This window comes from Lynx canadensis, chromosome D2 (assembly GCF_007474595.2).
Source record: "Lynx canadensis isolate LIC74 chromosome D2, mLynCan4.pri.v2, whole genome shotgun sequence".
NCBI classification, from domain to species: Eukaryota; Metazoa; Chordata; class Mammalia; order Carnivora; family Felidae; genus Lynx; species Lynx canadensis.
Window position 1 is genome coordinate 55894662 of NC_044313.2, and position 137481 is coordinate 56032142.

General features: G+C 54.7%; 2 protein-coding genes across 2 annotated transcripts; one reads left to right on the forward strand and one right to left on the reverse strand.

Moving 5' to 3' along the window:
• Positions 1-2578: 2578 nt before the first annotated feature.
• Positions 2579-13356, forward strand: TBATA (thymus, brain and testes associated). The gene is made up of 10 exons (XM_030334228.1): positions 2579-2625; positions 3992-4227; positions 5175-5330; positions 6191-6267; positions 7421-7426; positions 7726-7902; positions 9811-9892; positions 10589-10733; positions 12208-12260; positions 13271-13356. Exons 1-10 carry the CDS (start codon positions 2579-2581, stop codon positions 13354-13356), a joined length of 1065 nt encoding a protein of 354 aa, XP_030190088.1.
• A 22081-nt stretch (positions 13357-35437) lies between these two features.
• On the reverse strand, positions 35438-117130 carry ADAMTS14 (ADAM metallopeptidase with thrombospondin type 1 motif 14). Its single transcript, XM_032595204.1, has 21 exons — positions 116544-117130; positions 94323-94479; positions 86216-86406; positions 71560-71643; positions 70692-70848; positions 68281-68386; positions 66419-66562; positions 65800-65932; positions 64251-64364; positions 61832-61980; positions 59791-59966; positions 57183-57316; positions 56675-56798; positions 55589-55669; positions 49846-50009; positions 48265-48433; positions 47648-47780; positions 45725-45932; positions 41052-41181; positions 40814-40924; positions 35438-38020 (listed from the first exon to the last, which is right to left on the reverse strand). The coding sequence occupies exons 1-21, from the start codon at positions 117084-117086 to the stop codon at positions 37539-37541; spliced, it is 3690 nt and encodes a 1229-aa protein (XP_032451095.1). The 5' UTR covers positions 117087-117130; the 3' UTR covers positions 35438-37538.
• Between the last annotated feature and the right edge of the window lie 20351 nt (positions 117131-137481).

Sequence of the window (137481 nt, forward strand, 5' to 3'; positions counted from 1 at the left end):
GCTTCCCTAATTGCGGGAACAGGGGAGGCCACCCCGCCTTACAGGCAAGGAGGTAGGAGTTCTTACTTAGTGCCTAACACTGTCGGAAACACTTCAGTATGCATTGAGTCACTCAGTCTTCCCGACAATCCCATGAGAGTGAGTGGAAGTAGCATCTCCATTTCAGAGATATGGGAAATCGCGGGTCAGAGACATCAGGTAATCTGTCTGAGGCCACACAGCTGAGAAAGAGCACAACCGGTATTCGAACCGAGCCTTCTCACCACCATTCTGTGTCCCCGGCAGCACAGGCGACTTACCTAAGGTGGGACATCTGACAGAATCAGTCAAAACCCCAGCCCAACTGAAGACCAGTCTTTCCACCCAGCTATCCTGCCTAGAGCGGGGCTGGAGGGATGCTCTGGGTCACTTGGGCAGCCTCCTTCCCTCCGGCTAAGAGACAGCTGGTTGCCAGTCAATCCCCAGAAACGGCCCGGCACGTGTGGAGGCAGAGCCCGCTATGGTGGCATCAGACCGGGTCGGGCTGGCAGAACAGGGCCCCAGCTCCATCAACCTTCTCTGCTGCTTGCTGGCTGAAAGCAACCCCAGACTCTCATCGTCTCCCTGGGCCCCCACTGAAAACACAGTGCCAGGAGGAAAGGGAACTTGGAGGGGTAAGAGGAGCTGGGGTGGTGAGGAGAGGGGCGCTGGGGAGCTTGGTTCTGGAGTTGTGGGGAAGGGGTAACCTAGCAACCACTGGCTCACGTAGTCACAAAGCCCGACAGGCTTGCCCGCAGAATCAGCCGAGCTTCCCTGTTGATGTGCCCTCTTGCTCCTTTCTGCTCGGGCACCAGGGACTTCTCACCCACATGCTGTAGCAGGCACTTACCTCGGTGAGTCCACGGATCTCTCCAGGGGAGGAAGTGGACACCAGAGCCAGACAGGGGCCCAGGGGGAGCTGAGACAGGAAAGGGATGTTCGGTCTCAGGCTTGGTGTGAGCATTCAGACCCCTTGGACTCAGCTGGTTGGGGCCCCAGGCAGAGAGGGAAGCGAGGGCAGAGGCAGACCCAGTGGGGCCCGTCCCATCCCGTTCTGGAAAAGCAGGCCTGGCCTGCTCGAGTCCCTGGTGACCTTTCCACAGCAGCTGTGGGTTGTGACCCGTCAGTGGCTTATAAAATCAATTTAATGGGTCACAGCTAACATTTACAAAATAAAAACAAAAAGTGAGATGAAAATATCACTGTGCATCAGATGTAGCAAGGATAAGTGTTGCTTCGGGATGTTCCTGCTTCAGTTTCACATACACAAAAGCGTGTGCACACGCACATGTGAATCAGGTCACAATGTAACAATGAGTTTCTTACTACGAGCGCAGTCAAGAGCGTTCGAAAGTCTCCGTTCTAACAAGTACTTTCTCCTGTAGGCAGATGGGTTTGGGGCTTCCAAATGGCCTGTTCTCAAGCCTGCAGCATGTAAGTGCTCTAGATCGCAGAACCATCATCAAGAACATCCACAGCTTCCCTCGAAGGAAGTTCTGCCAACTGTTTTTCTCTTTAAAGGCGTCAAGTCAGGATGTTTGGGTCCTTGCCCTGGGACCTCAAGTCTGTCCTTCCCCAGTCTCAGGCAGTGCTGCCCGCCCCCCCCCCCGCCCCCAGTTCCACCCTAGCCTGATAACCGTTTGGCCCTGGGGATTTCTGGGGTCCCTTGCAGATCTTGTGACAAAGAGTTAATTTTCAGAATGCACTGACTTCCTGTCCCAGCCCCCTTCCTAGCACCCGCAATCCCTGCACTTTGGGGACAGATAAATAGATACATCTATGTAAATGTAAATGTAAGTGTATATGCATAGCTGTATAGCTATATTCGGATCTATAGATTTTTAGACTGATCACAATTCCTCAACAACTATCATCCTTCATCCACTCCACTGATTTAGTTTATTTCATATTATAATGGGCACCAGCAAATGCGCCTCTCAAACCAAGAACGAGAATATCATCATCAACACACCTTATGTACTCCCTCCCCATTTCAACACCCCCCCCCCAACTTCCCTTGGAAATAGCCACTAGCTGAATCACCGCAGTTAGCATTTTCTTGCCTTTTTCCCCTCATTTGATCACATTTGTGAGACTTTTGCTTGCCTTTATACTTTATTTTTAAAAAGGATCTCGGGCCGTAAGGTTTTCTGGGACTTGCTTGCCTTGACTTTGCAATTGTATTTGTGAGATTCACCCATGTCATGCCGTGTGGCTGTGGTTCGTTTTCACTGCAAGGTGATGTTCAGCTGACCACACGGAGCACAGCTCCATTCTTCCGCCATGGGATGTTTGGTGTTTGCCAATTTGAACAATGTTAGTCTGAACAGTCTCACAAATGGCCCCGGTTGCCCTTCTCTTGGCTGAATGTCTAGGAAGGGAATTGCTGAGCAGTACAGCATACGCAAGTATTCGGTTTTATGAGATGCTGTCCATTCCTCTCCCCCAAGGGTCTGCGCGGGTTCACAACTCCAGGAACCGCCAGTCTGTGAGAGTTCCTGTTATCCAATTTCAACGCTAGGGTTAAGTGCACCGGCCTTTATCCATTAGAAAGTCTACGATGGCTACAGAGGCGAAGACCCCGTTGGCTGAACATCCACTGATGAGGTAGGACCCCAAGCGCCTGCCCTGCTGACCAAAGGCTTGGGGGGGGGGGTGGGGCAGGGGGGGGAAGACGTGGCCTGGGGAACTCACCTGACCCAGGGGCCAAGAGACACAGTCCTTCCCTCACCCTCTGCTGCCATCCGCCAGGCCCCCCCCCACCGTGGGTTCTCAGGCCTGAGTTAGCACAGGTCCCAGACTGGGTCCCTCCCTGGGGAGGGAAAGGACACGGTGGCAGGGGGTAGAGGCACCAAGTGCAAGAATTCCTGGGGTTTTTAAGGGGTGACTCCCTCTGTCAGTTGGGGTAGGAGAGACCAAGTAACTGCACCTTTCAGAGAAGGTTTGCTTTATTTCTTTAAGTCCCAGATCCCTTAGAGGCCGATGGAGGACGGCACCGAAAACTCAGGGGCCTGGTCAGCGAAATCCTCAGAGGGTCCCGGGGCAGAGCGTCTTGCTTAGCATATCCAGAGTCCGTCTCTTCTCCAGAGGGACTCCCTTCAGCCAGGGCCACCGGGAGAAGGGAATGCAGACAGCGAGAAGGCAGGTGGTCTCACCAGGCCCCAGGCGGAGAGCAACCCCCCTTTGGATCCTTGCTGGACTGACCTCGAGCTCCTCCTCCGGAGGCAGGGCCCAGCATCGTCAGGAGAGGGAAGGGGTGCAGGGTGGAGGACAGACAACCTGAGAAGCTTGTCTCCAGCGAAGCCAAGCAAGAGCTTGACGCTTCCCCGAAGCGTTGCAACTCTGATAGCTGCCCCGTCAGCTCGGCATCTCCTGGGAGCGGCCCCCACCGCAAAGGACTTGCTGACGTGGTCTGGCCTTGTTGTTCCAGCTTTGGCCCTTGGACGCTGAGTCTGGGCCAAGTCTGCCCGGAGGGTACAGGGACGGGGTGGGGGTGGGGTGGGGGGGCGGGGGGGGGGTGTTGCCTATAGCTGGCTTCTCCTGGGCTGCCAGTAGTTGGCTTGGGGAGAGGCTCTTTGTCTGCCCCGTGCCCCTGGAGGTGTATATGATGCACCTTTGCTCCAACCCACGTATTTGGACGAGTAGGTGGGTCTATGTCCTTTTTCCGGCTTTAGAGATGGTTTCCGGGAGAAAACGGAGATCTTGGGAGATTCATCTGAGTTTTCTCAAGTAGATCCTAGCTCCTGTGAAAGCACCTTAGGAAGACAGAAGGCTCCCTGGGACTGGATTGCGCCAGTTGGGAAAGGACCCCGGGGGAGGCCTGGCTTTGGGTGCCATGCGGGTGGAAGTGAAATCCTAGAAAGCGACTTCAGCGTGTCTCCGGACTAGACTCCACATAAGCACTGAGCTCTGAGCTTGGGTGGGCACTGCAGCCAGCAGGCTCCATTAGCTTCTCCTTGACCTTCTCCTTCAGTCCAAGGGCTCAGCTGAAGCCTGAAAAGAAGTTAGGGCACAGCCCAAGGAGCCACGGGCACGGCAGACCACGGAAAGAACTGACGATCCCAGGGATCGTGGATTTCCAGCTGATCCAAGCGGCGCTGAGGACCCCCAAGCCCCAAAGCCCCGGGGCCTACCGCTTTGGCCGCCTCAGCCACCACTCCTTCTTCTCCCGGCACCACCCCCACCCACAACACGTGACCCACATCCAAGGTAGGCCTGGGGGAGGTCAGGGCCTGGCTGAAGGTGGTGGGCCAGTCTTGAGAACTGGAAAGGGAGGACACAGCCCCTGTTTCGGAGCTGAGGCCCAGAGAGGATGGAGATTTGGGTCACAGAGCTGCCTGGCCACTGGCAAGCACTTGGTCAAAGGGAAGACTGGACTTGTGGGGCAGACTTCAAGGGCAGACTGTGTAGCCCTACAGGATTTCCCTCATTGCCGATTCTGCCATTTTAAAAATCAGAGAAACGGATGAATGTTCGGCCCCGGAACTGTACTCTGTTCTCTAACACAGGCCAATTCATCCACTTAGCCATCCATTCATCAGGTATCTTATTCAGTGGGAACTCTGGGTCAGGCACTTTTTTTAGGCCCCGGGGATACAGCAGGATGAGACAGTCCCTGCCATCATGGAGCTGACTCTGACGGGGAAGGATAGGAAATAGATAGGTGTCAGAGTGTGGTAAGTGCCAAGGCTCTAGAGGGGAGGAGACCTGATTAACAGCACGGGATTTGAGCAAAGAACTAAAGCAGAGAGGGCGTGAACGATGTGGATATCGGGGGAAGAACGTCCCAGCTGGGAACAGCAAGTTCAAAGGCCCTGAGGCAGGTATCCTGGTTCTGCTGGAAGAACAGCAAGGAAGCCAGTGCAGCTGGAACAGAGTAAGGAGGGGTAGAAGGGAGATAAACCAGAAAGGAGGTGGGGGGGGGTCCAGATTGTGTGGGCCTTAGAGGTCACCCCAGTTACCATTAAACCATCTCACTGAGTCAGTGGGAGCCACTGGAAGGTTGAAGACAAAGAAGTGACAGGAGTGACTCTCTTGGCCTGCCTGATGGTGGTGTAGACCAAGGAGGTAGCAGCGGAAGAGTTAGTGGCCCTGCTCTAGAGATAATCAGAGGTAAGGCCCAGGCCCTCCTTCCCACAGCCTCTAACCCTTCACAGATTTCACCGGGAAGCCCGTCTGTGTCGTCAGAGACAAGTTCTCTCTGGCCCCCTTGCCTCAAGCCACACTCTTATCCCGCTGTCTGATGGCGATGCCCACCATCCCTGTCCCCATCGGAGACCCGCAGTCCAATCGGGACCCCTGGCTTCCTTATGGTGGGTACTTCGGCAGGTGCCTGGGAAGGAAAGGACCAGTGCTCTTAGGTCAGTGGGGTTCCGTGGGGCACCCTAGAGTTTTCCACATTTCCTCAGACAGCAGAATCTGCGTTATTCCCCGCTGCCCAGGTCCTCAGAAATGTGGCCCCTACTCAGATTTGAGGTGTTTGAGGCGTTATCACAGAGGACGGGCAGATAGTCACGTGATAGACAGCTACAGGCAGGAATGATATTGGAAGTATTGAGCAGCTTGTATGTTCAGGCACCAGTCAGTGAGAGCCATCCAGCCAGAGACGGGGCTGGAGCAAAAGCTTTCCGGAGGCCCCTGCCCTGCCCTGCCCAGTCTGACCCTTCTGGAAGGGCCAAGGGAAAGCCCGCCGGCGGGGGTGGGGGTGGGGAGAGCCCCCAAGGAGGAGGAACCAGGACAGCCCTGCAGCGCAGAGAGGCTTGGGAGGCTTCGCCAGGAACAGTCCAGTATCTGAGTGACTGGCACAGCATAGCAACTGAGCCAACCTCGGTGCCAGCCTCCGGCTCCTAAAAGAGGCAAAGCTCGATTAAACCACAGGCAGCTCGGCCCCTATAGCCAAGCATCTCCAGCACCTCCCCGGGGAAGCCACAGGCTGGGATATGAACTTCAGCCCCCTCCGGTAGCGACCGCACTCACCTACCAATGGGGGCATTGCCGCTCCTTCCCTCAAGGGCACCGCCTCCCCCTCTCCCTGTAGGACACAGGGCAGAAGGCTGGGGAGGTGAGCAGGCTCTTCCCACCCCCCACAGCCCTCCCAGTGCCGGGTGCCGCAGGGAGGGCAAAGAGGAGGACCCCAGGTATCAGCTGGCAACGTCTTGTCCCCTCGTCCCAGAGGCCTGGAAGAAGGAACTGAAGAACCTGGCTTCTCGGGTGGCCGTCTTCACCGAGAACGAGCTGAAGAGCAAAGAGGTGGGTGCGGAACACAGGAGCTGTCTGGGAAGGGGTGCGACGGGGCCGTCCCTTGGAATCCCTCCCGAGTGGATTCCACCTAATGGGGTGCAGAGACAGCGCTCACGAGGGGCGCTCTGTTGGCACGGGAGGAGGGGCTGCGCGGCACCAGCGGAAGGGGGAGGGTCCATCGTGGCTAGGTGGAGAAGTCCAAGAAGCGTTCATAACAGAGGTGGGATGTTTAGAACCCGACCGGGGAGGCATTCCTCGTGGGGGCAGGCGGCTCAAACGCTCAGAAGCTGGGAAATGCAGGACATCTTTAGAGACCGGGGCTGAGGTCCAGGGAATTGAAGTGGGCAGCCATCGGGGGGAGGGTGGGAAGGGGCCGACTTTGAATGTGGGCCAGAAGAGGCGTTTGTTCTTAGTTTCTCAACTTAGTGGAGTGTCAGATCTCCTAAGGAGCGGAGGACCACCGAAGGATTTCAAACAGGATGGGGTGGCCTCACGGGTGCTATTTGCTGGTAAGCCAGTAAAGGCAATTGGGAGGCAGCTTGAAGGTAGTTGGAATTGGACTTAGGACAGGCCTGGCCCATGGGGACAGAGTCTGGTCCTGCCCTTGTCTTTTTTTTTTTTTTTTTAATGTTTATTTATTTTGAGAGAGAGAGAGCACAACAGCGGGGAAGGAGCAGAGAGAGAGGGAGGAAGCAAATCCCAAGTAGGCTCCATACCACCAGCGCAGAGCCCAACATGGGGCACAGTCTCACGAACCATGAGATCATGACCTGAGCTGAAAGCAACCGACCGAGTCACCCAGGCACCCCCTGCCCTTGTCTTGGGCAGCAGAGTTCTCATCCCTGCTTTGCAGCTAACTCACTGCAATGCTCACTGCAACTCAGCTAAACTGTCTGGGTCTCACTTTTCCTACCTTTAAAATGGGAAGAAAGATACTACCAGTCTCAACTGGGGTTGCAGGGGTAGGAGGTCCCAGGCCTTGTACCCACAGGCCTGGCTCAGAAGGGTTTTCCCAGGGCAAAGAAAGGATGCCAAGCTCTGGGGGAAAGACCTGGGGGCAGCTGAGCTAGGAATTAAGGTAGGCGACGGGGGCCTTGGCCCAGGATACTGCTTTCAAATCTCTGATGGGCTTGGGGGGGTTGGGCAGGGAGGGTCTACCCAGGAGGAAGTATGAGGACTTTAGAGGACCACCAGGGGCTCCAGCATTCAAGAAGTTCCAGGAGGAAGAACTTTGGCTTTAACTGATGGGCTCCCGGCTGGGGAGAGGGGTCCAGAACAGGGTGGGGCTGGCCTGGTCATCCTCCCAGGTCCCTGCAACGCTGTGACGCTGGGATTCCAGGAGGTGATGGTGCCCTGGAGGTGTGACTGGGCCTCCTTCTCTTCTGCTCTGGCTTCTTCCTTGAGCCTCTCTCTCTCTCTCTCTCTCTGTCTCTCACTGCCTGGAGTCTCTAGCTACTTTGCTCCCAGCAGAAGGAGGAGCCTCCACGGGAGCAGGGAGCAAAATACTCAGCTGAGACCGGCAGGCTCATCCCCACTGGCACCAGAGCCATTGGCCACCGTCACTCCCGCCAGGACCCACGGATTTATCCCTCTGGTAAAGATGGAAGAGTCCAGACCTTCAAGCTGCCGGATCAGGAGCTGCTGGTGAGGCCCTGGGAAGGCTGGGGGCCACAGGCCCAACCGAGGCCTCGTCTTGAGGGCTGAGAACGTGGTGGTTGCTGCTCCCAGGCTCCCAGTAATCCCAACAAGGTGCTTACAAACTGCTTTCGAGTGCGGCCTCTCCCAGGGACGCTTGTACCCGAGGCTGTGAGACCTGGGAGTCGGGAGCCTGGATCCAATCCCCTGCCGCCTCCAGGTTTCTGTGTGAGCCTTCCCCACCCCCCCTCTTTGGAGGCCTTTCCCCTCGGGGCTTTAGTGCCAGGATCTACCCAAGCTGGGAGCAGGAACACGTCTCGAGGGGCTGCTCCAGCCGTGGCACTGGATGAGTTCAGGGAGGGAGTGACACGCGTGGAGAGCAGGGTCCTGCCGGCCGTGTCCCCAGCCCACGCCCTGGCGTGCTGCAGCCTGCAGGCTGCAAGGCCAGGCCCAGCCCGGTCCCCGCACACTCTGGGGGGTTTGGTCTGTACCACATGAAGCAGAAACCCACCTCCTCCGCGTGCAAGTTTCCCATCGAGGCCTAGCATGAGTCCGTGACTGATTCCGCTGGGCTGAGGCGACTTGAGGGTCCCCTGTGACAACGCATACGTATTCTCCAGGAAAGGTTAGACACTGAGCCAGCATCTCGACACCCTCCCCGTGATCAGCACTTCCGAGCACGCGGTCCCTTTGGAGACTTACAACAGTCCCGTGAAGTGGATAGAGCAGACAGGGCCCAGGATCCCCGTTCCACGGATAGGGAGGCTAGCTAAGGCCCTGCCAGGTGACATTCTGTGGCCCAGGTCCCCAGAGAGGGAGCAGCATAGCTGGGACTAGAGCAGTACTTTCTCCACCATAGGGCGGCCTCATCTTGCCTGGAATTAGGTTCTCAGGTCCTGTGGGGAGGGGGCACAGGGCAGGTAAGTTGGATGCGGAGAACGGAGAAGGGCCCAGGGGCACACCCAGGGTGGGGGTCACGACAGCAGGCGGGTATCTGGGGATAAGGGGGCACCCTAGCAGGCATAGGCCTGGGAAGAGCCTTGGCCTAGTTCCCACTCTGCCAAGAATGAGGCCGACCTGCTGGGGACTGACGGGGCCCCTTCAGGTCATGGGAAGACTGACCGCCAAGCACTAAGGGGACCCCACTTTCCCAGGACTGCAGGGGCTCCGCCTCCCACCGCAGGCCCCAACTCCGGCCGACCATAGGCACAGCCGCCCCCTTAGCCCATCTGACACAGAGCTGGATCTTCCCCCAATGACCCGTGCCTGCAGAACACGGGGGAAAGAGGGCCCCGAAGTGGCAAAGGTGTCAGAGGCTGAGGAACCGGCTGACAGCGAAGTGTGCACGCTGCTCGGCGGGACGGAGCCCCACGCTGGGCGATCTGCGGCATCAGCCAGCCCTGGCCCTCAGCCCGCCCATTGGGATCACCCCACCTCTTTGCTGGCATCTCCAGACCCTGGGAACTCCAGGGCGGGGAGGCCTGTGTGGTCCCTGAAACCCCCACACCAAGGATTCGGTGCGTCTCCGAGGAGCTGACTGGCCAGCTCTGCCTTTGCCTCCCCAGTGAGGGACTTTGGGGATAAAATCAGCCCACGCAGGCTTCACAAATGAGGGGCCCACGTACCTGATTCAGAGGCTGCGTTCTGCCACACTCTCCCTGCTAGGTGTCCTTTCAAGGCCTCAGATTCCTCATCTGGCCAGTGAGGAGGTTAGGAATCTCCCTCCAGGACTGGCGGGAGAGAAAGCACTCCATAAAGTGTGAAGTCACAAGGAAGGGGACCATTGGGGGGGCAGGGTCCATCGCGGGGACCATTTTAGCCAAGCATGTGGCTGTGGGAGCGGGAGGGGGGTCTGTGCTGCTGGCTGGCACGTGCCATCCGGGCACCCTGACCCAAGGCCTGTTCTCCTGCCCACAGATCCTGGAGCTCCTCTGCCAAATCCTGCAGACAGACTCCTTGAGCGCTATCCAGTTCTGGCTACTATACGCTCCCCCGAAGGGTGAGGACGCAGCCCGTGCCCACGCCTTTCTCGAAGTGGAGGGCCTTGTGCTCTGCTTCTGCAGGACTTGGGTGTCATTCGGCTCCCGCCCAGGGCCTTCCGCCGGGCCCCCTCTCCTTTTCTGGAGCCCCAAACTAACCTTTCCCAGCTGCACCACGCCCCTGCACCCTCCTCCTCCGTCCTCAGCGGGCCTGCTTCTCGGAGGCGCCTCTGCGCTGACCACTGGCCATGGCACCTGGGAGGGAGAGGTCCAAAGGTGTACTCAGCAGACACACCCCCTCACCCACCGCCGTGGGGCACACGACGCACACACAGACGCAACACGTGCACATAAGCACACAGGCGCATGCGCGCGCACACTGGGACACGCGCCTGAAGGTGTATCCGAGCAGGGGTCTAGCAGAGAGAGAGCGGAGGCGGGGCGGGGGAGGGGCAGAAGGCAGGGGAGGAGGCAGGACCGGTGGGCTGGTGGGCGGGCCAGAGGGGGCCGAGAACAAGGTGTACACAAATGAGAGAGTAGTGACAGAAAAGGGCGGGGGGGGGGGGCGCGTGCCCACAGGGGCCACGACAGAAGAGGGAGCTGGAGGCAGAAAGCTGCCTGGACCAGGCTGGGCAGGAGAGCTGCCCGTCCCTTGTGGGGACAAGGACAGGGTGGGTGTAGCCACTGAGGACTGCGCCCCCTGGCTGTGCTTGCAGAGAAAGATTTGGCCCTGGGGCTCCTGCAGACAGCGGTGGCGCAGCTCCTTCCTCAGCCCCTAGACTCCATCCCAGTAGAAAAACTTCTGGATCAGCTCCAGGAAGGCCAAGAGCCATCTCAAGAGAGGAAACAGCCACCCTGCAGGTGAGCTTTGCACCCCTCCCCGCAGTTCCCAGAACCGTTCCCTCGCATTCAGCCTCCTGTCCTCCCAGGTGAGGCCAAGGGTGGTCCAGAAAAGGCATCCTGGCGCTGGCCACCGCCTGGGCTGCGGGAGCCGATGCTGGGGGAGCGGGAGCGCGCCCGGGCCCTTCCCCAGGGACCCTCCAGTCCAGCCGGTGCTGCATGAAGGCCCCTCTGCCAGACCGGACCTTGGCGGCTGGCTGTGGGGGATGCCCAAGGGGTGACCTGTGTCAGCTATAAACAAGACAGGGCTGGAGAAGCCGCATCTACCCCTCCAGACGCTCTTGGTCTTTGAGAAGACAAGTAGAGGAGGAAAGTTAACACAGGCAAGCAGAAATACCTTAATGCCAGGGTTAAGCGCCTTGGATGGCTGGAGGAGAGGGGGAAAGGGAAGCCCTCACGAAGCAGGTGAGGAGGGCCTGGGTGTCAGCAACGAACTAGCAATAGCGGGTGCCCACCGTGCCTGCCTGGCACGTCCAGACAGACAGTTTACACGTTTGTGGTCCATACAACCGCCTGCATTTTACAGATGAGACACCTAAGGCTCGGTAACAGTTGATTCGGCCTTGTGCTGGTCTAGCTTCTGAGCCCAGCCGCACGCAGATTTGCCGGAGACCTTGTAAAAAATGAGAATACCTAGGGATTCCAACACAGCAGGTTGAGGACAAACCAGGGGATGTGTGATTTTGACAATCTCCGGAGCTTTTCTGATAGAGCTTGGGGAACACTACTGGGGTAGGGAGGATTTGCAGGAGCAGATGAGAGCATGGGGGCAGTCAGGAAGGGAAGGCAGGAACGTGCTCGCTCCAGGGGACACGTGTGGGGTGGCTGCAGCATGGGCAGGGGGGAAGGAGGCAGGTGTTCGTGCTCATTAACCAGAAGGCCTGGGTTCTTGCTCTGGCCCGGAACGGGGTGCTCTTTTCCACTTTGAGAGACCAGGGGAGGCACAGAAGGAAGGCAGTCTTCACTATGACCTGGGGCAAGCCACCGCCCATCTGGTGGCCTCCGTTTCGGGTCTCAAAACCCCTCTCTCAGACCCCTAGGGAAGAAAATTACACTGGGCGCGTAAAAAGGTTTGCTTTGGTGCAAAGCTGAAGTCCTCTATCAGGGCAGCAGAAATTCTGTTTTCTCCACTCACGGGGGAAGGCTTCCTCTCTGCGAGGAAGCAGGGACCAAGCGAGGGCTGGGGTGGGCTGGTGCGGGGGCCTCTCTTACCGCTCCTGGGGCAGAAGGGCCTTGGCTCCTTGGGGCCACAGCAGGCAATGGAGTCACGGTTGTCTGTCGGGGTCCCGCTTGGGTGGTGCCATCCAGGGACAGATACTTTGGGGCTTTCCAGGAGGGGGGGCTCTTGCATCTCCCTGGAGCACTTCCCTGCCTCCACTCTGCAGCAGAGGGCTCAGGCCTCCCCTTCCCAGATTTGTCTTTGTGTCGGTTATAGCCAATCCTTGAAGAAGACGAAGACACCGCCTCTACCCAAAGGCGACAAACCGGGTAAGATTCCAGCAGCGGATCATCCTGGGGGCTCCTCGAGGCCCACCCTGGCTGTACTCCTCGGGTGGGGGGGGGGTCAAGGACCCCAGAGATGAGTCCCTGTCCTAGGGAAGCTGCCCATTCCATCCATTCATCTATTCACTCATTCATTTGAGAGAGGCTTGCTTAGCGGCTGTGAGCGGGGCTCTGGGGAAGATTCCAGACAAGTTCCTGCTGCTATAGAGCCTCTAGCCCCGTGAGGAGGAGTGCAGACAACAAATAAAAACACCTGAGGGGAAGGTGCCAGAGGAAAATAAAAGCAGGGTAAAATGAGGGACAGTAAGAAGGACTGGCAGGGTTGGGGGAGGGCTCCTTGGGCTGAACGACAGGCAGGATCCAGCCCTGTCCAGGTCTGGGGAGAGCCCAGAAGTAGGGCCCTCACCTGCCCGGTGTGTGCATGAGAGCACGAGCAGGCATAAGCAGGCCAGGGTGGCCGGGGCCTTGTGGGGCAGGACAGTAGTAAGAAGGGAAATGGGCCAGGTGGGCAGGGCCGGCCCATGGTCTCATGCAGAGGGCATAGGCGTGCACTGGAGGGTTAGATGCGGGGCATGGGGGACCCCTCTGTCTGCTGAGTAGAAAATGGACTGTTGGGGGCAGGCGGGGATGAGGGGAGACCGGGGAGGAGGCTGCTACATGGTTCTGGTGCCTTAGGCCAGGGCAGGGGGAGAGAAGAGGACAGATACCCAGCATGTACACGATTCTCCCTCACTAGACTGTAAGGGGTCCCAAGGCCCGACTGAGTGTTTGGCACAGAGTAGGCACTCCTTGGGTATTTGTTCCCTGGGTGTAGACAGAAGAGGCAGTGGTGAAGCTCAGGGAGGGGAGTCGGCCCCTCCCGAGTCACCAGCGGAGCCCAGAGCAGAAGCGGGGCTTGACCCACATCTTGGTCCACCTGGGTCTCCCGAGCAGCTCCCAAGTTGGGGCCTGTCCCCTCCCTGTCCTCTCCTGACCGATGTCTTCCCTGCTCCCAGAGTATGTCGGGAAAGCCCAAGTCCTCCGAATGCATTCAAGCCAGAACGCAGCAGAGAAACCGTCAAAGCCAGAGGCAGAATGCTGAGGAGTCCGAGCCACTTTGCCCGCCCTGCTCAAGAGCAGCCCCCAGGTTCAAGGTTGTTCCCAGCCCTACGGCCTCAACAGCAACCCCGACTTTCCTATCACAGGGAGCCTATTAAAAACCTGCCTTCCCTTTAAGAGGACAATTCCATGCCTACTCTCGGTAGTAGGTCTGTGCCCCACTCCCTTGAAGAACGCCCAAGTGGAATCACTCTCGCGGGGCTCAGCTGGTTCTGTGTTCCTGAGAGCTGAAAGGCAGCCTGAGAACGAGGCTCTGTCCTTCCCGAGCCAACACACACAGGACTCTGGGTAGGTCAGAGTGGAGGTCAAGAACCCACAGCCCTCCATAAAGTAATACCAATACCTCCATCAGTATCAACTGTTGAGTTCTACCAGGCTCTGTGGGGGCGGGCTCTAGACAATAGATCGTGGTGAGCACTGTGTGAGCCGTTCTACATAGTTCACATGAGGTGCCATATTTGCTTCTCCCAGGAGCTCTCCTAATATCATCGCTCCCATTTGCTAGATGAATAAATCAGGGCTCAAACCATCTGTCCAAATCCACACTGTAAGTGGCGGATCCAGGACCCAAATCCAGCACGTCTGGCTCGGGAACCCCCGCTCTTCCCCGCTGTGCTCTACTGCCTTGCAGACAGCAACCCTCACCAAAGGTTGTGGCTGCAATGCAAAAAGCGTGAGCGTTAACAAAAACGGTGGTCGGCAAGATCAAGGAGGGGATGTGGCGGAAATGTGACCCAGCTGGGGTTTCGCTCCCCTTTACGATCTAGAGAAGATGGCCTTTGACCCTCTGGGGAGTCCAGCGTGAGCCTTGGGATTTCTGCAGATTCCCTGGAAAGCCGGGGCGCGGAGATATGGGAGGCGCTGAGGATCTACAGTGTCATGGTCGCCTGTGGCTCTGAGCTCCTGCTTCCACTGAATTAGGTCCGTGGATCACCGCTCCGTCCTCTTCTGGCCACACGATTGGGCCCCACCTCACGGCACCTCAGACCGATTGTGTCCCTCCGGGTTTCCTCAAATACCCCGTTCACGCAAACCTTGTGTGTGCCGCAGGCTTCGGTCCAGATCAGGGGCTGGACGGGGATTGGCTGTGGATCCAGCCAACAGCTTCACGTCCGTATGAGATCGCCTTGTTTTTTTAAAGTCCCCTCTCCCACGGAGGACGTCCCCCTGGCGGCAGCCTCTTTTATAACCACGCCCCTTGCCATCTTGCTGGCTTCGTCCTCCCCCGTCTGCACCCCTACCACGCGTTCGCCTCCAGAAAGCCCACGTTCATTGTACTTTCATTGTTCTCCATTTTTTTAATCTTGCTAAAATCCACATAGCATAGACCTTGCCACTCTACCCACATTTCAGCTGTATACAGTTCGGTGATTAAGTACACTCACGTTGTTGTACAAACATCACCAACCATCTGTCCACAGAACTCTCTTCACCTTGCAAAACTGAATGTCTGTGCCCATCAAACACTTGTTCCGCGTTCCCCCTCCTTGCCCCCAGCAACCCCCTAGGAACTGGACTGCTCTAGGTGCCTCGTATCAGTGGAGTCACAAAGTATTTATCCTCTGGTGACTGGCTTATTTCACTTAGTACGATGTCCTCCAGGCTCATCCATGTTGTAGCCCGTGTAGGAATTTTCTCTCATTTAATAGTTTTGCCGATGCAATAGTTCAGCTTCCCCCCTCCCCAGTCCCTGTTCCCTGGCTCTCCAGCCCCTCCCTTGGGCTGTCCAGCCCCGTCAACGGGCTGACCTAGAGGTCTGTTCCTGGACTAGGGCCCTTGCCCCTTGGCAATTGTAGTTATGACAATCTCTCCCTCCTCCCTTAGGAATAATTTTTAGCCATCCACACAGTAGAACATCCTAGAAGGTATCTGCTTCCAGAATAAATCATACTTGTTGGCACAGAACACCTGGCTCTTTCGGTAAGCCTCCTACCTCCCCTTTAACTGTTTGGGAAGTATTGCCAAGAGGTTAATATTGGCCACTGCAGATTCTCGTCATTGTCTTATTCCAGAGAGTATCCCTCTCTCCAGAGCTGCTGAGCTGGTCCTTGAGATTTATTTACCTATTTTGCTTTTGCAACTCCCTGCAAAATGCCTGTGTCACCGCCTGGCCTTTGCACCCTTTATCACTGCGCTTAAAAGACAGGGTGTTCTGGGCCTGGCTTCTCATACATATATTTGGAGGGTAGATGGCCAACAGATCTTTCTCCGCAGCCCTGCGGTCTATCGGGAGAAAGAAAGATAAAGGGTCCGAGCTGAACCACGCACACAGAAAAACACTGTGGAAGAGAACACTAATCTCTACCAATGGGAAACTGTTACCTTGCAGGGACGTGGAGGACCGAGCTGGGCTCGTACGGATACCCTGACCCCATTGGGCGCTCAAGACAACCTGTAAGGCAGGCATCATGACCACATTTTACAGGTGGAAAACCCGAGGCTTAGAGCATAAGCAACAGTAACACATCAGAGTTCACACAGCCAATAAACAGTGGATCAGACGCAGGGCTGTGGGGCTCCTTCGTCAGTGCTCTTTCCTTCTACGCCGCCTTCTTGCGGGCCACCCACCCTTGGCCTGCTGCTTTCTCACTCCCAGCCACTTCACCCACCTTCCTCCTGCTTCCTCTTCCCCCATCTCTCAGATACGGAGCAAGTCGGGCTTTGTTGTCACTCCCTGACTCTCTTCAAAGTCCCTCAACTGGCCCGCGTCCTATCTCCAGGTTTTAAGGGAATCACCGCTAACCCCCATGGGGACAGGCAGCAGAGGGCACTCGGAGGTTCCAGACATATCACAAAGCACTGGTCAGAGTTGTCGCTGGCCTTCTTGGAAATGCCAGTGGCATCCAGCCTGCCTTCCTCGTCACCTGTGCCCTCAGATCCTATGTGGTTTGGAGGCCAGGCTGGTTCCAGGGCTGTGGCTCCTAAGGGTTCTGCAGAGTCTCTATGCTTAGCAGCGCCCCCTGTCTGCGGTGACTCTGCACCCACTTGGACATCATGGTGCCAGGACACTGGCCACTTCTAGGTCACTCTTAGGTTTCCCCTGGCTCCAGACCCTGAAGTTTCTCCCTACCGTTTGCCTCTCTGCCTGAAGCATGAAGATAGACTGTCCTTTCCAACCTTCTCCCCTATGGCTCTGGGTCCTTCTTGGGATCCAGTGACCTTAGCCACTGTGGTAGCCGCTGTTTGTGCCTGCCCAAGGTGTCCCCCACCCTCCTTCCAGGGTGGGACTGAAACTAGTTCCATCCAACCACGCCCCCAATCCCTGGGCACAGGGACTGGTTCAGGGGTAGGATGAGCATGTGACCCAAGCTGGGCCAATCACAGACTGTCCTTGGATTTGGGGGGAGGAGGGGAATATTGGCTTTTGAGGGGATGCCATCACTGGAAAGCATCAGTCACACCTGAAGCCCCTGACTGTCCCTCATCGTTCCCCACTATATGAGTCCATAAAATTACTTCTTATAGTTGATTTCTATGCATTTTTAACGTAAAACTTACCACCTTACCCATCGTCAAGTGTATAGTCCAGTAATAACATGTGCATGTTGTGCGACCATCACCACATCTACCCCCAGAACTCTCTCCATCTTGCAAAACTGCACCCGTTGAACACGAACTCTCCCTCCCGTCCCCACAGCCCTGGGCAACCATCCTTCTACTTTCTGTCTCTATAGATTTGATCCTTCCAGGTCCCTCGAGTAAGTGGAGCCATTCAGTAGCTGTCCTTTTTGTGACCGGTTGATTTCACTCAGCGTGGCGCCCTCAAGATTCATCCGTGTTGCAGCCCACATCAGAATTCCTTTCCTTTTTTAAGCTGAATAACATTCCGTCGAATGTGCGCATCACGTTTTGTTGCTCCATTCATCCATCGATGGACCTTTGGGTTGTGAACAGGGTTGCTAAGGAGATGAGTGTGCGAAAGTATTGATTTTTATGCCACGTGATGAAAGGGATCCTGGATAATCTAAGGCCATGCAACTGGTAAGTGAAGCCTCCAGAATTAGAATCCAGGTTTGTCAGACTCCGGAGTCACTGACAAGAGCCCTGGGTTCCCAAACTTGAGCCCTTCTGATGCCCCCATCGCGAATGTGTTATGATGCTTCACTCTCTGTACTATTCCTAAGGTTTCTTTAAAGGTACTTTTCTTAGTTTTTTTACTTAAATATTGTTTTGATCTAAGCAATAATGCCCATGGCATCATGTTTTCGATGCGTTCTTGTAAAAGTTCCTCAAACACATGAAGATAAATAGCAGTGTATCAACACTCCTCCTCCTTGTGCCACCTAAGTTCATCATCGCACCCCCAGAGTTATGTCGCCCACACCTCGGGTGACATTGACTAGAACATATTGCGGTTTAAAGATGAGACACTTGGGACTCTAGCTGAAGGACACATGTGGGGGGTCAGCCTCTCCTGGCCCAGTTTGCTGGCTCAACAACCGCCCCTCCCCCACCCCACTCCCCATAAATAGAGGAGAATAGGCGGGAGACCCATTTGCAGCAAAGGCAGGGGAGGTTGTATCCTCACTGGTAGCACCTTAGAATCCTATGGCTGGATACCCCTCAGAAGCTCTCTAACAACCTTCCCAGCCCATGGGTAACCTTCACTGGACCACCCATGACGTGGTATCTGACTTTACCTTGGAGCTATAGTAACAGAGATGTCACTACCTTTCCTGGCTTCTCAAACCTTAGTTCTGTCCCCAGCCACCGAGATCAAGTCTTTCCTTCTTCCTCTGGCTACCTAATTTTGTGCTTGTCAATACTCTTTTGTAAGTCTCAATCAGACCACACCTACCTCCCTTCTAATACTTAACCTTTTTTCTGGTCTGATTCCACTAGCTAATACTTCCAGGGACTAATTTTTTTTTTTTCAACGTTTATTTATTTTTGGGACAGAGAGAGACAGAGCATGAACGGGGGAGGGGCAGAGAGAGAGGGAGACACAGAATCGGAAACAGGCTCCAGGCTCCGAGCCATCAGCCCAGAGCCTGACGCGGGGCTCGAACTCCCGGACCGCGAGATCGTGACCTGGCTGAAGTCGGACGCTTAACCGACTGCGCCACCCAGGCGCCCTAGGGACTAATGTTAAATAGGAATGATGACAGTGAGCATTTTAATATTATTTAATGGGGATGCTTCTCATTTGTCATAAGTACGCACATTTACTTATGAAGTACACATGAGCTGAAACAATGACATACTCATTAAGTTATGTCAAGAAGTATCCGTCGGTTCTTGAGTGTTTAATCCACACTGGAAACTTACAAAGTCTGTATTACTGCTGTTACGACAATTTTACAGATAAGGGGCTGAAGAAAGAAGTAAGTTGGTCAAGGTTATACACGTAATAAGAATGAGACTCAGGATTTAAACCCTGAGCAGCTTGAATGGGCAGAGCCCATCCTCTTGAGCCTGTACACCCCAGAACTTTGTGTAGCAGATATTGTTATTAGCACGACTTCATGGATGAGAAATCAGAGGAGAGGTTAAACAGCTTGCTGGTGCATCTTTCCCATGGGAGGATTGGTGGTCTCCGAGTTTACCTCTACTGCACATTGGGTTAATTTCTGCCCCAGGCTGTGTGACTTTTCTCAAATCTGTCTTCCACTTTGCTATCGTGTCAATTATACCCTTGATCTGACTCTACTATAACCATTCGCAGTGCGGTGTTATTTTTGTCCTCGGTTTCTTAGTCCCCACAACGTCCTTGTCAACTCATTCTATTGCCTCGTCTTGACTTGAATGTCTCGTTTCAAATAATTCAAGTCATCTCTAATTTCTTGAGAACGCAAAACATTTCTTGTCTGTTTTCTCCAATTCCTGGGGGTGCCTTCTTCCAGAATGGATACTTCATCTTCCCCTTGTAGGCTCTCCTTCCTCTCTCTCGTTTCTTTCTTCTTTGATTCCTTCCTCCCTTTTTTCCTGGGGAAGTCTTGTCTAGGCACCACGTCCGTTTTTTGCCTTTGCTTACATTGGATCTGGAACATTTATAGCCAACCCTCCCATTTGCCTTTGTTTATCTGGGCCCTGCATGCATCCTCCCCTCTGAACATTAGCTTGAGGGCTGAGTGTCACTGGTTTATATGTTCCCTATTGCCCTCTTCAAGCTGCCTGGGATAGAGGGATTGGAAAAGACTGGGTCCTGGGAAGCCAGGAAATCAGTCTGGTCTCTGTTCACTTCATCTGTAAGTTTTGAAACATAAGAGATTAATCTTAGAACTGTTTCAGGTTTACAGACAATTTGTGAAAGTAGTTCAGAGAGTTCCCTCACCCAGTTTCCCCCACTATTATTTTTATATGACAGCTTTATTGAAATCCAATTCACAAACTACAAAATCCACCCGTTTAAAGTACAAAATTCAACGGTTTTTAGAATTCACAGAGTCGTGCGATATAGCCCATTCCAGAACGTCTTCATCACTCCAAAGAGAAACTCCTGTACTCTCCTTTTCCCTCAGCACTCCCTCTGCCCTATGCCTCCACCACACACACACACACACACACACACACACACACACACATATACACAGCCTATTCTGGACTTTTCATGTAAATGGAATCATATAACATGTGCTTTTGTGCCTGACTTCTTTCACTTTAGCATAACATTTTCAAGATTCATCCATGTTGTAACGTGTGTCAGTATTTCATTCCTTTTATGGCCAAATAATATTCCATTCTATGGACACAGCACGTTTGTTTATCCATTCATCCGCTGAGGGACACTTGGATTGCTTCTACCTTTTGGCTTTTGTGAATAATATTGCTAGGAACCGTCATGTACAAGTTTTTGTGTGCGTACATGTTTCAACTCTGCGGGGTAGCTCTCTAGGAGTGGAATTGCTGGGTCATAGGATTACTCCCTTTGAGGACGGTTTTCCAAAGCAAGTGCACCATCTTGCATTACCACCAGCAGCGTATGAGGGTGTGAATTTCTCCACATCCTGTCAACGCTTGATATCTGTCTTTTTAAAAATTATAACCATCTTAGTGAGCGTGAAGTGATATCTTACTGCGGTTTTTATTCTTTTATTTAAACATTTTTTAATGTTTATTTTTGAGAGAGAGAGAGCAGGGGAGGGGCAGAGAGAGGGAGTCACAGAATCTGAAGCACTCTCTAGGCTCTGTGCGGACAGCTCGGAGCTCGAACTCACGAACTGCAAGATCATGACCTGAGCTAAAGTCGGACGCTTAATGGACTGAGCCACCCAGGCACCCCTCTTACTGTGGTTTTTAATGTGAGTTTCCCTGATGCCTCATGATTTGGGGCATCTTTTCGTGTGCTTATCCCGTTTGTGCATCTGCTTTGGAAAAAAATGTCTGTTCAGATGTAATGTTGTTTGTAAGACAGCAAAGGTCCTATTTTGTGTATGGGGATACTCCATCCTGTCTGGGACTTTCCTAGTTCTATGGGGATTGCCCTGCAGAAGCCCACCAGCCCCCTAGGTTCGCGGGGCTCAAGTTTTTGTATGCTCTTGGGCTGGCCCAGCATTTGGTTAATTCCACCCAGCTAAGCCTTTTTTTTTTTTTGCCATCAGAGATTATTAACACAGGGTACTCACTGTTTGCATATTTTCTCCCTCCCATCTGGGAGGGGAAAGTGCCTGGGAAAGTGCCGTCCTTCCATCTCTATCTGGGATGCTCTTTATCCTTCACGGGAGACAAATAGCAGGTGTTTTGACGCCGTCTGGGCACCTACAAATCCACAGTCCGTTTTCCACCAAACTGGGGGAACCATGAGTTTTTGAGACTTCTCTTTGCCCAACTCCTATCATTGTACCACTTTCACAAAACAAGGCACGAATCTATTCCTGGAATGTTCGTTCACTCTGGCCCAAATCGTGGCATGGTCTCTAGGGTAATCTTCATGAGGCATGTGGTTTTGGTTGAGACCCTTGCTGAGTGCCTAGTGACCCATTCCTTACTACTTGTTTTCCCTCTGGGCCATTTCAATATGCAAAAGGAAATTAAAATAGCAACAGAGATGCTGTGGTGCTAATTGTGTTTTAATTTTCGCTGACTTGGCCGAGGAATCAAACCCCCCCCCACCCCCCCGAATAGGATTAAAAGTGTGAAAATCACCTCAGACTGAAAACAAAAGCAGTCCTGCCATGCATCAGGCTGGGGGACAGACACAGATGAAACCAAGCTGCAACATTAACAGGAAATGCTGGTTTGCCCAAGGTCAAGCAACGGTTGTAAAATGCCGTACTCGCCCCCTCTTTGAGTAACGATCGCTCTCTTACCAATGAGCCCCCCAGATCTGTGTTGCTATTTTGATTTATTCCTGGGGATACTCAGTTGTTAAGTCACCCTTGCCTCCAGAGAGCACCCTGTCCCCCTGGTTAATCCCTCATCCTGCCTCAGAAACAGTCACCAATCCAGAAATGACCCCTACTTCCCTTGGATGCTTCCAGAACTCTCCAGTAGAAACCCAAACCTTAGAAAAGGCACTCCCTCTGCCTCTTGTCATATAGCATTCCACACTTGCTCACCGCACCAAGTCAATAAATTTGATTTTATCGGACCACAGGCTTGTCCTGTGCAATCTGTGGCTGCTTAGACTATAAGAGTTGGTATTAAATTGCTATAGCCCAGCTCTGGTTTTTTCCATTCAGCTCATTTTTTATTTGCCATTGGAGATAATTGACCCAGGGTAATGGTGGCTTAAATTCTTTCTTCCTGCCAGTAGAAAGGGGGAAAATGGTGCCTATTAGCTGCTCTCCTAGATCTGTTCACTTCTGCTAAGATGGGGGTGGGCCCCCAAACATGGCTGCCCACGCAGAAAGGTGGGCAATCAGCGAGCCCCAAGCACGGACAGCATGGAAGGGCTGGCGACCAGGACGACCCAGGGGCTGTCTCCAAAACCTGCCAGGGGACAACCAAGGAGGCACTTGGCCTTGCCCCCAACTGGCGACCTCTCCCAGGGGAAGTCCCTCCTCTCTTTGGGCCTCTGTTCACCCCTCCACTCGCCACGCCCCCCTCTTCCCGCTTGGACCGTCTATGATGATTCTAAGTTCAAACTGGAGAATAAGTGGGGTTCCCAGTGATAAAAATCACCAACAGGCTCTCCTTGTAGGGTCCCGGCCCTTTAAAGTAATCTGACCTAGAACTGCACGCACTGCACTAGGAGAGAAAACAAAGGAGGACAGGAGGGGCTTCGAGAAAAGGTGCTGGTGGCTCTGGAAGGGTCCAGCCCAGCCCCCCTTGGCCAGCTCAGCAGACCAGAGACGGCACGTGGCCAAAGGAGCAAACCCAGACCATCGGTAGGTGCGTTTGATCTTTGGAGTCGATGTCTTGCGACAACTTAAAAATCAAGATTTGGAGTGTCTTCCGGAAACATCAGAAGCTATGGAAACAGTGGATCCCTGTTCTGCCTGGCATGGGTCCCCGCCCACCATAGTGCCTACGTTCGGTTACAAGATTTGCCCTGAGGCTGGGAGCCCTGCTCCAGCACACATGTTGTCTATTATGGGCTGTTCTGCTTCTTCTGGCCCCTCCACCCCTCACTCCCCAGCTCGCCACCCCCTTGTGCTCCACATGGACGTAGCAGTGGCCTCAAGGCCCTGAGACAACCCGGCACGCTTATGGCCGGAACAATTGCGTAGTGAGCTTTTAGTTCAATTTGCTGAGCCCTGGAGAATGGAAGGTTTCACCCACAGGTCAGGGAAGTTCTGCGTGAAGTATATTTTGTTGCATTTCCTTCTAAATTACAGAAAACGAGCAGCAGGAGATCTAATTCCATTCGTTGCAAAAAGCATGGATCGACTGCCTGGTTGACCATGTTCCAGGTCTGCCGTTGCTTGGTGTGGCGGAAGGACAGATTTGGTGGCTTCACAGCGGGGCTCAGCCGTTCATCGTGTGACACTCCTCAGTTCCTTCGTTACTCTCTCAGCTTCTGCTTCGGTAGAACTGTTCCCAGCCAGAGCATTAGATTAATCAGTAAGTGGGTTATCTGAGATCGAGCCCTTTTAGTGAACACTGTCACTTACTGGATGACACAGGCTGTCCCACATACAGAATCCCAGGCTTGTGTTTTGTCCACTGCATGGCCTCTCTCCGACTGCTTATATGGAGACTGTGTCTACTGTTTCCTAGCTGTGTGGCTTTAGGCAAGTGAGTCAACCTCTCTGAGCCTCAGTTCTTCATCTGTGGAGTGGGGATAAGAGCAGCACCAACTTCGTAGGGTTGTCGTAAGGATTTAGTGAGATATTAGGTGAAGGGCGTGGCACAGTGCCTGGCACATAGTATGTGTTCAATAAGTGTTCACAATATATACCCCTACACTCAAGCACCCATTTCCAAACATTCGTCTAGAATGCAAACCACATTACTGTTACCGTACCTATTTTCTGGGCGACTCATTACACAAGGAACAGGCTAACACAAAAACTTCTCCTGGCCACTCTCCCATACCATCTTCACAACGGTCCCATGAAAGGATCGGGCCACAGATGTTTTTCGCCGTCTTGCAGGTGACAGGTGACAGGTGGTCCGACGTGAAGACAGGCAGAGTCGGACTAGAACCTGGGTATCCTGCCTCCTCGACCAGTATTCTGTCCCCCTCTATCCTGCTGACCACTTAGCAAGATGAGATCAGCTGTGGTGGTGATCCAGAAGGCCCCTCAAATGCGCTAGGCTTCTGGGAACATCGCTATGAATGCCAAGTTCTTGCCGTGCAGACAGTAAATTCAAAAAGTTCTGGCAATGTCATCCATTTGGATGCCTAAGACTTCTCTAAGAGTTCTGAGAGAAGATGATGAAAATCCAAATTTAGAATGTTTGGGCTACGGTCCTATTACACCATTGGAGAGACTAAAATCTGAACAGCCTTTCTGGAACACTCTTTCCCAATTGCCTTAATCGGGAAATACACGTTCAGGGCCCTCCGAATGTGGTTTGGGTACATTTTTCGCTCAGATTCACTTCTGGATATGTCTCCTAAGAAAAACCAGGTAAGTGGAAACAGACTTACCCTATGTCATTGTTTATGATAGCAAAATTTTAAAACAATGTAAATTTCCAGTACTAGAGGATTTGGTTAGATAAATGATCATCTAGCCATATAATGGGGTATTATGTGTCATTAAGGATGAAGAGGCGGCTTGACATGTTTCAGATTGGCAAACTGTCCCTCTTACATCGCCGCAGGGGCGGAGGGGGAGGGAAGCCTATTTCTGATGGCATGCACGATAGCGTCCAGGCGCGTGTGAGTGCGCGTGCACGCACACACACGCATGCACGTACATGCACATATCTGCATGTGTCTAGAAGGATAACCAAACGGGTAACAGTGATTACTGCTAAGTAGGAGTATGGATTTTTTTTCTCACCTGGTTTCCAGATTTTTTTTTCAATAATGAGCATATAATTTCTTGCATAATTTCTTAAAGAAGAAAAGACTTGAGGTGGAGGCCCTGGGATATTCTAGGCAGTGGAAGCTGGGTCCCTGGGCACTGTCCCAGCCATAATGCCCCTCTTCTCTCCCCTATGGTCACATCCCCAGCCACACCTCTGCCTTCCTCCAAGCCCTCGGGCACCTGAAGTGAGGCAGGGAGTAGGTGTCCCTCAGAATGGCCCTTGGAGTCACCTGTGTCCCTCTGGTCCAGGGGACTTAGACAAATCCTTTCCCTCCTGGCCTGAAAGGGACAGAGGCCCCCCTGCACCTGGGTTCCCATTCCAGCTCCAAACACCTTCTTGGGTCTGGTCCCTTTACTTCTCAGGACATCAGTGTCCACACGTATAAAGTGGGAGAATAAAACAGAACAAAATCATTTAGTGACAGCACCTCGCAAACTGACAAGCTGCCGACGTCAGACCCAAGTTCAGTATTAACACACGTGGAGGAAAACAGGCTCCTGCCCAGTATTTAGTCCCGTGTGGCTCTGGGACCCTCCACCCCCTGCCGTGGCATTCCAGGAACCTTCCCAATTTCCCTAGCCTACAGATTCCCAGAGCTCCTGCAGACGGCATCTCGGGCCCCTCGGCCTCTGCCCCCTGCTCCGCCCTTCACGTTAACCCAGATGCAGAATTGGACTCCTACACCAACTGCAACGAGGAATCCAATCATGATGTGCATTTGGGATCTCTGGAGATGTGTGGGTCCCAGGGAAGAGCTGTGCTGTCAGCCCCTGCCATTCTACCAAGGGTCCCCTCCCGCCCGCCTCCCCATCAGCTCTGCAGAAGCCCCTAGATATCACCCCTCGCTCTTCAACAGCAGCTCGCAGCCTTTGGCAGTCCTAGTGCTGGTGGACCCTGCCTTGTATCAATGTCCCCCCAGGTGGCATAGCCAAGGCCTCTTAAGAGGCCCCTCCCTCCATCTAACTGCTCGGACACAGGTAAAACAATCCCCCCAGCTCCTTTTCCCCCAGGATTTGCCCCTGGGCTGGGACCTTGACACCCCTAGAGGGCAGCCCACTCGGAATCCTTGCAGGGCTGAAAGCCCTGACTGTGCCCTCCTTCTACCCTCTCGGCCTCCAACGCGTGCCCTCGTCCCGGGTCTCACCTACGCCCCCGCCCCAGCCCCTTCTTGGTGGGCACCTCCACCTCTGCTCGGTCAGAGGCCCCCCTGGCCACACTCGGGGTTCCCGGACTTCCCCAGCCCGGAGCAGGGCCCGCTGCTGGAGTCGTTCCTGTCTGCGGCTGCCCCGGACACTCGGGAGCACCTGCGGAGAAGTGGCCTCTGTTAGTAGGAGGTGAGCCAGGCCATGTCGCTGCCCCCGGCGGGCACAGGAACATCCGTCTCCCTGGAACTATGTCCCTCGTCCCGCAACGAGCAGAGCCAGGGACGTCGTTACGGGACGGCCAGGGCCATGGCCACCCTGTGCGGTTCCGCACCAACTAGTCACAGACCTCTTAGGGCCCAGCCTCGCCCTGGCTCTCGGCATCTGCTGCTTTCCCTTCTGGCTCCTTCCTCTTTCCCTGGACTTCCCCCATCTACCCAGCCCGTCTTCCTTCTCGGTGGCTTTTCTGCACTCAGCATATGGCTCACTTCAGAACCGCTCCTCAGTGTGTCAGGGGTGGAAAGGCCCAGAGAGGGCACGTGATTTGCCCAAGGTCACACAGTGCCCTCAGCCTCAGCAGGTTCACAGTTTTCTGGGAAGCTGGCACGTGACTTTTTTTTTTTTTCCTTTCTGAATTTCTTGGCCAGTTTGCTAACCGTAACAAAATACCACCAACTGGGTGACTTGAACAACAGAAATTTCTTGTCTCCCAGTTCTGGAGGCCAGCAGTCTGAGAACAAGGTGTCGGTGGGGTGGGGTGCCTGCTGAGGGCTGCGAGGGAGAGTCGGATCCGGGCCTCTCCCCCAGCCTCTGGCGGTTTGGCAACAATTGTCAGCCTTCCTTGGCTTAGAGATCTTCCTCAGATTTCTATTTCTGCCTTTATGGTCACATGACCTCTCCCTGTGTGCGTGTCTCTGGGTCCAAATTTCCCCTTTTAGGGCGACACCAGTCACGTTGGATTAGAGGCCCACCCTGCTCTGGTCTGACCTCATATTGCCTAATCACACCTACGATGATGCTATTTCCAAATAAAGACACATTCTGAGGTACTGGGGTTGGGTGCTCAGCACATGAGAGGGAGAGGGGACACAATTCAACCTGTAACACATGCCTGAAGGTCTCCCTAGGCCCATCTGGCCCTTGCTGTCATCTCGTGGCCAGCGGGGTCCTGCACTGGGCGAACACACACTGCTTAGGCGCCTGATTTTTAACCGTCAGAGACTCACCGGGCTCCTGCCCGGGCCGTCCGCTCACCCCTGACGGCTCTTTCCCGGTGGCCATCCTTCCAGCATCCTGCTGTCAGATACCCCTAATAAGCTGAGAACCCCCACACCTACCTGTCTAGCCCTCCCCTCTGCCCCCGAGCTCCTGCCTCTCAACAGGGCTCCCTCCAGGGCTCCCTCACACCTCAGTCCTAGCGCATCATGACCCGGCTGTTGCAGCACGACGCCTCATTCGCCCAAGGGCATCACCCTTGACCCCACAGCCAACCCCTCCCCAACATCTGACTCTCATTTCCTTCCTCCTCCTCTGCTACCCCCTGGTCCAGGCCACCACCGTTTCCGGGCTGATGGCAGCGTCCTTGCTTGTGACTTCCTCTTCGTTCCCTGCGAAGAAGACTTCAAAACCATATCCCATCATTCTTTTGCTCAACGCCCTGCCCTGGCCACAGGCCCCGCTGTTGATGCCATCTCATTCTTTGTGAGGCCCTCCCTTGGTCCTCACTCAGACAATATGTGGGTTTTCTGACAGGCCAGGGAGCCATGGACCCATTCATGCTGTTCCCAGCGGTGACGACGCTCTTCCAGCATTTGCCTGCCGCTCCTTCCCATCCCCGGGTCTCAGCACAGTTACCGCTCCCTCTGAGAGGACCCCGACCATCCTACCCAAGGACAGCTGACCCCTTTCTTCTCTACCCTGTTGTCCGGTGTAGCTCCTCCTAGCCCTTTCGTGATCTGTAAGGATCTTCTTCACTTCATTCCTGACTCGTTCGTTATCTGCCTCGCCCTCAAACTATAAGCTCCCCGTGGGGACGGACCACATCTGTCTCGTTCACCTCTCTGTGGTCCCGGTGTATACAGTAGGTACTCAATAAGTGTTTGCTGATTGAATGACTGCGTGATGAAAAATTGGCCCCTGCCCTCAAGGAGCCCCAGCCCAGGGGAGGGGACAGTCAGGTGAAACTCATGAGACCATGAGGGACGTGAAGGCAGGGGATGCAGACGGCTTCAGATGCACACGGACAGTGCCACTGACTCACCCGTGCTTCCTAGGGAGGTGACACCTGGTCCCAGTCTTGAAAGAAGAGTAAAGAAAAGGCAGGGAAACTGCATGAGCCCAGGCCTGCGGGGGCGATGGGACCACCCGAGCTCCCCCTGGCTCCCACCGGCCCCCACACTGCAGTCAGGGCTGCATGGCAGTGAGGAGTGTGCAGGCCAGCTGGGCCTAGATGTGTCCGTTCAGGTGGGTGTGAGCCTTTGGGCACAGAAACCGAAAACCCGGGCGAGGGAGGGAGAGATTCCGAGCCTGGTCCCTGAGGTTGGGATGGAGGGCCTGAGCCCCCCGATGAATGGGTGTTCCTCAGACCTGTCCCCACATGGGTGGTGGGGTTCCAGGACTTCTGTTAGTTTCCTCTCAGCAAGTGCTTGGCCAAGGTAGGGTGTGGGGCCCTGATTATCTGCATAATGGCTCCCTGTGAGTGAGCAGGAACCCTACAATGGGAGACATCCCCCGCCAGGGCTGCCCCGGAAGTGGATTTCCAGGTCTCTGTGGATACCATTCGGGGGGTGCTGAGCCGACAGCCCAGCTGGACGTGAAGGTCACCCACCGCCTTGGACGTGACCCCGGCAGCACGGGCGGGCCGGCCCCGTGAGACCGTGTCTGCAGCTGCAGGTGGGGGGAGACGTCCTTCAGGTAAGAGGGGGAGCCCCCAGGCCAGAGCCCTTTGTCCAGACTAGGGTCTGATGGGAAACTCCCCCGGAGTTGTCCACTCGGTGCTTCCTGCCTCCGCCCACGATTCAATAAGCATTTACTGTGTGCCAGCTGTGTGCCAGGCTCTGAGATGTCAGCCCCTGCTCTCGGGGATTCTCAGGTTATCGGTAGAGATGGATAGGTCACACCCAAACGTATGCCCTGGGTGCTACAGCAGCACAGAGACAGGGCAGCTGAGGCAGCTGGGGGCTCCTGAGGGGAGTGACAGAGGCTTGAATGGTAAACAGCAAGGCAAGGCTTTAGGCGGGAGTACCCTTTCTTTGTTTATAATTTATGTATTTATTTTTGAGACAAAGAGTGTGTGTGTCTGTGCACGAGCAGGCGTGCAGCAGAGAGGGAGAGGGAGAGAGAGAGAATCCCAAGCGGGTTCCATGCTGGCAGCACAGAGCCCGACTTGGGGCTCGATCTCGTGAACAGGGAGCTCATGACCTGAGCCCAAACCGAGAATCAGACGCTTAACCGACGAAGCCACCCAGGCGCCTCTGGCCAACAATACCTTCTCTCTTCTTTCCCGAGGAACTCTGGGATGGAAAGAAATACATGTAACAACGCTGTTCGAACGTAGGGCTTGTGCTGGACACAGAAAGGCAAGCAGGCCAGGCTGGCCACCTTGGCGCTCTCCAGGCCATCAAGTCTGCCTTGGGAGGATAGGGCGAGGGCTTCATGGAGGCAGAAGCCCTGGGAGATGCTAACCGTTCCCAGTCCTGTGAAGTCCGATCTTATTCGACAACCCCCCCCCCACCTCTGCTCTACGAGGGGAGCCTGAGGCTCAGAGAAGGGGCTCCAGCAAATAGCTAATGGGCTGGGATTTGGCCCCAACCGTGGCTCCAAAGACCATGCTTTCACCGCCAACAGCACAGCCCCTCTGAACGGATGGGGCTGCTGACGACCGCAGCAGGTGGAGACCAGCCAACGTTCCTGGACTCCTTCTGGCAACAGCCTGAGGAAAGACCAGAAGTAGGAAGGAAAGGCGGGCCAAAGCAGAGTCCTTTCTGACAAGACAATCAGGTCTTGGGGGGTGGGGGTGGTGCGTGGTAGGAAGAGTTCTGGAGGCGACACTGACAAGGAAATCAGGGAGACATTGTTATGGAAAGGAGGGACCAAGATTGAGAGGGAGGCAAGGGCCCCGGGGAAGTCGGGCCTCTGCCGGTGGGTTCAGGGTGCCGCTTCCTGTAGCCCCGCTTCTCTCTGCCCACTGACCAGGGCGGGGTGTGGCCCTCCCACTGGCTGGGCCACCTTGTCCCTTGCTCCCCTTCATCAGGAGGTCTCTACCGGGTCCATGACACCTCCCTGGCAGTGCTCCACTGCGCTTCCGGGGCACAGGGCCTGTCTTCAGGGCCACCAGCCCCTCCTCCTGCACCAGGACCGTGTGGATGTGCACCAGCACCGCATGCAGGCCGAGGCCCTTCCATGGGCCCTGGGACACGCTGGGCCCTCACCGCTGAGCTCCCAGAGTCATGCAAAGAGCTGTGGACTGGGAGACAGAGCCCGGGGAGGGTCTCGTGAGAAGACAAGGCCCCGGGGGACCTTGCAGGGAGGCAGAGAACCCACCATCTCCCTGTGTCACCGTGTATCCTGCAAGTACTCCATTTATCGAGAGAAAGTGCCGCCCGCAAGGGGCGCCCGGTCTGGGGGGCAGACGGGCCTTCTGCGGCAACCAGAGATCAACTCACCAGCACACCGAGGGCTCTGAAGCAGAGGTTGGAGAAAGGTGGCCTGAGGAAAACCAGCATCGCGCCAGCCAGGGCCAGGGAAGCAGGGAGTCCAGAAGCCCAGCTGCTGTCTCTGGGGGTCAAGGGACGAGAAGAGAAAAATACAAATACGAAAAGGACCATGCTTCCCTTCTGGTAGCCTGCAGCCTCCGTGGGCACAGCCAACTATGCTGTAATTAATTGTAAGGAATAATTATTACTTCTAGAGCACTTCTAGAGCCAGACACAGCACTCAGTACCTGACATACGATCAGCAATCTGATAGGTAAGAATCATGCCCATTTTACAGATGAGAGAATCTAAGTCTCAGAGAGGTAAAATGACTTTCCCAGATCTAAGCATTTACCCAGTTAGTAAACGGTGATGCTGGGGATCAGGTAAATCCCTAATTGGGGGAGGAAAGATGTTTTCCTCTAGGGAAACACTGCAGCGTGTTCTAAGAGGTCCTGGGGGGGACCAAGCATCCTCCACTACTTTGCTTATTTGATTTAAATTTGGCCGGGGGGTGGGGGCGATGCCTGGATGGCTCAGTCAGTTGAAAGTCCTACTGTTGATTTTGGCCGTGGTCTTGATCCCAGGGGCCTGGGATTGAGTCCCGCATCCGGCTCTGTGCAGAGCCCACAGCCTGCTTAAGATTTTCTTCTCCCTCTCCCTCTGCCCTTCTCCCCACTTTTACTCCTTCTCTAAAGTTAAAAAAAAAATTTAATGTTTCTAAAAAATCATTGTTTTTTAACCGGGACAGGGTTTTGCACACAAGAAAATTCATTCTAAACTGTGTGACAAACGTGTACAACCACCAACACATCAAGATCGAGAGCATCTCTATCGCTCCAAAAAGTTCCCTTGTGCCCCTTCCCAGCCCACCTTCTCTGCCACCCCCAGCCCTGGCAACCAGTGATGTTTTCTGTCCTTACAGTCTTGTCTTTTCCAAAGTATCCTATGAATGGAATCACCCAATGTTCAGGCTTTTGAGTCTGACTTCTTTCACGAAGCACAACGCTTTTTAGTTCCAGCCAAAATGGTGCATGCATGTACACACGAGGGGTTTATGCTTTTTTACTGCTCGGTGGCATTCTACCGCTCGGATGCGTCACAATTTACTTATCCAGTCCCTGTCGGATACACATTCGGGTTGTTTCCAGTGGGAGTCTATTTCAAATAAAGTCACTGTGGACATTCGTGTCCAGGTCGTTTCGTGGGCAAATGTTTTCATTCCCCTCTTGTGGATACAGAGGGGAGGCATCACTAGGTTGAGGAGAAGCGTATGTTTCTTATCAAAATCTGCCCACATCGGGACGCCTGGGTGGCTCAGTCGGTTAAGCGTCCGGCTTCGGCTCAGGTCATGATCTCACGGTTCGTGGGTTCAAGCCCCGCGTCGGGCTCTGTGCTGACAGCTGAGAGTCTGGAGCCTGCTTCGACTGAACCACCCAGGTGCCCCTCACTGGGCTCTTAATTTGCATTTCATTAAAGACTCACGATGTGGGGCACTCTCTTCATGTGTGTACGTGTCATTGGACGTCTCCTCTAGTAAAGTGCACAGATTTTATTGGGTGGTTTGAGAGTCTGTGAGGTCTTTCGGATACGGTTCAATTCCAGATAGATGATATGAGAAGATTTCCTCTCGTGTTTTCTCTTTCTTGCCACCGTCTTTTGAGGAATACTTCTTCGTTTTAGGATGCCTGGGTGGCTCAGTCGGCTACGGGTCTGGCTCTTGATTTCTGCTCAGGTCATGATCTCATAGTTTGTGAGATTGAGCCCCGTGTCAGGCTCTGCACTGACAACACGGAGCCTGCTTGGGATTCTCTCTCTCCCTCTCTCTCTCTCTCTGCCCCACTCCTGCTCATGCCCTCGCTCTCAATAAACTTTAAAGAAATAAAAATAACAAAGTTCCTATTTTTGACCTGTCTAGTTTGTCCACCCCTTCTTTTTTTTTTTTTTAACGTTTATTTATTTTTGAGACAGAGAGAGGCAGAGCATGAACAGGGGAGGGGCAGAGAGAGAGGGAGACACAGAATCGGAAACAGGCTCCAGGCTCTGAGCCGTCAGCACAGAGCCCGACGCGGGGCTCGAACTCACGGACCGTGAGATCATGACCTGACCCGAAGTCGGACGCTCAACCGACCGAGCCACCCAGGCGCCCCGTCCACCCCTTCTTTTGTGGCGAGTGCTTTCTGTGCCATCTCTGACCCAAAGTCACAAAGGTATTTTTTGTTCATGTTTTCTTCTAGAAGTGTTATAGTTTCAGTTCATACCTTTAAGTTGATGGCTGGGACTGAGTCCATCTTTGTACATGACGTGAGAGCTGGGGGTTTACTTTTGTCCATCCGGAGCCTCCCAATTTCTGGCATCATCTACTGAATCGCCTCAGCACTACGGCCATATGGGTCGATTTCTGGATTCTCCGTTGTGCCCCACTGTTACGTATGTTGATTCTTACACCAGTCATACTGGCTTGATGACTGCTGGTTCTCACAAGTAAGCCTGAAATCAGTGTATATTCTGCCACTCGGTGCCTTTTCAGAATTGTTTTGGCTGTTCTAAATCCTCTTTATGCCCATAAAGATTTTATAATGACTTCGTCAAATTCTAAAACAAACAAAAAACAGTCTGCTGCATTTTTGATTGGAATGCCATTGCGTTTACAGATCACTGTGGGGAGAATTGACATCTTAACACTGAGTCTTGGGATTCATAAACAGTCTACCATTAGATACTCTTAGGGTTTTCTGCGGAGACGTAGTTTGTATCCCCGATGCGCTGTAAATGTGTATTGCTTTCTTTTTTTTTTTTTTTTTCAACGTTTATTTATTTATTTGGGACAGAGAGAGACAGAGCATGAACGGGGGAGGGGCAGAGAGAGAGGGAGACACAGAATCGGAAACAGGCTCCAGGCTCCGAGCCATCAGCCCAGAGCCTGACGCGGGGCTCGAACTCACGGACCGCGAGATCGTAACCTGGCTGAAGTCAGACGCTTAACCGACTGCGCCACCCAGGCGCCCCTGTATTGCTTTCTTAATTTGCACTCTACAACTTGGCTGGAGCCCCGAGGGGTGATCTCACGGGCCTACTGTCCTCCTCTACATCTTTCTCGCACGCATCCAGCAGAGGCCTGTGGACAAGAGCTGATGAGTAAATACAGCCCCCCACCCCACCCCACCCCGCCTTGTGCCTGGGGTGCGTCATGATTCCAAACTGTCACGCTAACCTTTAAGGTTTTTTCAAACTTGGTATTTTCTCACCTGCTTACATGTGGACCACTTCGTCCCATGATCTGCCTAAGTGAAAATAGCCTATGGACCCTCTCTCCTGACACGGGTTTGTCACGCTTTGCAACTTTTACCTGCTTGCCTGACCACCTCACCCCTCTGATAAGCTAAAAAAAAAAAAAAAAACAAAACAGTCCCACTTTGTAGACTACTAGGCTTTTTTCTTACAGTTTTCTGCAGTTTTCTACCTCCTAAGCAGGATGTGGGTAACGTTTAGTCAGGGCTGTGGCTTGGGCTTCCCAAGGCCCTGGTCAGCAGTCCCTGCAGGGTGAAAGGGTCACAGGGGGACTGGAGCAGGGGTAGGACTGCTCAGGTGGAGGTCTGGGGGCTTTTTCAGGAACCCAAACTCTGACTCTGGCCCACTCCGGTGGCAGACCCAACAGCTCATCTGGTCCCGCTAGCTGAGCGGGCCCCCTAGGCCCCCGCTCCAGGAATACCCCAGGGGCAATGTCGCCCCCGGGAGGCACCCACATCGTCGTCTCTTGCATTTTCTGATCATGTTGTTTCCAGAGGTAGGCACGGCAAACGCTTTCACTGCCGTTTTCCAGAGGGGCAGAGGGGGCCGTGCCCCCTCAGAATCTCAGGGCCCAAAGGCTCCCCAGAGCGGTGACGCCCCCATGCTAGACTCTGTGGGGCCGTAATGGTGGGTGGAGGGTCCTCGGGGCTGGTTTCTGGGTCCCTCTCCCTCGAGCACTGCAGGCCCGCTTTGAGATACCGCCCTTTGGCCTGGGAGGACTGATCACAGGTTCCCAATGGTGTGACATTTTAAATTACCTCTCCAGCCCCACAGCGCTGCTCCCAGACCCCGCGACGGCGCCTACACGAAGGGCTCCCGCGGTAGCCGGGCTCAGCGCAGCGACAGACTGGCGATGTCCGCCGTGGCGCAAGATAGGGGCACATCAGCACGCATGCCCAGGTGGTATCCCTGCCCCACGAAGTGTGCGCGGTCCTCCGTCAGAGCCAGGGGTGCTGGGGCTCTTAGAGGACCCCACTCTGCCCACCGTACAAAAGGCACGTGTCCCCCACCCCACTCCCCCGCCCGCCCCGGGGCCCCAGGACCCTGCTCTTTGCAAGCCATCTGTACCTTGGCCTGCAGAATTCCCTGCCTGAGGTCACAAGTGCGATTTGAGGGCCCGTGCCAGCATCTCCCAGGTTGGCAGGGACGTCACTGTGTGTGCACCCCTGGGCTCCGGTGGTAGTTGTCCAGAATGGGTGGTTCCCAGGGGGAGGCTGTTGGCGGAGGGATATAAACGGAGTTTGGGCTTGAGGGCTAGATGGTCCACACACAGGCATGTGAGGTCTGGAGCGGACCTCTGTGCCTCGTCCTGAGCCCCACGGCTGGCAGGGAAGGGCCTGGGGTACACTCCTTAAAAGCGTGCGGTGGTGGATTAGTGATGTCTGACACAAGCGAGGTGTGAAGCACGGATGGCTGGTTTTTTAAATCATTTTTTAATGTTTATTTAGAGAGAGAGAGAGAGAGAGAGCGCGCGCACGCACACACACGAGCAAGGAAGGGGCGGGGGGGGGGGGGGGGGAGAATCCCACACTGTCAGCACGAAGCCCAAATCAGGGCTTGAACTCACGAGCCGCGAGATCATAACCCGAGCCGACATCAAGAATCGGAGGCCTAACCAACTGAGCCACCCAGGCGCCCCCACGGATGGGTGGTTTTAAGTTATTCCTGCTACGTGCCAGCCCTCCCTGCTCCCCCGGCGTCACGTCCCTTCCCCCGCCTATCCGGCCCTCTCATTCCGCCTGGACTTTTCCAGAGAAACAGTGCTCGCCCCCCCCTCTAGGGAAGCCACCCCTTGCTGTCCCTATGCACACCCCAAAACTACCTCCCAGGCACTTCCACGTGGATGGTGACCTGCCCAAGGCCACAGAGCTACTCGAGGGCGCCCCCGCCCACGGTGCTTTCTGGCCTCTCTTCCCTGAGCTGGTGCTCCGAGGAGCCCAAGAGCGAGTGAGGCCGAGGCAGGGAGGCTGAGGGTCGAGCCTCTTCGGCTTTGCTCCCCCATCCATCCCCTACCCCCAGGCACCTTGCCCAGCAGAGTACATGAGAGGGAGGCTTCACCGTCCTTTTCCTCTAAAACAGAGACAACGAGAAAAACACAACACTCCATCTGGGGGTCCAAAACGAAACACCAAGGACAATGTTAATAAATACATAAACGTGTAAAGATCCGGATCTCAGAGGCACGGGAAGTTACACCCCTAACGCCGGCAGGCTGGGTCTCACAGGAATGATTTCAGTGTGTGCCCCAGCAGCCCAGGGAGGGGGTGGCAGCGGGTGGAGAGGACGGCTGGGGAGCCCCCTCCGGGCCTCTGTTCTCCAGGGGTTGTGGGGGTGGGGACCCACTGCTCCTAGGCCTCTAGCCTGGCTCAGAACAGCCCCCCTGCCCCAGGAAGGCAGGCAGGCAAGCACCTCTGTCACCTGCTGAGGAGTCCGGGACACCCTCTGTGTGACTTGGAATGAGGACCCTTGGGAGAAATCCTGGCACCCCAAGGGGCTTCCTGGGAGCCAGGGGGTCTAGGGAAGTTACCTGCCTTTGGAGGTAACACGGAGGGTAGCTGAGGCCCCACAGCGCTGTGGGTCATGTCACCTCCCTCCCCCCCACCAGGCATGGGGCAAAGGATCACATCCTGCCCTGGGGCTTGGGCCTGGGTGGACTGTGGTCCTCAGCCTTGGGACCTGACTGCACCCCGTTACCCTAGCACCACAAACTTCTGGCCCAGCCCCGGCCAGGTGGGAGAAGACCCCTGACTCCAGCAGGTGTGGTCTTCGGCAGAGAACGATGATGGATGGGGCACAACCTGAGAACTCACATCCCTGTGTCCCAGAGAGTCACCTTCCGGGCCGGGCTCCTTTCATGCTGCAAAGTGACGACCGAAGTTGACCTTCCTGGTGCAGCCAGGGGTCTAGCACCAGTTGTGAACGCCCCGGATGATGAGAATACGCATTCCAGACTGTCCGGGGCCCCCTTCTCTGGGCTGGACCGGGTGAGGTTGGGATGCACCGGAGGTAACAGGAGGTGCCATGTGCGTGGGGCAGAGGTGGTCACCAACACTGCCTTCCGGCCAGCAAGGGCGAGGTGGGTTCGGGCCTTGGCCTTGGCCTTGGCTGGAGGAGCTGTGTGGCGCTCTTGCTATGAAGAGCTGGGCCTGAGACGAACTCGCCTCCCACCCACCCCGGCCCTGCAGCCTGAGCGTCATGACCACACTCACCCCTCGCCCCCTTCCTCGTGGACTGCCCTGAGTGCTCCCCCCTCACCTTCCCTGGTCCCGCTTTGCCTCTCTGGGCAGAGGGGCCAGATAGACAGGACCTCCACAGTGGACCCCACAAGTTCTGGCAAAGGCAGGCAGCTGGAAGGATCCGGGGTGGGGGAGGAGGGGGTGCTAGCTGGCCCTCAGTCCTGCCAAGAGACAGACGGGGAGCCCCTGAGAGGTGCGACTGTCCCCCTGGCTGCTTGCTGAGGTATCTCCGGTTAGGGCTTCCCCTGATCTTTTTCTTCCTCACGCGCCCGCTTCACGGGCTCAAGTGTCACAGCCCCCAAACTAGAACAACAAGAAGGCAAATAATTTAGAAGGAAGTCCGTGTTTGCCGCTGCCCCCGCTGCGTGTCCTCTGAGCTGGCGGTCTCTGAGGCAGCACACAGTGTAAACTTGACTGGCGGGATAGGCGAGGCGGGGCTCATGTCCCCAGGGAGGTGGCGGGAAGGCTGGTGCCTGGGTGCTTCGGGTCTTCCCCGAGCCGCCCTTTTTCCTCGGAGACTGGCACAGGTGCCCTGGTCCAGCCCCAAGGCAGTCCCCGGGGGGTGCCAGGGGAAGTGCCCCCAGCTGCTCTGGGGCCCAGTGTCTGGGGAGTAAAGCGGTGCTGGGTCACCGGGGGGCTGGTGCCCAGAGGTCTCGGGAGTTGTGTGGGCTGGCCGTGCTGATGGGCATCTGACCCTGTTGTTCCCACAGTGGGCTCCACAGCATCTGGAGGGGACTTCGGACTCCCGGGAGTAGAGAATGGTGGCGGCGAGGCCAGGCCAGGGTCCGGGCTGGTGTCGGGGCCCAGGGCCGTCTTGGAACAGGACTCACAGCACAGCCGGTGGTAGCCGGGGATGGAGCAGTAGCGATCGAGTGCTTCCGTCTGGCAGAAGATGGACCGGTCCCCCACGCAGGGCTCCGCTGCACGCATATGGCACAAGGACCACTGCCGGGAGGACGCCTCCATCTCCCACTCGGCCCCCCCAACCGCCGGCCTCCAGCTCCCACCCTTGCTGGACCTGCTCTAAAGCTTTGCCCTGGAGGGCGCCACGGGCCTGCCTGAAGGGAGGGACTGGCCAGAGTAAGAGCCCTCATTTTACGGAAGAGGAACTGAAATCCCCTAGAGCAGTGGTTCTCAAAAAGGGTCTCCACACCTGAAGCATCGGCATCGTCTGGAAGCTGGTGAGCAACGCCAATTCTCAGGCCCCATCCAGACCTACCGAATCAGAAGTTCTGGGCGTGGGGCTTAGTTCTGCGTTTCAACGAAACCTTCAAGTGACTCCAATGCGTGGACCAATCTGAGAACCACGGGCCTACATCAGTAGTCGTCAGATGTGGCTGCTGAGTGGAATCCCCCAGGGGCTTTCCAAATAGGCACTGCCCCCCTCCCACGCCCGGGGAGACTGGACGGCCAGTGTGGCCTGGGCGCTGGGTGGTTCTGACCTGCAGCAAAGCTTGGAAACCCTGCTCTCAATGAAGTAGGAATCCTGGTCCCCTCCCAATCCACCCAAAGGAATCCACTCGGGCCAGGGCCAGGCAAATGCCCAGGTAACCCACACTTGGGACAAGCCGAGGCAATATCCTGCCACCCGTCAACACACATTTGGAACACTAAGCCCTCCACCGATAAATCTGGAATCAAGCAGATCTGGGTTCCAACTGAGGCTCCACCACTGAAAAAGTGTGAGCCCTTGGGCAAGCCACTGAAGCTCTCCAACCCTCAGTCTCCTCTCCTATAAAATGGGGATAATGCTAGACACTTACCAATGAACAATAACATTATGATTATAAATAACATTTATAAAGTTCCTGGCATATAGGGGTGCCCACTACGTAACTTTCATTTGCTTTGGTTCAGATATCTAAAAATCGTTTTGTGTTTCTGTGATAATTCCAGGTAGGTCTCTCCAGACAATGTGAAGGCAGGAACTTTGCTTTCTGCTAATTTTCTGTGTGTGTGTGTGTGTGTGTGTGTGTGTGTGTGTGTGTGTTTAGGGACGGGGCAGAGGGTTGGGGGCTGGTTTAGGGCAACAGGAAAATTAGGAAAAAAAAAAAAAAAAAAAAAGAAAGCCAGTGGCCTCTAGATGGCGCCAGAATTCTAGGACCAGAATCAGAGCCGACCCTTTGCTCCTGGACAGAAAAGGGAAGGCTATCTGGCACTTGTGCAGCCTGGGTCTCAGAACAGGGGCGGAGCAGCAGCCAGGCCTGGAGCCAGAAGATCCTCTGTGGACATCGAGTGAGATGATTGATGAGCTGAGCTCAGAGAGGTTTAGGGATCCGCACATGGTCACATAGCCAGTTGGTCCTCCAGCTAGAATTTACAGTCTGTGATTTTTCTACTTGTCTTGTCAGACCCTGGCCCTTGAGAAGATGAAGTAGGAAAAGAGAGAGAGAAAGAATCTAGGAAGGAAGTATATGGCCTGGTATATAGCAGATGCTCAGTTAACATTAATGGATGGATGGATGGATGGGTAGATGGATGGATGGATGCATACATGGATGACAGATGACGGATGATGGATGGATGGATGGATGGATACATGGATGACAGATGACGGATGATGGATGGATGGATGGATGGGTAGATGGATGGATGGATGGATGGATGCATACATGGATGACAGATGACGGATGATGGATGTTTGGATGGATGGATACATGGATGACAGATGACGGATGATGGATGGATGGATGGATGGGTAGATGGATGGATGGATGGATGGATGCATACATGGATGATGGATGATGGATGATGGATGGATGGATGGATGGATGGATACATGGATGACAGATGATGGATGATGGATGGATGGATGGATGGGTAGATGGATGGATGGATGGATGGATGCATACATGGATGACAGATGATGGATGGATGGATGGATGGATACATGGATGACAGATGACGGATGATGGATGGATGGATGGATGGGTAGATGGATGGATGGATGCATACATGGATGACAGATGACGGATGATGGATGGATGGATGGATGGATACATGGATGACAGATGACGGATGATGGATGGATGGATGGATGGGTAGATGGATGGATGGATGGATGGATGCATACATGGATGACGGATGATGGATGATGGATGGATGGATGGATGGGTAGATGGATGGATGGATGGATGCATACATGGATGACGGATGATGGATGGATGGATGGATGGATGGAGAGATGGGTAGATGGATGGATGGATGGGAGGATGGACTAACTGGCTCCTGATCATGAGGCAGAGAGAAAGTACTACCACCATTTTTGTTATCTGACAGCTAGGCAGGAGTGCGTGCATTATCTCATTTAATTCAACAACCCTACGAAGACAGCTCAGATCTACAATTGCTTATCCCAAAACCTTGAAACCAGATATGACTGATAATTCAGAACTTCTGAGGTTAGAAAAGTAATATTCATATTATAGAACATCTGTCATAGGGAGTGGGATATCCCCTTATAACTACAGCAATGTTTCTGTAGCAAAAGAATAATTGATCTCTTGTTGGGTCAGGCCAGGCTCTGCTGCGAAATGAGTCTGCACCGAATTTAGGGCACCACTTGCAGCTTTCAACAGCTGAGGCTCCAGGAGGCTGAGGTCACATGGACAGCCTGGAAACTCGGGCTGTTCCACTGCATGGCCTGTGCTTGCGACATGGCGACCACTGGAAGGTTTGGGCTGGGGGTTGGGTCCAGACAGATACACACTTACTTGATAATATCTTGTTAATGGGATGTAGGGGCCCAGACTGTGGCACCCACTGTCCTTCTGGGGTCACAAGTTCCCGAATGTCAGCTCTCGCTGTAGAGTTCTGGAGATTGCCTGTGAGTGGGGACAAGCAGTTCTAGCACTGGGGATTTCTAGGGGGCAAGGATGCAAGCCGGGCTGGGCTTCAGGTCTAGGCCGGAGGAGCTGGGCCTGCCCCCCTCCCCCATCCTATCCAGCTCACCTCCACAGGGGGGAAGCCTGCAGACCTGGACAGTGTCCGGCTTCTCCCCCTCACACTGCCCCAGACTGTTGGCGTTGGTCCGGCACACGACCTGTCGCTGCTGGATGCCCTCCCCGCAGGTGGCGGAGCACTGTCGCAGGAAGGCCGGGGCCCGGTCAAGCCACAGTGGCCGGGGAGGGGTAGGTGGAGAGACGAGAGGAAGGGAGCAGTGAGCTCCAGAGTCTAGACAATGCCCAGGACGGAAAGGTACAGAGGAGGGCCCCGCGTTTCTACTGACCAGAGGGATATGCAAGGACCGCTCCAAGTAGCCTCAGGAGGACAGAACACCAGCTGTCCGTATTCCTGTGCCAGGCGAATGGCCGAACCTTCCTGTCACCCACGTGGTTAACCCTGGTTCAGGAGGGGACCTCCAGAACCCCATTCCAGCACTTTTGCCTGTGTCTACCATGTCCGGCCTGTGCCTGGGTCCTTAAATATTTTGTGGATCATTCTGGCAAACTCCCCTATTGTGATCCACCAGCCTGAGGGACCTGAAGTAGGTCCACTTACTTGATGATATCTTAATAACGGGATGTAAGCGGGGGCGCCTGGGTGGCTCAGTCGGTTGGTCATCCGTCTTCAGTTCAGGTCATGATCTCACGGTCAGTGAGTTCAAGCCCCGCGTGGGCTGTGTGCTGACAGCTCAGAGCCTGGAACCTGCTTTGGATTCTGTGTCTCCCTCTCTCTCTGCCCCTCCCCCCTCACACTCTCTCTCTCTCAAAAATAAATAAACATTAAAAAAAATTTTTTTTTTAATAATGGGATGTAAGGACCCGGATTGTGACACTTGCTAAACTGAGAGACCTGGGTGACAGGGTCGCTATGAACCCCTTTAGCTCTGACATTCGGTGACTCTGTGCCTCAACATACCAAAACTCAGCTGACAGAGGCATGTTCACAAGTGTCTCCCGGGGCACCTGGGTGGCTCAGTTGGTTAAGCGTCTGACGCTTGATTTCGGCTCAGGTCACACATGATCTCACGATTCATGGGTTTGAGCCCCGTGTCGGGCACTCCGCTGACAGCATGGAAACTGCTGCTTAGGATTTTCTCTCTCTCCCTTTCTCTCTGCCCCTCCCCAGCTCATGCTCTCTCTCTCTCTCTCTCTCAAAATAAATAAGTAAACTTTAAAAAAAAGTGTCTCCTGGGGTGCCTGGGTGGCTCAGTCAGTTAAGCATCTGACTTCGGCTCAGGTCATGATCTCAAGGTTTGTGGGTTTGAGCCCCGCGTGGGCTCTGTGCTGACAGCTCAGAGCCTGGAACCTGCTTCAGATTCTCTCTCTCTCTCTCTCTCTCTCTCTCTCTCTCTGTCTCTGTCTCTCTGTGCACCCCCCCCCCATTCACACTGTGTCTCTCAAAAATAAATAAATAAAACATAAAAAAAAAAAGCATCTTCTTCCCCAAAAGGGAAAGGTGTGGGCACAAAGGAGCTGGAGGCAAACAGTTTGCAGGGCCTGCTGCGCACGTCACCCCCAGGCCTCACCTCCTCTGAGGGACGGAGGCTGGTGGCGGGGGCTCCCCAAAAGCAAGGCTGCACCGTGTGACCAGGCCACAGGACGGGGGAGAGGCCACAGAAATGTACTTCTCCTGCTGGGCCCGAGGGAGACACGAGCGTTAAGGGCCACACAAACCGTGGGACTGGATGGCTCCTCCCCCAAGGATGAATAATGCCAACAGCTCCTGAACACTCTGTCGGTCTCACAGGGGCAACAGTCTTCCACCACCTGTCACCTCACTGCCAGTGTTACCTAAGGGCCCTTTGTGGGCCAGCAGTCTTCTGTTTTATATTCAAACAAATAAAGCTGTGTGTTGAGGAGAAGAAAACAAAATCTGCCTACATTGTGCGGGGATTTGGGGTATTTAAAAATACTCTTCCTTATGCAATATTCTAAGCATCCAGAAAAGTATGAGGAAGCCTGGTCACGAAAGCCTGTTCACATACCGCCAGCAGCTTGAATATATCAGCATTCTGGCAGATTTTCAAATACTATGTTGTGCCTCTTTAAACTTTATGTGCATGGTATCTCATTGGAAGTGATCTGCCTTCATATTTCAGTGCTTTTTCTAACCTATTCCTCTGAGGTTTATCCACATTGGTAAGTATACTTCAAGCTTTTATTGTATGACCAGACCATGATTTTTTTTGACATTTTTAAAATATTTACTTATTTTTGAGAGAGACAGAGACAGAGACAGAGAGAGTAGGGGAGGGGCAGAAAGAGAAGGAGACACAGAATCCAAAGCAGCTCCAGGCTCTGAGCTGTCAGCACAGAGCCCCATGCGGGGCTCGAACTCATGAACCGTGAGATCATGACCTGAGCCAAACTCAGACACTTAACCAACTGAGCCACCCAGGCACCCAGACCATGATTTTTTTGGTCCAATCTCCTAGAGATGGACATTTAGGGTATTTGTTGATATTCTGCTATTACAATTAAGCATTGTTGTACTTATCTTTGTGACCAGAGGTTTTAAAAATTATGGTAAAATATATATATATCATAACACTATTTTAACCATTTTTAAGTGCATGGTTCAGTGACATTAAGTACATTCACAATGTTGTACAACCATCACCACCTCCACGTCCAGAACTTTCTCCTTCTTCCTAAGCTGAAACCCTGTCCCCATTAAACACGGACTCCCCATGCCCTCTCCTCCAGCCCCAAGCACCCACCACCCTTCTTTCTGTCTCTATAAACCTGACCACTCTTGGTAAGTGGAATCATACAGCATTTATCATTTTGTGTCTGGCTGATTTCACTTAGCATAATGCCTTCAAGGGTCACAGCAAATGAATTTTTTATTAAAAAAATTTTTAGGGGCGCCTGGGTGGCGCAGTCGGTTAAGCCTCCGACTTCAGCCAGGTCATGATCTCGCGGTCCGTGAGTTCGAGCCCCACGTCAGGCTCTGGGCTGATGGCTCGGAGCCTGGAGCCTGTTTCCGATTCTGTGTCTCCCTCTCTCTCTGCCCCTCCCCCGTACATGCTCTGTCTCTCTCTGTCCCAAAAATAAAAAAACGTTGAAAAAAAAAATAAAAAAAATTTTTAGGGGTGCCTGGGTGGCTCAGTCGGTTAAGCATCTGACTTCGGCCCAGGTCATGATCTCACGGTTCGTGGGTTCGAGCCCCGCATCAGGCTCTGTGCTGACAACGCAGAGCCTGGAGCCTGTCTCAGATTCTGTGTCTCCCTCTCTCTCTGCCCCTCCTCCACTCGCACTCTGTGTCCCTCTGTCTCAAAAATAAACATTAAAAAAATTTTTTTTAAATTGTTTTAATGTTTATTTATTTTTGAGAGAGAGAGAGAGAGAGAGAGAGACAGAGACAGAGTGTGAGCAGGGGAGGGGCAGAGAGAGAGAGAGGGAGACACAGAATCCAAAGCAGGTTCCAGGCTCCGAGCTGTCAGCCCAGAGCCCGACGCGGGGCTTGAACCCACAAACCTTGAGATCATAACCTGAGCCAAAGTTGGACGCTTAACCGACTGAGCCACCCAGGCACCCTTCAAATGAATTTTTTAGAGAAAACTCAAGACAAAAATTTCCCTGTGGCCACTTCGAGGGCCTAGGCAGGAGCACTTGGACTGGCTATTCCACAGCCTTCTTATTATCTCCTCTTTCCTACCCTGGCCTCCCAGCAGTGAACTTTCTACAGAGCTGCTAGGTGACCTTTAAACCTGGAATCAGGGCTTGGAACATCTGCATTAAAACCCTTCAACAGCTTCTCACTGCTCGTAGAATACATTCTTTTTCAAGTCTGTCTTTAATTATTTCGAGAGAGCACAAGCAGAGGAGGGGCAGAGAGAGAGAGACAGAATCCTGAGCAGGCTCCCTGCTGTCAGCACAGAGCGACGCAGGGCTCAAACTCACTGTGAGATCATGACCCGAGCCGAAATCAAGACGCAGACGCTTAACTGACTGAGCCACCTAGAAGCCCCACTTGGAATACATTCTAACTTTTCACAAAGCTCTGCAGGACTGATTCCTGCCTGCCTCTCTGTCATCCTGTCCCTTCCATTCAGCTCCAGTCCCACTCTCCTTTGGTTTCTGGAACACCGCAAGGGTCTTCCTGTGGCTCAGCCTTCAAGTCTCAACACAAACGTCACCTCCTCAGGGAGGTCCTCCCAGATACATTACCCCCATTTACTTCCGCACAGCTCCAACCGCCATCTGTAAATGCTTCTGTTACTGGTTTAGGTCTCTCTCACTGGACTGTAAGTTACATGAGGACAAGTCGGTGATGGATTCCAGGCATTCCTAGCACAGCGTGCCCGGCACGTAGTTGGCATTTGGTAAATATTTCTTGAATGCAAGAAAGTGCTTCAGTTTGCTCACCTGTATCACGGGGGTCTTAACCCATGCCTCCTAGTTTTGACCCAGTTCTAGGTCAGAGCACATAGTGAATGAATATAAAGGCCTAGCCCAGGCCCATGGCCCAGCACACATAGGAGCTCTTGGACTCAGTTTTGAGAAAACTCAGATCAGATCAGATCAGAGGTGGGGAGGGAAATTCAGGCGGAGACTCTCTGCCACCAGGGAGCACCACATCTCTTAGTAGCTCCCTACCCCGACCCACCTTTTCCCGGACTCCCCAGAGAGGGTGGCCACTGGCTCAGCCCCTCCCACCCTCTGAGAACAACTCACCTGGGACCAGGCTCCCGTGCGCCACTGGGCTGGGCAGGGCACGCGGAGGCAGGGCCGCCGGGCCTCGGGCCGATCCCCAGGGCAGGCCTTGGCCGGCATGGCCTTGTGGGTCCCGTTGGAGAGGGGCAGCAGGCACTGAACCCCCCGGGTCTGCACCCCCAGCTTCCCACAGCTCCGGCTGCAGGCACCCCACTCTTCCATCACCCACCTAGAGACAGACAAAGCAAAAGGTGAAGGAGAGGCGGGACTATGGGGACGCTTCCTCCCAGGGTCTCTCCCACCCCCTGAATCGCTGCGGGCAGGAGCTGGCAAGTGGGTCTGAGCTTCAGAATGCTGGGAGCCAAGACAACCGTCCACGGGCTCTGCAGCTGCCATAAGGGGGGGTCACCTATGATCTCCTCTGCTTCCTCATCTGAAAAATGCACGGGTATGATGCACCTTTACATCTGGCACCCTGCATGTCCGCAGGCAAGTTATGAACATCAGAATTCTTTTCAGCACTTCGTAAATAAGGGAGTGTGGGCAGGTACTGTCCTAGGTGCTGAGATACAGCACGAGATTCATGGCTGGTAGAGTTGAACCCCCGCCCCTGGGGCTCTTGGGACAGTTAAAGGACGTGTATACTTAAAAGCACTTGGCAGAGTGCATGCATGCAGTAGGCATGTAATAAAGACAGGCACTGTTACTATCGCCGTCAGCACCTGCAGAGTTTTGGTGCCGATCAGCTAAGCTGGTGGTCTCCCACCGTCTTTTGGCCACGGAGCAGCTTCCAAGAGCACCGTAAGCAGATACCACTGGATGAATTAGACAAAGACGAAAATGGCTCTGGTGGGGTGGCGGGAGGGGCGGCCACAACCCACTCCCCTCTCAGGTTCCTGAGACATCTCGTAGCGAATGAGGGCTCTTTCGGCCAACCCCTTCCTTTAAAAGACAAAAAAGGCCCCAGACTTCGTTTGGCATTTTACGGATGAGAAGCTGGGGGCAGGGGGGCGGGCGGTGACGTGCCCAGGACCACAGCCGAGTCAGCGCCGCGTGCTCTGTGGCCACAGACGTTGGCGGAGACAGTGGCCGGCATGCCGTGTGAAGGGGGAGCGTGGAGCACTGAGGGGCAGGGGATCCCACCTGGGCCAGGCACGGAGAGGCCACGGTGGACTCTGCACTGATCTCCAGCTCCTGTCCTGGCCCTGAGGTCCCCCCAGCCTCAGGGAGCAGAGCTGCCGTGAATCAGCCATGCCGAGTTAGACGGCTCGGACCCCAGAAGATTCCTGGGGAGGCAGGAAAGTGGACTGGGCGCTCTGCCTGGGGCCGGAGAGGCACTGGGGCCATCTCTGTGACGGGCTCAAGGCCACACCTCGACTTCCCAAAAAGTCATAGCTCTTCTCCTCCACGAAGCCCCCTCCAAATAAGCCCAAGAACATGATCTTGTGCCCAAATGAGCCTGTCTCCTCAGGTCAGGGAACCCACTCAGGGGCTAGACTATGGGTGGGGGCCGCCAGACAGCATCCTGGCCTATGCCCCGGCATCTAGAAGCACTGAGATCGACTTCACCTCAACGTCCCCTCGGATCATCGAGGGAAAGCTGTGTCCCCAAAGTGGGCCTCTGTTTCCCCATCTGTAAAAGAATGCTGGAAGGGGCAGAACAAAGGAAGCATTGTCCTTCTTCTGGGAGCGGAAGTTAATCCGCAAACCCCACAGGGGGACAGACGGGGGCGGATGCGGCCAGACCGGCAAGGAGGGCAGCACTGGCCACGGACGGAGTCCAGTGTGTGGGCTGCTCTGCTCAGGGAGTCCCGGGTGCAGGGGCCGTGACCCTGGACACTCAGGGCCAGAGGAAGCAGCCCCTCCTCCCCGGCCCAGGGCTACGAGAGAGTCAGTGACGCCCATGGGAAGGGGTCAGGCTCCTGGCCGTCCCTGGACACTCACGCAGGCTGGGCACACGGGTGCTGGTTGCAGCGCCGGCGGATGGGCTTGGGCCTCTTCCTGTGGTCACACAGGTGCCGCTGGACCATATGGTGGTCTCGCCGGCGCCGGCAGCCGTATTTGGTGAACTGGATCCCTGGGGGGAGGACAGGCTGACTTGGGCCAGGTCCCGCCAGGCCCCCGCCGCTCCGCTGGGTCTCAGGGACGGCACGCTCTGGAGGGCCCGTGCCTCCCCCGTGCCTTTGCACCCCTCTTGCCCAAGTCTCTTTCTGAAGAAGCCTTCCTTGGCCAGCCCATCTCATGTGTCCCTGATGTCGTGCCAGCGGTGCAGGGGCTGGGGTGGGGGAGGCACCTGGCTCTGCACGGCTGCCTCCCCGCATAGCGGGGGAGCCCTTACAGGGTGCAGGCCTTGCCCCGGTGCTGCTCCCCCCACTCCCAGCCCCATCCCCAAGGCTCTGGCCAGGCAGGTGCCACACCCGAGAGATCTTTAAGGGGAAACGGAGGCACGAGCTATGGACACATCAGGTGGAGATAGTGTTGGCCCCCAGCCACTCCTACTCCTCCCCTGCAAAGCCCTGGGCTGCCCCACGAGGCAGCCAGATGGCTGGGCAGGCCCGTACCTCCTCCGCAGGCCTTGGTGCAGGGGGCCCAGCTCTTGAGCGCCCACTCGTAGGTGTCCGTCTCCTCCAGGAGCACGTTGTTGCTCCCAATAAGGGGCAGCAAGTCTTCATGGATGATGTACTTGTAGGCCAGGCTGCTGCGGGGGCCACCCTCAGCTGGGGGGAGCACCTGAGGGGAGACAGAGCAGGTGGCACAGGACTGGAGAGCAGAGAAGCAGGGCCAGCATGGGGGGGACAGGGAGGAGGGGGTCAAAGGAAAGGATGTGGGGTCAGCACCGAGCACGGCCTGGGAGACCATTCAGACCAGCAGCCACGCAGCAAACTCAGGCTAAGCAGCAGGAACAGCCTGCGTGCTCACCTGGGATCATTTTCCTCCCAGACATAAGTCCTCACGAGGACAGGGACCGTGTCTGCTGGTCTGTCTTGCTTACCAGGGCATCTGCGCTACCTGACTCTGGTATGGCCAGGTCTATAGGGCTCTGATCAGATATAAGATGGTCTGTAAGCCTCTGATCAGATATATGGTTGCAAATACCTTCTCCCATTCTGCTCAGCTTGTCTTCTCACTGTCTTCACGATGTCTTTCCAATGTACGAAGGTCCTCAATTTCCATGAAGACCAGTTTACCTATTTTTCTTTTGTTGCTCATGCTTCTGGTATCATAAGATGCAAGGTCAGGAGATTCCCCCCTCTGTTTTCTCTAAGAGTTCTATGGTTTTAGCTCTCTTACTTGGATATTTGATCTAGTTTGAGCTTGTTGTATACGGAGTGAGGCAGGGGTTCAACTTCATCCTTTTACATGTGGCTATCCAGTTGTCCCAGCACCTTTAGGTGAAGAGATTATTCTTTGCCCATTGAATGGGTCTTGGTACCCTCAATCATTGGCATAGGTGTATGGGTGGCCAGTAAGTATAAGGTGAATAGAAAATACATGCAGAGTGAAATAATACACTGACACCAATAGGCTTCAGACCCTGCCCTCTAGGACCTCCCCGACTAGTGACGGTCGCACCAGGAAAGAAGCCTGTCCAAGCTCTCCCTGGCATGAATCAGCCAGTGTCAGGGCACCACAGACAAAGCCCCTCCTGGTCTGAGCTCCTGCATTAATAATCCCTGCTCCATAAGCCCCGGTCTATGGCCTAGGAAGAGGGGGTGTGGGAAGAGGTGGACCCCAGCAAGGTCAGTGACTGCATCCCCCTCTCCGGAGGCTGGCAGCGTGAGCTGGCATCCCCAGTCACTTGCGGGCAATGCCATAATGCAAGCGGACATTGGATGACGCCAGGGCAACAGGGGGAACCAACGCAGGTGCCTCCTCTCATTCCCAGGCCCTGTTTCTGACGCTGCGTGACGGAGAACAGACTCCCTCTCATAGCAAGACAACCGTTTCTTTCTCCCTCCTCACGTGCGTCCTGCCAGCCTTTGTGCACAGAGGGCATCTAGGCCTCGGCCTTGGCCAGGCTACTAAAGACACTGCAACACTGCTTCCGACGGGGCTGCGCTGGCTCAACAGTGAAGACTGGGGAGACTGGGCTGGGGCAGCAAGGGGGTGGGCAGGGGCCACCGTACAGGGTGGGGGCTCACCAGGATGGCGATGGCTTCGGGCAGGGGCCCACTGGTCTTGAGGCTTTCCTTGGCATCCTCCACCACATACTCCCACTCCAGGCCCATTGCAGTAAAGGTCCGGCTCATTGCTTCCTTGCCCTTGGGGTTGAGGATGAAGCTGCCTGTGACCTGGTTCTTCACCGCTGGCCATGGGGAGAGGGTCACACAGATTTCTATTCCCCTCCACAGGAACACTAGCCAGACCTCCTCTGGGGCTTCGAGACCTTCCTAGTGGATCCCCTGGGGCTCCCTATGACCTGTCACCCCTTTCCACCAGAACCTTCCTCAGTCAGATGAGTCACTGCACCGGCTGCACGCAGCACCCCTGCCTCTAGACCCTGGAACACCCATTCCTCCCACCGTCTTCCCTTCTTCCTGTCTGACTAATCTTCACTCCTATGTAAGGCTCAGCACAATGTTCCCCTCCTCCAGGAAGGCTTCTTTTCTTTAAAAAAAAAAAAAAAAGTAAGTTTTCCTTGTATGTATGTATTTTTTTATTTTTAAGAGAGAAAGGGAGAAAGCGGGGTAGGGGCAGAGAGAAAGGGAGACAGAGAATCCCAAGCAGGCTCCATGCTGTCAGCACAGAGCCCGATGCGGGGCTCAAACCCACGAGAGATCATGACCTGAGCCGAAACCAAGAGTCAGACGCTGAATCAACGAAGCCACCCAGGCGCCCCCAGGAAGCCTTCTTTGATTGCCCAGTCCTCGGGGACTTGCCCTCCCTTCTACAGCAGAGCACGAGGCTAAAAACACAGGCCCTGGCACCAGACTGATCTGGGGAAGTTACTTAGCTGCCCTGTGCTGCCTCAGTTTCGCCATCTGTAAAATGGGAATGCTAATCATCCGTAGCTCATAGGGCTGCGGCCGCATGAAGATAATCGCAGTACCCCCCTCCCACCTATCCACTATGGGGTCCTTGGGACAATTAAAGGAGTCCATAGATGTAAAGAACGAGGCAGAGTGCGTGGCATGCAGCTGGCATTCAATAAATGGGAGGCACTATGACTGCCATCAGAACGGGGCCCGAGTGTTAGCACTGGTGCCTGTCTCCCCCACAGCCTGTCAGTGTATCTCCTCCGTCTTGGTGTCCTTGGGGCCTGGCACAGAGCGAGTCTTAGAAACACCTGTAAATGTCCACCCCTTAAAGTCCCACTGAGTGAGTAACCCGTAACTTGTTATCGAAAGGTGTCGGGTGGCAGCTGGGTGGGAGTTGTGCAGGGGCAGGCGGCCTGGCAGAGGCCCCTGCGTCACAGCCTTGGCCGCCCTGGAGCAGGCTGGTGAAGGGCTGCAGCCTCGGACCCGAGCCCCTCAGCCCAGGCGGGGGAGCAAAGGCTCTGGAGCCCTGGGGTGTCCCCACCTGGTGCCGACAAAAACCGTCCAGGGTAATGACGAGACCATAAGAGCCAACGATTCAGAGCACTCACCATGCACTGGTCACTCTGGCGCCCGCCTCGGCGGAATCCTCACACACATCCCAAGGTTGGTGCTATTATTGCCCCAGATGGGGACCTAGAGACCCGCGAGGGGCAAAGGTGTCTCCTGGACACACAGGGCGCTGGTGGCCCAGCTGTCTGGAGGACCGGCCTCCCTGCTGAGCGAGAGGAGAGATGCCCCTCATCTCTCGATGCCTAATCCCTCTCTGCCCCCAGAATCGCCAGACCTGGAGCCAGAGCCGGGCCCGGCCTCAAGTCTCCCCACGGCTCTGTCTGCTACCCTCTCAGCAGCCGCCGTCCCCAGCCCTGGCTGTACACCCTCCGGTGGGCTGCGTGAACCTCTGAGTCCCGGCCCTACCGCGGACCCCACTCTGGACCCTGAGCATACCCCAGTCTCGTTTCACCGTGCTTCCCTTCATCATGCTTCACAGAGTCTGCATTGTTTACAAACGGAAGATCTGCAGCAGCCCTGTGCCGAGCGAGTCTATTGGTGTCTTTTTTCTGACAGCATTTGCTCACTTTGGGTCTCTGGGTCACAGTTTGGAAATTCTCGCAGTATTTCCAACTTTTTCACGATTATTAAATTTGTCACGGTGCCCTGTGACCAGTGATCTTTGAGGTCACTATTGCAAATGTTCGGGGACACCATGAACCCCACTTATTTAAGACAGCACACTTGGAACGCCTGGGTGGCTCAGTCGGTTAAGCGTCCGACTTCAGCTCAGGTCATGATCTCACAGTCTGTGAGTTCGAGGCCCGCGTCGGGCTCTGTGCTGACAGCTCGGAGCCTGGAGCCTGCTTCTGTGTCTCCCTCTCTCTCTGCCCCTTCCCCGCTCATGCTCTGTCTCTGTCTCAAAAATAAATAAAAACATTTAAAACAATTAAAAAAAAAAAAAAAAGGACAGTAAACGTAACGGATACATGTGTGTGTTCGGATTGCTCCCCGATCGACCATCTCTGTCCCTCTCCTCGGGCCTCTTTGTTCCCGCAGACACAACACTATTGAAATCAAGTCAGTTAATGACCCTACAATGGCCTTTAAGCGTCCAAGGGAAAGGAAGAGTCACATGTTTCTCACTTTAAATCTAAAGCTAGAAATGATTAAGCTTAGTGCAGAAGGCATGTCAAAAGCCAAGATGGGCGAAAAGCCAGGCCTCTTGTGCCGAACGGTCAGCCAAGTTGGGAAGGCAAAGGAAAAGTTCTTGAAGGAAATTGAAAGTGCTACTCCAGGGGGGCCTGGGGCGGGGTGGGGGGGGGGCGGCACTCAGTCAGTTAAACAGCCAACTTCGGCTCAGGTCATGATCTCGCAGTTTGTGGGTTCGAGCCCCGTGTCAGGCTCTGTGCTGACAGCTCAGAGCCTGGAGCCTGCTTCCGATTGTGTGTCTCCCTCTCTCTCTGCCCCTCCCCCATTCGCGCTCTGTCTCTCTTTCTCTAAAAAATAGATAAACATTGAAAAAAAATTAAAAAAAAAAAAAAAAAAGATCAAACCAGCCACAACATTCCCTTAAGCCAAAGCCTAACGCGGAGCAAGGCCCTAACTCTCTTCAGTTCTATGGAGGCTGAGAGAGGAAGAGGAAGAGAGCGAGGAAGCTGCAGACCAAAGTTCGGAGATAGCAGAGGTTGGAGAAAAGAAGCCATAGAAGCACAAGGTGAAGGAAGCAGCAAGTGCTGATGTGGAACAGCTAAGATAGTTCACGAAGGTCACTACAAACAACAGATTTTCAACGTAGATGAGACAGCCTTCTGTTGGAAGGAGACGCCATCTAGAACTTTCACGGCTAGGGAGGGGTGTCCGTGGACTGTCCCGAGGCCTACGTAAGGTAATGGATGACAAGTGCCAGCTCGAGGCCTGGCACATGGTAGATATTAACAGCATGGTTCTCTTCCCTTGACTTCCTTTCAAAGAATCAAAGCCCCCAAATTCCAGGAGAGTCTAACGAGCTTGGACGGGGCCTTGGCTTTCACTGCCAAGACGGCCACCTGTCCTGGATGTCTCCAGAGAGCACGCACATACCCTGTCAGGCACGTGCACAGACACACGCTCACTCTCAATACGTGCAGCTTGCACATTTCCACGGCGGGCTTGCCGCATACCTCACAACTGTGCAATCACACAGTGCGTGCCAATGTCAGGTTTCCGTCCCACTTCCCTCCCCGCCCAGCTCCTGGGAGTTCTAACCCTCCAGGGAACTCACGGGCGAGCGTGCCCACACTGAACCTGCCCTGGGTTCTAGAAGCCTCTGCCCCGACCCCCGTGGAAGCCCGGCTGCAGCCTCCACGGAGCACTCCTCGCTGCCAGCAGACAGAGGAGCTAGACGTCCGCAGACAGGGGTGGGGGCTGGGAGGAGTGGGAGGGCTGGCTGGGGAGGCCCCAGGGGCTGCGAGTATTATGGAATCGTCTGAATCATCCGTAGGGGTGTAGCAGGAGGAGCGTCTGCAAGCTCCTCCCTCTTCTGGAGTCAGCGGCCCTTCTCTCCTTGCCCCCTCCCCTCCTCTCCCCTGGCCCCTGTTCTGGCACAATCCCCCGGAGCCAGACAGGCAAGTGGGCAGGGAGCTGGCCAAGCCAAGCCCTCCTGACTCATACCCATGCAGAGTGGGGCTGTGGGCAAGGGCCCGGGGCTGGGAGACAGGAGAGCCTGGCGCAGACTGGCTCACCGCGTGGGGGAATCAGGGTACACAGAGGGCCCACAATCCACTGTGGACCTCAGTTTCCCCCTGTGCTTCTTGTCTATTTGCACTACACCCTCTCAGGTGCCTTTCGGAGCAGGTTATAGGGCGTATTCTGCAGGGGGTGCAAGTTCCCCGGGAGGCTTTCACACGTTTTCTGTCATGGTGATGGTAATCTAAAAATACGAATATCGGCATTTTTGGAATACATGAGCCTGCCCAGAGATGTTACGTTTTGCATTCACGTTCATGAAGAGGTGGTAACACGCGGTGCGGCCTGGCAAGCACAGTCGACTCGAGGGGCGTCTGGGACATGCTAAGTAAGGCCCGGCGACACCATGGCACCCATGCCCTCTGTAAGGGGTCTGAACAGACAAGTGCGGGAGGATGCAGCCACTCCCCGGTGTCAGGGAAGCATCCTTCTGTCTGCCTGCCCCCGGGACCCTGCTCCAAACCATGCTTACGTGTTTTCAATTGAGATGTAATTCACGTACACGCACTCAGCCTTTGCAAGTGTGCGATTCACTGACTACCGGACCACTGCCCGATTCCAAGACACTTCATCATGCCCATTTGCAGATGCCCCCATCCCCCTCCCACCGGCCCCTGACCACCACTAAGCTACTCTCTTGTGTCCACGGATTTGCCCGCCCTGGACATGTTCATTTCTTAACCACCGACTTGGTCTCAGCACAAACAGAACAAAGCAAACAAGTAAGCACAAAAATCTTTCCCCTTACGTTAATGTTCTCAATTTGAATTCTGTTGATTTCTTTTGGGGCCAGAATTTTTCATCTCTCTTGGCTTTAGAGTTATATAACTCTCGTAAGTAGTGCCTCAGTGACTGTGTTTATGTGTCATCAGATAAGAAGGATTTAAGGGTCCGTGTGTCAGACTGGCTGCAAATTCCTCCTCTTCCTATGCGCAGGCCTCTTTGCACTGGGACTCTACCGCACTTCCCACCAAGAGATCGTCTGTTTCTACAGCTTGAGTCTGGGCTTGGCCATGACACCTGCTTGGGCCCACGGGATGCTACAAAGCATGACACAAGTAGAGACCTGGAAGGTGTTTGCACGCTGGGGCTTGCCTGCTCTTGCCCCCACTGAGGACCATGTGACAGACCACATGAATAATCCCAGGCTAGCCCGCCAGGGACGCGGCCCCGTCACCCCCGTCACCCCAGCTGACAGCCAGTACCAACAACACCTACAGCCCCACCAGATGCTGCATTCACACGAGTTGAGTCCAGGCACAGGAGTAGAAGTAGCTCCAGCTGGGCCCCGCCCAACCTCATGGCCCACAGAACCATGAGCTAACACAAACACTTGTTAGAAACCGTAAAGTTTGGGGATGGGATGTTAGACAAGCAAAAGTTGACTGATACATTCTATGAAAACGGTTTTCTTTTGTGTACAACAGATGGACCGTGGCTGCCCCTGGGGAAGGAAACTGACCCTGGAGGGCAGAGGTGGGAGGGGGAATCTTCACTGGATCCCCATTCACACCTTCTGACATTCGAAGCATGGAACGGGTTGTCTACTCAGCCTAAGTTTAAAAAAATGTTTCTAAGGGTTCCCTGCATTAGACTGCTCTCCTCTGCCCTCCCAGCTCCCCATACTCACCAATGTGGTGGGGAACCTTCTCCAGCTCCTCGATCTGGATGTGCCTGGCACCCGCCGGGATCTGGACCAGTTTGAGAGCTCCTGCCACAGAGCAGGATCCGGAAAAACCGTGAGCATCTTGAGCTGGTGGCCCCACTGCCCAGCACACCCCGTCACCCCCTCCCCCTGCACGTGCCCAAGAACCTGTTTCCTCATCTGTACAATAGGAAGGGGGGACCCTTGCCCACAAGGTGCCGAGAGGTTCAAATGAGATGCTATGGCTTAAAATGCCCTAAAAACTCTAAGGGTTGTGGCGGGGGGTGGGGGGAGAGTATGCAGACACTTTGTTGCTACAATTTTCCACTTTCTTGAGCCTACTTTTCTCTCCTGATGTTCCCCCCCCCCTTTCTTCTCATACCTTGAGCCACCATCACGGCTGCCCTGGGCCCCATGGCCCTCCCAATCCCAGGCCTGGAAACAAACCCCTCTCGAAGCCACCAACTTTCTCCCCACAAGGAGAGATGAGGCAAAGCTATGACAGTGCCAAAGGGGAAATGGATCTAATTCTTCCTAGAGTGTAAAGGACTAATATCTGGCCCTTTTCAACAGCCAAGTGTGGTCAGATGGAAGGTAGGGAGGGAAGTCAAGGAACTCAAGGTACCAGGAGTTGAAAGGAGGCACCACAAGTTGACCAAAAAATGGAGAGAGAGGGGAGAGAGGGAAAAAAAAAAAAAAAATTCCAGTCCAGTCTGGGCCACATCCTCAGACGTGTCTGAGCTCTCACTCCCACAATAGCCCCAGGGCCAAAGAGATGGCTGAGTTCCTATCACAGCGCACTGGCCAGCAGAAAAATGCTTCTGAAGTCCTGGGCCCGAATGCAGGCAGTGCTCACTGGAAGAGGCTGCGGCCAGCTGCAGCTTCTGACTCAGTGGCCTGGGGCAGCCCGGGAAGGTCTGGAGGCAGGCTCTGGGTGCCTTCTCCCCTCCCCCGCCCTGAACCGTGGCCCAGCAGAGGAGGGACGGCTTGCCCAAGGGACTCGGGCTCAAGGGCCCCTGCTGGGCCAGAACCCCAGCCACTCCTGGTCATCTCCCAGCCCCAGCCTCTCACCTGCCTTCTTGGAGGCCTTGCCCAGTGTCCCCTTCACGGTCCTGCAGTGAGAGTTGTCGCCGCCACAGACACCGCACTTGTCATCTGCCTTCATGGACCCCACCTCCTTGTCACAGCCAACGGGCTGACGCCAGAGGTGGGGTCAGAGGATAAGGCTCCCGTGCTCCCCACCCCCACCCCCAACCCCAGGCCGGCAGCCCCTGGTTCCCTCCCCAGTCCCCAGGCCCCACGAGTTGACCCTGAACCCAGAGGCATTCCTGGACACGTCACTGCCACAAACTCGCCATGTGACACGGGCAGGTCTTAAACCTGGCCATTCCTCTTCCCTCGAATGGGCTGGGCAATAACCCACTTCTAGGATCCCAGGGTTATGTTGAGGACCAAGGGTGTCACGGGTGGGGAAGGCGAGGAGATGCCTGTCTCCCTAGGGCCCAGGAGAAGCGGGCAGTATAGCCCTCTGGTCTCCCCAGGCAGGCAGAAGGTGGGTGGCCCGGAGCAGGGAACCCACCACACATTCGCCGCGGGCACAGATGCTGTATGGGTCCCGGTAGCTGCAGCGGGTCCCGTCGTGGACCACCTGGTTCATGAAGACCACATCCCCTGTGTCCTCCGACTGGCAGATCAGCTCACACTTCTGGGCATCTGTGGAGAAAGGACCGTGCTGCATTTCCAGCTGTGCTCAGAGAAAGCGGGCTGGCCCAGAAGGACATCAGCGCATGTCCCAAGCGGGAAGCTCCTGGGCCAGCTCTGGGCAGTGGTGGGGCGCACTGAGTATGGAGCTGGGCCTTACAATCCCTGCGATGTCACCTATTAGCCTAGTGACCCTGGGCAAATCAGCTGACCTCTCGGAGTCTCCGTTCCTTATTTATTATCCCTGATCAATAAAATGCCACATCAGGATGCTAAAGAAAATCAAGTGTTAAGATAACAGTAATGGCCGTAATAATAAGCCAATATATAGTGAATGCTTACCATGTACCAAATACTTCCAAAACCTTTACATACTCTTTTTTTTTTTTTTTAAGTAGGCTCCACGTCCAATGTGGGGCTTGAACTCACGATCCCGAGATCAACAGTCATGTGCTCTACTGACTGAGTCAGCCGGGTGCCCCTACACACTCTTGATGCACGACCTCAAATTTTTTGTGTGACTTAACTCATTTAAACTTTTCAGGAAGTTCTAGGAAGTAAGTTCTACCATTCTAGAGGAGGAGACCAAGGACCAGAGAGGTTAAGAAATTTGCCCAAGGCCACACAGCCACATACTGAGAACCAACTCCAGGATTCTAAACAAGGCAGTCTGGCTTGAGTCCCACACTGACCTCTACATACACTTCAGCAGTCTCATGTATAACAGTGTATCTCAACATGATTGCAAACATCAGGACACCCTGTGAGAGTAAAGCAGGGCAGTAGGCTGGGTTTGGGTTTATAAAACAAAGTTGCAGTGAGAGCGGAAAGGAGGCCCTTCCTAGTTCTAACAATTAATTGTTCTCTTTCCCATCTGGGCTATTGATGTCCTTAAAAGAAGGTTCCAAAAAACGTAACATATAAACACTTGCTGTGTTTCTTAGAAAAAGGGAAGTTGGGGCTTAGCTAACTTTCTGGAATTTGTCTAAAAGTCCTGGGAAAGCCCAAAGCCCAGCTGCCCCATGGGCCTTGAAGCCCCTTCCTCTAGAGGCTTGTTTGGATCTGAATGGATCTGCAAGGCTTTCAAAGAGAGCCACCCCCTTAGCCAAACTTCTCAGCAACCAAATGCCTCCCCGCCCCTTGTCCCTGGGCTCCTAGGATACATCTTGCCCCAGTACTCAGGGCCCAAGTTCAGAGCCACAGCATCCAATACCACTTTGAACTTCACACACAGGTAGGACCCTGACCAGTACGCCCCAGGCAGGCAGGCAGCCATGGAAGCCAGCGGACAGTGGCGAGCTCCCCAGAATGGGAGGAATTCAAAGCAGAGGGAAAATGCTCTCTGCGATCATATTCTGGAGAGGTCTGTGCACCGGTGGGCAATGGAGAGGCCTCTGATGTCCCTTCTAATCTGAAGACTGTCATTCTAAATGTCAGCTGAATTGCCCTGCAATTAATACTTTGGAACAGGGGCTAAAAGAGGCAGCCCTGGGCTCAGGAGAGGAAAGGCTGCTCTGGTCGGTGCCATCGGAGGCTGAGGGCTGTGTGGTGGGGGGTGAGCATCTGTCCATCAAAGGACCATGGACAGGCTGGCAGGCGAGGTGAACACAGAGGACAGTTAAGGGCCCTTCCAGCATAAAGGCTCTAAGAGGCCGTGAATCCCACCCCTTCACTGGTATCTTGCTGCCGCTATAAGAGCCGTCAGTGAAAAGGCTCCAAAGCAGACAGGCACTGGCCTGCGTCTGTCCCAGAGCAGCCTGGAGGGATTCCGTATGAGGATCCCTGGCCACAGGTTCCCATCTGTGTGCCTCTTCAATCATTTTCATTAGCTGCTGAAACAGTAGCACAGTCAGTAAAACCTAAAACTATGGTATCTAACAGGACGGGGGCTCTCAGCAAAGCCAGGGCACCTGTACCTGTATAGAGCCTTCCCGTACAGGTAAGGGACCTGTGTGAGAGGCACCAACCCCAACAGCCAACACTGCTGTCAGCCGCAATAGCACCTCTGAGTGAAATGTCCCTGGTTCAAAGGGCACCTGGGGCGGGGGGGGGTTCAGTCAGTTGAGCGCCCGACTTCGGCTCAGGTCATGATCTCACGGTTTGTGGGTTTGAGCCCCACGTCGGGCTCCACACTGACAGCACGCAGCCCGCTTGGGATTCTCTCTTTCCCTCTCTCTGCCCCTCCTCACCCCCTTACTTTTTCTCTCTCTCAAAAATAAATAAACTTAAAAAAAAAAAAAAAAAAGAAAAGAAATGCCCTGGTTCCAGATCGTTTCCCCACCAGGGAACAGTCCTCATAAGCCTACACATCAGGGATGGCTTTAAGGAGGACGGTGGCCCAAAGACAAGGGCCTGCACAAAGGCGGCCAGCCTGCCGACTGTCCTCCACCATCCCTCCACCTCCACTGGTGGCCCCAGGCACGGGAGGCCCACCTAGCAGATGCCCAAGGACATGGAGGATGGGAGGGGGAGGGGGGCCCACTCACCATCTTCTGGCTCGTAGGGGATCCAGCTGTGCTTGGCGTCCCGGTGGATGTAATAAGAGTTGCGCCTCGCACACTGCTGGGCCCGGAAGTCCTCGTGGGGCCCCGGGCACTCCTCGCTGTTGCACACCTGGTACTGGAACATGGGCCCTGAGCACAGGCGGCCTCCGTAGGCTGGGCTGGGGCAGGCAGAGAGACCCGGTGACCTTGCCGGGGGAAGGCTGGGGAGGGCCAGGCTTCCCGCGTGGCCCCCAGGGGCAGCTCGGCCTTCTAGGGGAACATAAAGCGGCTGCTCGAACGTAAACTAGAGGGCTGCTCGTGGTGGGGGCTGCCGTGCTCAGAGCCCTTCCAGATTCTTCTCGCTCCACCCCTGGGGCATATGCCACCTGTTCCCCTGTGTGTTGGTGTGAGGGACGGTGGGGGAGCTGAGAAGCACGGAGCCAGGGATGAGCAACCCTCTCCAATCGGGCTGGAAGAGAAACCAGTCTCATTTATCTCTGTGTACCCTTCGAACCATGACTCACGGCCTGACATACCATGGGGGCACTCCCTCCCAAGGTGCCCCCGCGAGTTCCCATCTGCACCCGCTTCGCGTCCTAATAAACTAAGCAGTGGTAAAAACAGACTTGGGTCCTGAATGAGAAGGCCTGGCTAGGTCTAACCCCACGTCCCGCCTATGCAAATCTTGGGCAAGTCACTTCGTCCCGCTGAGCCTTAATTTCCTCTTTAAAGGTGGGACCCGGATACCTCTTCGGCCACCTACCTCCTGGTGTGTCGGTGAGGAATAAATAAGAAATGGCCTATGACGTACTCTGTACTGTCTGCCATCATGTTAAGAGGACTGGGTAGCGTTACGGATGCCAAGCGTCCAGGCGTAGGTGACCGCGGCTCCGCTCCCGGACGCTGGGGCGTCACGGGGGTTCATGCACCCAAGCGCTCAGCCTTCTGCCTGGCGCGGAGCAAGTGCTCGATACACGGTAATAATTGTAACAGCAGCTGTCATCCGTTAGTGCTTAATCTGGGCTGGGCACAGCGCTGAGAGGACACGTATTCTTTCACTTAAGCCTCGTAAAATAAAAATAGTTCTTATCACAGCGGAGTTTGAAAGAGGGCAGCTCTTGATGGAGGGGATAACCATCCACCTGGAAGGTGTTTTACTCGGAGTGGGCGCCACAGGGCCCTGCTCCAACCCCGGCTCTCCCCCCACCGACAGGTGGAAGTTACGGGGCGGGCCGTTTGGCTCCTGTTTGCAAAAGGTCAGCACAGCCGTCTGACACAGGAATAGGCTCCTCTGGGCGGTAGTGAGCTTCCCATGCCTGGAGGTAAACGGCCGAGTGTGAAGGACCCCTCCTGAGGATGCGAGGGAGGGTGGCCAACACTGAGCCACAGCATCCAGGGGGCCTGCTGTTCAGCGGAGTCTCGGCATCCCTGGTCCCCGGAGCCCGCTGACCCACACGGCCGCGTGTGACCCACACCGCCAGCCCTCATCTCGCCCGAGGCTGTTCTGAGCAGCCTGGGAGAGGCAGGCCATGGCCAGCTGGCCCTCGGAAGTTCCAAAACCACGGGAGAGATCCCCATAGAGGGGACCAAAGGGGAGAAACAGACCGATCCCCCAGAATGTTGGATTTACCGGGGCAGTGAAAGGCAGGAGTTGATGTCAAGTTTTGCTTCCTGGGGTAGAAAACAAACATGGCTACTGAGCATTTAGATCAGTGTTTTCTCAAAGCTTAGCCAGAGGATCCGGGTCACGGGCAGGCTCGTGAAACTGGGGGAATCTTTGGGCCCACCCAGAGTCTTCTGCACGTGAGAGTCTGAGAATCACCGGTTCAGACCGAATCTCAGCCTGATGGGAGATGTCGGGCCCGGGTGGAAGTGATGTGCCCCCCCCCCAAACAATTTTGGGTCCCCACCATCAGGATACAGGCATCTGCAGGGTCCTTCTCTCTAGTGTCCTGCCCCTCGGTGCCTTCCTCACCCAGCCCCTCCTCAGGCCTAGGGAGGGAGGGGGTCCCCTGCCCTGCCCACCTCAGCCAAGAGCACTCACGGGGGATTGTCACAGCTCCGGCTCCGGGATCGAACGCCACCTCCGCATGACCGTGAACATGACCCGAACTTGGTCCAGGAGCTCCAGCCTCCATCCTGGCCGTAAGTCTGCTCCGGCGACTTCCAGATGCAGTGACCTTTGAAGCACCACTGGGATGGAGCAGAGGGAATGAGGTTACCCTGGGCACCCCGCCCCCCGCTGCCTAGCCTGCTAGGAAGGGTGCCCGACTGCACATGGCACAGCTGGTGGGTGCCACAGGTGAGCCCAGAGAAAGGGACATTAAGAGCACGAGCCCCAGGGTGACAGAATCCCACCCACACCGCAAGCCAAGTGACCTCCAGCAAAGGGCTCCCCTTCCTGAGCCTATTCCTCTGGTGTCCACTGTGGATAACAGCACCTGCCCCCAGGGCTGCCGTGAACCTCCAAGGAGATAATGCCGGACACACACAGCCCTCCAAAAATGGCAGAGAGTATTGCTAATGACGGTAATAATTATGCAATTATTTGGTTTATCACCCCCGGAGAAAAAAAAGAGCTGATAGGGGAGAGAAGACACAGTCTTACCATGTTGATCTAGAGTAGATCTTGGCTCTGTGTCTCAAAATCACCACCCAGAGGCCACAGGCCGGTGTGTTTGTGGGAGGCAAGCCAGCCACACAGGGAGGTCCATCCATGCACAAATGGAGGGGGTATACGAATGGAGTCTGAGAGGCCTGGGTTGGAACCCCAGCTCAGCCATTACTAGCTATGTGCGGCTTTGGCATAACTTCACCTTGCTGAGCCTCAGTCTACTCATCTGTTAAATGGGACTGTTCTAAGACCTAAAGGCAGTAATACCCACAAAGGCCTTAGCTCAGGGCCAGGCACAAAGGCGGGCTCGACCAAAGTAACCCCCTCCCCTTCTCCTGCAGGGCAACATGTATGAAGTACAGCAAAGCTCCCTGGGTCTTTTTAAAGAGATAACAGAGTGGCTCTCAGCCTTAGAGTCACCTGGGGAGCTTTTAAGACTCCAGATGCCTTGGGGCGCTTGGGTGGCTCAGGTGGTTAAGCGTCCGACTTCAGCTCAGGTCATGATCTCACGGTTCATGAGTTCGAACCCTGCACTGGGCTCTGTGCTGACAGCTCAGAGTCTGGAACCTGCTTCAGATTCTGTGTCTCCCTCTCTCTGCCCCTCCCGTGCTCATGTGCATGCACTCTCTCTCTCAAAGAATAAATAAACATTAAAAAAAAACACCTCCAGATGCTTTGACTTCACCCCAGACCAACGGAGTCAGAATCTCTAGGAGTGGGGAGTTTTTACAGCAGCAATAGTATACCTTACATACTACAAAAAGTCTCTCCGGTCAAGTGTGCAAGTCAACAATTCTTCACAATCGACAGCGTTGTGCAACCGTCACCACGTCCAATTTGAGAACATTTCCATCACCCCAAAGAGATCTCCGTGCCCACCTGCAGTCGTTCCCTGTTCTAGAGGTGGGGACTTTTAGAGCTCCCCGGATGGTTCCAATCTGCAGCCAGAACTGAGAGCCACGGATTGATTGTCACATGCAATTGAGACGGAAGGACCTGGAACTCTGGAAATACCAGGAGCCAGTGTACCGAGTCTCCGGGGTAAGAACCCGCCAGGTGTGGAGCCCACTGGGCCATGCATAGCCGTGGGAAGCCCCATCCATCTGTGAGGAGGCAAGCCCTCCACATGTGATGTGAGCCGGCAGAGCCTCGTGAGGGCAGAGGGCAGAGGGCGGGCTAGGGGGGCGGGTCCTGTGGCTGAGTAATAACCCTGGAGCCTCTCTTAACACCCTGCTTCTTCCCAGCTCTCTGCTTTGCTCCAGCGTGACTCAGTGATTCAGAACAACCCAAAGAGTGGAAAGGCCACTTGGTCAGGGGTCAGCAGGACCCGAAGTTCAATGAATGGCCCAAGGTCACCACAGAAATCAGAGAAGGGCCAGCAATATAGCAGAAGTGGATTTTAGAACCCCTCAGGCTCTTAGACCCGGCCATGAGGTCCCCCATACAAATGATGCCCTGGCACCCACACCTGCTCAAGAGGGCAAACACATGCCAGGTGATATGTGAAAGGGCAGGTCTGGGGCAGGGGAGGCAACACGCATGTGGGTGAACCAGCATGGTGGGCCGGGGAGGGAGGCGGGCAGGACACCTGGAGTCTTCCCTTCATCCCTTCCTTTGCCTGCCTGGGCCTCGCTCTTCTCATCTGTAAAATGGGGGGGAAGGCTTCCTGCCAGATGGGCGATGAGATGATGCCAAACTCTGTGAAGCAAGCGACTGTGGTGTGGGAGAGAGGGTGTACCTATGAGTTCCTGGGGGGCTCCAGGCACACACACACGCAGCCACACGCCTGGGGGGCAGGGGCTCCCCTGGGACCTGCACACTCCTGCTGCAGCCCCGGGAACGCAGGTACCTGGCCAGGGGCACACTCTGTCCCGTCCAGCGGGGGCCCCTTCTTGGTCTTGCAGAAGTACGGGTTGTCAGGATGGCTGCACCACAGCTGTTTGCAGGGCTCGAAGGTCTGGAACTGCGCGGTAAGGGGACGGGGGTCACCGGCTACACTGGCCCTCAGGCTCTGACAAGTTGTCCAGGGGGCAAAGGGCAGTGATGGAGAGGAGTGGTGCGGTGGACGCTGGGGCCACAGCGCTGTGAAGGAGGCAGGAGGGCCCACACCCTCAAACTGGACCCCACTCCAAGCGCCATGGCCTCCGGTGACCCCTCTTCCCTCCAGCGGGGCACCGAGAAGGGGCAGGCCACAGCCCACATCCCTTGTCGTCCCCCCAGGCCTCCCTCCTTGCCTTTGCAGAAGCCACTGTGACACTGGGCAGGGACTAGGGTTTCGAGGGTCTGAGGCTCCAGGGAGGCTTGGGCCTGCCGACGTCCCCTGAGCCCAGTGCCTATCGGGGCTTCAAGGGGCTGTCGGTCCAGCCAGGACCCCAAGACACCCAGACAAGGTCAGGACTCCCAGCATCCTCTAGTCTCACCAGGCTGTGCCAGATGTTGGTAATCTCCTGCTTCCCATTGTCCAGGAGAGCCCAGTTTTTTTCTCTCCTATCATCCCCCTGCCAGCCGGACCAGTGTCCTCCAGATACAGCCCTGGGCATTGAAACCCCTCTCCACCCCCAGCTCAGAGAGCACGTGTCCCAGTGTGGCCTGGACTGACACGGAGCCTCCTGGGCCTGCAGAGCTGAGGAGGGGCCTGCATTCCTGGATGGGATGTTTGAGGCGCTGGAGTCACCAAGGCCTGACCCCTCAGAAAGACCCCTGCCCTGGGATGTCCCCTTCTCTGAGCCTCTGCCTGGATGCTTGTTAGCAGCTGCTCCGTTCTCTCCTGGGTGGCTCTAGCTAATCCCCAGGGCCAGGCTCTCCCTCGCCCTGTCCTGCCGGGTAAGGAAGGGCTATGTCCCCTTATATGTGTCTCCTGGGCATGGGGTGCGGTGGGGTGGGGCATGCAATTCACCGCCTGGAGAAGAGTTATGTGGCGGGCGACACAGGAGAATTTCACAAGGGTGACGAATCAGCCCAAATCATCCTACCAAATCCCTGAAGAGCAGACAGAGGCAACTATTCCTCCATCGGGCGAGAGCCCAGTGGCTGACGTGACAGAGGAACTGCCTGGCAGATAAGCTCCCTGATAACCCAGCCCAGCCAGGATCCCACCAGTCACCTGCCGCTCTGTTCTACTATGTTCCATCTTTCCCAGGAGTAAAGCATCCCCGAGCCACTGCACACACCTGCCCCCAAAGCTGGGACTGGGTGGGGAAGTTATGTAGCAGAAGGTGGCGGGGCCAGGTGCCGGTCGCCCTGGATCCCCCCCCGCCATGGCAGCTGGCACGGAGCCTGTGGGCCCATCACCAGGCTACCTGGCCAGGAGGGAGGAAGATGTTCTGTGCAGGACCAGCCTGGGTCACAGACGGACACGGCCCTGATTCTCCAGCAGTCAGGGGCTGGTGGGAACTCACCGCAGAGCAGGTATGGTATCCAGAGCCGAAGTCAAAGCGGCACTGCTCGTCCATCGAGTAGTCAATGCCCGGCAGCTCCGGGGGCTGGGGCCAGGCGGGCGCAAAGGGGTCATCGAGGAGGCAGTCGTAGGAGCTGCCGGTGGAGACAAGGAGGTGAGCCAGGCTGAGGCCGGCGCTCCCCAGCTCTCCTTTCCTGGAGGTGGGGGTTTAAGGAGCAAAGAAGGCCTGCAGGAATCCATCCTTGCTGCCCTCCGCTAGGAGCCGTGTCTTCCAGGGAGGAAGGCTTGGTCCCTGGACCATTTGAGGGCTCACTGCACCGAGGGAAGAAAAGTCAGGCCGCCACACAGGACGTACTCGGGGCCCTGGCCAGCTGCCGCCTGAGGTGGGTGACAGTGTCTCTGCCCACACCTGCCGCCCCCCCCCAAGTCCTCTCTGTACCCATTCTTGGCCTTGAGCTCCTGAGTCTAAAGCTTGTCCTGGGCCCCTGATGACCTGGGAACTGAGCGTGTGTCGGGGGCAGGGAGGTACAGGGAGGGAGATGGCTGAGGTTGGGTGGGGGGGGGATGAAGGGCAGGCTGCATGCTCCCCAGTCCCCAGCTCGGAGGTGGAGGTGACCTACGGGAGGTAGCGGCTCAGCTCCACTTTGCTGCAGCGGGACCAGTGGAAGCGGTGGAAGGCAGCCTGCACCAGGGGTGCCATGACGCTGCCCAGGCTGGTCTCGTCCGCACAGCCATTCCCCTGACCGTCATGCTCCATACCGAGCCTAGAGGGTGGGGGGGGGGGGGAGGGGGAAAGACGGGAATCCTGAGTCATGCCAGGGAGCCCGTCCCCGGGAAAACAGGCAGGTGGAACAGCAGTGGGAGACCATGCCCTGACCAGGCTTCGAACTGGACGGAAGCTGAGGGTCCCCCCTGCTCCCCAGTGGGGCTGGACTCATTCTGCCCTCCTGCCCCCTCCTCAAACCCCACCCCGCCCTCACGGCTTCCATGGCCAGCTCAAGCCCCACTCCGACCCCAGACACCCTCCCTGGCCACCCTGACTGAGGGCTGACCTCCCACGGTGGCGGCCACTTGCCCCACCATTAACACCTCACATGCCACGGCGTGCTGTCCCTTCGCCAGACCCAAGGCCTTCAAGTACAAGGACCCGGTCTTCATTTGGTTCAGCTCAACCTCATTTACCGAGTGGCTTACTTAAGCTTCTCCGAGACCCTGTAGTACTTTAGCACGGAGCTCTGTGCCTGGTACACACCTACCATGATGATAGTCTAAATTTAAAAGCTTGGGTTTTTTTTATAATTAATACTTAATGCCAAAGCCCAGAGGTTCTAAATTCTCAAGTACTCCTAGGTGGCTGCGTCTGGCCTTGACCACTAGACAGACAGACACAGGGACCTCTGGTGCTGACCTTGGCTCTCCACAGGGAGAGGTCTCTGCTTTGGGAAGAGTGGACCCCCGGCCTCCCACGTACAGGAAGACAAACTCCCAGCTCTAAAATATGTGGAACCATGGGCAGGAAGAGACCTCAGGGGTATCCTGGGTGTCAGCCTCCATGCTGCAGAGGAGGAAACTGAGGCCCGGGAGACAAGGGGTCACCGCCCGGTGAGGGGAAGAGCTGGGATGAAGTCCACATGGTCTCTGTGCTGACAGGGCCGGTGTGGAGAGGGGCACGGCAGACAGCAGGGGGCAGAACCCCTCTGGGCTGGCCCACTCCCCTGCTCCCCAGGCCCTTCACCTGCAGCACACAGCCCTCCCTCCGCGTGTGCACTGGGGAGGGGCCGGGCCAGGAGTGCGTCCCTCAGCTCTGCCCCATGGGCAGACGACGCCAGGAGGCATGACTGTAGCATGGGCACATTACCAGAGGACACGCTAGATGTCAGTGGCTTATCTCCTTTCTCCCGGAACGTAGCTTCTCTGGCCTAGTCTCCACGGCAGTCCATCCCTACAACGGGGCCTGGCGCACAGTGGGTGCTCAAGAAATGTTGGTCGCGTGAACGGATATGCTCCCAACAAAATCCAGGCCCAAGGATCAAGCAAGCAAGCCGCCAGCCTGGCCTGAGGCCGGAGCCTCTGTGCACCTGTTGAAGATGGGCTCAGACCAGTGCCCTGATGTGCACCGAACAGCAGTGTGGGCCCGGACAGCTCTCAGAAGGGCCTTGAGTTGTGCATGGGACGAGGGAGAGAGACCGTCCAGAGAACAGACCACCTCCTATGACGGGATAGTGCATCCGCCTGCCCAAAGACAGGGCCACGTCTGGTTTTCCGTGGCCCTGGGATTTGGGGGCTTGGACCCAACGCGGGCCCAGAATTGCCATCTGGGCCCCTGGGCTCCGTTCCCATCAGCGCTGGGCCTCAGTGCGTGGGCAGCTCCTCTGGCATCTCCCGGGACACTGGGATGGGGGCCTGATCTGGGATAAAGCCTCCCACACCCGCAGAACCCCTCGGAGCTCCCGGCACAGCCCGCCCTCCCGGCGCCACTTACACGTGGCCGGTCTCGTGAGCCACCACGAAGGCCGAGGAGAAGCCATCCTCGTGGTTGAGGGTACAGCTTCTCAACGGGTGGCACATGCCAGTGACAGGCGCATACCCTGCCGGGGAGAGGGAGAGAGGGCGGAGAGAGAGGTCATGGGGAGGTAAAGCAGGACCCAATGAGGTCTGTGACTGACCGGCCACTGCAGGGACATCCTGACGTGGTCACTGCCAGAGGCTGCCTGGAGGAAGAAGGATCCTTGCAAGGCCCGCCCCCTCCCCGCTCCGCCCCACCCAGTACAGCAACCCCGAGCCAAATGCCCCCACACCCTAAAGCTCCACGGAGCCCCTCAGGGCCCACAGCCTCCTCTAATCAAGGCAGTGGGATTTCCAGATGCCCCAAGCCTGCCCAAACCCGACTTCCACGCCGTGCCCCTCTAGCCAGCCAGTCAGCTGGTCAGTCAACAAACACACTCCAAATACTTTTTGATGGGGAGGGCAGGGATACACTGTGTTACATTCTATGGGGGAACCAGAGGAATCAGATCCGAGCCCCGCTGCCCTGCCCCTGTCCCTGCCCCTGCCACACACCCACACTTAAGGAGCAGATGGCTTAGCAGAGAGACTAGGTGGTAGGAGGTCAGCTCACACGAGGGCCCGCAAGGCTACAGTCAAGGGGCATGTGCAGGGGGCATGTGGAGGAGAGAACAGATTCAACTAAGGGGGTTGAGGGCCACCAGGTAATGGCTCATGGGGGGGGGGCGGCGGGCACAGGGCTGGGCCCAGAGGACAGGTAAGACTCTGCAGGGGAGGGGATGGGGGGACGTGCTGGGGGGGGGACACAGAAAGGCAGTGCAGGGGGCTGCACGTAGCAGCCCCAGTAATGTTTGCTAAGTAGCTACTGTGTGCGAAGCCTGAATTCTTTTTTATTTACTTATTTATTTGAAGAGAGAGAGAAAAAAAGCACATGTCCATGGGTGAGGGGCAGAAAGAGAGAGAGAGAGAGAGAGAGAGAGAGAGAGAGAGAGAGAGAGAGAGAATCCCAAGCAGGCTCCTCGCCATCACCGCAGGGCCCAATGTGGGGCTCGATCCCACGAACCGTGAGATCACGACCTGAGCCGAAATCAAGAATCAGACGCTTAACCAACTGAGCCACCCAGGCCACCCACGAGGCCTGTGTTCTAAGGGGCCTGCTTCCCAGCCTCCCCGGGGCCCCGTTATAGGCTGGGAGGGAAGGCTGGGCTGGGAAAGACCTCGGAGAAGGGGTGAGGGCAGAAAGCACTTCCTGCCTGGGGCTGCGGTTATCCAGATGACTCTACCCAGTCTTCAGAATTGCTCAAATGCTCTTTTATCTGAGATGCTTCGGGGGACTCTAATGAGAGGCTGCGGTGTGAAGGAGCTTCCTGGGGCCTCTACTGTCCTGGAGTTCTGAGGTTTACTCTACGTGAGACGTGGGGATACACCTGCACGCGTGTTGGTATGTCTGGCCACATGTGTCTGTGCACGAGCACGCACGTGTAAGTACGTACATGTATCCGCATGCGTAAGCATGTGTATCTATGTGATCCGTGTACACGTATATCTGTGTGTGTATGTGTATGTGTGTGTGTGTGAGAGAGCAAACCTCACACTTGACACTTCGGGGATTCAGACAAGGAGGCTTTGGATAGAGGCATGGCCAGCTGACTCCCTTCTGGAATCAGACCAGGAAAAACTAGAAAGCCCTCAACTCGGAGCCTAAAGATCCAGTCAGAGCTGCAGATCTGTCTCGTCTCTGCTAGAGGGCAGGGGCAAGCCTCTTCGCCACTCTGTGCCTCAGTTTCCCCACCGGGAAAACTGTGAGTGACCAAAGCTTCACGTGTCTGCAGAGCACGCACGACCACAGGCATTTATTTCAGGCCTCCCTCAGCCCTTGTGGTGGGTTGGAATGGGGGAAAGCGGCAACTGTTTTTTCCCCACTCGGCAGGTGGGAGGACCAGGGGAGAAGAAGTGAGCTTGGGTCGCTGCACAGAGAGGTGTGGAGCGTATCCACACACAAGCCCTGCTAGGTGCCCCGAGGCCTGTGTTGAGCCCATATCGATACGGGGGTGGGGGGTGGGGGGGCTGGGGAACAGAAGCATCTTGAAGATGCTGACGGGTCTTCCCGCAGCCAGGCTCTGGGACAGTAAGCCTGACCACTCTCGGCCACCCGCAGGCTCCACCCAGACAGCAGGGACCAGAGCGGGGACCCATTCACTTCCCCTGATCCCTGAGGAAACCACTCTAAAGCTTGCCCATCCAGATGGGCCAGGTCCTTCTCCAGAGTCCCATGAACCTCTCTGTTGACTGGCTCCTCAGAGCTCCTCGGGTGGCTCCAGAGAGCCCAGCCCCGAGCCCCGGCCTCCGCCCTGCAGCTGCAACACCTGGCCGCAGCAAATACAGTACCTTGCGTACCTGAGGGCCCAAAGTCCTGCCGGGTGAGGAAGACGACGTGGTCATGGTGCTCTGCGTGGCTGGGATCCTGGCGCTGCTGAGAGTGTGCCCAGCGACATACCTGCTCCAGGCTGCGAGAGGGGTTCCCCCGCTCGATCAGGCTCAGAGACTGCGGGGGCCAAGAGCGTCAACAGAGAGGGGGTTGCCAGCGGGCACCCGTCGTTCCCCTCCCGGTGGCAGAGGACACTGAGGCCCGTGGGACGCGGTGCCGGTCCCCAGGTCGCTGTGCATGCGCACAGCCCTCCCGCTTCGGGAAACACTCGCGTGCCAGGCCCTGCACCGGGACACCTGTCTGCCGGGAACTCAACACGCATTCTCTCGCATCCCTCGACCGAGCTGCAAGGCGGGGTTAGCTCTGAGCACTTCTGTGCCTTGTGTTCGTGGTCTCATCTAATCTTCACAACAGCCCCTGGAGGAAGGTGCTACTGCCACCCCCATCCGGGGGAGAAGAAGCCACCAGTCGGTCTAAGACTGCAGAGCCCAGGGCCCCAGGGTCCAACCAGAGCAGGACTTGTCTCGTGGTCACTGCCCGGCTCAGAGCCCATTTCTGCACGGGGTCCTCAAGGAGAGGGATCTCCAGCTGCCAGGGCATAGGACTGCCTGCTTCCAGACTGCAGGGAATTCCCCCAGGCCCGGTTAACATCCCCAAATGCCTCTGCCCCTGAAGCCTCAACTCTAACGGTCTCAGGGTTCTGATTCTGGGAACAAAATGCTTCCTACATGCTGACCAGCCCCTCCCCACACCACAGCCCGTCCGGTGCACCGGTCCCACACCCCCTCTCCCTCCAAACCCTGCCAGTTGCAGAAGGGAGGTGGTCACCTGCCGGTAGCCGACCATGATCAAGCGGACAAGGGCAATGTTTATGTGGGCGCCCAGGGACTCATCATGGTAAATCTCATCCACCTGCAAGGAGAAAAGAGCATGCAATTTTAAGGGAAGCAAACGTTTGTCAAGAGCCTACCACACAGCAGGTACTGAGCCAGGTACCTGACCCGTGTTATCCTCACCATGGCCTTTTCAGGCAGCATTCTTCTCCCTACTGTACAGACGAAGAAACTGAGGCAGAGAGAGGCAAAAGGACCTTCCCAAGGCCACACCGCTAAGTTGCTGCAGACCTGGGATTCAAATCCTGCCCCGCCTAGTTCCACCTGTGCACTCTCTCCACGAAGCCAAGTGTGAGGGGCTGGCCTCACACTCAGCCCTCTGACAAAGACTCATCTTTCCACGGCTCAGGAGAGTCCTTCCACAAATGTCCCCCGGCCCGGGTCGCTCATCCTCAAGCCCCTGGGTACCCCTCCAATTGCCACGGGAATCGTCTGTCTGCTCCATAGTGCCCGGGCACTTTTCCACGGCAAATCCAAGGGAAAGTACACGAGGACCTTGGAAATGCAGAGCCTCGGGCCCACCTCCCAAGTCAGAGTCTGTAATCTGAACACAATCCCCGGGGATGCTCAGCCACGGTCAAGTTTGAGGACCATGGCCTTGGAAAACTCCGTTCTCCCACAGGCCCAGGGGTCTGTGGGACAGTGTCCCGCACAGGCCGCCAAAGAATGCTATCCCTCCTACTCCCCGAATCAGGAGACCCGGAACAGTGTCCATGACAGATGGACGAGGCTCTGTCTGTCCACCCCCAGAGACAGGCAGCTCACCCTCCCCTGAGTGCCCATCTCCTAAGGATGCCCCTTGAACAATTCCAGCTTTTTTGTTTTAACTTTTTTTTCTGAATATAAAACATTTCACCCTGTAAACTTTGAAAAGTACAAAAAAAAGGTGAAAGAGGAAAATCAAATTGCCCAAACTACAATCAGCCAGATGTACAATAACCACAGTTAACATGCTTCTTGCCGGATGCGTATCTGTGTGTGTGTGTGTGTGTGTGTGTGTGTGTGCGTGCGCGCGTGGTGGGCGGGCGGGGGGGGGAGGGGGAGGCTCAATTTACAAAACAGTAATCATACTGAATATACCGTTAATACATTGGTTGTTTCATGAAACAGTATTCTGTATGTTTAAAAGCATCACCTCTAGGGGGCGCCTGGGTGGCTCAGTCGGTTAAGCATCCGAGTCTTGGTTTTGGCTCAGGTCATGATTTCACGGTTCGTGGGATCGAGCCCCACGTCGGGTTCTGCTGACAGTGTGGAGCCTCCTTGGGGTTCTCTCTCTCCCTCTCTGCCCCTCCCCCCTCAAAATAAACTTTTTTTAAAAAGTATCATCTCTAATGTCTGCGTATGATGGGCCACGACTTAGATAATTAATCCCCTAGCTGGACGTAACCCCCGAGACTCGCTCAGCGACTCGCTGGGTGGGTCAGTGTCAGAGCACAGCACTGGTGAAGCAATGCAGTTACTGGGGGCCAGAGTCCCGGGTTCGGGTCCTAGCTCTGTGGCTTAGGGCACATCAGGCAACTCCTTGGGACCTCTGTTTCTGTTTCTGTAGAATGGGGATCCTAATGGCTGTCATAGGAGAACTGTGCGGTGGAAGACGGGGGTGCCGACCGGCCACACACACACTTTCTCCCAAACAAGTCCAACCTAAGAATTCTCTCCTGTTCTCCCAAAATAATCTGCACCGGAGTAACTCTTAAATAACCTTGACATTTCAGCCCCTCCAACTCAGAACGCGGCCTTCTACGTGGTCAGTGTCTCAGACCTCCCTGATGTGCCCTGCGGGCAAGCAGACCAGAGATGGGGTGATAAGCAGGCCACGCTCTACACAGACACATCTGTGCCCCACATGTACACATGGAAACCCCACCGGTTGCCCCAGGGCAGGAAAAGAGATCAGTCGCTGGAATGCTTGGGTGGAGGCATCCACACGGCCTCTAGGCTTTTGGAAATTCTCAGGGGGCCACTGTCTTCCTGCTCTGTCTCTCTCCAAAGCGGGCCAGGCAGGTTGCTGCCCGAATCCTTCCTTACTGTCCCCACACTCAGCAGGCCAAAGCCACCCACCAAAGCCCCCAGTGACGCCTGCTCCAATGGCTGGCATCTCCGGCCATTGGCTGGAGCCCCCAGTGACGCCCGCTCCAATGGCTGCCATCTCCGGCCCAGGACACGGGGAAGTCTTCGAGGTGGGACTGGGGAGGAGGCTGCTGCCTCTCTGAACAAAAAGTAGGATCAGAGCCCGAGTGTCCATCACTGGTGGGGGTTGAGCGGGGCCTTACGATGCCACCTCCCACTCCGGGTAACTGGCCTAAATGCAGTCCTGAGCAAGCAGAAGGGGACGCACCATCCGGAGAGACCCCACTCAGCACAGCACTCTGAAATAATCTGGTGACCAAATGCTTCAGGGACGGGTGTACATAGACCCCAGGAGCTGGGGGAAAGGAAGGTGGTGTACATGTGGGAGGGAGGGGTCAGGGAGGACTTGCTGGAGGACCCAGAACGCGTCCCGCTGGAGAAGGTCACGGGCCTTTCAGAGGAGATGGGCAGAGGTTCAGGGCAGGGGAGAGAAAGGCAGGAGTCATGCGGAACCATCGAGAGAGCCCCAGGCCGGTGGTAATCAGGGCAGCTGAGGCCAGCCCCCCACGCGATGGGAATCTCTTCCCAGCCCACGCTCCCACACTTCCAGCAACGTGTGTGCTAGCCCGTTAGAAAGTTCTGGGCGCCGTGAGCCCCACTGAACCTTCCCGTCCGCCTCCTCCACTGGCCTCAAGTCTCTCTCTGGAAGTCCCACGGGGCGTATCTGCTCCTTTCCCCGGGAGAGATGGCGGCCACGATCTCTCATGGGACTTCTCTCCGTGCTCACGTCAGTGAAACAGAAAACTTTCCAGGCGGCGAGAGAGACGACAGGCCACTTGCCAAGGAAGGACCATCCATCTGGTTAGGGGTAGGTTGTCAGCAGTGACCAGGGGAGACGCTGAAGTAATAGCACCAAAGTCCCAAGATAAAGAAACCGTCAACCCACAGTCCTGGGCCCAGCAAACCAGCTTTTAAGAACCACGATGAAAGAAGCCATTGTCAATCAAGGAAACAGAAACGGAGCCACCCAGACCCCACTGTCTGCAGGTCTGCAGGAAAGTAAGGTGGAAAGTGATCCCCAACAGGTGGCCCAGAGTGTAAGAGTGGGTGAACAGTTCTGAAGCTCTGAGAGCAGCAGGGTTCAGCAATGAGCAAGTCTAGTCTTTTCTTATGCTAAATCAGGAGATAAAAATAAAGTAATTCTATTTCACACACTTATTCCCTCATTAAAAAAAGGAGGGGGGCCCTGGGTAGCTCGGTCGGTTAAGCATCGGATTCCTGATTTCAGCTCAGGTCATGATCTCACTGTTCGTGAGTTCGAGCCCTACATCGGGCCGTGGACTGACAGTGTGGAGCCTGCTTGGGATTCTCTCTCTCTCCCTCTCTCTGCCCCTCCCCTGCTCATGCGCTCCCTCTCCCTCTCTCTCAAAATAAACTTAAAAAAAAAAAAAGGTGGGGTTGGCCCTGCCATTCCACGTCCCCTAGTGGGGTCCGTCTGGGGTGCCCCGGCACCCTCATCTGCACACACCCCCATCACCCCCAGCCCTTGAGTAGGGCTCTGATTCAGCTGAAGCTGTCCTGACCCTTCCCACAGGCCAAGGAGGGGGCTGGACAGGGCTGCAGAAGTGCCCTGGCACACAGGTCCCGGCCACAGCCGTGAGCTGGTGCTGGAGCCACAGCCAGGAGGGGGAGCCACAGCCAAGAGGTGCAGCCTCCTGAGAGGCCCAGGACCCCGGCCCTCGCGCGGGCGGCCCCCTGGCAGGCTCTAATCTGGCTGTGCGCTCAAGAACTGGCTGTCGGCCTCCACCCTCCCAATGCCAAAGGTCAGGCCCGTGCGCCAGCTCTGGGGAGACCTGGAACTGCTTCCCGCGGCTGTGGGTCCCAGCGGGATACATCAAGAGACGCCCACAGGGCAGAAAAGCAGGCTATGTCTGGTGTCCTTCTTCCCCACCTCAGCCAAGGTCAACATCCCCTGCCAAGACCCCAGGGTAGGGCTCCACATCAGATATTGGCTTGGGACGGCCACTGGGCATATACTAGAAAATCAAGCAAACGTCAGGACTCTCTCTGGTCAAGGGGGCACAGAACAGCAGAAGGGAGAAGGTCCGTGATAACGTAACAGAAGCTAGAGACCACGAGGGTTGGAGAAAGAGCCGCTATTCACTGAACACCTACTACGTGCCGGGCACCATGTGAGGGCTTGCATACAACCTCACGCCAGCCTACGGAGAGAAGAATTATTCCCGTCTCACAGGTGACAAATCCAAGGCTCAGGGCGGTTAAGTAACTTGCCCATGGCCACCCAGCTGGAAAGTGGGAAGGCTCAGATTTAAACTCTGATGCTTTGTGACTCTGAGCCACTCCACACAGCTGTTTTTCCAGAACCAGCTCCTGTGGCAGGCTGGCTGGAGTGGGCTTTCTGTGGCCTACGAGAGAAGATAAGCGAAGCGGGTTTCCACATCCAGTAAACAGCAACACGGCCAGCCAGGGAGTCGTTGCGAGAGCCCCTTCTCTGTTCTGCTGTAACCCTGCATGGCCGGGCCTCCCGGGGGCCTTGTGGCCAAACCCAGGGAGCAGGAAGAAGGGAAGGGGGTTGGGAACTCTGGATCTGTGTTCCGGCCCAAAGGGAGGATCAGACCCCAGGTACCGACAGCAGAAATGCCTGGGGCTCCACTGCGGCTGGCGGGGAGAGCTAGGCCCCTGGGGAGCCCATGGTGGGGGGAGGGGGGTAGCTGGCAGCCTTCCCTTCTGGACCAGGCCAAAATGGGCTTCTCCTTGGCAGTGCGGGGACAGGGGTCCAGCAGAGAATGGTCTCCCAGCCAGCCCCAAGTTCCCACAATGCTAGGGAACACTGCTCCCAAGGAGTTCTGGAGCAGCCTATCCACCAGCCTGGCAGCCAGGTTCAGGCAGGTCTCAAACAGGGAGGGGCCGTGCTGAGAAAGCATGACCCCAGGGTCTCAAGCCCACCCCATGCTCAAACAGGAGAGGGCAGTGACTGCTACCTAAAGGCTGATGCAGCCACAGCCTGCATGCCGTAACCTGGTGCCCTGGATGCGGTCTTAGAGCAAAAACAAAGGACCTTAGGGGCAAATAGGGGGAATCTGAAACAAATACGGGCTTTCATTAACAATAATGCATCAGTATTGGCTCAGTAGTTGTGACGAATGTGCCATGGTAATGGCAGATGTTGAACATAGTGGGGCCCTCGGGAACTCTCTGGACTAGGCTTGCAGCTTTTCTGTAAATCTGAAACTATTCTAAGATCAAAAATATATATCAGTTGAAAAGAGAAGAAGGTTACGTCTAGCTGCCATACCTCCTTGGGCTGCTCCAGACTGTTTGCCCTTCCTGACAGTTCCAGAGACTTTCCTGGGTTTTGATGACCTAAGCAGTTTTGAGGAATACCAGTGGGGCATTTTGCAGACCATCCTTCACTTCGGGTATGGCTGATGTTTGTCTCATGATTAGATGCGCGGTATGGGCCTGGGGGGGAGGAAGGCCACAGGAGTGAAGGGCCATCTTCCCCACACGATGTCAAGGGCACCCGCCGCCAGCACGACCCGTCACCGACAATGCTGACGTCTAGCGCCTGCTGGGACAGAGCTTGCCAGGTTTCTCCTGCGTAACATACTCTCTCCTTCCCGGCCCCCGTGCTGTGCACTTCAGGACAAAGTCACCGGGCACAGCCTGAACTTCAGGAGTGGGAGTTAGAATCCACCTCCTTGAGGGCAGAGTACCTACGTCAATTATTCGGAATCCTTCTCCCAGCTGTTCATTTATTCTGTCGCTTATTTATCAGTATGAACCCATGGCTGTGTGTTTTTATACTCTGGGTTATACTTCAACGCAACATTAACCTGGTCGCTCAAATTGTCCCAGCTTTGGCCCCCGGGAGCTCTTTCCTTCAGTTGGCTCCTGTGTCCCTTTAACACACCCTTCTTGTTGGCTCTGGGGTTCTTTGTTTTGTTTTGTTTTTGTGTGTTGGGCACTTCCTTACTTTCTGGCAACACGGGAGGCTCGCCTTGGACGTTCTCTGCTCCAGTTGTGACGGCCAACTGTTCCTCGAAGGAGCTCCAAGGAGTCATTACCCCCCCCCCCACCCCGTCTCACCGGGAGACAAGCAGGCCCACAGTGATGGCCGAGCCTGCGTGAGCACGGCAGCCACGGGAAAGGAAGCAGCCTCTGCTCGCGTGCCCTCCCTGGTCGCTTCCGGCCTCTGAACCTGAACAGAACGGGGGTGGCCCTGCTTGAAGGTGCGACCTGGCCAACAGTCACCTCTCCTGCCCTTTCTAGTCCCAGGCCCTGGAACTAGCCCCGTGTCTCCCCAGCTCCGACCCCTCTCATCGAGAGCACGAGGCAACTCTGCAGGCCAGACGCTCCAACCAGCACCACGTGGCACGCGTCTGAGATGTTCTCCTTTCCCCATTGACCGTCACAGGGGGCCAGGTGGCGGTGACAGTGTGCTGTCACCGCTGTCCGTGCAAGCGAGACTCTCACGTGACTCCTGGTGGCTTCACAGGACACTGCAACGCCCTGACATTGCTGGCAGCAGGCCATTTACGGGGTGAGAAAGGAATGGGAGTCCTGGTTGTCTGAAAACTTCCAGGGGCGCCTGGGTGGCTCAGTCGGTTAAGCGTCCGACTTCAGCTCAGGTCACGATCTCGCGGTCCGCGGGTTCGAGCCCCGCATCGGGCTCTGGGCTGATGGCTCAGAGCCTGGAGCCTGCTTCCGATTCTGTGTCTCCCTCTCTCTCTGCCCCTCCCCCGTTCATGCTCTGTCTCTCTCTGTCTCAAAAATAAATAAACGTTAAAAAAAAATTTTTTTTAAATAAAAAAAAAAAAAAAGAAAACCTCCATTGCCACCTTGCAGTAAAATCAAGAAGGCACCCACATCAAAGTCGCAGAACAGGTTCTGGCTTGGAGAAAATCCAGAGGCAAGGGCGGGGTGGGGGGGGGGCTCCCACAGCGTCACCCAGGCTCCAGACGGCACAGGAGCCAATGCCGTGCAGAAAACACGGACGCGGATGGCTCTGTGGCTGAAAGCGACTCTGACAAGTAACACTCGGAATGGAAGAAGTGATGGGAATACCGGACTTTGTCACACCGTCGTATCTACGTGCGCACGTGAGTAACACACGACGAAAATCTAAGCCTCCATCAGGTTGAAAGAGTTCTTCCGACGAGCACAAATAAAAATTCTAAGTGATACGAAAACACCACGTCGGGGTTTAACGGGTAGCACTTTTTCTGTTTCTTAAGTACGTAAAGTAACAGAGCATCTGACAATCGATGGGTTCAGTTTTGATGAAACGTGGCAAGTGATGTGTTCACACGTAGTGTGTGACCTCCTCCGCGTGGGCACACCTGGTCTGGTGTGGTACATGCATCTACGTGCACACAGCCGGGTTACACATATGGGTGGCTGTGTGTGCGTGTACACGCATGTGCATGGAAACATGCACTCCATCTGTGCATGTGTGCACTCTCTGGGGGTGTACCCCAGTAACACTGTGCGGCCTGCAGCCCAGGATCCCTGCCCACCCCCCAGGCTGGCCTATGCAGTAGCCAGAGCTGGGCCTCGGCTTCCCCCAGGTTGGGACACTGAGTCCAGGCCAGGGCGCGGCTCACGAGTCCCCAGCATTTATCCCCCACAACCTGTCTCCATAATGCAGCCGCCTTTATGCCCCAGGTCGGCCTGTCTGAGTGCAAAGAGAGGCACCGTGGAGGCCCAGAAAGACCCCAACTGCCGTGACCTCACCTCGCTGAGCCTGACTCTCCCATCTGAGTGTGAACTGATAAACCTTGCAGAGAGGCCTGAGGACAGAAGGTGAGGCAAATGTCAAGCATTTGGAACAGGGCTTGGAACACATATGTGCTCGATCCATGGCCTCTCTTGGTTCAGAACTTCTACTTCCCACTTGGGGAGCCGACGAGAGGTCCATTAGATCAGCCCAGGAATACGGGATTTCAGGAGCGTGACCTCCAATATGGCGACCGAGATGCCTGGTATGAAAGTGCTCTGTCAACCATAAATCCCTCATTACCAGGAGGGGTATTTGTCCTCATTGTTACTGTGTCTCTCCTGCCAGGAATCCCAGTATTCACGCCTTTGTGTTAAGCATTGTTCTCTGCCCAAGGGGGCTTGCTTTCAAAAAGCAATATGGCGACTGGAGCTAATACCTCAGGGCAGGACTCCCGGCCACAAGGGCCACCTTGGTTGCGGGGAGTCCTGTGCACCGGAGGATGTTTAGCAGCATCCCTGGCTCCTCCTTCAAGATAGCCAGTAGCATCCCATCCCCTCCCGCTGCGATAAACCAAAAATATCTCCAAACCTTCCCCAGTGCCCCCTGGGAAGCAAACTTGCCTATTAAGAACCACTACCTCAAAGTAAGTAGATTCTGCTCCTAGTTGTGGGGGGTCTCAGATTGCCCTAAAAAGCAGTGGAAAGCATTTTAGGGTGAGACAAGACAAGAGAAAGGCCTAAAAAGACAGGGAGGAGGAGGATTTGTGTCCTTCCAATGAGCAGGGAGGATGAGCTGCTCGGAGGCTCACATATCCCCGAACGGAAAACGTCTGGCAAAGCAACACTCTCTGTCAGCACGAAAGCAGTGTTTTTGTGGCGTTCCAAACTGGCCTTTATGATGAACATTTAACACAGTTATGTGCCAAGAGAATGCCACCACCCTCCCAGGCTGAGGCCACCAAGGCCCTGGTCTGACAGTCATCTGCACCCAAACCTCCTGGGCCTCGAAGGGCCACCAAGCTCTTCCAGCAGAGCACCGCAGAGGCTTCAGGAAGGGGCCCGGAAGCAGGTCAGAGTGGGTAGGACCCTCTCAGAGGCACCGGCCAACATCTCTACGGCAACCACGCCCAACACCTTTGTGGCGTCAGCCTGGCCAGATGGGGTGAGAGCAGGGTGGGCAGGGAGCCTAGGACTGCCAAGAAAGAGGGATCCGGCTGCGGAATGGCTCAGTGAGGACCGATAAAGGGGCCTGTCTCCTTGCCCTCTCTCTGTTCTGGCTCTGGGCCCTCTGAAGATGCCTGCATCCCCCTGTCCCAGAGAGTCCTCACCGCAGAGATTCGGTGGCAGTGCCTGATTCTCTCCATGCCCCTGGCTGGCAAGCCTGGCCACAGCCAGGAGCCGAGAGCAGGAAGCAGGCCCGGGGTGAAGCTTCAGAATCCTGACTCAGCTACGGAGACCCATCTCCGGAAGAGGCCGGGGGGTGGAGGCTACGATCTTCCTTCTCCCTCCTCCTCAGAGCTGTTTTGCCCCTGGTTCTACCACAGTGGGAGGGGGAGGGGCGCATGAATTTTGGAATCAGACAGATCTGGGTTCGAATCCCAACTCTGCCACTTACTATCCCGAGCCAAGTCGCTTGGCTTCTCAGAGCCACAGCGGTCAAAGGAATGTCACTGGCGTAAGGCCACTGTGAGGATTCACAGAGCCTGTCTGTGAGGTTCTCAGCCCCGTGCCGGACATGTGGTAGGTGCTGGAACGATACTGTGACATTCGAGAAGGCTCGAGGAGGCTCAGGCTCCGTCTTCTCCTCCCCCCAAATCCAAGCCAGTGCCACCGTCAGGCAATGTTCTTCACCCCTCCTCTCCATGCCAGAGCCCATGCTGTCGCCCGAGGGACCTTCCCGCCACAGCTAAACTCCTGAGAGGTCTCCGCAGGCCTGGCTGCCCCCTCATTCCTACGTCTACAATCCCGCCATACGACGATGATCCACCTCACCAAACCCTTTCCCCCCAGGCTGGTTCAGCTCCAAACCCCAAGCCTCTCCCTCCAGTCCACAGGGACGGCTGCCTCCTCTAAGCTCCTTCAGCACTGGCCTCAACGGTTCCCAAACTATTCCGTGGTCTGAGGCTTGTTTTGGCCGCCAGACCAAAGCTCCTAGAATAAGGTCTGTCACACTAGGCACTCACCAAATGCTGAACAAAACTGCTCCTTATGTTTCAAAGCTCTCAAATGGTTCCCTAGTCCTGAGGCTTGAAGACACTTTAAGGAGAGTGACCTGGTGCAGATGGGTAAACTGAGGCACGGGCAAATAAAGTCCCTCAAGGGCCCACGAGCATGTGAGGGAGGGAAGGGGGGGGGGGTCCTTGCCACCATGTGCAGCTACATGAATATTTATAGCACATCCCCAGGTTAATGCAAAGGAAAACTGAGAGGCAGGATACCCTGAGAGCTGCCAGTGAGCAGGGCCCCATCAGATGGTTCTGAGGGTTTCACTAACGGCTTCTCCCCCTCCTCCAGGGTTAGCACAATAGGACCATACATCCCGGGAATCGGATCTCTCCCTGATCCTGCTAGGCCAGCCCCGGCCCCGCAAATCAGGATCAGAAATGGTCACAGGCCGGCAGGCACTTTAAGGGGACAGCAAAGGGACACCCTTTATACTGGCTGCGTGAAATCCCTCAGGAAATTAGTGCTTTGAGCTTCAAGCATCCCAGCCAAATAAAGTTCCCACACAATGGACAGGATGAGCTGCTGGTCCCCCAGGAGGAGAGGTGGTGGGCCACCCATCCACTCACCAACGTGGGCCAGAGCTCTCGCTGGCTGCCCTCCGCACCTGCGACATCAGAACGCAACCTCCCAGAAGATCCCCCTATGGCGAACCATCCGCCTTGTATGGTTCATCAAGCCCCCAAATTCTTCTTGGGGAACAAGCTCCTGTAGACCCTCCCCATCACTTTCTAACTTTCCCCCTCCTCTCCTGGGCAACTTCATCACCATAAAAAAGGACAGAAAGTATAAACAAGTGTAACCGCAAACGTTATTTCCCATTTGTTCTCCTAAAAACCTACTTGTCTTTCCTAAATAAGCCTATTTGTCCTAACCGTACAAGCCTTTTGCCAAGTCTCTTTCCCCTTAGGTATATAAGTTACAAATTCAAATCACCCCTTTGAGCGACTCATCACTAAGCATCCCCACAAATACACGTATTGCACATGATGATCTTTCATCGGTTTAAATTGCAAGCCCCTGGAACTGAACCTAAGAGGACAGAAGGAAAGTTGTCTTTCCTCCCTGACATCTGGGTCACCAGCCAGAGACAGCACTACCAGGCATGAGGCTTCAGACCTCTATGCAGAGGCCATGTGAAGAGGGTTGGCTCCAAAGTGACAGAGCAGGCCTCAGACCCCAGGCCTGTGGCTTGAACAGATGGAGACAGGATAGCCAGACCTCTCAAGGGGTAGTCGGGAGACGGGAGTAAATGAAGTCACATTTACAAGCAGTCTGGCTCCCAGTGCTTGCTCAATGACGGTAATGACTTACAAGGGGATGTTATTTGCAGTTGTCTGGGGACACACAGCAAGGTAAAGGCTCTGAGGGCAGGGACCCCATTTTCTACTCCTCTGAGCCCTCCACTATAGAAGCCATTCTTTTGTCTGCATGCTTGGCTTCCCCACTATCTAGGAAGAGATTCTGTTCCACCTCGCCCCCATGCAAGGTGTTGGGCTTCACCTGGGGACCCAAGCCAACCCTCCAGTCATAGCAATTAGTCAAGGACAGCCACCTGATTGACCCAGGCCAGCCTTCCCTAGAAACATCGGGGGGATTCCTTTGCCTTTGTGTCCTGGGAGCAGGAAGTGTGGGGCCTGGGGTGGCCCAATGGGCCTGTTTCCTGCCATGGAGAGAAAGCCTGGCTCCTATTGGCTTATATCACCAAGAGGACAAATAGGGAGGTGAGAGAGAGAGAGAGAGAGAGAGAGAGAGAGAGCACCCTACCGGACTAATATCCACTCCCATCATGCCCAATGCCCAGCACGGGTCACGCACCTGGCTGAGAACCGATGAACGCACGACCATCAACACTGGAGAGTGAGGCCAGCTGGGAAGCAGGGCTCCGGGAAGCCTGTCCCACCCTTCCAGATCCTGCTGACCTGCTCACACTTTAGTCCAACCAACGCACATTTAAGGAGAAAGAAAGCAACAGAATGCTCACTGGAGGCACCCAGAAGGGAGGCCACAGACCATGAAAGAGAGCCTCTGGTCTTCCCCAGACTCCCAACCCTCCACCACTCCCGCCTAGGCCTTCTCTCCTCACCCCTATTCCCAGGCCAGAATCTAGAAAGGGAGAGACAGTGGCGAGGCCAGCTCTTGGGGGAGGTGGGGGAGGTGGGGGAGGTCCCACCACTTAGTCGCTTAGGATGGTCACACAGCCAGAATCCAGGGGTGTGTCCCCAGTGAGGTTGCTAGCCTTCTAGCTTCAGGAACAAAGACGCAGCCCGTAAGTCGGACGGGCCACCAGACTCCCTGCCATCCCCGGGAAGGGCTTTCTACCTGGGACCCTGGCCAGGCCTCAAGCCCGGAGAATAATTATAACGTGTACCTTGATGGAAACTATGTGTCCAAAGGACACTTTTCGCCTTATCTGAATCTGATTCCACGGAAGCTACGTTACAACTGAGAACCGGATACTTGATAACAATGCAAAGTGTCTATAGATGCACGAATCTCTTCTAACCCGTGAAAAAGCCAATTTCGTTCTGTTTGCACATTCATTTCAAAATCCCTGATCGTAAATGTTTCCATTCTTAGGGTTCTCTTCTGAAAGGGTGGTAACACTTGCCTGGTTCCCTCCCTGATGAGTGAGTAAACTAAAATCTTTCACACTTGCCCGCTTTTATTTCTGTATGAGCGTCAGGATTTGACCTTTTCCTGAAAAGTATCCTTTAGCAAACGGAAGGACTCTGGGGCTGTGAATGGGGTCTGGTTCCAGGCTCACACTCCTGGGGTCTTCAGCCCCCGCTCTGGACCCAAGACCCAGGCTCCCAGCACCTGAGGGCTTCCTAAGGGTTCCCCTGCCCCCACCTGCTGGCTCCAGGGGCCAACCCTGCTTTCCCAATGATGGGATCAGTACTAGGCTGCGTGGCCTCAGGTTGGGCTAGCCATCTATAGAGTCTGGGTGGGTGGTGAAGGGCTCCAGGGAGGTGGGTGTGTCCATATTCATAATCACCTGCCCTGCCTCACAAACAGCCCAACGTGGTAGCCTTTGCTCTTAAGAGTCCCACACGGCAGGCTCTTTAAGGGACAGAAGAATTCATATCCCAACAAAGAGGAGGCCGGGGGCTCAGTCCCCCCCTCCCTGGGGCTCAGTGTAATTGGATCTGACTTCTAGCCCCACCTCCGTTTTCTTTACACCCGTATTATGGACACAAACCTGCTACCTTTCTGTCCCCTGCTTCTTCCAACGACCCACTCACCCACTCCACACATACCCATCACCCGTTAGGGGTCCGGGACTGTGCTGTGTGCAGCTGGGGCTCAAAAAAAGTATAAGACAAGACCCCAACCCACCCCTTCAGAGGCTTAGACGAAGGACCACTTCTACACACACACAGACAGTACAGCTCCAAGAACAATGAAGGCGGGCCGGTGTGGGTGCCCCAAGAGATGCCCCTTTGGCATGCCGATTATTTTTTTGAACATGTATCTATTTTTGAGAGAGAGCAAGTGTGCGTGGGGGAGGGGCAGAGAGCGGGAGACAGAGGATCCCAAGCAGGCTCCGAGCTGTGAGCACAGAGCCCAATGTGGGGCTTGAAACTCACGAACCCGTGAGATCACGACCTGAGCCGAAAGCAAGAGTCGGCCGCTTAACCGACTGAGCCACCCAGGAGCCCCATAAGCAGCTTATTTTTTTTTTTAATTTTTTTTTAACATTTATTTATTTTTGAGACAGAGAGAGAGAAAGAGAGAGAGAGAGCATGAACAGGGGAGGGTCAGAGAAAGAGGGAGACACAGAATCTGAAACAGGCTCCAAACTCTGAGACATCAGCACAGAGCCTGACGTGGGGCTCGAACCCACGGACCGCGAGATCATGACCTGAGCCGAAGTCGGACGCTTAACCCACTGAGCCACCCAGGCGCCCCATAAGCAGGTCATTTTTAAGAAACTGCAGGCATATGATGAAGCTCCGAAAACCCCAGTGGAAGTTACCCTTTCGTGGGAGACATTTACATGTATGAGGGAAATGTCCGCCTGTGAGGGTGTTTCGTAGCTGTACCAAAAGCGGGGGATGATTCAGTCTCCGGAAACTCTTATCGAGGCAGGTGAAGACGTCAATCTGCACAACCACCTTTCTGTTCCCTGTGCACCAAACAAAGGCCCCCTTCGGGACCTGGGATCTGGCCCCCCCACCAGCAGATTGAAGGCTCCTTGGCCAATCTTCCCGGCCTGGGATCGGGCATTTTCTCCAGAAGGGGAGTCCCAGGGAGGGCCCCTCGACTCCTGGGCAAGCAAAGCCCCTGGCCACGCCTGCCTCAGGCTCTGAATGTGTCCCAGCCCTGAACCCACTGGCCCCAGGCCCCGGGTTGCCAGGGGCCGGCGCCGATGGCCTACGGGCCTCTCAGCCTGGGGCGGGTGTCAGGCCAGCTCAGGCTTGGGTCACTGCTGGGCTAAGGAGCGAGCAGTGCATCCATCACAGACAACACCAGGCCCGAGAGAAATCGTGTTCTGAGCAACACTGGTGGCCACCCCCCCACCCCGCCCCGTTTTGGGACGTGAGGACACTCACGATGTTCATGAGGGTGAGGACGTAGTTCTGCACGTGCTCCTTGCCGTGGAAGCGCACCACGGAGTCATCCACCGCGAGCAGCACCTCGATGCTGTAGCTGCCCGCCTTGGCATGCCGCCGCTTCCGCTCCCCGTCGCCCAGCTGGTTGCCCACCAGGCCCAGCAGGTTGGGGAGGTCGCCCGGGCCAAAGGCTGCCAACCAGGATGGGAAGAGAGACAGAGGTCAGAGCCACGGGAGAAGCTGTCGCCCGGAGGCCGCCCGCCAGCCCGCTGTGCCCCGTCACGTGTGCCCTCTTCCTGCCTCTGTACGAAGCCGACTCAGCGTGAGGGTTCCTCCCACACCTGCCACCTCGGAGGCACAAGCCCTTTTCCAGGAGCCAGGCCACGGCTGAGGCTTTGAGGCGAGGAACACGGAGAGGGGGGACCTCGCCTGGACTCGCAGGCCTAGGTCCCAGGTCCCACTCAGCCCTATCTTCCCCGCGTGACCCGGCCCTGCCCCTTCACTCCTCCTGTGACACAGGATGAGCCCTCCTTGATCTCTCACCCAGAAGGTTGCTGTAAAAATCAAATGTGGGGGGCGTCTGGGTGACCCAGTCGGTTAAGTGTCCGACTTCGGCCCGGGTCATGATCTCGAGGTTCGTGAGTTGGAGCCCTGCATTGGGCTCTGTGCGGACAGCTCAGAGCCTGGAGCCTGCTTCGGGTTCTGCGTCTCCCTCTCTCTCCACCCCTCCCCTGCTCGTGCTCTGTCTCTCTCTCCGTCTCTCAAAAATAAGTAAACATTAAAAAAAATTGTTTAAATCAAACAGGGCAGTAGGTGGGAACTTCTCAGTAAAGGAAAATAATCCTGGTGTTACTGTAGCCCATGCAGGGCATTTTAGGAACCCCTGGATATGTCCCCTCAAGTCCCTCTCTCCATCATTGCCAGCCCCCCAAAATTTCACCACCACTGCTTTGCCTTTCGGCAAAAAGCAAAAGATGCATTTAACTAGGAGCTATGAACTTATATAATCTAAGCGTTGTCATACTTTTCCTATAAAGGACCCGATAGTGAATATTTTACGCTTTATGGGTCCTACAGTCTCAGTCAGCTATTCAGTTTGGCATAAAAGTAGCCACAGATAATATCAAAGCAGACCAGTGTGTCTCTGTCCCAGTAAAACTTAATTTCCGGTGCTGGGTGGCTCAGTCGGTTAAGCATCCAACTCTTGATTTCGGCTCAGGCCATGATCTCAGGGTTTGTGAGTCCAAGCCCCAGGCAGGACTCTGTGCTGACAGTGGGGAGCCTGCCTGAGATTCTCTGTCCCCTTCTCTCTCTGACCCTCCCCCACACGTACCTGTGTGCATTCCCTCGCTCTCTCTCTCTGTCTCTCTCTCAAAATAAATAAACTTAAAAAAAATTAATTTCCCATGGTGGGCCTTAGTTTGCTGACCTCCAGTCTAATCCAATCCAATCCAATTCTTACAACTCTCAGGTTACTGCCCCCAATATACAGGCAAACAAACTGAGGTTCAGAGTAGCTTGTCCAGGTCTGTCTGAATCAAGACACCAGGCTTTGAAGCATCACCATTGGTGCTGCTACTTAGAAAGGTAGCACCTTAAGTCGTTATCAGTCATTTGCACCATAGTCTGAACAAACTACAGCAACATTTGTTGGGGCAGTGGAGTTGAGGGTTCATGAGGACACGGTGGGAAAAGCCAATGAAGGGGAGCAGAATTTGCCACCCCAAAATACGTCTCTGTGGTGTGAGGATTATTTCAGGCTGATTATTTTTAAGAAACAGCAGAGGCGGGAAAAGCTCTGGAAATTGAGAAGTGACCCTTTAAGGGAAATCTCCATTCGTAAGGGGGTCTCCACCCTGCACCAGGAAGAAGGATGACTCTAAATCTCTGGAAACTCTTTATCAATAGAGAGGGAAATGACTTAAATCCACATAACAACCTTGCCCCTGTTGCTGTGTTTTCCTGGTAACCTCCCATCAACTCACCGCTCCTTCCCACCACCAACGTTTCTTTTGTCTTTAGCTGATGTTAGGGTGGTGGCTTGGACCATTTGGGGGAGTTACTCAATTTTCCTGAGTCTCTCCCACATACACAGAAGGTATCCATGTAATTAAACTTCTGATTGCTTTATCTTTGTTAATCTGTCTTTTATTACAGGGTGCCTCAGCCAGAACCTAGAAGGGTAAAGGGAAAATTCTTCTTCCTCCCCCACACTAAGAAAGTCAGATAAGAGGCTGGGGTCTCTTGAGAAGACTCCAAAGCCTTAACATTTCATGATTCCCCTCCATTCTACCCTGAAGTTCTGATACTTGTTCCATTAACTTTTCTTTTCTTTTCTTTTGAGAGAGAGAGCGTGAGTGGTGCAGTGGGGGAGACGGAGAATCCCAAGCAGGCTCCTCCCTGTCAGTTCGGCTCAAACTCACGAACCATGAGATCATGACCTCAGCCAAAACCAAGAGGTGGATGCTTAACCAACTGAGCCACCCAGGTGCCCCAGACCATTAATTTCTGAGAATATCCAGTTATGTGAGAATCCTCCAGAGAGTGGGACAGGAACTAAGGATAGGAAAATGCCACCAATACGTCCCCAGCATGTATCAAGGGGAATGACTGCAGGAGGGGCCTCATACTTACTTGGTGGGTGGATGGTAGGTGAGTGGTAAAGGTGGGAGCCCCGCCCTTGAACCCACTGCCTCCCCTGGGTGACAGACAAAGAACCAGATGGTAACAGTACAGTGACTTCAAGGCCTACAGGAGGACTGACTAGGGAAGGCTTCCAAAACAAGACCCAAACCAGGACTGGGGGGTTGACAGAGGCTTCTGGAGGAGAGGACATCTAAGCTGGGCCAGACGGGGAGCGGGAGACAACCTGTTGGAACACGGGGAACAGAGGGTCCCCAGCAGTGGGAATTGTATTAGCAAAACCCACTGTGAGCAAGTGTGGGGTGAAACCATCCACAATATGCGTGACCCTTGGGGACGATTCAACAGGTACCTTGGCAGAGACCCAAGATCTGCCTCTAAGCCTCTATCGATATGGATACTTCAGGAACTGAAATCTGAGGACAGGGCAACAGGGAGCCACGGGACCCTGCTATGGTTTCTTTTTCTCTTCCCTTTGGTTCAGGGCTCTCAAGTGCAAAGGAAGGAAAGCACTAGACTGAAGGGCTGGAAAAGCTTGTGCGCACTGGCTGAGTGGAGAAACCAGAAATGCGCGGCCAGCCCTCCGAGTGATGCACAGCCTGGGGAGCCGGGCTCGGGCCGGTGTCGCCCTCACTAGGCCTGACACAAGCACTCCCGGGCGCCTGGTGCCTGAGCCCAATGGTGAGTACAAAGCCCAGAGGCAAATGCCTGGGAGAGGGGAAGGAGACCCCCCAGGAGGGGAGGAGAAGGAGCAAGCGCTCTCTCCACGGAGCAGGGAGACTAAATAGCGGCCACTCCCAACATGTGAGCAGTGCCCACAGGTTAACAGACTGCAAGTGAAAGGTGGACGTGACCCCTCACGGCTCTCCCAGCCACAGGCCTGTCAAAGGGAGGCTCAGAGAGGTCACCTGACTCATCCCAGGTCAGACAGAAAGTTAATGGCAGAAGCCCAGAATGGAAACCCAGGGCTCCCACCCTCACGTGATGACACCCTATCAGGGCCCGCCCGGATTTCCCTCCCAGCAAAAACAGTGAGGAGCACTGGGCAGGGCCTACTGACGTCAACCATAGGCCCTGGAGAGGTGCCCCCCGCACCCTCTTCTGTCTCTCAGGCCAGAAACAGGTAACCTTCCAAGAGGGGAGGGTGGGGGCGGCAGGCCCCTGGGGGGTTTTTCCAGAAGCCCACCCAAGACGCCCCACGAGAATGTGAAATGGTGCAGCCGCTCTTACAAAGCAGTTTAGCAGTTCCCCAAAAGACAAATATGGCGTTTCCACAGGACCCAGCAATTCCACTCCCATTTACATACCCAAGGGAACTGAAAACATACATCCACACAACAACTCGTACGTGAACGTTCACAGCAGCGTTATCCTAATAACCGAAAACCGGAAACGACCCACGCCGACCCAGAGGCGAAGGGATAAACAAAATGTGGTGTATTCGTGCAGTGGAAGACCACCCTGCCACCAGAAGGGGTGAAGTAATGCCACGAGCCACACGCGGCTGAACCTCACATGCGGGGCGAGAGAAGCCAGTCCCAGAAGGCCTGCGTGATGCCATTTACGTGAGCCGTCCTGAGGCACATCCATAGAGGCAGAAGGTAGGCTGGCGGTCGCCAGGGGGTTGGAGAGGGGGAAAAGGGGAGTGACTGCTAATTAATGGGCCACAGGGCTTTCTATGGGAGCGACAGAAACGTTCTGGAATCAGATAGTGGTGATGGTTGCACAACACTGTAACCATAGTAAAAATCCACTGAAATGTATACTTGAAAATGATTTAAATGACGGCTTTTATCTCAAGTTAAAAAAACAAAAAAGGGGGGGCACCTGGGTGGCTCAGTCGGTTAGCATCTGATTCTTGACTTCGGCTCAGGTCATGATCTCGTGGTTCGTGAGTTCGAACCCCGTGTTCACGCTGATATCACAGAGCTGGCTTGGGATTCTGTCTCCCTCTCCGTCTTCCCCTCCCCCACTCACTCCCTGTCTCTCTCTCAAAGTAAATAAAAATAAACTTAAAAAAAAAAAAAAAAACGCCGGGGCACCTGGATGGTTCAGTCGGTTGAGCGTCCGACTTCGGATCAGGTCATGATCTCATGGTTTGTGGGTTCAAGCCCCACATCAGGCTCTGTGCTGACAGCTCAGAGCCTGGAGCCTGCTTTGGCTTTTGTGAGAGATTTTGTGTCTCTCTCTCTCCGCAACTCCCCCACTCGCGCTGTCTCTCAAAAACTGAATAAACGTTTAAAAAAATTAAAATAAATAAAAACAAAACAAAACAAAACAAAAGCAGCAGCACTAGCCCCAAGCCCCAGCCTGGCAGGCTTCCCCTGAAAGGATGGGCCGCCCTGCTGTCTGATGCCTGCCCCCCCTCCCTTGCCACAGAGCTGGAACTCTGGCCACAGGTGCACATGGCCCCGAGGCAGACTGTTCCCTCCTCGGGCAGGACCTGTAGGGTGGTAAGGGGTTATTGAGAGCGGACCATGGGTTGAGGAGGGAAAGGGCAGCACTAGGAGCACAGCAGCATCCAGGACACAGCCCCTGAGGCCCAGGCAGTGTCCGTGGGGGAGTCTCTGAGGGGTTGGGTGGGGACCAGCTAGACCTGGAGATCCAGCCAAGGGCATTTCTACCTCCAGACTCTGAAGTTTAGTGTGCCCCCAAGTTCATTGGCAAATGTCAGATACTTCTCCAGTGGAGCCCAGGTGCCTGAAGCCCTTCCACAGGCCACAGCTCAGCTCGAAAATCAATCTGATGGGTCTTCTGACACCTCCTCTCCTCCCTTGAGGAAAGCCAGACATATCCTGGGGAGTGGCAGAGCTCATGTGAAGGAACAAAGACTCGATATCTGTCCTCCAGGAACTGCCTCCCCCCAACCCCCCAGCCTATTTGGGACAAGAAGAAGTCCTGGGAGAAATCCGGGGGGCTCGAGGGTCCAGGAGAGGGGACACCTGAGCTGGGCTGACACTTGGGCAGCATGGAGGCAGACAGAGGTGGAGGAAGGTGCTTGGCCTGAGGCAGACTTCTCAAAAGCCCACTTGCTGGCAGCTAAGCAGGCTCCGACCGGCTGGCCTAGGCCTCTGAGGCATTGCTCTGTGCCAAGAAGTATACCCACCCCTGAAGTGAAACCTTCCGTCCTGATCACGAATGATAAATGGCGACAGACACACCTAGAAACGCTAACCTACTCACCGGGCTCAGACCCACCGCCGGTCTTGAAAGAACAGTGAGTGAGCGTCCCAGGTTTCCAAAACGCCCTCCATTGCCACCTGTCTTTCTAAGGAAAGACACGCATGGGCCTGAGGCATGGCATCACCCATGGGCCCATGACGTTCAGCTGAGAAGCCTGATGACGCAAGCCCCGGCAGCCTTCCTGGGCCTGAACGCCAACTCTGTGAGCTCAGCGGTTTGAGTTTCCCTGCCACTGACCGTGGCAGCAGGCAGTGTGGCTGGTTCCAGGCCCATGGCCATGGAGCAGCACTTCTCCAGGGTCTCCCCAAAAGGGGAGATTTATGCTTTTTGATTCAGAGCTGGCCTCAGATAAAGTGGAGCCCAGTGAGACTTGTCCTTCTTCCCAGCTACAGTAGAAGGCACGGTGCCGTCCCACTCTGCCCTTGAGATTCACCCCAACCCCCCCACCCCGAGACTCCACCAAGTCCCTGCCCCCCCCTCCCGTGCCCCCACCCCAGGCCTGCAGAGCCCTCCACCACTCAGCTCAGCCTCTGGTGCCGTGGCTTCTCCCAAGAGGGGCACCGGGAGAGCAGCTGGTACTTCAAAGGAGGTAGTGTATGTGGGGACAACTGGTTTCCACGCATTCCTTCACGCTATGCCCAACCCCACCGGGGCCCTGGCAGGAGGGTGTGGTCCACTCACGGCCAGATTCCACCCAAAGCCTTCTCACGTCCTCCTGGCCAAAGGGGGCTTTGGGACAAAGCTAAGTTGGACAATGAAGCTAGCCATGGGCCCAAGACTAGCACGTGTAGCATCCACTGGTTCATTTACGCAAGCATGGGCCCCGAGTACTGGTGGTATGCGGGCTCCTGTGCCGACAGCCAGGGTGCCAGGACACCCCTGCTCTCAGGGGCTCTCACCCTAACGTGTCACTGGTTACCCTAAGAACAATGCTGTAGTAAGAACAATCGTTCACCAAACACCTGCTGCGTGCCAAGCTCCATGATGGAATTTTTATACCCACTATCGCTGATACACCCAATCTTAAGAGATCAATAATAACCATCCCTACTCTACAGATTAGAAAAATGGGTTCAGAGATTTTAGTCAATTGGTTAGGGTCTCACAGCAGACAGTGTTGGAGGCAGCATTTAAAAATGGTCTGTTGGGGGGCGCCTGGGTGGCGCAGTCGGTTAAGCGTCCGACTTCAGCCAGGTCACGATCTCGCGGTCTGTGAGTTCGAGCCCCGCGTCGGGCTCTGGGCTGATGGCTCAGAGCCTGGAGCCTGTTTCCGATTCTGTGTCTCCCTCTCTCTCTGCCCCTCCCCCGTTCATGCTCTATCTCTCTCTGTCCCAAAAATAAAAATAAACGTTGAAAAAAAAAATTAAAAAAAAAATAAAAAAATAAAAATGGTCTGTTGGGGGGTCCATGGGTGGCTCAGTTGGTTGGGTGACTGACTTCAGCTCGGGTCATCATCTCATGGTTCGTGGGTTCGAGCCCCGCGTCAGGCTCTGTGCTGACGGCTCGGAGCCTGGAGCCTGCTTCGGATTCTGTGTCTCCCTCTCTCTCTGCCCCTCCCCTGCTCTCTCTCTCTCTCTCTCTCTCTCAAAAATAAACATTTGGAGAAAAAATGGTCTCCTGGGGGCACCTGGGTGGCTCAGTCAGTCGAGCATCCGACTCTTGACTTTGGCTCAGGCCATGATCTCACGGTCGTGAGACTGATCCACGCATAGGACGCCACACTGACGGCATGGAGCCTGCTTGGGATTCTCTCTCTCCCTCTCTCTCTGCCCCTCCCCTGCTCACGCACGCACCCTCTCTCTCTCCCTCTCTCTCTCTCAAAAAAGAAAAAATAAATAAAATAAAAATAAAAATGGGCTCTGGGACACAAACCTACCTCTGGTGCCCTGATACCTGGAAGTCTCCCTACAAACGCCCTAAGAACTTCCTTAAGCTTCCTTAAGCCCTACGTGGCTTCCTAAGCCACTACCTGTGGCTCCCACGGGCTGAGTGAATTTTTAGGGGGAAGAGCTAACTGCAACCATTGCACCTTCTGCTGGTCAGGGAAGACAGCCTTCCAAAGCAATGTGGAGCCCCTCAGAGACCTCCGGAGTCCCTAGGGCCACAGTTCAGGGGGGCTCGAGTAGCTCACCCGCCAGCTGTAATGGTCCCTAAGCCCCACTGGGGTTTCTCGGCTGGTATACACGGTCTAGTCCCACCTCGCGGAGGAGAAGGCTGAGGCCCGGACTTGACCGCGCGGGACGTGGCGGGGGCGGAGCTCAGGGACCCGCCCAGTGCCTACCTTCATTGTAAAGGTCCCCTCCAGGCTCCGCCCACTCCTGCTGGCCGACTTCCCGGCGGTACACCACGTGTGTCCTCCCGCTGGCCTCCTTCTCCTGCTGCCCCCACTCCAGGGGCTCTATGAAGTAGTCGGTGCTATCGGTGCGGATGAGGCCCGCCTGAGCCGGGCAATGCAGCAAGCGGGAGCAGAGAGGGGGGAGAGAGAAGAGGCGTGAGTACACAGCCCGGGACAGGCGAGCATCTGTGACCGCGAACGTGTATGACTACACGGGTGCGGACCCTTCCTCGAGGGCCTCGGGGAGCCCTGGGATTCCAGCAGGGAAGTGCGCGGGCGGGTGGTCGGACGCCGAGCAAGGGGGCCCAGGTCCATTTCGGGCAAAGCGGATCCGCTTGTACTGTGTTGTGGGGCGCTCCTGGGGTTCCACCTAACGTTTCATTTCACCAAAGGCCTCCAGAGCTTAAAGGGGGTAGGGGGAGGCAGGAAAGGCATTGCGATACATACGCACACACACTGCCTCGGGCACAGAATTCCACCCCAAAGCGCCATCACACAGATTGGCCTTTAACCCACCCCCCCCCCCCCCCCGGACAAGGCGGGGAGATTCCTACCTGTAAAGGTTAATGATCCTGCACATGGGTGCCTGTTCCCACTCCCACACAGCGTGCTATTATGTCAGATTTAAAGCACGTGTGCACGTCCACCAGGGACGCAGTTCATGTCTGCTGACCATAAACGAGCCAGGATAGGGCACAGGAATGAACGCTCTGTTTTTAATCTGATTTTTTTTTTTTTTTTTTTTTTTTTTTTTTTTGCCTGCGTCAAAATAGTCCTGTAAAAATAATCAGCTGTTGGCCTGGGAAATAAAAACATTAAAAATGCAACCTTGGCCAAGCCCCACAAATGTGTTATTAGATGAAGGCAATAATCACAGGGGCCAATGAAACACGTGTGCAGCCCCCCCAGCCCACACCCTGGGGTCAGCTCTATAAAGCAGTCAGACCAGCCCACCTACTACAGTGCCTGGAAAATAGTAGGCAATCCTTAATGAATTCCTTCACTCATTCCACACGTATCTATTGAGTGCCTTCTACATACCAGCACTGCTCCAGACCCCGGGAAGGCAGCTGTGAACACAAGGTGGTGAACGAAGGAACTATTTTTATAAATCTATCAGACGTTCTCCACTTGGGCAGGAGCAGCCATGCTTCTATGCAACTAAACTCCACCAGCTTTCCCACCGCCCCCTGTTCGGAGATGACTTCTTGGGGGCATCTCCTCGAAGATCTCCTGAGCACGAGTCAGCAGCCACTAATCCTCTCCTGCCAAAGCTACTGCAGCCCCTCGAAATCTGGCATCCCCTGCCCTGTGTGGCCCCCAGATCTCAAGTGCCTCACACGAGGGATGCAGGCTCCGGAATGATCTGCACGGCACAGGGCTGGGCTGCGAGGCACTACCATCCAATTCGCCCCTCCTGCCCACAATGATGGACGGCACAGACCTTTCAAGATCACCAGGCCTGACCCAGTCTGAGGCTTCAATCCCTCGACAACATCCCTAGTCAGGGGGCTCTTAACTTTTGCTTGGATGCCTCTAGCAACAGAGAGCTCTCTCCCTCAAGACACAACCTGTTCTGTGCAGGGACAGAACAGGTTACTGAGCTGAAACACACTTCCCTACATTCCACCCTTTGCAAAGTCTTATTCTCGCTGGGATTAACAACAGTATCTTATATAACAGCCACTTATATTGACATATTTCACCTTTACAACAACCTTGTAAGGCAGATGCAAATATTAGACCCATTTCATGGATGAGGAAACAGGCTCAGAATGGTTAAGAAACTTGCCCAGTCACCCAGCAAGTAAGTGACAGAACTAGAATAAGAGCCCAGCTCTGTGTGGCTCTTAACCAGGAGGCTCTGTTACCTTAGGCCATCCCAGGGCCCCACTTCTGCCCCCCCGGGGGCCACTCAGCAAGGAAACTTCCCTCCCATACTCCCATCTATACGTCCCTGGGCTTCCCATCTAGTCTGAGCTTACAGAGCAAGCAGGATGTTCACATCCTACCTCTGGGCAGAGGGCTTCCCGGAAGCCAGGCCACCTCCCACGTGGATGTGAGAACAGAGGAGAAACTTCCGCACACGGCCCTAAAGGGAACGGACCCCACCATCCCCCAGGCGACTCCCAGCCTGAAAGGATTCTCACCCCACACACCATCCCCATCACACCCTCAGCCCTGCTCTTGTCAGAAGTGGAAGCCCCAGGATTCCTGGGTCTGGTCCAGCCCCATGCCCACAGTCCTCTCCCCGGGCAAGAGTTACCAAATCCCTACCTGCCCATCCTGGCTAACTGGTAAGGACAAAGACCTGTGATATAACAACCTGGGAAATACGTTTCAAATCCCTCTGTGACTATGGGTCCCACCAAACCCCAGGGGTCAAAGACAGCACTTGCAGCAACGCTCCTGCTCCGTTTTGTGCATCGTTTCTGGCCCTGACAGAGAGTTCTTGCCCAGGATGGGGCGCCCCGTGGGTCTCTGAGAGCCTCCTCCTGGAGAGCGATGGGCGGGCAGGCTCAGCCACCAGATCAGGAAGTGGGCTGGGCAGGTCCCTCCCCCGTGGCCCTCGGTTTCCCCATCCACACCACGAGAGGTTTGGCGGGCTGTCTTCAGCTCTGCCTTGGCCGGGAAACCAGGCACCGCTTGGGGCAGACAAATTGGCAACGGGAACTTTCTGGCTCTCTGCCCCCTTGCCAAATTACTCCTGTCTCTCAATTTATGAGATGTTTGTATTTCTGAAAAGTGGTGGCTAATTTTAAAGAACTACAATCAAATCAAATTTCTGTAGAAGAAATCAAGAGAAGAGGAAAACATATGTTGCTGGAAGACAAAAATACATTGCCGTTTTCACCCATACCTCCTTCTCTTCAAAACAGTAAGTTGGCAGAAATATATATCAGAAAGGTTCTTCATGCAACACAAACAGCCAAAGCAGCTGATTATGTCCAACTGAGCCACATTCTATGCAGGCCCTCAGGCGATTCTCTCCAAATGGAAACTCTCCAGTGCACAGGCCTGGCCGCCATCAGCCAGGCTCTGGACTCCTTTAGTACAGCTGCTACTGAGGGGCCTCTCCTGGGAGGTGAGTGGCGGAGGGGGACCTGTTGGACGTTTCCAGGATGGCTGGTGACGTCATTTTAGGGGCAAAGGTAATGCCTTCTGCCGTATCTTCATCCAGAGGCCTCCAGGCCGTGCTATCCCAGATTTTTTAGGCCTGCTTCCTTTCAGGGGAAGCCCCAGGTCCAGAGGGGAAGTCCAGGGCTCCTGAAGGAGACGGGTCACGTGGTGATGGGGGAGGTAGGTGTTGGCGTATCCTTGTATCCTGCCTTAGGTCATAATTGAGCAAGTTCAGTTGCTCATTGGTAACCGTCTATCATCGGGATGAAGTCCCAAATATTTCAGCAGATAACGGAAGCCGCGTTATTTTAGAATGAGTATGTGTATGTACGTGTGTAAATATAAACGTGTTTATTCTAAAATCGCATGTACTTGCACGTAAACTGGGAGGTGACGGTACAATAAACCAATACATCTTGGGGGCCACGGGAAGAGACCCCCAAGGACTGAAATATGTGTCCTTGGAGGTGCCAAGCTCCGGGCTTATATTGAGAAGCTCTTCCGTCGACGTCAGGTCAGGAGCAAGGACCCAGCCTGAGGTCCAGGCACGGGTAAGTGGGGGAACTCCAGGAGGCCAGCTGCAGGCCCTCCCTCTAGGAAAGGGGAGCCTTTCCTCACAAGGAAGAGCCTTTCCTAGTCATCCAGAGCCTCCTGGCTGTGCCCTCAGATTTGCCAACCTTCGCAGAATGCCCAGGAGGGCTTATTTCAAGATGAGAGCCCCGACGAAGCCGGGTGAGAGGTATGCCAGGTCCCCTCTTTCTTCTCCTTCCAAGGTCAGCCTATGTGGGGCCTTCCCACAGGAGCAAGAAACAGAGCAGGCCTCCAACCAACCAGCCCACCACCTCCCAAGGAGAGCACGTTCTCGGGCCCAAACTCGTTCTGGAAATTCCATTACCAAGGTTTTTTTACTGCCAGCTGTGCTGTCTCAGGTCCTAGGCTTCCAGCAAATACAGCTTGAAACTGTTCCACTGTAGGAAATGAAAGAAGGCCCAGCAAGTGGAGGCTGGGGTGATACACACAACTGGGAGCAGCAAGAGAGTCCGGAATGGCTTCCCTCAGGCTCACCCCCCACCCAGCAACCTGCTTCTGTGCCCGGCCACGCTCCCTCCCCAGACCACGGCACCAGCTAGAGCTCAGAAACCCCAACTGCAGGTGTCTGCCTCCCTCCCACCACCCCCAGGAGGACTTCTTTCAAGATGACAGCCCGACGATCCACTGGGTCCCCTCTCACCGAGCTCATCACGACCTCCAGTGCATGGCCCCACTGCCTCATCACGGCCGATACCCCCGACCAAGCCCTCACTTCCCTTCTTACCACCCTGGACACGGTAATAATTCTGTGAACGCCCACAGCTCTCTCCCTGCCTTTCCCTCCTTCTCACCGTCTCAGAAGAGCCTCTGCCCTGGTTCAACCCAACCAGCCACCCTCTCCCTGTCTGCACACTGACGCACGTGGTGCCCGCTGGTCTCACTTGAGATCAACGGCCACAGCTCTCCCGTGAGCATGATGCCGGCTGGGGATTCTGCTGTGGCTCCCCGCTACACTGATGGCTTAGACTTCGAACACTTCCCACCTCCTGGTCTCCTGTTCTCAAGGAGAAAACAGGCACCGTCGGGCGGGCTCTCCCCTACCCTGCCACCACCCTAGGAACTCCCACCCTGCGGGCACCCTGTGCCCTTCCTCACCTCCTGCTCGCCTCCCTCTTACCTCTGCAGAACGCAGCTCCCGCAGTGGGTGCCCCTCTTCCCAGTATCACCGTGCCCACCCTCTCCTGCGCCGTTCTGGTTGGCACACAGATGCGCTCAGGGACCTTCCCCTCTGTGAAACTCCCTCCCGGGCCCCCGCCAGCCAGTGCCAGAGTCCCTGCTTCCCTCCGCACTGTGCACGACTGGGCCGACTGGGCCTGTGAAGTGATGCAGCCACTTTGGAAACAGTCTACGATTCCACAAAACACTACACAGTTACCATATGACCCCGCAATTCCACTCCTTGGCATACACCCAAGAGAAATGACAACGTATGTCCACACAAAAACTTGTCCGTGAATGTTCACTGCGGCCCTGCTCACGGTAGCCAGAAAGGAGGACCGGTCCAAATGCCCATCAACAGATGAATGCATCCACAAACAAAAAAAGAGGAAGTACTAGTCCATGCTGGAACACGGACGAATCTTGAAAACATAATGCCGAGGGGCGCCTGGGTGGCGCAGTCGGTTAAGCGTCCGACTTCAGCCAGGTCACGATCTCGCGGTCCGGGAGTTCGAGCCCCGCGTCAGGCTCCGGGCTGATGGCTCGGAGCCTGGAGCCTGTTTCCGATTCTGTGTCTCCCTCTCTCTCTGCCCCTCCCCCGTTCATGCTCTGTCTCTCTCTGTCCCAAAAATAAATAAACGTTGGAAAAAAAAAAAAATTTAAAAAAAATAAATAAATAAATAAATAAAAAAAAAAGAAAACATAATGCCGAGTGAAAGAAGCCAGGCACCAAAGGCCACGTATTCTACAATTCCATCCAAACAAAATGTCCAGAATAGGGAAATCCATAGGGACAGAAAGATTAGTGGTTGCCAAGGGCTGGGGTAATGGATGGGGGGTGGTGATAACAAAAAAGGACACGGGGCTTCTTTTTGAGATGGTGAAAATTTGAGAACTCAAATTGAATGATAATTACCCAACTCTATCCATATCATGAACATTCACTGAACTACACGTTTTTTTAAAAAAAAAAATTTTTTAAATGTTTATTTCAGAGAGAGAGAGACAGAGCGTGAGCAGGAGAGGGGCAGAGAGAGAGGGAGACACAGAATCCGAAGCAGGCTCTAGGCTCCGAGCTGTCAGCACAGAGCCCGATGTGGGGCTCCGACTCACGAACCTCGAGATCATGACCTGAGCCGAAGTTGGATGCTTAACCAACTGAGCCACCCAGGCGCCCTTAAGTTGTACACTTTAAATTAGGTGAGGGGCACCAGGTGGCTCAGTCGGTCGAGCATCCTGACTCTTGATTTCAGCAGGTCACGATCCCAGAGTCATGGGATCAAGCCCCACATCAGGAGAATCGTGACGTGTGCCGAGCTCGGTGTGTGTCCACACTTGGCACAGAGCCCGCTTATGATTCTCTCTCTCTCTCTCTCTGCCCCCTCCCCGGCTCATGCTCTCTCTCTCTCTCTCTCTCTCTCTCTGTCAAATTAACAAAAATTATAATAAATTAGGTGAACCGCATGGTACATAACTGTATCTCAATAAAGCTGTTTAAAAAACACGACACATTCAGGGAGAGGAGAAATGACACAAGGGTGCAAACGGGGACACACGGGCCCCACGGGGCCCCGCGAAGGGACGACGCGTGCCCCTGGGGCTGACACCCGCACACGCGCGGGCAGACAGCAGACACGTCTGCGTGGAGACGACACACAGGCACTAGACGACAACGCGCGCACGAGCTGCACAGGCTGCCCGTGACCACGGAAGCGTGAGTCAGCACGGCTGGGATAAAAGCCCATGGACGCCGAGATTCCGAGTAATCCAAACCTGATGTGGAAGCCCCGAGCCGCAGGAGCTCTGCCGCAGGAGCTCTGCCGCAGGCTGCACGGCCAAGGCCGGGGCCCCAGCCAGGGCAAGTCTGAAAGCCGATTCTCCCCGAGCTGCAGCCTTGGGGATAGGCAGGAAGAAGGAGCCCCTGAAGGACGGAGCGGACAACCGTCAGGCTTGTCGTCAACTGGTGTGCCCGGCCCTGCGTGCCCCATGTGGGCAGCCTCAGAATTCCCTGAACGGGCCAAAGTCTCGGAAGAAACACCAGGAAGCGGACATCCTCCACCAGCTGGAGGCTGTTATCCGGGGCGACCGCTGGGCCCCCCTTTCCCAGGGCCATGGCCTCTGCAGGCCCCACACCCTGGGAGGTGCTGGGTGAAAGGCTTGCTGGGCCTAGTTCCCCTGCAGCAAGAATCCTTTCGGGGAAGAAGCAATGTGGTCGGTGAGGCGGGTAAATGCAGAGACCTAACAGCCAGGATCCCTGGCGCTGCCCTCCCAAACCGTGTCATCTGGGACAAGTTACCTGACATCCCTGTGCCTCAGGATTATACCGGCACCGATCCTGTGGGTTGCTCTGAGAAATATACACAGAGCACCTAGCACGGTCCAGGCTCGCGGCAAGGACTGTGCGAATGCTCCCGCTTGCTGCCAGAATTATCACGATCAACTCCCCGTGTGCCTGGGAGTCCCACTGGCTCATGGGTTCAGTGCTGGGAGCAGCATTCTGGAACCACAGGATGGTTAGCCTCTAACTCCTGGTGCCACCACGACCTGGCTTTCACCCGCTCAGATCGGTGCCGTAAACAGAGGGAACTGCCCGAGGGAAAAAATACCATGGGTTGAGCACCCTTAAGGGGAAAAGTCCTTAGCTAGGAGAGGCCTTCCTGGTTTACGGGAGTTTTAAAGGCGACAAAGGGCCTGTCAAAGGTTAGTGGAAACGCACCCAGCTGCTAGGGAGCGGTCTCTGGGTGGCAAAATTGTTGCAATTTCCTTCTCTTTAAACTCTGTAGGTGTCTTCTAACTTTTCTAGGATTCCCCATCTGAAAAGGAAAGTCCATTCTGCACAGAATGTCTGCCTAGTACAACGAGCAAGTAATGGTTCCATAAGAATTATTTTCAAACAGGGGCACCTGGGTGGCTCAGCCGGTTGAGCGTCCGACTTCGGCTCAGGTCATGATCTCGTGGTTTGTGGGTTCGAGCCCCGTGTGGGGGCTCTGTGCTGACGGCTCGGAGCCTGGAGCCTGCTTTGGATTCTGTCTCCATCTCTCTCTCTGCCTCTTCCCCACTCACGCTCTGTCTCTCTGTCTCTTTCTCAAATATAAATTAAAAATTTAAGAAAAAAAAGAATTATTTTCAAACAAAGTTTTAAAAAAGGAGACAAACCCAATGAAGCCCCCCCTTTTCTGTCATCCAAATTCCCTGCAAGTGGTGTAGAGGCTGCTCCTGGGAGCCAGGCCCTCCCCAAGCCTCAGTTTCCACATCTGAAACCAAAGGGTCACCGGCAGGATGGATTGAGGTCACAAAGCACAAATGCCTCCCTCCCACCACCGAGGTCCTGCCCATGGCAGGGCGGCCAGCCCCTTCCTTCCCCTCCTTCCTTCTCTGGCCCGGCTCTCCTGGCATCCCCGACCTGACCCCAGCTTTTCCATCAGACACACAATAGATTTTTCCAGGAGGCCACAGCAGCGGGTGTCACCGCTAGATGCCCGTTAGAATCATCAGAGGGATTTGCAGAATTACTGGCACCGAGACCACACCCCAGGCCAACGGATCAAATCTCAGGGGATGTGGCCCAGGCATCAGGATTCTCTCCGAGCTGCCCAAGTGATTCTACTGTGCAGCCAGGCCTGGGAACCACTCATCCAAACTCCGGAAGCTTCCCAACAATGGAATGTTTAAGGGTTCGTCCATGTCTCACAGAGAGAGTGGCATCAGCTGGGGCTGTTCGACGAGAATCAGCCGGTCATAATGCAGGAAACGGGCAAGACAGAGAGGGAACGAGAGGACCAGAAAGTGCCCTGGACCAGGCAGGGCCGGGAAGGGCGTGTCGTGAGCACTTCCCGGGGCTGAGCCTGACCGAGGCCAGTCCCCACCTCGTGTACAGGTGCTGCCTTAGGACCCAACCACCTCCTTCCCTCGAGGGGTGGCTCCACTTCGAATGAAGAATAACTCCCCAAAATTGCCCTGAGTGGGGGGGGGGGGGCTGGGGAGGGGGCTGTGATCTGCTGGGTGGCCAGTGGCAAGCCAATGATGTCGTGGCCACCCAAGCTGGGGAGTCCACAGCACAGACAGTGAAAACAATTAGTAGCAGTGCCTCAATGACCACGATGAAAGTGCTGATTGTCCTCTGGCACTGTGGGGAGCAGTTCCTCGGGTCTTCAAAAGCTTGGTAAATATTCTTTAAATGAAGGGTGTTCACTTTTATGACAACCCCCCCCCCCTCCCCAGCAGCAGAGATCCTGGCCCGGGGGCAGGGCAGGGACGCACGCCTGCAGGTGCTCAGAGACTCCCCATCTGCAGCAAACCCCCGCCCTGGAGCCCAGCCAGAGTTAAGGGCAGACCTTGCCAGGCTAGCAGCCACCCGTCCTTTCCATTCCCTGCGCCCGGGAGCCACGTGGCTCTGAGGCACCCCCTCCTATCACCACTGTGGCCCACCAAGCTCGGGCTGGGAGCTCGACCTTGCCCGCTTGGCCCTGAGTCCCCGCAGTGGCAGCGGCTTCAGGACAAGGAGGCAGGAAGCGGCTTTCGCATGCCAGGGCACAGTGTGGACGCCAGGCCCCCGGGCGGAGGGGCGGCTCCCTGCACCGAGGCCCCGCAGTCTCCAACCTCCAGCTCAGAGGCAGAGCCGCGGACAGTGGGGCAGCTCCAGGAAGGAGCGTGGCCAGTCCCTCCCACAGCTGGGGGCCAGCCCCCACCGGGTCACTTGTCCCGGCGCAACCTCCCCTCTGAGCCATCCGACGTCGCCCCGGCCCAGAGGGGTGCTGACTGGGTTTTAAGCCATGTTCTCCCCACACGAGATCACGCACGTGAAATGTTCACCACGGAGTCTGACACACAGCAGGACTGCAGCCAGCGATACACGGAGGCTGCGGTGGCAGCAGGGACGGTTTCCCAGGCAAGGTGGAGGAGGATGGGAGGACGGAAGGGGGAGCGGGCTTCGTTCGTCGCTCAGATTCCTGTGCAAGGCCCAGCCCCAACCCCCCCCAAGAGGCTCCCGACCACTCAGGCCCTCCAGGCATCCCGGCCCTCCTCTGCACGGTGGCGACGAATCCGTATTTGCCGGGGCTCGTGGCTGTCCTTACTCCTGACCTAGGCTGGGCACCATGGCCCTGTCTTCCAGATTTCTTAGAACTCGGACACGTCACCAAACCTTGTCTCTGCTAAGCCCTGTCGGTTACTAGCAACGCAAACGCCCACATCCCAGCCGCTAGGGCCGCTCACCAGGTTCCCGACTCACTTGACGCATTCACGTACGTCTCTGCAGTTTCTCCTAAACCTCTGTCTGCGGTGCCATTCATCTATTCACTCATTCACTCACTCATTCATTCATTCATTCATTCATTCAGAGATAATGACTGAGCCAGCCCTGTTCTGGGCACTGGGGACACAGCCCCAAATTCCTCCTCACCTGGGGCTAACGTTCTATCGAGGGGGGAGACAGGCAATCATTAAGTAAAACCAGGGCATACCAAGTGGAAACAGCGGTGGGGGAGAACATTTACACGGAGCACAGAAATGGGATCTGGAACTTTTAAGTAGTGGAGTCAGGGAAGAGGTTACTCAGAAGGTGACATCTGAGAAAAAGTCTGAGGGAGATGGCAGTCTCTGGGGAGGAATGCTCCAAAGGAGGGCAGTCAGGGGAGCACAGCCCGAGAGGGGTGGAGGAGGTCACGGGCGGACAGGGAGGAGGGACCACAGCCCAGGCCTGCTTGGCTTTCCCCGGGTGAGTGTCACGGGAGCGCTTGGACTTAACAAGACAGCTCTGGCTGCTGTCATGGGCAGGGGCGTGGGTGGAGGCAGGGAGATCCGTGAGGGAGGCCACAACCATCACCCCCGAGAGAGGTAGTGTCTGGACCACCCCAACACTTGTATTTCCTGTCAAGCCCTGTTACACGGGCCCTGCTCCGTACCTGGAACCACGCGTGTTCACGTGGGCCTCCACACCTCTGTCCCTGCTGTGAGCTCTGCCAGGAATGCCCCTCCCGCCCAGCTCAAACGTCACCCCATCCCCGCTCCCTCCCCTGTGGCCTCAGTGGCTCCTGGCAGCGCTCTGTCCCCATCCAGGGGATTTTCTTGTCTATTCTTTGACATGTGAGCTTCAGGAGGACAAGTACTGAGCCACAAACCCCCTTAAAAGAAGCATCCTTGGGGCCAAGCCTCCTTAACAAACTCCCTTGGGCATATCGCCCTTAATGAGAGGTCTGTTCTCCCATAAAATGTGGCCATGGCTTAGGGGACAGTATGTTTTACCTAGAGTCTCCCCATCTACGGACTGTGAATTATGAGGTAACAAAGCATCAAGCAGTCAGCGCTCCCAGGCCAGCAGCCTGTCGGGCCACAGAACACAAGGCCTCTTTGGGCTCGAGGAGCTAATTCAGAGTGTGGGCTCCTGCCAGCCCCAAGGGGCGGAAATGAACCTCTGCTGTGGGGTGGAGGTGATTGGGGGTATGGGCATTTTCTAGACAGATCAAAGGTAGAAATATCTGGTTGGCTTAAAAGCAAAGGCTGACAAAGGGCTTCAGGCGACCCTTGGGGAACAGGGTTTACATCCAGACCAACCGTGTCCTGACAAATGCTCCCACCTTTGAACAGTTCTCTAAAAGGGGACCGTGCTTCAGGCCCCTCAGCCCGTGTTACAGAGAACAGAAGAAAAGGAGACTGCAGGGTGTTTCATATTCTCTGACAAGTAACGTGTGCCTAATAGCAGCCCACTGCCCTCCAATATTTTGAAAATGGAGAAAACAGTGGCAATGGTGATTTAGGGCCTAGAAACACCAGAAGGCTCTGTTTGACCTTCAAATCCTGTTAACCAGGAGGCTGACACTTGTTTTTTCTTAGTTGGCTTCCCAGTTTTCGGGGACCCAAGGACACGCAGAAGCTGAGCATCCTACTCTCCCAGTGGGACCCGGGCCCGAGGACTGCCAGCCCGGGCCCCAGAGGACAAGCACCAGACCAACGGTGTAGGAACACCCTTTTGGGCTCTAAAGCTGTTGCCACAGCTACCGCATCACTGGCCAGCACAGGGCTTACAACCCTGAGTCACTGTCGACATTTACTCAGTCCTTTCCCACTGACTCAGAAGAGGCCGAGTGGGATGGTGGGGGAGCACTGGACTGGGAGTCAGGGGCCCTGACAGTCGCCCTTTGACCCTGGGTGAGTCTCTTCCCTTCCGTGGGCTTCAGCTTCCTTGTCTGGAGAATTAAGAGGGGGCCAAGAGGCCCCCGAAGCCTCCTCCAGCCACAGCTGTCCACACTCAGGCCAAAGTCAGGGTGGCCTATGGAAATGACGTTGAGCTGAACTCACCCCTGGAGGTTTTCACAACAAGGATTATTTGTGCTAACAGGAAACACGGAGCTGCCAGAGCCCAGGCAGCCTGCAAAGATTACTGTTATTGGGCTCGTCATGGTCACTGTTGTTTCTCAGGCTCCGGAGGCAGGCAAGGCCTACATGCTGAACACAGAATGCCAGGCCCCGCAGATGGCTTGGGAACGTCCCACCGCAGGGTCCAGGTGTGGAAACTGAGGCTCAGAGAGATCAAGCGACTCTCCCAGAGTCATGCACAAATCCCCTGGGCCCCCTCCGAAAGCCCACCCCTGGGCCCCCGCCCCACTGAGCACGGCTGACAGATGAAAGGCCAGCGCAGCCCCGAAGACACCCACGGGCCCGGAGGCCTCCCTCCCTCTAGCCCGCCTGAGGACGCCAGGGAAGAAAAATAAAACCAGCCCCCAGACCAGCCCCCAGACCAGCCCCCACTGGCCCTGCTTGAGAGGAGCAGCAGTGAGGTGATGTCTGGCTTTTATTCCATATCATAAATAAGTTATTAATCCAGGGCAGACAGCAAGGCACAGCCATGGGGAGACCGGGGAGGTGAAACTCTGCAAGACCAGACCACCTTGAGGACTGGAAAACTACCCAGGCCCCAGACCCCGCAAGTCCGCTCAGACAGAGGCCCCGGTGGGACAGGGGCTTCTGGGAAGCAAGGAGAGCACTGGAACGGGTGACCAGCGGTCTGGAAACAAACCTACCGTGGATCCTGCCTCAGTTTCTGTATTTATTCCAAGAGATCAGCAAGAGTGAGTAAACGCTACCATGATATTGTTCTGGGCACTATGGCAGAACTTTATATGTTTGATTTCCAGTGAATAAAACAAGGTAGGACACCCACTTCACAGATGTGGAAACTGAGGCTCAGAGAGGTCAAGCGACTTTCCCAGAGTCACCGTGGACGAGCGATGGCAAAGGGGGCTGCAGTCCTCCTGTCCCCGTCCGCACGCCTCTCTGCGGTGAGACTCTGCCGCCACCGGCCTCCAGAGGTGGCACCCATTTCCCCGCTCCTGGAAAACCTAGCCTGGCCTTGTGGCTCTCTTTGACCCACGGAATGCACAGAAGCAGTCACGCAACTGCCCAGACCAGGCCTGAAGAGGTCCCGCAGCTTCCGGCCGTGCTCTCCGGACACCGCGGTGCCAAAACCAGTGCTGCCCGCCGGACGGAGGGAGCTGGGGCCCGCCGGCCAGCACCGACGCCGGATGTGGGAACCGGGCCAGCTCGGACCGTCCAGCCCAGCCCGCCGTCCGGCTGCACACAGCTGCGGGGGAGCCCGGGAGCAGCCAGCAGAGGAACCTCGCAGCCAACCTACAGAATCAAGCTACCGAACGGGGAGAAAGAATGCCCTAAGCGCCTCCGTTTTACGCAAGCTTGTTACACAGCTGCGGGTGACTGGGCCGGCCCCTCAGTTTCCCCGCACGGCCTGTCTCCCCAGCAAAACCTGAGCCGCCCGCCTCCTGGGATTTGGCCGGGGCCGAGGCACGCCATGCCGACCCCTGCCTCCGCCTCTGCGGTCCCCAGGCCCTCGTGCCCCGCAACCGGGAGGGGCCCCAGAGGCTGCACGCACCACAAGGCGTAAGAAGGGCCGCAGGCCACGTCCCACTGGAAGAGCCGCACTCACCCTGGCGATGTGGGACGTGAGGAGTTTCCTTTCCCTCCAGAAAAGCTGAAGGGGCTGCAGAGGGCAGGGGGACAGTCAGCCACGGCGGAACGACAGACATGCTCTGCTCCTCCTCCTCCAGTGGGCTGAGAGGGCGCTAACGTCGGCTCTGTGCCACCTCAGCAGGCTGGCCGCACTCCCTCACAGGGTCAGCTCACCCCGCAGCCACCGAGAGTCTGCCCCGGGGCAGGCCCTGTGCGGGGTGCTGAGGACACACGGGTGACTAAGCTCGGACCCCGCCCTTTGGGAACCCGATGGGACGGGTCCGGGTGAGGACGCAAACTGGGGCCAGGAGCAAGTTGCAGCCTGAGGAAAACTTACAGGCCTGGTGAGGTCAGGACGGGGACGGGCTCTGCCTGCCCAGCTGAGAGCCCGGGGACCTCTCTGGGGGTGTCAAGCAGAGCAATAGGTTGCTCTTGACCTTCTTCTTCTTTCCCACCACCCACCTCCCCAGACCCAGCAGATTCAGCCGACAAGTTCACACCGTCCCATAGCAACAGCTGCAGCATATCGCGTACTGAGTACACAGGACAGCTCTAGGAAGTGACCTCCTTTACGATGCCCACCTCACAGGTGAGGAAACGGAGGCACAGAGAGGCCCAGTAACTGTCCAAGGCCACACAGCATGTGTGAAAGCCAGAGCTGGGACTTGAACCCGGGAGATGCGGTTGCAGGGGTCACTCTCTCGTCCCCTCACGAACCGCCCCACTGGCGATCAGAGGCCTCTAGCTAATTGTCCTGCTGTGACACACGCTGTCTTAATAGGACCCTTTGCTTCAAAACCGCTATTTCTGGGGCACCTGGGTGGCTCAGTCAGTTAAGCATCCGACTCTTGATTTCGGCTCAAGTCCATGATCTCCCGGTTCATGAGCTCAAGCCCCACATCCAGCTCTGTGCTGTCAGGGCTTGGGATTCTCTCTCCCTCTCCCTCTCTGTCTCTGCCCCTCCCGTGAGCTCCCTCTCTCTCTCTCAAAATAAATAAGCAAACTAAACAAACACTTTTTTAGGTCACTATTTCAAATTTCTCCTTCAAATACTTAAAGATCTCACAAAGCCAGATGGGTACTTCCTTTAAACAGGGCATACCCCCACACCCCCTGTTTGCCACAGTCCCCCCTCCCCTACCATACGGGGCCCTTTCTCTGTGTCACTCCCTGCTCCTGGAGGCACTGAAGTCACCACCTCCTGTGCAACGTGAGCCCCACCCCATGCTTGGCACCGAGATAAACAGAAGGTGTAAGCCAGCCTCCGGATTCTGGGAACCAGGTGGCTAACGTGAGGGACGTACAAGCGAGTGGAGGGAAGGGGAAGGCACCAGAGGAGGGGCAACCAGCCTGAGAAAGGGGGGGGGGGGGGGGGCTGCAAAGTCAGGTGAGAACACATCAGCATGGCTGGGGAGAGGGTGGGGGTCCGCAGAGCAGGAACCACTATCTAGGCCAGGGAGGTGGGAGGAGCAACGAGGTGAGACCAGACCAACCTCTGTCCCTCCCAGGGTTGACAGCACAGCCGAGTGAGGGCAGGCAGCCCGCAGGCCAAGATGTACAGAGACAGGCCAGCTGGGTGGCTGGATGAGGGCACCTCTTGAAACTCCAGGCGTCACACTCCACATCCCCAGGACAGAGGTGGACAGCAGGACATAGCCAGGGGCTTCCCAAGGAGGTACTGGGTCAGCCCTCTGGCTCCCCAGCCAGCAAGGAGTGGCCCCCAGGGCAAGAACAGGTGCTGACAGGGACACCAATGAGCCACAGGCAAATGTGCAATGGCAGCACCGTACCAGCGTGCATCTGGAAAGATCAGCATCTTCCACCAATACTAACGTAACTCCTGCTTCCAGAGTTTCATGGCTCCCTATGGCCACAGGGGCAAGTCTAAGCTCCACGGTGAGGCACAGATTTTCCAAACTACATTTCCTATGGAGAGCTGGGATGATTAGCCATTTCCCGAATCCTGCGAAGACACAGGATTTCCTTCCCTGCAGAATGCCTACAGTTCCTACTCCTACTGAGGCTTTAATATGCGGCCCAAATGGCCTCTCCCCTCGGAAGCCTTCTCGGAGCACCTCTCCTTCTCAATAGTCCCCTCCAGGCCACCCACCAAGTGCATTATGCTTCCCTGTTTTCCCATAAAACACTGAAGTTTAGTGTGGTCTGTCTGGTTTCGCATTGTCCACTGGGCACGTCAGCCTTTTCTTTAAACTGTGGGCTTCAAGCCCCCTGGGGGGGGGGTGGCGGGCTCAGTCGGTTAAGGGTCCACTTCGGCTCAGGTCACGATCTCACGGTCTGTGAGTTCGAGCCCCGCGTCAGGCTCTGTGCCGACAGCTCAGAGCCTGGAGCCTGCTTTGGATTCTATGTCTCCCTCTCTCTATGCTCCTCCCCCACTCGCTCCCTGTCTCCCTCTCTCTCTCAAAAATAAATAAACATTAAAAAAATTCAAACTGTGGGCTTCTAGAATTCAGGGAGACAGGGCTGAGTCTCATCCCTGCACCCCCAGGACCTGGTGAAGGGCCGGGCTCTGGACAAGGGCCCACGGATTAAGGCAGCTGCATTATCTCAGCTCAGTCGTGATACTTACACTTCCACGCGTGGAGCCAGTGCTGATCGGCTCATCGTGCTAAGATTGCCGAAGCAGAGGGAAGGCAGGGCTTGGCCAGCCCGGGGACCAGAGGTGGCCTCAGACCCACGCCAGAGAACGCTGCTAATCTACATCCTGCTGCAACGCAAGGGCATCTGATAATATTTACAGTGTTTTCCACTATTAATAATAACTGTAATTACTGTAGTAAATGCTATGGGAAGTAATAAATATTAGTATCAAGAGCCACTGAAATAATTTCCTTTATTAAGACCCCACCATATACCAGATGCTTTGCTTTTTTATATCATCTTATTTAATTCTCTGTACAAGCCTACGAATGGTTGCCCTTCTCTCCTTTTGAAGGTGAGGAATCTATACACAGTGCGATTTAGAAACACAGTCAGGGTCACGCAGCCAGTCTGGACCAGAGCGAAGAGACCCCGCACTTTCTGTCGCCCTAGACTGTCTCCTCACAATTACTAACAGCACCTGTCTAGGCCTTTCTACTGGCCGGGCACATTTTGTAACAGCTTTACTGAAATATAATTCATATGCCATACAACTCACCCATTTAAAGCGTAGAATTTAATGGTATTTAGTATATGCACAGGGCCGTGCAACTGCCCCACAATCAATTTTAGAATTTCATCACCCCGTAAAGAAACCCCCTCCCCATCTGCTCCCTACCCCACTGTAAGCCCATTCTAAAGGCAAAGGACAGAGCCTCAGAGAGCTGCTGTGATTTGTACATTAGGCAGGGGTAAGAAGCAAGGCTGGGACCCAGCCCTGCTGCCCCTCCTCACACAGCCTGCCAGGGGTCTACTCTGTAACCCCTTAAATATGCATGATCTGCAGAGGGTGAAAAACGGAACCAGATGGTGACAGAGCTTACATGTGCCTTGCTTCCACACCAGGCCCGTGACTCACAGAGTCACTGAAGGCAAAGGGGGGACGCACAGCACAGACAAGTCCCCGCCACCCCCAGTGCAGGGGCAGCGAGGCCCAGGACACAGGGAGGCAGAGAAGGCAGTGGGGGTAGGAGCCTTTCGGGCAGTCTGGGATCTAGATGGTTCGTGGGGCCCCACTCCGCTGACCCCATTCCTGCACCCCCAATCCCTCCTGACCCACAAAGAACTGGCCCCTGCCCCAGGCCTCTGTGTTCCTCCCAGGAATTCAGAGCCATAATCGCTAACAGGGGACCTGCTCTGCACTTGACCCCCAGCCCAGGGTCCTGAGGTGACCCGGGTCCTCCCTGCCCACAGGCCCTCAGAGGCTGGGGGTCACAGGAGTGTCGGGAGAACCACTGCACTGACTGGCTGGGCTCCCCGAGACAGGCTCTGAAGAGTGGTCCTGCCTGGGCACATTCCCAGTTGGGTATCCTGGGGCTCCCCCCCCCCGCCCCAGGGGAAACAATTTGCAGGTAGAAGGGGCCGCCCACATCCCTTATTTCCTTCCCCCACACAAGCCTGCCCTGGGCCAGTCATTCTCTCTGCTGGCCAGAGGCCCAGCACTTCCTTTCACGTTTATAATGTTTGAGCCAATGCCACCTCCTTCAGGGAGGCTTCCTAGATGCCCTGACCAAAATAAGTGGGTCCTTCTGCTGCTGCCTCACACAAAACCGTGATTTGTCTGCTCGTATGTCTGGGTCCCCATTATCCTACAAATCCTACAAACTCATCCAGGGCAGAGGTCCCAGCTTCCTCATTCCTGGGTCCTTCCTGACCCTCTCCCCCCCACTGTGACACACAAGACCCTCCAGAAGAGCAGGTGGGAAACGAGGTCAGTTTTGGCATGAATTAACCGCAGGGCGCAGCACCCTCCCAGCGTCTGTCCCAGGTGTCCGTGGGGGAGTGGCTCTATGGGATGGCAGTGACACTTGCTGCCCTCCCCCTACCCCCGGGGGGGTTCCAGTTGGCAATGAGGACCAAGCCACCAGTTTAGACATGGCGCTTCCCCCCAGCGCAGCTAAGATCCAAATGGCTGCAGTCTATCCACACAAAGTGTCTTTGTTCAAGCCCTTCTCACAGTTGGAAGGTTGGCTTGGCCATGAGGGCCAAACTCAGGGCTGGCTGTCTTTTCTCCTGGTACCTGCAATGAAGCCTGGTCTGGCACAGAGCATGTCCTAGAACCCGCCAGGCGACGAGGCTTCAACCATAGGTTTAGAGAGGCCTGGCTTCAAATTCCTTCAGCTGGCCTGCCCCACGTCCCAAAGCACCAATGCCAGAGCTGGAAGGGGCTCTGAGCCCCTCTATCCCATCCTCTGAGGTGTACCTAAGAGGCAAGTGGAGGCCAGAGAAGGAGAGCAGCATGCCCAGGGTCACACAGCCACGTCTCCAACTCCCAGCTCAGACTCTTTGCAGTTAACAGGCTGTCCCATCCCTACTCGAGGACCCCTCTCCTACCCTGCCCTCCCCTCAAGGTCAGGCCAAGGCCCACCTTCCCAGTGCGCCTTCTGGGATCCCCTCCCCGGTTCCATCCAGCATGGGGATGTACCCTCACTGGCTTGAAGAAGGAAGAGCTTCTTGGGGCGCCTGGGTGGCGCAGTCGGTTAAGCGTCCGACTTCAGCCAGGTCACGATCTCACGGTCTGTGAGTTCGAGCCCCACGTCAGGCTCTGGGCTGATGGCTCGGAGCCTGGAGCCTGTTTCCGATTCTGTGTCTCCCTCTCTCTCTGCCCCTCCCCCGTTCGTGCTCTGTCTCTGTCTGTCCCAAAAATAAATAAAAAAAAACGTTGAAAAAAAGAAAAAAAAATTAAAAAAAAAAAAAAGAAGGAAGAGCTTCTGCCCAGAATGCCCTCCTCGCCCTCTGGCCTCAGCAAACTTCTACCCACCCTTCAAGGCCCAGTTCAAACGTGACGTTCCCGGGGCACCAAAGACAACAATCGCTCCCGTCTCCTGAGCACCATCTCCATCGTGCTCTGGAATGCCAACAAGTTAACGCAGAAACTACCAGAGGTGTTTCTCCTGCTTGGCACCCAAGTTCCTTGAGGGCAGGGACGGGGCTCTCTGCGAAGCAGGGTAATAACAACATCTGCATACACACCGCGTACGACCGGCGGGCTTTACAAACCATACGGCGCTGGGCAAACAAGCTCTCTGCCTATCCTCAGATCTCCCCCCCACGGCTCAGTCTCCCCGTCTATACAGCGGGTAAAGATAATGAGTGCACGTCCCCGCGTGCAGGCCGGGGCTGTTGCTGCTATATTCCTCGGGTCACTTTCATTTTCTTACATCTCCCTGAGGGCCTCACCCACGGCCAGTGGTCAGTACGTATTTTTTTGGAAAGAAGGCCTTTTGGGACTTGAGGTGCTAAAGAAGATGGGGTTAAAATCCAAAGACCACACACAGATACAGACTCAAATCTGATCAGAAATGTTACACTGTAGGGGCGCCTGGGTGGCTCCGTCCGTCGAGCGACGGACTTCGGCTCAGGTCGTGATCTCGCGGTTTGCGAGTTCGAGCCTCGCTTCGGGCTCTGTGCTGACAGCTCGGAGCTCGGAGCCCGGAGCCTGCTTCGGATCCTGTGTCTCCCTCTCTCTCTGCCCCTCCCCTGCTCATGCTCTGTCTCAGAAATAAATAAACATTAAAAAAGTTAAAGAAAGAAAAAGAAAGAAAGAAAGAAAGAAAGAAAGAAAGAAAGAAAGAAAGAAAGATTGCACTGTGGCCTTTGGGTCCAAAGGGGGCTCAGCTGGGTCACCGTGAACAGCCCCTTGCTCTCATGGGACACGGGGCAGTTTTCCGGAATGGGCTGGAAATTCTGAAATCCTTGCCCCGGGGAGGCTTCTGCACTGGGCTGTGGCTAGGGACTGGCTCCAGAGACAGCCGAAGGCAGAGCAGTGGCCTGGGGGCAAGCCAAAGCAGTGGTAGTCATACCACAGGTAGTAATGCTGTTGATCGTCCACTGACAGCTTTGAGGCCCCAACGTACTTTCGTGGGGGCAGCGGAAGAGGCGGTGGCCGCAGCCCTGTCACTGAAGAGCCAACAGCCTCTGTGGCTGCGGACCGGAGAGGGAGTTCACGGTGCGATTCGGTCAAGCCACCGGTTTGCACCAGCACTTTCTGTCTCGCCCTCTGCACAGACACCGCATCCCTGGGCGACTGCGAACATCAGTCACCCCTTAGGGGGGTGATGATGAAAAAAAGAACAAGAAGCCCTGGCCCACATCAAGGCAGTGTGACAATCAGCAGGAAGACACCGTGCAAGGACGGGGACACGGGGAGAAATGCTCCCAGCCCTGCTAGTGAAGAAAGATTCCCCCTTAGCATCCTCCTGATCTGACGCATCCCTCACTTAAAGCAGAAGGGCAGAGGAGCAGGGGGGTCCTTTCCTGAGACACGTCAGCTCATACCTGACAAAGCGTGACAAAGTAAAGCCTGGGACTGCCACACAGGCTCCCAAGCGCCTGAGACACCGGGGATGGAGCCGAACTCCAGCACGAGTCAAGGCTCCGAGAGGGCCACCCACGGCTCTGGGGTTTGCAGTACAGAGCCAACTAGCAGGCGTTCTGAGCTTGGGTGGATGGAACGGGTCCTAAGAAAAGGAACTCACTGAGCTCCTGAGTGGCTCAGCGAGTTAAGTATCTGACTCGATTTCGGCTCAGGCTCACGGTTCGTCGATTCGAGCCCCGCGTTGGGCTCCACACGGACAGTGCAGAGCCTGCTTGGGATTCTCTCTCTTGCCCTCTCTCCCTGCCCCTCATCCACACACACACGTATGTGCTCTCCCTCCCTCTCTCTCTCAAAATAAATGAACTTTAAAAAAGAAATCTGGTTTTTTTTTATTTTTTTTTTAATGTTTATTTATTTTTGAGAGAGACAGAGACAGAATGCGAGTGGGTTAGGGGCAGAGAGAGAGGGAGACACAGACTCCGAAGCGGGCTCCAGGCTCCGAGCTGTCAGCACAGAGCCCGACGCGGGGCCCGAACTCACGGGCCGTGAGATCATGACCTGAACCGAAGTCGGACACTCAACCGCGGGAGAGGAGGCGTCCCCGAAAATCTGTGCTGCGTGGCACTGTCACCACATAGCCACCCACGCACCCCAAGAAACCTGTTTTTTTTAAAAAAGGGGAGCACTCACAGAGGGGAGCACTGGGAAAGAGCAGGCTGACTTTAGGACCAAAGACAGTGGGGGATGAGGGAGGACATAACAATAACAAAAATAACGGCAACTAACACCAACAGAGCCTTGACCCCATGCCAGGCAGGTGCTGACCACCCACCACATTGCCTGGTAAGGTAGGTCCTATTATCGTCACTACCACTCAGCCCCAGGAGGGCGTGGACCATGTCTGTGGCATCCCCCAGAGCCTGAACAGGGCTGGCCACATAGGACGCACACAGTAAATGTGTGCGTTACGCATAAATCCTTGCTTCACACAGAAGGGAAGGCAGGGCAGAGTAATTAACATCTCCAAAGCCTCAGGGCTACTGGGTGGCCCAGCCAGGATTCAGCCCCAGCAGAGCCCGCCTTCCTTACCGCTGCATGTGTCTGGGCTCAGAGAATCCTGCTAGCTTAAGCCGTGGTCCCAGCGCGTCCGGTGGGGGAATGGACAAGGCATCATCCTAACCAGATCTTCCGCACCTGCCAGAGCGTGAACCTGGTGGCCAGTGGGGCATGCAGAGCTCTCCGGAGGCAGTGAGGCCTGTGACTGGCCCAAACCACACATTGTGCCCCCAGGAGTCCCAAACACAGGGAGCCAAGGAGAAAACCACGCCAGCCTGGCTCGGGTAGCCAGGCTTGTCCCTTACCAATCCGTCGCAGTTGCTGATGGCGACAGCTGCCCCTGGCATGCCCGTGACGTCCCCGGTGTAGACACACTCCCGCCGCAAGGGCTGTCGGAACAGCTCCCGAAAATCCTCCTGCCACTCCACGGAGGCTCCGGGCACCACCAGCCGTCGGTTGGGCCGTAGACGCAAATGTAGTTCCTCCCCGAAAACAGTAACATTGAAGTAGAGGGAGGAGCGCCCCACCCGGCCAGGCTGCAGGGTGGCTCCTTTGCGGCGCAGGGGGCTGCGGGCCACCCGGAGGTGACCTGAGCGTGACCGTGGTGCGGGTGGCTCATCCACTATTGCACTCCCTGAGGAGGCTGCTGCTGGCCCAGACAGCACGTGGGAGAGGAAGCGTCCCCGAAAATCTGTGCTGCATGGCACTGTCACAACATAGTCACTGAGCTTTCCGGAGAGGCGCAGCTCTGCTGGAAGTAAACAAGGAGTTACATCAATGTAGTCTGTGCAAAGGTAAGGGGAGACCGGCAATCCCACGGGCGGAGAGAGCTCTGCAACCCTCAGCATCACCTCGGAGGGACCTCTTAGCCCAAGTTCATCCGATAGCCATCCAGTGCTTCCTGAGCCTCTGGATCTCTGTACTTAGATGAACGGTGTTCAAGTACTCTGTGCACATAACTTGCTTTCTGTAGTCCCCAAGGCCCTGTTAAACTTAACAGAAGAAAAGAAATGATGCCAGAGTCCTGTCTGTCACTCTAGCCACGAGCCTTCCAACTTTGGGCATTGCCAAGGAAAGGGTTGAAATTCCCCAAAAGCCCCCAGGGCAAGGAGAGGGATGGCGGGATCTGCCCAGACTCCCTCAGTGTGCTGAAGTCACCAGCCCAGCCTGGGGTAGGGCCCTCCTCGCCAAGCTCTCTGAACACAGCCAGCAAAACACACACACCTAGAAACCCAGGGGATCCTGGGCACGTGTCAAGGAGACAGGAGCTGGAGAAGGGAGGGAGGGAGTACAGGTTCTATGTTTGTCCAAGTTTAGAAAGAAAACTTTTTAAAGTAAACAGAGGCTGCTGAGATTTCGACACGGCCCAGCACCAAGCCTGGTAAATATAGATCTTCAAAAATAAAGAAGAGACGCATGGGGTGACCTGCCCACTCGGACTGAATTAAGGGTGAGGTCATGGCCCCATGCTCCAGGCTGCATGCCAGCAGCCCGGTCCTCACACAGCTCTCCCTGAGCCCAGCCAGGCCCAGCAGGAATGACAGCTCGCTGGCTTCCAGGCTTGGTGATTCAGGGACGGGAGTGTGGAGGGATTTTCATTTCCACATGGCTCCATTTTTTGCCTCCCTTAGCCCCCTTCACACTACCGATGAAACCTAGAAAATGACATCTCCCGAAAACCCCCCATGCTCATGGCAGTTACGGTGGGGGAGTACTGACTCTCCTCTGGTTTTACCCATTGAGACCCCCAGGATTTCTGCTAGGGAGATCCCACTTCAGTACATGAGTATAGAGCTCACAGACAAGCAGATGTCCCGCCTAGAAATAACCAGAGCCCCCTCCTCATGCTCAGGTGAGGGTGTGGGGCGTCTGGTCTGTGTGTGAGACGGTGTCTGCACAGAGCCTGAGAATGATGGAGGAGAGAGCTATCAGTGTGTTTCCCAGCAGGAGTGTGACGGCCAGGTGCTCACTGGGTGTGGGCAACCACCTGCCAGCCTGACTCCGTGAGGATGAGGCAGTGAGACACGCACACACAAGTTGGAGAGACAGTAGGCACTGAAAGTTAAAGGCACACAGGACAGAAACAGACCAATAGTGTGTGTGTGTGTGTGTGTGTGTGTGTGCGCGCGCGCGCGCGCGCGCGCGCGCGTGAGAGAGACAGAGAGACAGAGACAGAGACAAATATATAGCCCCTAAGAGGAGACTCCAGATTCCCAAAACCTCTCCGGGGTCTCTCCACCTCTCATGCCAGAAAGGAAGAGCAAGCTCGGGTCAGCGACCGGGCCATAGGGGAAGAAAGAGCTCAAGCCCAGGGCGCGCACCGCCTCCTGCTCCCCGGAATGCCGCCGGCCCCTCGGGCCCCTTGGGGCCAGCCTGACTCCCGGGCACCCCGGACCCCTCGCGCCCCCGCGCGCCCGACCTGCACGCACCTGGGGTCCGGCTGCCCGCGGCGGCGCAGAGCGCCCAGTGCAGGGGCAGCAGGCAGGACAGCAGCGTGCGGAACGGAGCCATGTGGCCGCGCGCGGACGCGGGCCCGAGGGCGCCCGAGCCCCGGGCTCCGGGCTGCCGACGAGGCTGGAGCGCGCCCCGGACTGCCGAGCGCGGGCCGACCGTCCTCCGCCTGCTCCGCCGCCGCCGCCGCCGGCCCGCCGGCTCCAGGTCCCCCGCGCCACCGCCTGGACCGCTGGCTCCACGCGCCCGAGGCTGCCGGCGGGAGAGCGGAGCGGCCGACGCGCCAGCGCCCCCCGTGCCAACTGCCGCGGGCCGGTCGGTCCGCCCGCGCCGTGACGCTCGGGGACGCGGCGCGAGCCGGCCAAGGGGGCGGCGGGGCGGGCGGGCCGGGGGTGGGCACGCTGGCGGGGCGGGGCCGGGCGCGGGTCGGACGGGGGGCGCTGCGCGGCCGGGGCGGAGCGCGGGGCTGGGGAGTGCAGCGCCGAGCGGCCCTGCCTGATCGGAAGTGCCACGCGGAGCCAGCCGCCTGGGCTCCCCCGGAGTGACGGTCCGTAGCCGCTTTCCTTGTCCCCTCTGCTCCCCTTACTTGACCGCAGGGCCCACTCTCCAGAGCCACCGGGCGGAAGGGATGTCCAACTCCGTTTGGGTGATGAGACGGTGACCACCTCTCCTTCCCTAGAGGGGGTTTCTATCTCCTTTCTCTCCTAGTGGAGTGGATGCCCTCCACTAACTTTATCTACCCGTTTTGCAGACCACGCCTCTGGGCCCCCAACTGCAGGGAGTGACCTGAGTCCGGGTCAAGAGTGTGGTTGAACAAGGTGAGGAGAGAGAGCCCTCCCTGGCTTTGTGCTTAGACAGACCTGATTGGAATCCTAGCCGTGAGCCTCCCTGGGAGAGTTAACTATAGCACGCACTAGGTGTTCCATAAATAAGGCACTCTCCACCTCTGGCACGAATAGCTTCTCCGCGGCCCGAGGTGGGAACAATCCAGAGGCAGGGACGAGTGTGGATTGCTGGTTTTGCAGTGTTGCTGAGACCAGTTCAGTAGTCGGGGCAAATAGCCCAACCCCTGCTTCACTGTATAAATGTGCTCCTAACAATTTGCAAATGACCTGTATTTCAAGTAAGCCAGAGGTGGGAATTGGAGAAAGGATTTTTTTTTTTTTTAAGAACCGTGGAATAAAGAATCTTTGTATACAGTGTATAAAGACCCCTAATCTTTCTGCTTTTGAGACCAGACATTTTGTTGTGGGGCTTTCTTAAAGGGAGGCCAGCTTGCGGGTGGAAATTCTCTAAACACACTTCTCTGGGGAATCTCTGGATCCCCTGAGAGAGGACTTGGGTTCCTGCACTCTTCCCAGTCTGCACCCTGGTTAGGCTCTGAATACCTTCCTGCCCTGTGGACAGAGACCCGGATTCCTCAGGATTCCTCATCCTCGGTATTGGAGGGCCGGTGGGTTTCTGAAAGCAGGTTCGGAGAGCTGACGTGGTGTCCCAGGTCACATAGCTCATTTGCAGTGGGGCTGGGATCCCAGTCTAGTGCTGAGCCAGAGAAAGAGACAAGACGAAAGGTCAGTAGACTATTCAAGGCTGAGCTTTGCCAAACCCAGTCTGTGACCAAGGGCAAGTCATTTTCCTCTTTGGGCGGCGGTACCTCATCTGTCAAAGGGGTAACCACGAGGCTCACGGGAGTCAAGGCAAACTCTGACGTCCTGTGGAAATGCAGAGCATTTTCTATTCCAAGGAATACCAAGAGAATTCCAAGGAATTCCAAGAATTCCAAAGAATACCATCCAGTTATTTGCAAATGGCACCAGCAAATCCACACACGTATATATATTTATTTGAAAGAGACTTTGTGTGCGTGCGCACACACAAGCAAAGGGGTGAGAGGGAGAAAGAATCTTTTAAAAAAAATTTAATGTTTATTTATGTATTTTTTTAATGTTTTGTTGATTTTTGAGAGTTAGAGAGAGACAGAACGTGAGCGAAGGAGGGGCAGAGAGAAAGGGAGACACAGGATCCTGACGTGGGGCTAGATCCCACAACTTGCGAGGTCACGACCTGAGCCGAAGTCGGACGCTTAACCCATGGAGCCACCCAGGTGCCCCTGGAGAAAGAATCTTAAGCAGGCTCCACACTCAGCACAGAGCCCAATTTGGGGCTCTATCCCACCACCCTGGGATCACAAACTGACCTGTATTAAGTTCAGGAAAAACAGAGTTCCTTTTTCTCATTCTTTTGGGTCCTTTAAGCTCTGTTAAGTCAAGAGCCAGACTGTGGTTTTATGTGTGAGGACAGATGGAGCAAGAATGTGTGTGTGTGTGTGTGTGTGTGTGTGTGTGTCCGTGGGAATGTGGAGGAGGGGCTGTGAGGTGACCAGGCTGGAACTGTCTCCATTCTGACCCCCCACAAATGCACTAAATGAGCTCAGGATAAAATGACCTTCCCTTCTCGGGGTCTCAGTTTTCCCAGCTGCAGAGTGGGGGCCCTATGGGGACAGAAGGGAAGAGTCACAGTATATGATGGCTGACTTTCTCCCTTGCCATCCCAGAAGCTTGCCTAGCCCCCTCCCTGAGCCCCACCCCATTCTTCCTGCCTTAGACTTGGTAAGTCAAGAGGGACAGATTGCAGCTGGGACCCCAGCAGCCTGACTCATGAGCAGCGGGCTGGGGCCTCCCCCGGAGCCAGTCCTGGCAAGCAGAGAGCAAAACCTCACCCCGGTTCTCTCCCCCCGCCCCCTTCCCTGGGGCTATAACGGTTGCTTTTGTTGGCCAGTATTGTATGTCCAGGCTCTTTTCCACTGAGGAACCCTTTGTTAGGAAGAGCGGACAAGGGAACATAACTCAGAGTCTGGGCAGAAGGTGGAGGAAAGGGCTGGGTGGCAGGCCCCATTTCTGGAGGTGAACAGGGCCAAAGCAAGGAGGGAAGTTCTGGGTTCCCTGACTCTCACCTTAGGATTCTCGCACAGTGGAATACGGCTTGGGTGTTTCTCTCGCTGATGGTTCTCCAACATTTATCCAACGCTCCTTCTGTCCAAAGCGCTGGCAGCGGAGAGGGATATGCAAAGAGCTTGCACTGCACGGTCAGGAGCCAATTGGAAGGTATGACAGGTGCACGAGAAAGCCTGAAAACCTGGTAAGACAGGAAAAAGGAGAGTGCTCTGGATGAAGGTGCGGAGTCATTGGTGAGTGTTATGGGGATTCCAGAAGGAAAGGGGCTCAGGGCAAGTTCAGTGGAAGGCTTGGGTCCAAGCCAAAGCCCATAGTCCTTGGAGTACACCATGGTGCCTGCACAGGATTCTCGCACCCGCATCCCCGGAGAGGTCACATGGTTCTGTTTGTCTTCCTTCATCTTTTTTTAAAAATGTTTATTGAGAGAGAGAGAGCGCACGCGCACGTGTGCACACAGGGGAGGAGCCGGGAGGGGGGAGAAGGGGTGCGGAGAGAGAATCCCAAGCAGGCTCTGCACTGTTAGCACGGAGCCTGACAAGGGGTTCGGATTCACGAACCGTGAGATCATGACCTGAGCCAAAATCAAGAGTTGGACGCTTAACCAACCAAGCCACCTAGGCACCCCTGGAAAGGTTTTTTAAAAAGATAAAAGGAAGGGGCTCCTGGGTGGCTCGGTCGGTTAAGCAACCAATTTCAGCTCAGGTGGTGATCTCAGTTTGTGGGTTCAAGCCCCGCATCGGGCTCTGTGCTGACGGCTCAGAGCCTGGAGCTTGCTTCGGATTCTGTGTCTCCCTCTCTCTCTGCCCCTCCCCTGCTTGTGCTCTCCATCTCTCTCTCTCTCTCTCTCTCTCTTTCAAAAATAAACATAAAAAAAGATAAAAGAAAGGGGCTCCTGGGTAGCTCAGTTGGTTAAGCATCTGCCTCTTGATTTCGGCTCAGGTCATCATCTCAAGGTTCGTGGGATTGAGCCCTGAGTTGCGCTCCTGGCTGACGGTGCAGAGCCTGCTTGGGGTTCTCTATCCCTACGTCTCCCTCACTGGCAGAAGTGCACGTTCTCTCGCTCTCTCTCAAAAGATAAATAAATGAATTTTAAAATAAATAAATTGCTGTGAAAACTCGAACACTTACAGAAAAGTGCCACCTGCTTGTTTTTTTACAGAGGGGTAAACCGAGGCCCGGAAAGCAGAAGTAACTTCCATGAGACCTCAGAGTGGGTTCGTTCAGGGGCAAGATAACACCCCAAGACTCCTTGCTGCTGGTAAGATGATCCTAGAATACCACCCTGCTGGTTTCTCCACTCCCCGCCCCCACCCACCGCAGGACCTCGGCCCTTTGGCTACTCATCGTTGGCTCCCACCTCATTCCTAAGGGAAGAAGAAAGGTGTGGATCTCTTCCTCCTGACACCTGAGAACCACAGTCCCACTAAGAAGTTCTAGGCCAGGGGCGCCTGGCTGGCTCAGTCGGTAGAGCATGCAACTCTTGATCTCAGGGTTGTGAGTTCAAGCCCCACCTTGGGTGTAGAGATCACTTAAAAATAAAAAATCTTAAAAAAAAAAAAAAAAGTTCTAGGTCAATAGCTCTGAAATCAGGGTCCCCCAGACCGGCAGAATCAGCATCACTTAGGTGTTATAAATGAGAATTCTCAGGCCCTACCCCAGACCTATTCAACCAGAATAGGGGGTGAGGCCCAGCAAGCTTTATCAAACCCTCCATGGATTCTGGTGCATGCTCAACATGAGGATCACTATTCTAAGCAAAGCTTTGCAAATCAAGGCCCAATTAGGATGAGAACAAACTCACTGAGGACCTGTGACCTGCTCCTCACTGAAGGCTGCCACCCTCACCTCCTATCCCCAGTTTCTAAAGCTTCGGCTTGAGCCGTCTCTGAAGTCTGGGTCTGGACACAGCTCTGCCTTGTGGCCCTTCTCCGCATCACCCTTCTCCTCCTCCTCCCCCCCACCCCCGCATTCCCTCTGCACATTTCTTGGCGAGTGTCTGATGACCGTATCTGAGAGACCCGGACGGGTTAAGTTAACCACAGTGATTTGTCATACATTACAGAACAGCTGACACCCCCGAGACCGGCTGAACCATGAGATCAGTTAGAAACAATGCTGTTTGTGCCCTGTGTGTGGATGTCGTATGGTTGTGGTTACTGCATGGTGAGGGGTTCGGGGAGAGGAGGTCTCCTCGTCCTAGTAAGGAGGGATGCCAGAAAAACCAGCTGTCCTTCCAGAATTCTGTTTCTGCCATTCACTCTCCCGAAACTGTAGGTTTATAATTGCAAATCAAAGTCCAGCGCAGCCCCTGATATTGGCCCCTTGGGGCTCAAGAGAGGCGGGCAGAAAACAGAGACCCTCTCCTATTTCCTGGAGCCCCTTGGTTGTAATAGAAGGTCTTAAAGAGATTTGGCAAGGACTCATTTCTCACCAGCCTGTCTTCTAATCCTGGTGTCCTCTTAGATGCCATGGTGGCATCCTGCCAGCAAAGACGGGCCAGGCCTCCATTCCCGTCCTTTCTCTAGATCAGTTGGGTTATATGTAACCAAATAAATAAATATGGCTTAATTTATTACCCCACATAATATAGAACTGAAAGAGGCCTGGGCGTGCCCAGTTAATTTGGCAGCCCAACAGACTCACCCAGTACCCGAGTTCCTTCCTCCTTCTGCTCTGCCATGTTTGCAGTTACTCTTGTCCTCAGTCTTGTCCCCTCTTAGTCACAAAACGGCTGCATCAGCGCCAGCCAAATGCGTATATTCACCAACTGCAATGGTGACTAGAGGCAACAGAAAAGGGAGTTCTTTCTTGTCCCCTCTTTCAAAAATTTTTATTATGCAAATGTTCAAACATAACACGAAAGAAGACAGTAGCATGAAGCTACCCCCAAATCCCCCTCTGGCCCACATTTACCCACAACTCAGCTTCGATCATTATTAGCACAAGACTGGTCTTGTTTCATTGTTACCCCCTTCCCACCACACATCCTGGTGGGATTTTTTAAACTTTACATCCAAATTAGTTAGCATACAGTGAAACAATGATTTCAGGAGTAGATTCCTTAATGCCCCTTCCCCATTTAGCCCATCCCCCCTTCCACAACCCCTCCAGCAACCCTCAGTTTGTTCTCCATATGTATGAGTCTCTTCTGTTTTGTCCCGCTCTCTGTTTTTATATTATTTTTGTTTCCCTTCCCATATGTTCATCTGTTTTGTCTCTTAAAGTCCTCATATGAGTGAAGTCATATGATTTTTGTCTTTCTCTGACTGACTAATTTCACTTGGCATAATACCCTCCAGTTCCATCCACGAAGCTGCAAATGGCAAGATTTCATTCTTTTGATTGCTGAATAATACTCCATTCTATATATATACCACATCTTCTTTATCCATTCACCCATCGATGGACATTTGGGCTCTTTCCATACTTTGGCTATTGTTGATAGTGCTGCTATAAACATGGGGTACCTGTGTCCCTTCGAAACAACACGCCTGTATCCCGTGGATAAATGCCTAGTAGTGCAATTGCTGGGTTGTAGGGTAGTTCTATTCTTAGTTTTTTGAGGAACCTCCATACTGTTTTCCAGAGTGGCTGCACCAGCTTGCATTCCCAACATCCTGGGTTATTTTAAAGCAAATCTCAGGAGTACCTGGGTGGCTCAGTTGGTTAAGCGTCCAACTTCAGCTCAGGTCATGATCTCGAGGTTCATGAGTTCAAGCCCCACATAGGGCTCTGTGCTGACAGCTCAGAGCCTGGAGCCTGCTTTGGATTCTGTGTCTCCCTCTCTCTCTGGCCCTCCCCTGCTCATGCTCTGTCTCTCTCTCTCTCTCAAAAATAAAATAAAACATTAAAAAAATTTTAAAGCGAATCTCAGACATCACCTCCTGTTTAGTATCAGTAGCTAAGAAAGGCTTGCTCGTCTTTAAAAACAAAAACAAAACATCAACAACAAAAAACATAGTGCCTCAGTCACATCTAACAAAATTAACCTCAACTTCTTAAAGTCATCTTATATCCGATCATTGCTTAAATTCCTCCACAAAAATTTTCGTCTTCCTTAGTTTTGTTGTGAAGGCACGGATTGTTCAAATCCGGGTCCAAAATAAGTTCACACAATGTGTTTGGCTGACGGGTCTCAGAAGACTCCTTTAGTCAAATCCATGGGTGGGCAACCTGCACGTGGGGCCAAACCCAGCCCACGGCCTGTTTTTATAAACACAGCCTGCCACCTTCACTTGTTTACATATTCTTGGCCTCATTTCATGCTACAAAGTCACAGTGGAGTCGTTTCTACAGAGCCAGGATGAGCCACAAAGACTAAAATATTTATTACTTGGCCTTTACAGAAAAGGTTCGTTGACCCCTCATCTAAATAATTCCCCTATCTTTTTTTTTTCCTCTCCAGTTTTTGGTTTGAAGAAATGAGGACATTTGTCCCACAGAATCCTGTGTTTTCTGGTGCCCCTTTTGAGGAGCAAGGTAGAGGTTTCCAGAGCAACCCCCCCAGCCCACCCACAGCATTTACCTTCAAGTCTTTTTTTTTTTAATACGATTTATTGTCAAGTTAGCTAACATACATTGTATACAGTGTGCTCTTGGTTTCGGGGGTAGATTCCCAGGATTCATTGCTTACCTACAACACCCAGTGCTCATGCCAACGAGTGCCCTCCTCAATGCCTATCACCCACTTTGCCTTTGAGTCTTGATACCCAGAATCCCTCACAGCCAATCCCTGAACAGGCCCGAGGCCCTCCTCGGAAGCACATGGCTGCTCGCGAGATGCCCTCCCAGCCCCCGACCCGGATCCTCCCCGCTCCATCTTCTAGCTCGTGGTCAGCATCTAACAAGAACGCCCCCTGTCCCAGCTCTGTGCTGGACACCAGGGACCCAGAGGTGACCATGGCAGACCGGTCTGTGGGTTCTGAGCTCCTCATCTATTGAGGGTGCTCCCAAGCTGGGAGGGAGGCACAGGTGCCACGAGGGCACAGAGAAGGCGTGCCAAACCTACATTTGTGCAGTTGGAAAACGTTTCCTGGAGGGGGTGCCCAGGGGCTTGTGGGGAGGGTGGTGCGGGATCCAACCTCAAAGGGGCCGAAAAGCTGTGTTAAGGGATCTGGCCCATCCAGAAGTCTCTCACAGCCCCTGGAAGCTTCTATGAGGGGGCGGGAGCAGCATTAGGATTGAAACAGCGAGTGAGATGTAAAATCTGCTCTCAAGTTCCTCGCTCCCACTGAGGCATGAGTCACCCATGGTGGTGCACTGGGCTATGTCGAGCCCAGGGGGTGAAAGGGTCAAGATATAGTGTGAGGGGTGCTTGTAATAGTGTTTTGTCTTTTCAAGATATATCAAATATATATTTTTAATGTATATCTTTATATTGTATTTCATATCATATAATGTTTTAATGTATAATTTGTTTTATATATTATATACTGTAAATTATGTAATGATATGATTTTTAAATGCACAATTTATTCGATATTTAATATATAATTTTATTTATATATTGTTATATAGTTATTAAATTATGTATCAATATAAAATATAGACGTATATCTTTTTCATGTTTATTTTTGAGAGAGAGCGTGCACACCCATGTGCACGTCAGGATGGTCAGTTTGATATGAAATCTTCTGGGTGTAAGCCAGATGCTTTGTTTAAGCTGCGGGGGAGGGTCTGTGAGAGGGAGACAGAGGATCCAAAGCGAGTTCTGCGCTGACAGAAGAGAGCCCCGTGTGGGGCTCGAACCCACGAACCCTGAGATCATGACCTGAGCCGAAGTCAGATGCTTAACCGACTGAGCCACCCAGGCGCCCCCAGACATATATCTTAATATGTATTTGACATATTTCAGAAAGGCGGGATATTCTTCTAGGTCCATATATTTTCTGTGTAATGGGATACATAACAGGGTAGCCTCCTAACCATGGAATGGAGTCTCTGAAATGATGCCTCGGAGGTAGTGCCTTTTCTCTCTTCACCCAAAGCCACCTTTGCTCCAATAGGTTGTGCTGGGCTATGGCCCCTCTTGGAGCTGGTTTCTAAATGTGGAAAATGAGACTAGAAATATCAATCTCCCGTCAATGATGGCTAAACACAAAGCCCTCTGGGGAGCCGGGGCAGAGCATTTTGCTTCCTTCTTAGCCCTTAAAACGGAATGCCCTGAGTGACTAAGAGTCCTCACCCTCTGCCACTCAAAGGTCAGGTGGGTGGGAGCTGAACCTACATTTGCTCATTTCCAGGACGACCCACCCTCTTTCAAACAGGGGCGGGGTGTGGGGGGGGGGACACACAGGCACCCGCACTTTGCCAATGGAATTCTTGCCTTCCATCGGCACTGAGCTTTCACAAGCCCCATCTTCAAAATCGTCAGGAGTCGACAGTTGTCAGCTGTGTTCTCCAAAAGAGACACAGGCCTTTATTGAGCACTATGTACGAGGTACTGGGGGAAGCATTGCCCGGGCCCCGGGGAAACGTCAGCTCCTCGGGTGACCTGAATGTATGCCTGCTGGTGATTCCAATGGTGAAGGTGGTGGTTTGTATGACGTCTAACATTTGCCCAGCGAGAGAAAAACCTCAGCTGGGACGCCGGGAGGCCAGGGTCCTGGTCAAGGCTCTGCTGCTGACAGGCTGGGGAGCTCTGGGCAGTCCCCTTCCTGCCCTGTACCGTGAGTGTGGGGATGAGATCACCTCTGCGGTGCCTCTGAGCCCCCACCACCCATGACTCAGCCCCCAGGGCTTTGCACACCCTGTTTCCTGAGGCTGGGTGCCTTTTCCCATGCCTCCACCTGGCAAGCTATGCCTCCTCCTTCAGACTCTCTGTCAGCAGGCACTTCCTCCCTGGACCCATTATGACACATATTACTTTTTTTTTTTTTAATGTTTACTCATTTTTTGAGAGACAGAGACAGAGCATGAGCTGGGGAGGGGACTCAGAGAGAGAAGTCACAGATTCTGAAGTAGGCTCCGGGCTCCGAGCTGTCAGCCCGGAGCCCAACACGGGGCTCGAACTCATGAACCATGACATCATGACCTGAGCCGAAGCCGGCCGCCTGAGCGACCGAGCCACCCAGGTGCCCCGACACATATTTCTTATGGAAGCATTTCTTATACACTTTCTTTTTTTCTTTTTTTTTTTTTTTAAGTTTATTTATTTATTTTGAGAGGGAGAGAAAAAAGCATGAGTGGGGGAGGGGCAGAGAGAAAGGAAGAGTAAAGAGAGAATCCCAAGCAGGCTCTGCAACTGACCGTGCAGAGCCAGATGCGGGGCTCGAACTCATGAACTACGAGATCACGGCCTGAGCCGGAGTTAGATGCTTAACCAACTGAGCTACCCAGGCGCCCCTTCTTATAAATTGTCTTAAGGGCAGGGCTCAGGTGTTGTCTCATTAAGACCTGGCACACAGTAGGTGCTCAATAAAAGTGCGTCGTACTGGATAGCACTGAGGTCCCTTCCCTCCGCCCTCTACCCTGGGTGAGCGTCGCTCTCCTAAGGGCTAAATCGTTCTTGCAAGAGTCTGAACCCCTCACCGCGAAGGCCGGGAGGTGAAAAAGGATATAGGTCTCCAGGGATACTCAGGCCTTGGGAACTAACTGAGGCTTGATACACATCATCTCACCCAACAGCTGATGGTGACACCCTTGCGGTCACCATTAGTCACTCATCCGCCACAGGCACTTCTGTTCTTTTTATAACTCCAGGCAGTTGGGGCCCTACACCTGCCCCACATTTACGCTCCACAGGCTTCCGAGATCTGCTTTTTGGCAAGACCTCCAGATCAATTAGCCGAGTCAGTGCTGAGAAGTTGGGAGGTTTGTGGGGTGGGAACCGGGTCAGAAATCCCTCCCAGACACCAAAGAGCTACTTAGGGCCAGTGGCGTTGAGCCTGGTCACGGAGACCAGGAAGACCAGGTCACGGAGAAAGCAAAGTGCACAGACAATTAAAGCACACGGTGAAGATCCAAATCCGGAATGAGCTATAAAAGGGCTGCAGATTGCACGTTACAAGCTGTGTGCTTTCCCGAGTCCCCTCCAGCTGGCCGGCCGGGAGGAAGCTTCCTCCCACTTGGCCGCGACTGACCTCCACCGAATGTTCCAAATAGGTCCACATACCTCTCCCGGCCCCGTGGCCCAGAGAGCAGGGCAGCCGAGAGATGAGTCCTCCCTGGAGGCAGCCACACCCAGTGACCTCACTGCTCACTACCGAGCTGTGAGCACCAGGAGGAGGCAGAAGGCCCTGGGGAGTGGCTTCTAGAAGGAGCACCTCTATCCAAGGACAAATGGCCCAGAAAGCCAAACACAGGCCACAGCTTAGCTCTGGGGCCACATGGGTTTATCAGTCACCTGAAGAAACGTCAGAAGCCGCTGCCCATCCTGTGTTTGGGTGTCGAGCTGCCCTGTAGGGGTCTGGGCTCGACTGGAAATGCCCAGAGTGGTCAGCTGTCAGCTTTGGGGACTCCTTGGCCGTGCCTCCTCCCGCCTGCCCTGAGCAACAGCCGAAGTGACATTCAGGCACCTTGTTTCCCTTCTACCTCCAGCCCCGTTGCCTCAGTAATAGGAAGGATGGTGAGGGACCGTTACTCCTCAACCCTCCACCACCACTTGGGCGGCAGCATCCCTGGGGTCTTCTATCCCCCATGGGGCCCTTGTTCTTCTCTCTTCCAGAAAGCCATGTGTCCTGTAGCACCCACCCTCACAACTGCAACTATAAAGAGCTGTAAAGGTCTGAGATGTTACCCTCCTTGGAGGCTAGTCCACTTTTCAGGAGGAAGATGCTAACCGCCTGGGTCAGAGAGCAAGGACTTTGTTGTTCATGGCGCAGCGGGCAGCGTTAGCTTCCTGTTCCCTCGCCCCCAAGCCCCACGGGGCCAGGCCGGAGGCGGGCCCTGGTGGGTGCTGTGACCACAATGGGTTCGTGCCACAGCTGAGGAGCCTTGAGTCTAGGCAATGCCAGTCTTCTAAAGGGGCTGCTAGCAAACAGGCAAGAAGAAAGGCAAGATCATTATCTTCCAGGGCCATTTGTTATGCAAAAGTCCTCAAAAATATAGCCCAGAACCAAAGCTATTCAGGAGACAGACGGGGACCCACTGGAATCATCTCCCAGCAGATACTGTGGAGGTGACGTAAGCCTCTGAGCTGAGCAGAAAATGGGCATCCGTCTCCATAAGTGCAAGGGCAGTGGGGAGCTACGTCCTTTCTGACCCTTGGCCGAGCCCTGCCTTGGACTAGATCATTGGGAAGCAGGGTCTGAGACAATCCAGGTGCAGGCTGGTGGGGGAGCCGGGTACCTGGGGCCCAAGAGAGGGCAGGAGGCCGCAAAAGGGGCAGGCACTTCCAGAACCACATCAAACTGATAAGGGGGGTCCTGAGAGTCCAGCCGCTGACTTAGATGACCTGTTTGTGTCCACCCCCAAGGGACGCCCACCCTTGGGACTCCTTTCCCTTCTCGATGCACATTACTTCCCTGATCCCAGCCGAAGAGAAGTCGCCGGTAGAATCCAGATCTCGTCCAGCTAGTAGGAACCTGAGGGCTCCACAAAGTTAGCCCAGAGGGTAGGGCCTTGGGCCCTGGAATAAGACTGGCCCAGGTTCACGCCCAGTGCTGATGCAGACCAACCGCCTTGGGGACCTGGTGCAAGTCACGGCACCTGTCAAGTGCCTCGCTTTCCTTCTATGCAAAAGAATAAAGGTACCTACTCACGAGGGCTCTTGTAGAGATTAATCCAACCATCCACGGGAAGTGCTAAGCTATCACCCAGTGGCAGCACCGTGAATGGTGACCACTAATGTCCCAGCGACTGCTCTGGTGGTGACGGACCGTGCAAGGCGACACTGCCAGAGAACATAAGCTCTGGTATTGCAACCCAGGTTGCCCGACCTCCTTCCCAGGACGCCCATTCCAACTGGATCTGCCCTCTCCACCCACCCCGCCTCCTTCTTTCCGCCACTTCTCTCCAACCTCGGCAGCCTGGCGCCCTCCACCTTAGGCTGTAGCTACCTTGCCAAGGGGATTCCACACGCCGTCCGTGGTTTGTCCCTGTCGAATGCAGAATCCAGAAGGGCTTCAGGAAAGTCGGTGACGCTGGCTTGCCACTTACCAGCTCTGTGACGGGCGGAACGTTTCTTAACCCCCTTGAGCCTCAGTTTCCCCATCCGTAAAATAGGAAAACCGCAGAGCTGGCTTATGGGACTGCGGTGAGGATTCCTAGATGCTTGGCAGAGTGCCTGGCACGTGGTGAGGACTCAACAGATGTCAGCCGTTACTGACTGCATTTAGCGTTATTATTCTGAATGAAGATTGTAAAAGACACACCCAGATCCGGGGGGGGGGGGGGGTTGGTAGGTTCTGTGCTCCAGAAGTAAGGAACTGAGAAGCCAGCAGATGAGCTTGTGGGGAGGCAGAAAAGCCTCTCTGCACACTGTATAAACGTGTGCGGGTGAGAGGGTGCTGGCCCTCAGAAAGGCCTGGAAGCAGAGCAAGCACACAGTGCCACAGAGGGTAAGGCCATGGCGGCCGCCAGCTGCGCTCAGCCCTCTGGGGTCCCCCAGCAGCACGAGAAAGGGGGTGAAGATGACCACAGCCATCTGTCGGAGGTCCCAAGGTCCCGTGGGTGCTGGGGCCACAGTGGGGCCAGAGCCAGGTGACTCTGCAGCGTCTAGAAGGCCTCGGACCTACTTCTCACAGATCAGACTAAGCACTGGCTGGGTACATGGCTGGGGTAACCAGCTCATCCTGGTTTGCCCAGGCTTCTCCGATTTGGGCACTGACAGGCCCTGCCCTGGGCACACTGGAATGGTTGGTCCTGTACTTGTGACCCACTGGCTTCAGAATGGCGCCTATTCCCTTCCTGAGGGCCCCCGAGTGCCCTCAGCGGAGCTGTCCTCAGCCCCAGCCAAGCTCCACTGCTCCATCTTTCCCAAAGAAGTGGCCCCGGGATTTGACTGATAGCATCCACAATGATTGGCAGGTCAGGCTGGACGTGGCCCGGGGTCCAGGGGTCAACGTGACTGTAGCTGGGGCTGGCCCCCACTCCAAGGCAGCCAACTTCAAGGCCAGAAGATGTGCCAGGAGCGGTATAACTTCAACACAAACTTGGTGGAGGTTGTCAGGCACAGGGGTGAGGCCTGCTGGATGGCTGACGAGGGCACATTAAATGCTTATGGAAGTGTCCACCCCCAACAGATCTCAACACAGTATTTTTTAATTGGGGCTCTAATCCCCCAAAGTCTACTATATGTACCTCCCCTCACTGCCAGCTCCCTTGCCCCAGCGAGCCCGTACCCTCTAGAGGCACGGACGATGGTTGGACAGGGGTGGGAGAGATGGGGAGGTCTGATCCGGGACGCTGGCCGCAGGTTTAGAAAGGGGGTGGGGGGCTATCTAAGAAGAAGTTGGGTGAATATGCTAGGCAGTTCCTAGCGGTTGATGGGGAAGAGGCTAGGAGGAGGAGGAGGGGCAAATAAGGATGATCCCACTGGTTCTTCCCGAAGCATCTCCTGAAATGGAGAAGGGAAGTTTGGAAGGGAAAGGGAAGAGCTCGTTTGGAACGAGGTGAGTTTGAAGTTTCTGGGACTCAACCAAGGGAGCCCACACCTGGCGTGCAGTGAGCACCCAGGCCTGGCGTTCCTGGGAGACAAAAGATCTGAGAATCGTCAGCCTCTGGGTACACAGGCTGGTGAGCTGACTGCGGGGGGCGAGCGCAGTCCAAAGAGAGGCTTGCGGGTGGAATTAAAGCAAGACTGACTCCTAGTAGCTGAAGGTCTTGTCCTCTGAGAGTTTTCTGACTCTTGGGCAATTCACTAACTGTCTTACTGGGACGGGATTGATTTTCAACTCCATTTATCTATCTATCTATCTATCTGTTTGCTTTTACGTTTATTTATTTTTGAGAGAGAGAAAGTGCAAGCGAGAGGCAGAGAGAGAGGGAAACAAAGAATCCAAAGCAGGCTCTAAAGCACCGTCAGCGTCAGCGGGGAGCTCAAACTCGCAAACCGAATTGAACCTTCAGGTCCTGACCTGAGCTTAACCAACTGAGCCACCCAGGCACCCCCCTCAACCCCTTTTATATATAACTCTCCAGCCAACTGTGTGCCAGGGACTTAATTCCCATCCTTGAAACATATTCTTCCGGTGGGATTCTGGATCCTTCTGCAAAGGACAATTCTAGTGACTTCCCTTCCTCTCCAAGGTGGATGAATATGCAAATTTCATCTCCACCATGTCCCTCCATAAAGCCTGTGGTTTGGGGCTCTTTGCTCTTATCTTTTCACTTTGGGGATGAAAATTTTCAAATATATACGAAAGCAAAGAGGATAATAAACTTTCATGCACCCATAAACCAACTTTAATAATTGACTTGTAGCTAACCTCCTTCATTTATACGTTCCCCACTCCCCTATACACACACACACTCCATCCGTACTGGATTATATTGAAGCAAATTATAAATAGTTCATATGTCTCGAAAATATAAGATCTCTTTATTTTTTTTAAGTGTATTTATTTTTTTGAGAGAATGAGAGAGAGAGAGAGAACGAGCTGAGAAGGGGCAGAGGGAGAGGGAGAGAGAATTCCAAGCAGGCTCCGTGCTGTCAGCACAGAACCCAATGCGGGGCTTGAACTCACAGACCTGAGATCATAACCTGAGCCAAGATCGACAGTCAGATGCCTTACCGACTGAGCCACCCAGGCACCCCATAAGATCTCTTTAAAGAAAGTAAGCTTCTTTATTGAAGTGTAACATATATACTGAAAAGTGCTCAAGAAATACAAGAAATATATACACCTAACTCATGTAGCTACTTCCCAGAACAAGACATAAAGCATCATGAGCTCCCTAGAAGCCCCTCCACGTAGTCTCCCCATCCCTAATCCTTCACAAAATGACCACCATTTCGACCCCTGTCACCATAGATTAGTGTTCCCTATTTTGAACTTCATGTACATGGGATCATACAGTTTATATTCTGTTGTGACTGGTTTCCTTCACTCAATATTTTACATAATTGTTTCCTGTATTGGTTATGTGCTAATTTTTGTTGCTGTGTAGAATTTCACTGCATGCATACATGACCGTTTATTCCCCCATCTTATTATAAATGGACATTTGAGTGGTTTCCATTTGGGCTGTTATAAATAGCACTGCTATGATCATTCTGATGCACAGTATCTGTTGGCCATAGCAATCATTTCTGGGGGTTCTACACCCAGGATCGGGATTGCCTGATCATAAGATACACGTATGTTCATTTTTAAAAAGATACTACTAAATAGGGGCACCTGGGTGGCTCAGTCGGTTAAGCCTCCGACTTCAGCTCAGGTCATGATCTCATGATTCGTGGGTTCGAGCCCCGCATCAGACTCTGTGCTGGCAGCTCAGAGTCTGGACCCTGCTTTGGATTCTGACTCTGTCTCTCTCTGTCCCTCCCCCACTCACTCTGTGTCTGTCCCTATCTCTCAAAAATAAATAAAATGTTAAAAAAAATTTAAAGATACTACTAAATAGTTGTCTGAATGATTTGACCTTGGGTTGTCTGCATTTTTCTTACAGATTTGTGGGAGTTTACTTATATCCTGGAGTTTAATCCTTTGTTGGACATTTCTATTAAAAATGATTTCTCCTGCTCTGTGGCTTAGTCTCCTCGCTCTTCATATCTTTTCATGAACAAAAGTTCTTTATTTTCATAAAATCTAATTTATCCATTTTTCCTTTAGTAATCCCTTTTGAAATCCTACTTAATAAATCTTTACCTCACCAAGGTCTTAAAGATAATCTCGTCTGTTATCTTTTAGAAGCTTTATTAATTTTTTCATTTGGTTCTGTATCCATCCAGAATTTATCTCTACCCGAGGTATAGTAAGGTTCAACATGCATGTTTTTCCTATATGGATATCCAAATTTCATATACTATTTATTGAAAAAAACATTCTTTCATTGCATTTCAGTGGCACATTTCTTGGGAATCTGGTAACCATATATGTGTGTCTGTTTCTGGACCCTATTCTGTCCATTGGTCTATTTTTCCATATGCATGCCAACACCATACTGACTCAATTACTACAGCTTTACAATAAGACTTTATATTTGATGGTAAAAGTTCTCCATTCCGGCTTTGTTTTGCATCTATGTATTCTTGACTATCCTTGGCCTTTCGCATTTCCATATAAATGTTAATATTTTGGGGGGCGCCTGGGTGGCTCAGTCGGTTAAGCGTCCAACTTCGGCTCAGGTCATGATCTCGCGGTTCGTGAGTTCAAGCCCCACGTCGGGCTCTGTGCTGACAGCTCAGAGCCTGGAGCCTGTTTCAGATTCTGTGTCTCCTTCTCTCTCTGACCCTCCCCCGTTCATGCTCTGTCTCTCTCTGTCTCAAAAATAAATAAACGTTAAAAAAATGTATATAAAAAAAAGAATAAAGTTTAATATTTTTTGAGGGGGGAGGGGCAGGGAGAGAGAGAATCTTCAGCAGATTCCACATCCAGCAAGGAGTCTGACCAGGACTCCATCTCACGACTGTGAGATCATGACCTGAGCAGAAATGAAGAGCTGGACGCCTAACCGACTGAGCCACCTACGTGCCTCTCCGTATAATTTTTAGCATTGGCCTATACATTTCCATATTAAAACAGGCTTTTGTAGAATTGCATTATATCTATGGATCAAAGTGGGGAGCGATGACTTTTCTACAATCTTGACTCTTCTAATTCATAAACGTGGTATATTATTTACCTCCACTGCACTATTACATTATCGGTCTCACTACTGTTTTGTAGGTTTTTGTATAGCAATCATTCTTTGTTAAAATTTTTTCTAGGAATTTGACGTATTATGATGTTATGATAAACTGAATCATTCTGTAAAGTCTATTTTATAATCTGAGGTGCCTGGAGTGCTTATCTGACTTTGGCTCAGGTCATGGTCTCACAGCTCATGGGTTTGAGTCCCGTGTCCCTGTGTCAGGCTCTGTGCTGACAGCTCAGATCCTGAAGCCTGCTTCATATTCTGTGTCTCCCGCTCTCTCTGCCCCTCCCCTGCTCGCACTCTGTCTCTCTCTCCTTCAAAAATAAATAAATATTTAAAAATTTTTTTATTTTATAATCACTGCTGATACATTGACTTGGGATCCAGGGACATTGCTAATTTATTGTTAATTCAATGGTTCATTATTAGATTCTTTTCATATGTCATCTTCAAAAAGTTGTATTTCTTTCTTTCCAATCATATGTCTTTATTTCTCTTTCTTGCTTAATGTACCGACTACAACCTCCAATATAATGTTGAATAAACTTGGTGACAGGAAGTACACTTGTCTTGTTCTCATTTTCCAAGGAAAAGCTTTTACAATATCACCACTATGATGTTAGCTGTAGTTCTCATCCATTCTTAGAGTATTAAGAGTTTTTATAACGAACGGGTGTTAGAATTGTATCAAATCCTTTCCATGTATCTGAAAAGGGTCTAGTATCCAGAATATATAAACAACTTTTACAACTTAGCAATAAGAAAAATAACTTACTCTTAAAATGGGCAAAGTATTTGAATAGACATTTCTCCAAAGAAGATACACACAGTGACCAACAGATGCATGAAAAGATGTTCAACATAGTTAGTCCTTAGGAAAATGCAAATCAGAGGCACGATGAGATGCTCCTTCCCGTGCACTGGGATGGTATAATCCAAACGACAAATAACCACAAGTGTTAGCTAGGTCGCAGAGAAATTGGAATCCTCATACACTACTAGTGGGAACGTAACATAGTACACAGTGCGGCTACTTCGGAAAACGGTTTGACGATTCTTCAAAAAGTTGAACTTAGAGTTAACCTATGACCCAGCAATT

What these genes read in the sequence shown, in the direction of transcription:
- TBATA (XM_030334228.1), top strand. Translation starts at nt 2,579, where the DNA reads ATGGCTACAGAGGCGAAGACCCCGTTGGCTGAACATCCACTGATGAG. An exon ending in GCTGAACATCCACTGATGAG is followed by an intron (nt 2,626 to 3,991) that starts GTAGGACCCCAA and finishes CTTCTCCTTCAG; the next exon opens with TCCAAGGGCTCAGCTGAAGC. An exon ending in TGCCGGATCAGGAGCTGCTG is followed by an intron (nt 7,903 to 9,810) that starts GTGAGGCCCTGG and finishes TCCTGCCCACAG; the next exon opens with ATCCTGGAGCTCCTCTGCCA.
- ADAMTS14 (XM_032595204.1), bottom strand. Translation starts at nt 117,086, where the DNA reads ATGCTGAGGGTTGCAGAGCTCTCTCCGCCCGTGGGATTGCCGGTCTCC. An exon ending in GAGCTGAGCCGCTACCTCCC is followed by an intron (nt 65,933 to 66,418) that starts GTAGGTCACCTC and finishes CTCCACCGGCAG; the next exon opens with CTCCTACGACTGCCTCCTCG. An exon ending in GTGCCCGCGGCGAATGTGTG is followed by an intron (nt 56,799 to 57,182) that starts GTGGGTTCCCTG and finishes CTCTGGCGTCAG; the next exon opens with CCCGTTGGCTGTGACAAGGA.